The sequence below is a fragment of the Oratosquilla oratoria genome, chromosome 19 (assembly GCF_046742065.1).
Source record: "Oratosquilla oratoria isolate Oo_2021 chromosome 19, ASM4674206v1, whole genome shotgun sequence".
Taxonomy (NCBI): Eukaryota; Metazoa; Arthropoda; class Malacostraca; order Stomatopoda; family Squillidae; genus Oratosquilla; species Oratosquilla oratoria.
Window position 1 is genome coordinate 59,014,808 of NC_134795.1, and position 124,622 is coordinate 59,139,429.

A 124,622-nucleotide genomic window follows, 5' to 3' on the forward strand; every position below is an offset into this window, starting at 1 on the left:
ATACAATGAAGCTAGTGTAAGAGGAAATAAGAAATTGGTCGGGACGACCAACGGTAGCTGCCGAGCCCTGTAAGAGGCCGGTAGTGAATGCAAATCAGATTTGTCAACGAGTTCAGACTCGACGCCTACGGTTTGATAACATTGAAGGCGACGTTATGTCTATGTAAACACGCCGACGGTGGTGACTGTTTTATAATCGCTGATGTAATCAAAACTCTGTAAGCGCAAAGTTATTTTTCGTTTGACAATGCTGAGGTAAACGATATTGCTAGTGACATTGTAACGGCTTTCCGGATTAGAGAAAAGGTGGAGGAAGGAGGAAAAACTATTGGTGCATGAATTCAAAGTCACGCCCATAAGGAGTGACATTTATTTGAGAAGTCAGAGGAGATTGGATTAGAATAATCAGTGACGTCAGACGAAGGTAGCTAAGCGTAGGATACGGGGATCTCGGGAGACGGTGTGAGTAGACGAGAGAGAGAGATCCTGAGTGTACCAAGACTGTGAAATTACAGTGAAAGAAGAAAAGTACCAATTTCTTTACCCCAGGACTGATTTGAAGTACATGACAAGAACTAGGCATGGGGCCTAATGAACTTGGAAACTAGTGAGACTAAAGGAAACTAGGCATGGGGCCTACTGCTTAAAAAGGACTGGAAAACTTATAAGAAAAGACGTGAGGGGAAATTAAGTGACTACTAACAGAATAGAGGAAGAGGTCTGACAGTGGTGGTGACAGTGACTACAAGGGAGGTGAAACTAGAATCGCACTGAGAGGACTACCCATTGCAAGTCCTTGGTGTTGTCTGTATTCTTTGCCGTTGAACATGAAAGGACCAAACTTCACACATAGAGACACTAATTTTAAGTAATCACTTTTCCCCACTGGTAAATCATCCTCGTCCAAACTGTCTACCACCTTCTTTGCCACTGCCAACGCCCCTTCTACCTCGACATTCATAAAGAGCGCAGTTACATCATAACTAGCCATCTCTTTTTCTGAAAGATCCACATCCTTTAACCTCGTGATCAGAACTCCAGAGTTTTTTAAATGGGCGTTACTTATGGAGCCTAGCCTCTGTGATAGTGGTTTGGCTAAGCATTTGGCCAGTCTGTGCGGGGCGCTCCCGATACCAGAGGTGATGGGTCTCATCGGGACGTTTGGTTTATGGGTTTTCGGAAGTCTCCGCATTCTGGATGGTTTAGGGGCTTCCTCTAACAGACCCAATAGCTTTTTCCCCCGGCTGGTTCTTGTGAGTATCTTCCTTGCTTCTTTCTTAAATTTCTCCCCTTCTAAAGCTGCGTGCCCAATATGTTTCTCTTCATATGTATTGGTGTCGCTGAGCAAGTCTAACATTTTTGTGTCATAATCTACCCTGTTCATGACGACAACTCCTCCACCTTTATCCGCACTAGTGATTACTATATCATCGTCTCTTCCTAGTTTCTCTAAGGCTAATCTGAACCGTCTGGGTATGGAACATTGATTGATCGTGGCTAGAGCATGAAAGCATGTGACTAGACCTTGTTTGAAACCTTTTTCCACGTCACTGTCATTCCATTTGTAGTTCCTGTTTAAATAATCAGTATAACCTCTCTTATTCACACCGTACTCCTTTCTCGATCTTGATCTTTTCTGTATCTTTATGTAGTCGAATTAAAGTGGTACCTTTCGTATGAATCTTTTCTAAAACTCTTACAATCTGTTCCTTTGTACCCTGATTGCGTAGCGAGTGTAGTATTGCTATTTGTTCTACTGAGTCAAATGCCTTCTCGTAGTCTACAAAAGCTAATAGCCGAGGTATATAGTGTTCTGTCGTTTTCTCGATTAGTTGGTTTATCGCCTGCAAGTGGTCTAGAGTCGAATATCCGCACCTAAAGCCTGCCTGGTCTCTCGGTTGGTTTCCATCTAAAACTTGACTTAGTCTATTTTAAGGATCTTGGAGAATACTTTATATATATTTGATAGCAAGCTAATCGATCGATAGTCACTAAGGTCCTTCTGGTCTCCTTTCTTATGAAGCAATATCACTATAGCATTGCACCACGCATCAGGAACGCTTTCTTGACGTAAGCACTGGGTGTACAACTCAGCTAATTTAATATGAACTAATTTACCTGCGTCTTTCAATAGATCTATCGATATACCATCTTCCCCAGGTGCTTTTCCTCGTTTCATATTTTTAGAGCAAATTCTATTTCTTCCTTTGTAATCTCTGGTACACTACTAACGTCTACACATGAATTTACTGACTCAACTACGGTCTTCGACGAGTAAAGCTCTTGGTAAAATTCTTCTACTCTTTTTACCATTCTGTCCCTGCATTTAATGATTTCTCCATTTCTATCTTTCAAACATATCATTTGCTGTCTTCCTAAAGCATGTTTGCGCTCGGTCACTTTAATACTTCTACCTTTCCGAATTGTTTCCTCTATCTCGTCCATGTTTCTCTTTCTTTTCTCTAATCTCTGGCTTTTGTTGATAAGCCTGTTTAGTTCTACTCTTTTCATTTCGCCTCTTCTGCTTTTAATCTGCATGGTCCTTCTTTTGATTAGATCATTTGTAGCTTTGGAGTATTTCTTTTCTCTGTTGTTTTTTGTGCTTCCTACTTTCTCTGCCGATTCCCTAATGATATTCACTAAATTCAAATTCATATCTTCCACGGTGTCCTCGTTAGTTCTTAGAGCTTCGATTCTATTTTTAATTTCTAACTGACTTTTTTTTTATTACCCTTAACTTTTGCAAGGCTTATTTTCTTTCTTAAAATTGGTTTATTTCTCTCGGCTCTGAAATTGAATTTAGCTGTGCAACCTACCATTCTATGATCACTACCTATGTTGACTTTTTTTTATCACCCTAACATTGCTAACGCTTTTGCTCTAGTCTCATAATATGAAGTCTATTTCGTTCTTTGTTGTTCCATTTAGACTTCTCCACGTCCATTTATGACCTACACGCTTTTGGAAGAAAGTGTTCATTATCCTCATGTTGTAGTTCTCTGCAAAATTTACTAACATCTCGCCTCTGTAATTTCTTTCGCCTACTCCAAACTTTCCAATGCACGTCTCATCTCCCATCTTCTTCCTCACTTTAGCATTAAAGTCGCCTATTACCAACGTGTACTTACTTTTTTCTTGATCCATTACCTGACTTAAATCATCATAGAACGACTCAATTTCATCGTCTGAACTCTGTGAAGTTGGTGCATAAACCTGAACTATTTTTAGAGTGAACCTTTTACACAGTCTAATTACAATCCAAGCTACCCTGTCTGACAAACTACAGAATTTGACTACATTACCAGCATCCTCTCGGTTGATCAAGAATCCTACTCCACTAGATCTTTCTTTGTCCTTACCTCTATAGTAGAACAGGTGGTGACCATCTTGTAATTATATCAGCTTTTCTTCCGCTCTTCGGACTTCACTCAGTCCTACGATGTCCCACTTGATGTTGTCTAGTTCTTCCATTAAACTCTCCAGCCTGTGATCTTCTGAGAGACTTCTTACGTTGTAAGTATAGATCTTCATTTTCTTCATGTTTTTTAATGTCCAAGACTTGGATCTGCTTGGACAGTGCTTACTCACATTCGGTGGCACACTGCCCGTAAGCACACGAGGCAATGCGGTTGAACCTTTAGGAGACAATGATCCAACAGGAACGCCCGGCTTTGTTTTTGTTGTGCTGTTCATATTGGCTATGAAGGGGGGTTGGCAGTAATCTCACCTCCGTGCCAACTGGTTTCTGGTGAGATATTTCTCTGGTGTCACCTTATTCATTATATTCGGTGAAGCCCTATATCTATAGGGTGCCCAATGGTCCACGCCGTCATTATGACGGTACCCCATATATCTATGAGGAATTTCCCTGTTCGCCATCAGGGACGTGCCAGTTTGCAGTGGGTCCTGCGACTGTGCGTGTGAGCTGCTCTTTGTCTGATCTTTCTTACAAAACCTGTTCGATATGGGTGACCCTGCAGAGATTTTCTCTCTATTGACATAGCTTTTGTAGTCATTAAGATTCTCAAGCCTATCCACCACGTCAAGGTGTCAACTCTCGGATAGGATATATATATATATATATATATATATATATATATATATATATATATATATATATATATATATATATATATATATATATATACATATATATATATATGTATATATATATATATATATATGTGTGTGTGTGTGTGTGTGTGTGTGTGTGTGTGTGTGTGTGTGTGTGTGTGTGTGTGTGTGTGTGTGTGTGTGTGTGTGTGTGTGTGTGTGTGTGTGTGTGTGTGTGTGTGTGTGTGGAAAAAGAGAGTCACGGGTCTCGTTCCGAGTTTATTCCTGACCGGTTTCGCTTGTAGCTTCTGAAGAAGCTACAAGCGAAACCGGTCAGGAATAAACTCGGAACGAGACCCGTGACTCTCTTTTTCCACCTTTTTCAACTTGTCACAATGTCTCAACATATATATATATATATATATATATATATATATATATATATATATATATCGAAAATTAGATACAAAAACACGAGAAACAACTTGTAAAATAAAAAAGAGAGAGAGAAAAAGACCAGGAATATGCATAAACTCAATAAACAAACAAGCCGCACCGATGGAAAAGCTAAACGCCTGAACCACACCGCATCGCATCGCTTCGGATCGCATTGCTTCACCTCAGATCGCATCGCATCGCTTCGGATCGCATCGCATCGCCTCGGATCGCATCGCATCATCTGCCCATTAGGTGCCACAACTGAACCGTGCCTGTGTTCATCTCTCACTGTGGAGAAATATGGCCTTGTAATGACAATTCTTGTTGTCCTTGATTTTTTTTCCTATCATGTTAGGACAAAATAGGTTGGCACATATGGGAATACCGGTTAGGAATATATATATATATATATTATATATATATATATATATATATATATATATATATATATATATATATATATGTATATGGCGAGAAGAAAGGGACGGGGAGAGGGACTAGGCATCCTTCTCCCTGTAGCCCCAAGGGGCAAATTCCTAAAAATCAAAGGAAAGGCATAAGGGGTGCTGGAGGGCCTCGGGCCAGCACCCTAAGGTTTGGGTCTTTTAATGTGCGTGGATGTGGTACAGATGAGAGTAAAAGGGAAGAGATAGGTAGTATGTTTGTGAGAAGAAAGTTGGATGTGTTGGCTTTGAGTGAAACTAAGTTGAAAGGGAAGGGTGAGTGTAAGTTTGGGAGTGTAAGTGGGAGGTTATCAGGAGTGAAGAGAGGGCGAGGGAGGGAAGGGGTGGCTATTCTAGTAAGTGAGGAGATAGGTAAAGGGGTAGTGGAGTGGAAGGAGGTTTCCTCAAGGACAATGTGGATGAAGGTGAAACTGGGAAAGGAGATGTGGGTCTTTGTAAGTGCATATGGGCCGGGCAGTGAGAAGAACATGGAAGAAAGGGAGGCCTTTTGGATAGATTTAAATGAGTGCATAGAGGGTTTAGGAAGAAATGTCAATGTAATAGTACTGGGAGACCTTAATGCTAGGGTGGGAAATGGTCCAATCGATGGAGTGGTTGGGAAGTGTGGAGTTCCAGGAAAGAATCGTAGTGGAGAGTTGATGGTGGAAATGTGTCTAGAAAGAGAGTTGATGATAGCAAATACAGTGTTTCGGAAGAAAGTCAAGCATAAGTACACATGGGAGAGGGTGGTGGAGGGAAGGGTGGTAGATAGAGCGCTAATGGATTATGTAGTGGTAAATAGGATTATGATAGGAAGAGTTAAGGATGTACATGTGCTAAGGGGAGAGGGTGGGGGAATATCAGATCATTTTTTGGTGGAAGGTAAGCTGAGAGTGGAGGATAGATGGAGAAGGAGGAAAGGGACAAAAGGTAGGGAGGTTCTTAGAGTGAACTCCTTGAATGAAAAGGAAAATGAGAAGGAGTACGGAAAGAAGCTGAAGGAGGAGTGGGAGGGAGTAAAGGATAGAGCAGAGATGGGTGTGGAGGAGGAATGGGGATGGTTCAAGGAGGGAGTCTTAAAGTGTGCAAGGATGGTGTGTGGAACAAGAAGGACAGGGGGAAATAGAAGAAAGGGTAGTGAATGGTGGGATGAGGAAACAAAGAAGGCTGTAGAAGAGAAGAAGCGAGCATTCACAGATTGGTTACAAAAGAGGACAGGGGAGTCATATGAGACGTACAAAGAAAAGAAAAGAGAAGTCATATGAGAGGTACAAAGAAAAGAAAAGAGAAGTAAGCAAAAGGTAAAGGAGGCAAAGAGGAGAGCAGATGTGAAATGGGGTAGGAGTATGACAGAAAATTTTGAAAGTAATAAAAAGATGTTTTGGAAAGAAATTAAGAGAGGAAGAGGAGGCGAATCAAGTAGGGAAGAAAAGGTAAAAGGTACAGATGGAGAGATGATAATGGAAGAGATGGCAGTGAGGGGAAGATGGGCAGAATATTTTAGGGAGTTGCTGAATGTGAAGGAGGATAGGGAAGGAAAGATAGCTGCAGTGTGAAATGCGAAGAAAATGAGAGTGATGAGTGAGGAGAATGGAGGAGAAATAAGGAAGGATGAGGTGAAGGCAGCTGTAAAGATGATGAAAGCAGGTAAGGCACCTGGTCTGGATGGATGTCATGCAGAATGTCTGAAAAAGGGAGGTGCAGTGATGGTGGACTGGTTGGTGAGGTTATTTAATGTTTGCTGGAGAGAGGGTAGAGTACCGGAGGACTGGAGTAGTGCCTGTATAGTTCCTCTTTACAAGGGAAAAGGGGACAAGTGTGAATGTAGTAATTTCAGAGGGATTAGCCTGTTGAGTGTAGTAGGGAAGGCTTATGGGAGGATCTTAATTGAGAGATTTAGGAGAGGAACAGAGGGAGTAATTGGTGAGGAACAGTGTGGATTTAGGACGGGTAGAGGTTGTGTAGATCAGATCTTTGTGGTGAGACAGATATGTGAGAAAGCTATAGGAAAGGGGAAGGATGTTTTTTGGGCTTTCATGGATCTGGAAAAGGCTTATGATAGGGTAGACAGAAAGGCACTGTGGGAGGTTATGCAGATTTATGGGATAGGAGGAAAGCTTTTGGGAGCTGTCAAGAGTTTTTATGAGAGTAGTAGAGCATGTGTTAGGATTAGAAATGGAGAGAGTGAGTGGTTTGAAGTAAAGGTGGGACTTCGTCAAGGATGCGTTATGTCGCCCTGGCTGTTCAACTTATACATGGATGGGGTGGTGCGAGAGGCGAATGCTAGGGTAGTGAGTCAGGGATTGGAGATGGTTAAAGAAAATGGAGAAAAGTGGGAGGTGAGCCAGCTGTTGTTTGCGGACGACACTGCGCTTGTGGCAGGGTCAGAGGAGGGATTGAGGAAGCTGGTGGCAGAGTTTGGGAGAGTATGTGATAGAAGAAAGCTAAAGATAAATGTGGGTAAAAGTAAGGTGATGAGATGTACAAGGGGTGAAAGTGGCAGTAGACTGGAAGTGAACATTAAGGGAGAGCGACTGGAGGAAGTGGATAGTTTTAGATACTTGGGTGCAAGTGTAGCAGGAATAGGTGGAGTGAAGGTGGAGGTAGAATGTAGATTGAGAGAAGCGAGTAAATGCCTTGGTGGTTTAAAGAGTGTAATGAGGAATAGACATTTGGGAATGGATGCGAAGAGGAGACTGTATGAAGGAGTGATTGTGCCAACAGCACTGTATGGGGCAGAAACGTGGAACATAAGAGAAGAAGAGAGAAGGAGTTTGAATGTGTTTGAGATGAGGGTGTCTGAGAAGTATGGTGGGGGTTACTAGGCTAGATAGAGTGAGAAATGAGGAGGTGAGGAGGAGAACAGGGGTGAAAAAGGATTTGGGAGATAGGGTTGATGAAAGAATATTAGGATGGTTTGGACACATGGAAAGAATGAGTGAAGAAAGACTAGTAAAAGAGGTATGGAAGGCAGATGTGGAGGGAGTGAACATGAGGGGACGTCCTAGGATGAGGTGGATGGATGGGGTGAAGGGGGCTTTGGGGAAGAGGGGAATGTCTGTTGAGGAAGGAAGGGAGAGGACGGAAGACAGAGGTGAGTGGAGAATGGTTGTATATGGATGATGTTGTGACTGCATGAGGAGGAATGGGCGGGGAAGTGGGGGGTGGGGTAGTATGTGTGAGTAAATTTTGACGCAGCCCGAAGGGATTTCTCCCCGTCCTCGCCTTATATGCAAAGGGGGACGGAGAGGGGGGGTCGCCGATTAAATGAAGCGGCCTCGCTGTTGATGTACTGTGTCTTGCGACACTGCTTCTGACCCAGGGCGGTGGGCAGGGTGCAGGGATGACCCGTCATCCAGGAGGTGCTCAGATGAGAGGAAGGGTGGGAGGGGTGTGGAGTGTATTTAGGGATGAAATGGGTGGGAGTGTTTTTATGCCTTCCCCTTTTTGGCTACCTCCCTTGGAAGGGGGAAAAAGCCTTGGTATATGTATGTATGTATATATATATATGTATATATATATATATATATATATATATATATATATATATATATTTGTATATGAGAGAGTGATAGGTGGGGAAGGGTAAACGAAGATGGGCTAAGAATACATTTATTGTTCTTACATATATATATATATATATATATATATATATATATACATATATATATATATATATATATATATATGTATATATATATATACATATATATATGTATATATATATATATATGTGAGTTTATATATACACACACACATATATATATATATATATATACTGTATATATATATATATATATATATATATATATGTGTGTGTGTGTGTGTGTGTGTGTGTGTGTGTGTGTGTGTGTGTGTGTGTGTGTGTGTGTGTGTGTGTGTGTGTGTGTGTGTGTGTGTGTGTGTGTGTGTATACATATACATCAACAGGAGATTTTTCGATCCATTGTAAGCTAGAAAAAGTCTATATATAGAATTTCAGATTAGCGTTTAGATGTTTTACTGATGTTTATAAACTTCACCCATATGCATCGTGCTATATTACGTAAAGTTCGTCCATTTATTGATTATTGTTTGTACACATACATATATGCATACATGCATATATACATACTTAAACAAATGTATACATATATACAAATATACATACTTACATAAATACATACACAACTATGTACATACATACAAACATGCATACCTACATACATATATACAAACATATATGCAAGCATACATACATACATATATAGACGCATATATACATACATACTAATCCCGCCACATTACTTGGGTTATGAGATATATAACGAACCAAAACGCCTCCACAGCAAGACTCGACAGTTGTTTCAATATATAACGACCCCTCCTCGACATACACACCTCACTCATTCGAGAAATTACGAATCAGACAAGAACATCACTTCAGGCCGTGTCATTCTGTTGTATATTTATCACCTCTCCATGCACTCCTGTTTTTTTTTTTTTTACACTCTCGTCTTTGATCGACAGGCATTCCTCTCGCATCCAGTTCCCCCTACATCTCGTCTATCCACTTCGCTCTCGGTCTTCCTATCAAGTTTACTACTTCCACTTCTGCTTTGGTAACAGCGAACTCTCTACGAGATAGAGAGTATTGTCTTGACCCTTCGGTCACGATTGTAAAATATTTTAATCTGAAAACTCTGTGATGACCTCAGACATCTTTAAGGAGACATCTGGTATCACTATGAAGAAAGTGAGGAGATAGAAGGTGCTGAATAGCTGCGGCTGTAGTCTTAACCATTGTCCAGTGCGATTGTTCTGTTGGGTTAGGTAACAGTCACTGATAGGATCTTGAGAGTAGTGAGGGATTCGAACCCACATCAAAGTGACTGGGAGGAAAAGCACGATGTGATTACACACTCAGTGGATCAGGTTGTCACGTTAGTTATGCTGACTGTACCTCCTTGAATGCTCTGAACCCAACGCAGCAGGAGTATCAAACACCCCATGAGGATGCAAGACCCAACGCCATGTCTCCTTCGGGTGGACATTGCTCCTGGATGAATTCCTGGGACCCAAAGATTGATGAGTTCGAGTCACTTCGTCACCTAAAACAAACAAACAAACAAATAAATAGATAAATAAATAGATAAATAAATAAATAAATGAATAAATAAAACAATGATAAAAGAACGACTTACACTAAAATCTATAGACAAACGTAAGTGTGTTGTGTGATTCAACGTAGGCTGTACTGTGCGTATATTAAGGATTTATGGGTTATATGGTTGTGATTATATACATGAATTAGTATATGTATTATTTCATCAGGAAATTCATAAATCCAAAATATAAAATCTTGGCAGGGTACCCTACAAAATAGGCCTGAAAATAAAATCTCCCGCCATCAGACATCACCCCGTAATCTTTGAAGATTGGCTTAACTTTGCTCACACCTGACATTACGTAGAAAATTCCTCACCTCATATTCAACATGACAAATGGCAGTAGCTCAATGTAGCCTTCTCCACTCACTTATTTTCCCACCTCACCTTACCACTGAATAAGCCCAACACCATTTTCACAAAATATTTGTTTTCATCCGCAACATTTTTTTTTCGCCTTAGAGCAACGCCACCTATATCGTATATCGGTAGCACTAATACGAGCCGATACTGCTTTACTTTATTACTTGAACGAAGTTCGTTGCTTTAAGCTAGTTTAATTTGGAGATTTACTAACAAAGTATACACATTATTTCTATTTTTATCATCTTGCAGGCCTTAAAGCAATGTAGTTAGCATTCTCAGTACAAAAACTTACCTTAACATACGCCACATACAGACGTCTGATATATCCTCAGTATTGGTTATGTCCAGTCTTCTTGACAACGAAGTAGCTTCTGTGACACTATGAGGTTTCAGAAGAATTACTTCTTTAATACCAACAGGATATGTACGAAAATCGAGACGACGTCATCCCAAATTAATGTGAGTGCATACATGTTAATGTTTGCAAACATAACGAAGCTTAGCGAGGCTAGAGGTTGATCCGTTGTCTGCAGGAAACGATGCGTTTGAAATAATGATGCACACGACTAGAAGCTCTGGTGGCATTTTGTGTTATTCATGGTGACGGAATAATTAATTGGAATTCAAAGTTATCATGCTGGGTGAATCAAGATTATGTATAAATAACCAGTAAATTTTAATTTCGTGTACTTTCAGATGCGGCAGGTGGGGTTTTCATCAACACTGGTGGACCATCGGTTTGAATCCGGCGACAACGATTTCCTAGGGCACAGGCCAAACATGACCACAAGGACTTTATCAGCAGCTAACGTATGTCCTCACACCGTAACCTCTTCGCTTCCAACCTTGTTGAATCCTAAATTCATATTTCTCTTTCACACACACACACACACACACACACACACACACACACACACACACACACACACACACACACACACACACACACACACACACACACACACACATTATATATATATATATATATATATATATATATATATATACATATATAAGATTTTGTCGAAAATAACTAGCGCTTGTATAGTTGTCGAAAACATTGGTAAACAAGACATCTAATGAGGGTAGTAGACTTTTATCTGAACCTGTTATGTAGTGAAATTTCCCAAGTGACTCTAAATTGTATATTCTAATATCTCTAAAATGCCTATGAAGTTTAGTTCATACGTAGCTGGGATTTATCACAGATGCACGCCAGTATAAACGACCGTCCCTAATCAGTTCATGAAATAATCACCCTTTTCGGAGGTGTTCGCTAGTAAAAGTTACAGCAGTCATCTTCCAATAACATTTTCGAAAAAAAAAAAAAAATTCTTCCGGATAGCTTCCAGGTCTTTCGAGTTCAGTTGTTTTCATAAACCATGAAACGAAATACTTGTCGTGATCACAGGAAGAGGGGAAGAGGCTAGGGAGGGCGGAGGATCAGGAGAGAGGTGGAATTATTATGCTGGAGAAGAGAGGAGAATCCATACTGGAACAAGGAGAGTCATAGGTTCTAGTTTATGAAAGAGTAATTAGGCGCCGCTACCTGCATCGTCAAACACTAGGAGGCACGTAACGAATTTACTGACATTTCGCCGTGTCTGTAAACGCATTGCATCTCAAGCATTTTAAATGAATTTGGTTCATTAACAGGTGATGTCAGGATGTTTTCATCCTGGCGCTAAATCTGTTCCGTATATGCTGTTTTTGTTTTCAACGCAATTGTTCTATCTGTTGCCATAGTTTGTCGTAACCAAGGCTTAAAGTTATCTGATATTGTAAGTACATTTTTGTTCTTGTATTTTTTTTATGCTTGAATTTTATGTACAGTTAGCATTACTACGATGGCTGGCGTATTTCTTAAATCTTGAATCGAACGCACTTCTCCATGTCGAACAATTACGAAACTGTAACAGACTTATTCATATCGGAAATCTACGACCCAAAAATAATCACCCATAGATGGTTTAATAAATATTTGTTTTTGGTCGATTTGTAGGTTATAAAAGATTAAATATTTCTGCGCTGTTCATAGGCCTATGTATTCAGAATCTGAAGATGATATCCGCTACTACCCATGAAACCTTTTTTTTTTTTTTTTTTTTTTTTTTTTGCCTAAATGAAATCGCCTGTTGTTAACTAGAGCAAAATGCCGAGACCGTCACAAATGGACAGTAGAAAAAAATACACACACACGCGCACACACACACACACACACACACACACACACACACACACACACACACACACACACACACACACACACACACACACACACACAAACAAACAGCTTCTTTTCCACCAGAGTTGGAGTGCCACTTAGAAATGCAGCGAGGCTGAAATTTTCAGCCCTGGGTTAATTAAAAGATGATTATGTTCTTGTATCCTTATCGGTGTGACCTTGAGGGCAAGTCCAAGAGTGAGGTGGATGGACGGGGTAATGGGGACGCTAGATACAAAAGGAATGTCTATCGCGCAAAGAGGAGAGTGCCAAAGAAAGGAGTGGATAGATAACGAAATATAAAGTGGTGAGGCAATGCACCAAGGCAACCCACTGCAACAAGCACGTCAAGGCAAGTCTGCGTCGTCGGAAGCCACAGACGCTTGGCACTGACCAGTGTGAACCCAAGAACATAAGAATGGAGGAGACTGAAAGAGCCCATTTAGCCCACACCAGGCAGCAGCTCCATGTCCCCTACCACCCTCCATCCCCATCTGCAAAGTTATCCCATTTTCTCCCAAAGCAACCAATTGTTTCAGCGCTCACTTCATTCTTACAAAGCTCACTCCACTCGCCGGCCACTTTGCGGGTACAAACCAGTCCTCGCCCATTTCCTTCTTCAATCTAAATGGACACAGTGCCACCGGCCAGGCCCGGCTACCAATCGCCCAATATCGGGTGTGGGCGATTGGTCAAGATGGGCGTTGCCTCCTCGAGGCCACCCTCGACACAGTGGGTTATTATTATGACGTCAGAGGTCACGGAGGCCTCACGAGACCAGGAGGAGGAGCAGGAGAGGCACCTCCTCCTGGAGGAGATTCAACGTCTCCGGGAGGAGAACGAAGCACTGGCCCAGGAGCTACAAGACCTTTCCCAAGTCTGCAGGTGCGCCTGTGCAGGCATGGGATTGGTGGGCGTCGACCAGCAAAAAGACCTCATTGATTTTTCCGACCAGGTTCTTCCCTCACAAAGCCCAGGAACGAAGATGGTGCCTTTCGAGGGCTTCAAATTCCAACGGTGTCCACAAGCCAACAGAGCTTCTCTCAGGGGTCCAAAACGGCCTCTGGCACTTATTAAAAGCCCATTCAAAAGGGCTCAACGTCCCTGGAACTTGAGAAAAGCCCTAAAGACAATGAAAAGGGCCTTTCACAACTTCCAGGAAAGTGAAAAGCAAAGGGATCGACGCCTCGTTAAGACACAAGAACTGCCCGTCGTACCCAGGAACAGATCTCGAAACATCGAAAGCCCAAAACAGTCCAAGAAGGTCGAAGGAGGAGGCGAGAAGAACAAAGAAGACGTCTTCTCACCTCCTCGACTTCAAGCTTCTGAGACCTTTCCAACGGGAATTCCTCAGCCCAAGAAGCCTTCTCCCCGGGCCAAGGAATGGCTTTGTGACAACAGGACATGCCGCACCAGGAACGGGCCCTACAGACATCTTTGTCGTCTTTGTCAATGCCCGAAGACAAAGACAGTCGTTCCAGACATCGTTCGTCTGGACGACTTATTAAGGTCGGAAGTCTGGAAATTGGTTATCTTTAGTCCCGAGAATTTATTGTTGGCAGTCGTGGTACAGCCATACCTCTTCCTCTTCCAGATTACCAGAAGAAAGGACGGAAGATGGGAGCTCAGGATCTTGCCACATCGGACTGCCAACAAACCTCCAAAAGCCCATGAAAACAAATGAAAAAATCATAAAGCCCAGGAAATAAAAAAAAATTAAATAAATCGAAAGCTCATAAAACACAAGAAATTTGGAAAACGAGTCCATCTGACGTCATATTAAGATGTTATGAAAGCCCTTTTAACCCCCACCCCCCCATGGGCGAAGAATAGCCCACTTGTAATAAATTTCCTCTCTGTAAACGTGACCTCGTGGACTGAAGCCTCTGTTGAATGGACACCAACCAGGAAAAGGGCTCATTGGGACAAACCCGCTGGAAAGCGTGTGCCCCTGGAACTGGAAAAAAACGCTGACAACTGAAAGCGTGCACTTCGGGACTGGAAAGGGAAGCCAACACTGGAAAGTTTGCTTCACCTGGAACTCAGGAGCGTGTTCTGACCTAAGAAAATGAGCCACTGAATCAAGAGCCCCAAAATACAATTGAAAGCCCATTTATGCTCTAGATAGAGCTTTGTCCGCATGGAGGCTCCCCTCAGCTGAATAGAATATTCTGGAGAAGGCCAAACTGAAGCTTAAAAGTCTACTTTGACAATGCTATCGTTAAAAGAGATCATTTCTGGCCCTCTGGCTGCCATGGGTCTCCCTGAATTGAATAAAATCTCCTGGCGATAGCCCAGGAGGCTTGCAACTTCCCCTCATCGATGGAAATGTTAAAAGGTTTGGAATGGAAGTGGAAGGAGGGAGGGAGGGAGTGAAAGGGAGGGGATATGGAAATGAAGGAGGGAGTGTGTGTGTGTGTGTGTGTGTGTGTGTGTGTGTGTGTGTGTGTGTGTGTGTGTGTGTGTGTGTGTGTGTGTGTGTGTGTGTGTGTGTGTGTGTGTGTGTGTGTGTGTGTGTGTGTGTGTGTGTGTGTGTGTGTGTGTGTGTGTGTGTGTGTGTGTGTGTGTGTGTGTGTGTGTGTGTGTGTGTGTGTGTGTGTGTGTGTGTGTGTGTGTGTGTGTGTGTGTGTGAGAGAGAGAGAAAGATTCACCATGGTCTTGGACCGCGTGTTGGACTCGTGATCGACAGCTATTACCCTCCCGAAAGAGAGCTCAGAGCTCATACATGACCGATCTATGGTTAATGCTGTGACCTTAGACGCACACCCAACTCCCCGCCCACGAGAGTTGGAGTAACGATTCGGAGCGCAGCGATACAGAAATTATTTCAGCCCTGGGCGAGATTCGAACCCGAACCGCCGTAATGGCAGGCGGAAAATCTACCAATTGCGCCACCAAGTCGTGTGTGTGTGTGTGTGTGTGTGTGTGTGTGTGTGTGTGTGTGTGTGTGTGTGTGTGTGTGTGTGTGTGTGTGTGTGTGTGTGTGTGTGTGTGTGTGTGTGTGTGTGCGCGCGCGTGTATGTGTGATCTAATGCGCATCTGCGCGTGTAAGTTTTCTGTTGACTTTGGCAGTCTTTAAGTCGAGATCACCTTCACATCAATATAATCATCACCAATAACATCATCGTTTTCATTAACTTCACATCATTGTAATCCCCATCTATACCATTATCATCACCACCATCATAATTATCACCTTTTCCATTAACACTGTCCCCACCATCATCACTATTATCTTCAACATTACCGTTATCATCATCACCTTCATCTTCACCACCATCATCCTTATCACCATCATCGTCATCAACGTCATCACCCTCACAATCATCATCACCCTCACCATCATCACTATTACTCCAGCATTACCATCACCATCATCATCATCACCTTCATCTTCACCACCATCATCCTTATCACCATCATCGTTATGAACGTCATCACCCTCACCATCATCATCACCATCGTCAATATCATTTCCTTAATCACCACCACCGTCGTCGTCGTCGTCATCATCATTGCCGTCATCGTTTCTTTTTTATCCATCTGTGTAAATATTTCCCTCCGACACCCAATTGCTTCCACCGGCCCTATTAACCGCACAACCTCATTCCGTGCGACCATTTCGTTGCCTGGATGCACACCACCAACATGCACACCTCATTGCTTCGAGCAAAGTGCGGTGCACACATTTGGCCCGGCCTGGTATCTCCTCATTACACGTTTGCACCACTCACAATCTGTAATGGTGCTTCCGTCCACTCTTCCGGGCGCTCCTCGTAATCTCAAAACGCTAACTTAGCATATTTTGGGTCTCAATTTTTCAAACTTCGGTTTGTAATATATTTGCATCTCTTAAGATTTCATTCTTCATTAATCATATCTAAATTCAGTCAGTTACACTTTTACAACACTTAGAAACTCGTATGTCTATTTTTTATATTTTTTTCTCTTCTGCAAATATCAAGCTTTAATGCACTGCACTCTTGCGTTAATCATAATCTCAATCTTGTGTTCATTCCACTTTTGCATCACTCATAATCATTACAATTCTAGAATACAAGATCCCACACGTGCTCCAATATCTTCCAATTTCCACGAAAGATGAGGCAATCTATCAAAATTTCCCTAGATCCAATTATACATACACCACTCAACCCGGCCATGAAGCATATCAACCACTCTCGAGCAACGCTCCCTGTAAGCCAGTGGTTCCCAAACTTCTTCAGCTTGTTAACCCAATTTTACGTCTCACGTTAAGCATGGGCATAGATGGCTAAATTAAAACAGTAGAGATATATTCGTTTGTTTGTTGTATTTGAACATGGTGCATCTCAAGTGACTATTGCCAAAGATTGTCGAGAAAATCAGTGGGATGAATGGAGTTGCATGCTTTAAGAAACTCGTTGAGGAATTCTTGGCTTCTTCATTTTCAAAATTCTTAGCTGTTTTTTTTTTCTAAATCCCTCCATTACCCCCCGGAAAAACTGTAAATTACCCCCCCCCAGGGTAATCTACCCCCAGTTTGGGAACCACTGGTCTAAGCTATGCGCATGTGATTCACCATGGTCTTGGATCACGTGTTGGACTCTTGATCGACAGTTATTAACCCCCCAGATGAGAGCTCAGAGCTCGTATGACCGATCTATGGGTAATACTGTGACCTTACACGCGCACACACACCCAACTCCCAGCCCACGAGAGTTGGAGTAACACCCCGCAGCGCAGCGATACCGAATTTATTTTCAGCCCTTTGCGGATGTATGATTTACAACTAGCGCACATAAAGAAAAAATGTGCGCACGCAAGGTTTTCAAATGATATCAAAATCCAATCAAAAAGTTCCACTCAAACATCAACTTATAAATTCTCTAAAAATAGGGTAACTTGCCAACCGTCAAACATATAATTGGAGGTAATATGTAATACAAACTTACAAATTGTGTGTATTTCCTTGAATGATCAGATAGTGACTTGCATGGGTGCGCAGATACTTTTCAGCGAAGGCAAATTTTGCCCACAAGCACATTTCTGCGCGCACACACAGCAAAATATTAGAGAGAACATTGCTCTTGCGTGACATTTATGTTTCATCCGCATAATATTCCACCTCCAAAGCCCAACTGATAGCTTCTTTATCAATTGTCACTATATTAACTTTTTCTAGTCTTGTGGTAATATCCCGTTTTCCATGAGCACAGATTGGTTATGAATTTTGTCCGCCAATTATTTTCTGCGTTCCTAGTATCTAATATATCACCATGCACTGAAACTTTCTCTACGTCTCCTTTTTACGATAGTTTGTTCATTTCCTTTGCTTTCACGTCTGTTCCGTGCAATCCAATATTACTATATACATTTCTCTAGATTCCTTAGCAAAAACGGATTGGAAACTTCGGTGCATTATATCATTTCTGAAGAAAAGTACGAAGGACCGAAGTGACAGAGTGGGAGATGGTAATTAGCTTTTGCATTTTTTATCTTCAAAACGGTACCAAATTATTACGAGAAACAATGACGAGCCTATGCATTCTATTTCTTTTTTCTTTTACAGCTTGTACTTGAATTGCCGAAGCGCGGGAAAACGTTCTTAAATTCGCGGAATTTCACAGAAACGCGGGACATTCACATGCATCATCAACTCGCATCTAATTCAGAAATTCCTTCTATAAGTCTCACTTTATCAATGTCAAAACTCTTTCTTACATTTGTTTTAAAATTTCCAAAATTTGTTTCTTCCTTTACAGCTTATTGCAAAATCGTTTCTGGAGTTTCTGTATCTTTCCATAGTTTTCCTGTTTATTCCTGTTGAATGTGCCACAGACATAGATGATGTTAATGATTTTTCATGTAAACTTAATAATTTGGTCAGTTCCATTAAGTTCACGGTAGAGATAGAGAGTGAAGGTATTTTGCCTTTCCTTGATTGTAATATCTACCGCCGTGAAAGTGAGTTGAAGTTTAGTGTATATCGCAAACCAACCAATGTTTGTTCATATATACACTATTATTCCTCACACCCTGATGACGTAAAGAGGTCTGTTTTTTCTTCGATGTTCCTCAGGGCCCTACGCATTTGCAGCCCAGAGTACATCGATGATGAAATAAGATGTATTTACGACATTGGTACTAAGCTACAATACCCCACAAATGTTCTTGACACAGCTTACAATCGTGCTAAAGGGACATTTTATAACCTTAGGTCAACTCAAACTTTCAATATGAATAACTTGCTAATTCTACCGTACCAAGAGAACCTGCAAAATATTCCAAATATATTACGTAAATTTAACATTAATGTAGTTTTTAACAATAAGAACACTGTAAGACAATTGCTCATAAATAATTCTGCCAATAGTGATAAAGGGTGTGTGTACAAAATACCTTGTAAATCATGTAATCAGTTTTATGTTGGTCAGACTGCTAAATGCGATGCACGTCTTTTGGCGCCGATTGGCGGCTTGGCGTCAGTTCGGATCCAGTTCTCTTTGTATTCACACGCATTAGTTGTCAGTGGTATCAGTGATTACAGTGTACTTCCCACTATTTGACTTTCATTTCTTGTAGCCACCCGGTACACTCTCTTATGTATATAACAACTCACATATTTTAGATGGTAGGTCCTGTTGCATTCAATCATTCAACTTTGTCGAGTTCTAGACTGTTCCACTTTGTGTTGGTTCTTTTCATTGACAGGTTTCTACCTCTCACTTCCCTCTATTATTCTGTCTAGGAGAACTAAATATAGATTTTTCCTTTCTGTATATTTCTTCCGTTAATTATTATACATCGTGTTCCAAAGGAATCCCCCGAGAGCACGTATGCAAGATGTTACGTGAGTTTTGCAGTGACGTAGTGATTTTTTTTAGTTCAACGATCTCTAATTTTATATTTAAGATCCTTCCCAAAGGGCGTGATCTTACAATCGTGAACCAAATTATTTTTCTCCTCTTCCACCCTTTCACCAATCAGATTTGTTGTTACAAGCAAGTCTATATGGCAATATTGTTTCCTTAAATATTCTCGAATCTCTGCATATCTCACTTAGGTTACAAAGAATACCATGTCAGCAATTCATTCGAGTCCACGACCATTGTTTACAAATAAGAATTTTATTACCTACACAAGACAGAAAGCGAACTTAGGCAACTCACTCGCTCACTCGCTATATTGTTTTTATAAACATCTAACCCATAAAATGTAACACTCGTCTTCTACCCTTCTTTCTACCAGCCTCTTACAGGGTTCGGCAGCTACACCTAGTCGTCCCGACCAACTTTTTTCTACTATCCTCTTACAGGGTTCCGGCATACTACAATTTTATGCCGTTGTCGAATAGTGTTTGATGTCTTCATCCTTCTGATTACAATAAATTATGTTAAGGCAGCAACAACTAAGGAGGACAAAAGAACAATTAAGAAAAGGACATAATTAATAGAAGAGTTGTTTGTGTTAGATCTCAATGGAATGTGTTTTCTTACTTCAAAGGTGGTGATTTGTTTGGTAAGGTAAGGTTTATATCTGTGAGGTATTATACATCGGTTATATGCACATTATTAAGGGTGTTAGCAATAGTGGAGAGTGTCCCTGTATGAGTTTCACACTTTTCAGAAACTGAGGTAGTACCTTCAACTAATATCAATCTAGTAACTAATTCAGGGCAGATAATAGATACTCTGGTTATGTTTGGGAAAAATAGGAAATGTGAGCTTCCAATATTACTATGAATAGCCTAGTTTACTTTTTTATAATGACAATTCTGCATCACAGATATACTCCTAACAAGAGAAAATTCACAAGAATTTTTCAATGCTTCACGGAACACAAAAAGAAAAGCATGATCTTACAATATTAAATGGAACTAAATGGAGATATTTTTATACATTGCCAAGGATCCAGGTCGTACAAGTTTCCAATCCCAGGCATGCACCATACATATCAATATTATAAATCCAGTCTTATCTGTAAAAATCTGTAGTATTGATATTAAGTTCATACATAATATTATCAACATATTCTTTATACTCTTCAGAACTCAAAGTTTCCCCTATAGAATGTTTACCGCGTATTGGGTATCTTGTTTTGTTTCTTCCTCAAAAAAAGTTGTTGTCTTACAGTCCTCATTGTCACAATTATCATCATTATTATGTTCTATCATAGTCCTTTTTAAATCATCTACATGTCTAACCGACACTTCTCTAGTTTCTAAGTGTAAGATCATGTATTTATTTCCACCTGCAAAATAAATTATTCTATATACATCTTGGTGAAAGTTCGTTACTATTATTTTTTGGCAATAACCAAATCTCCTATTCGTAATTCTATTTTGTGTGCTATTTTATATTGCTGCATCTTCATCTCTTGTGTAGAATCTTTCATGTGTTCCCTAACTCTTTGGTGTATGGCTTGAAATGTATGTATCCAATTTAAAATATAATCACCTATATTATACACTGGCTTCGGTTCTGCAATCAATATTTCATATGAGGGAATTTTGTCTTCCTCGTAAATAATATAGTGTAGAGTTTCACCTATAGCTGTATTAATTTGGTTATTGAGTGCATATTTAACACAAATAATCCAATTATTCCAAGTTATACTATGCGGGCTTATCAAACCTCTAAGACAAGTGATAATTTTCTTACTTAACCTTTCTACAACTCCATTGCTCTGTGCATTGTAACCTTCTTGGGTTGGGGGTTACATAGGGAGGACTTAATGCGGGCGAGATAAACTCCAAAATGGGAGTTTTCTTCTTATTTATTAAAAATTAAGGCAATCTGGTTAAGCACTGTACACATTTAGTCACTAGGGCAAGTCACACACGACTGCTCCTTGAGCCGTGCAGTCCGGTTTTGTTTCCGGAAATGCTGAATCTGTTGAATTTTGAGGTGCTCGCAGTCACCTTGTCAAGATTTTTAGTAAGGCTGTTTGGCCCTTTACAAGTTTGTTCTTGGTTCATAATTACTACAAACATAATATACTACATACATAATATATCCAGGGGGAAAGGGTTGAACAGTATTGTGTTCCCGTGTGTTAATCCGGGTTGGCGATTGACTGCATCTATGGCGTGCGTTTGTGTGTCTGTGTGTCAGTCCGCTTCCGTGCGCTGAGCTAAATTGTTGATTCGGCTAGCGCCGCTCTGGGGCTCGGACCGGATGTGTGTGGCGCCACCATATCTGGGTGACTGTGACTCTGCCTGCATGGTGTATGGGAATGTGGTTAATGTGGTGTATACATATCGCCCTCCCCCGGGGGTTAGGTGGCACCCGGCACCTAATGGTAATGGTTAACAAATATAATATTGATATATATATATATATATATATATATAGATATATATATATATAGTTATATAGTCAGAGACACAAAATCTTCGTGTGGTTATAAGTGGAGAAGGGGGGGGGTGATGTTGAATTGATTATGATGGTTCCAAGAGGACATGTTGAACAAGAAATAATGGGTATGTGATGTTGTGTCTCTGAATGGGGAATAAGGTTGTGTTTCACCAGTATTTATATATATTTTCAACTTTTATCTATGAGTTTGCGTGACACTTATATGTTATTTTTGAGAAACTCTTATCTGTGAGTTTGTATGACACTTATATGTTATTTCTGAGAAACTCTTATCTGTGAGTTTGTATGGCACTATCTGTGGTAAGATATTGGTGAGACACAAGATAAAACTTATCCTAGGTTTACAGCAATTTGGGAAAACCTTTTTCAAGCACTTATTTCATGCAAAAGTACTTTGTTAGTATTATTATTATTATTATAAAAATTATCATTAAGGTTGAGAGGGCAGTGGAGGCATAGGGTAAGATTTTATAGTGTAGATCTAAAGAGTCTATATCAAGGGTAGTTGATTTGTTTAGGAGACGTACCATGTCTATCTCACTTGGGAGGATGGTATCGGGGATCTTAGGGAGGGGTGGGAGTATTAGTTGGGTTATGGGACCTAGATTGTGGGTGGTGTTTAGAATGCCTTGGTAGTGGAGTTGGTTAGGTAGGAGCATTGAGTCCATCATATAGATGTGACAGGTGTCTGGTAGGGTGATAGAGCCGTTGATCTTGTGGTGGGAGGGTGGTTTGTGAAGGCATATTACGGATACTATTGTGGGGTGGGGGAGAAATATGAAGTGTTTATTTCCTACGTGGATGTGGTGTATTTGAGTGTTGTCCGAAAAGCGAAAGTCGCATGTCTCGGAAAGGTTGACTTTAGGTGTTGTGAGTTCTGAGAGGCAAGGTTGGGATTTGGTTAGTTGGAAATGGAATGGGTAAGCTGGGCAGATATAGAAGTTTGGACGTGCTGTCTTGCAGGTTGCCATGGTTTCTGGGGAGGTAAGGGTTATCCATTGTCCATCAGTTGATTTTAGGATGGTGGAGGTTGGCATGTTGAGGGTCATGGTGCGGTTTTGGTAAGGGTAGGGAAAGGGGTAAATTTCCCAAAGGGAGAATCTCTTGATCGGGTCCATAGGTATGTGGATAAGGATAGATTCTTGAAAGATAGTTGATGCTAGGATGGGGAGTAGTAGTAGTGGTTGCATCCTGTGGATGGAGTTTTTGTTTTAGTGATTAAGGATATGTATATCTGACTCTCGCTAAGGTTATAGTGGTCGGAAGGAAGTAGAGAAGGTTTGATAGATATGCGGAAAGAAGTTTATTGTAATGTTGGCCATTTTAACCTCCACTGAGGAATGCATGACGTCCTGCATCTTCAGGGGCGAGAGCTAAAGTGTATGTTTTAGTTGCGTCGACGTAGTGTCATGTGATGGGAATTGCGCTTGGTTGGGTTATTTGTTAGTCTGGTGGGTGGGTTCTGGTTGGGAGGTGGAGTTGCGTTTAGGTTAAGTTTGACTTTTCTTAATTTCTCTCCATGTATGGTTACGGTTGTGTGATCGGAAGGGTCCGTTAATAGGAAAACATTGTTGGGGAGTGAGGTTGTGACTGTGAAGGGGCCTAGGAACTTGGGTTTGAGTTTGTTAGTTCTATTAGAGTCTCTGACCATGACTGTGTCTCCATGTGTTATGTTGAGTGGAGATGATCGCTTGTGTTTTTTTTTTTTTTTTTCTTGGGCTGCTTTGAGGTTTTCTCTGACCTGTTTGTATATACTTTGCATGCCTCTTTTTAGGCATTGTGTAAGGTTTTCTAGGTTGTATAAGGGGGGTGGGGGTTGGTTAAAGATTTGGTAGGGTAGCCGCATTCTTTGGCCAAATATGATCTCATGGGGGGACATCTTTGTTGCGGAGTTGACTGTGCTATTGATACTGGCTTGTACCTGGGGTAGCCAATCTTCCCAACTATCCGAAAGATCGTTGGCCAAAGGTCTGAGGATTTCAAGCACTTTTCTGTTAGTGCGTTCTACTAGTCCATTCCCTTGTGGATGGTAGGCAGTGGCGAAGGTTTGATTTATGTTATATAAATGTGGTATTTCGCGCATTACTTCGTTCTTGAATTCAGAACCGTTATCAGACAGTATTTGTCTTGGTATATTATACCTGTAGAATATGTTGTTAACCAATGCTTTGGCCACAGTCTCTGCTGTTTTGTCTTGTAGTGGAACTAGGATTGTGTATTTTGACAGTCGACTGCCGTGAGTACATAATTGGAACCTTGATGGCTCATTGGCATTTTAAGTAGGTCAATGCCAAGTGTTTCCCATGGTTCAGCAGGGAGTGGGATGTCTTTGATATTGAGTTGTTTGGGGTCAGGTCCTCTGAATTGGTTGCAAGTGACACATGAGTCTATATGTGTGGTTATGTCTTTTTTCATATGTGTCCAAAAATATGAATGCCTAGCAGTAGTCAGTGTCTTATCCCTGCCTGAGTGGCCTCCCATTGCGCTGCCGTGCAATATGTGTAGGACCTTGGGAACTTGGGCTTTGGGGATGACAGTAACTTCTCTGTCGTTAGTGGTTCTCCTTATGATTCCGTCGACCAGTTTGAGTTCCTCTATAGGGACAGGTGGTCGGGACTGTAAGGGTGTTCTTGAAAGTAGATGTTGTTTTACTTTAGACCATGTCGGGTCTTTGTCTGTTTCTTCTCTAAGGTCTTGCATAGGAATACAGGTTGTTTTTGTTAAGGTTGATATGTGAATTTGTCTGCTTAGTGAGTCTGCTACTACGTTAGCTTTTCCAGCTAAGTATGTGATTTTAGGGTCAAAGTCTAGTAAGGTGGTTTTCCACCTAGCAATTCTGCCATGTAGGTCTTTAGAGTTAAAGAGGTAGACTAGGGGTTGGTGGTCTGTGAAAATGTTAATCCTATATCCTAGTATGAGGTATTTGAAATGTTTTAAACCCCATATCAATGCAAGCCCTTCTTTGTGGGTTGTTGAATAGTTACTTTCAGGCTTATTTAGTACTCTACTTGCGTATGCAATGGGGTGCTCTTTCCCGTTTTCATCCTTCTGTTGTAGAACTGCGCCTATTCCTTTAGAGGAGGCGTCGGTGTAAAGAAGGAATTCTTTCTTCATGTCAGGAAAGGCTAGGACAGGAGCTGTGGTAAGAGCATGTTTAAGGGTGTCGAAGCTTGTCTGTTCCGCTTCAGACCATTTGAATGTCTCGCCTTTTCTTGTGAATTTGGTGAGAGGGGATGCTATGTGTGCAAAATTTTGTATGAAGTGTTTATAGTATGAGGCTAATCCTACGAAACTTCTTGTTTCATCTGCGTTTCTAGGGGTTGGGAAGGATGCAATGGCATTTATTTTGTCTGTGGTGGTATGGATGCCTTGGGCGTCTACCTTATGGCCTAGGAAGGTGAGTTCCGTCTGTAGGAATTTGCACTTTCCTAGTTGGATTTTCAATCCCGCGCTTTTTAGTCTTTTTAGGATAATCTCTAGCATATGGAGGTGGTCAGTTTATGTGGGGCTATAGATGATGAGGTCGTCTAAGTAGACGAATAATGAGATTCCTATCATATCGCTGAAAATGCGATTCATTAATCTCTGTTGGGTTGAGGGGGCATTCTTAAGGCCAAAGGGCATGCGCTCGAAGTGGAAATGTCCCTTATCTGTGGAGAATGCAGTTACGGGTTTTGATTCATCTGTCAGTTCCACTTGCCAGAAGGCGGACTTAAGGTCAATTGTGGAAAATACAGAATTCCCGTTTCCTATGGATTGTAAGACATCTTGCATGGCAGGTAGTGGGTGTGGGTCAGATTGAGTTAGGTGATTGATTTTCCTAAAATCTACAACAGGGCGTAGAGTTCCGTCTTTCTTAGGGACTAGGAAGAGGGGACTGTTCCAAGGGGAATCTGAGTGAGAAATTACACCTTGGTGTAACATATCATGCACACTGTTGTTTACTTGTGTTTTCCTACTGTGGGGTATGCGGTAAGCGGGGGTGTATGAGAGGGTGGTGTTGGGGGGGATTTGGATTTGGTGTTTAGTTATATCACATTTGCCTAGAGGTTCGCCTTCTAAGGCGATAGCCGATCTATTCCTTTGGAGGAGGTTTAGTAGCTTGTTACGTATCTCTTCGTTGGCTGATGTTGTTATTTGGTTGGGGTGGAAAGGGGTGAGGTTTTGTGTTTGTCCTACAGTGTTGATGTGTTGTGGGAGTGGTTCTTGGATTGGGGAATTATGGAGGTGGACTGAACAAATGTTTGTGTTCTTTCTGATTTTGCGGTGTTGGTCTGAGAGATTCGTTAACATAGCTAGGGTGTGTTTATTTTCTGACACTAAATCCCATGAAGGTTCGAGGGATATATTGTTAACTCTTGACGTGTCTGGGTCAATTATGACATCCTGATGTTCGATTGCTCCGGGTATATATAGTGGGACTGTTATTGAATGTCTAGGGGGGTATGATGACTGTGTTAGACATCAATGCCTTTGAGGTGACATAAGGTGGTGGACGGAATGAGTAGCTCTTAGTTGGAGAGGGGTTATTTAAGCCAGATAGACATGAAAGAGGTTGTGTGTCTGGATCGGGTGTTTCAGGGATTTTGGAGTTGTCATTTTCATCTCGGAAGGAGATTTTGTTGGTATCTAAGTTGATGATGGACTTCCAGTCTCGTAGGGATTTTAAACCTATTATACCTTGGTGGTCGAGACTCCATTCATCAGCTAAGTGGAAGGATGTGAGGCCTACCTGGGATTTGTTAATTTCTATATCTAAGTCTATCCTATCATGAAGTGATATGGTACTTCCTTCTATCAGTAGGCCTTCTGTGTTGGAGTACTGGATTTGGGGTGGGTCATTAAGTGCTTCGTAGAGAGCTCTGGGTATGAGGTTCAGGTTTGTGCCTGTATCAACCATCATCTCAACACTGGTTTGATCTAGTGTTACCTTTAGAGTGATATAGTTGTGAGGTGGGTCGGACGTTCCTATGGTGGTCTGGTGCGTGAGGCTGGTACGCGTTCCCCCAATCGGTGTTGGGTTGTGTGTGTTGAGTTTGACGTTCTGTGGGAGGACGGTGTTTGTTGTGATGCCATAACTGGTCTGTTTGTCCTCTGATGAGGATGTGGTTGTGATCTTTGTTGAGAACATTCCTCGTTGGAGTGAGTTGTGGTTTTGTGTAGGTTGCAGTATTTACTTGGCCGTGTTGGTCTTGATATGTTGAGTGGGGTGGGGGGTGCGTGGGTAATTGGTTTTGTTGTTGGGCTCTACATTGGGAATCTGTGTGGGAGGTAGTTCCATGAACTGAGCAAGGGGTAGTGCGGTGTGTGTCTGTGGTCGTTGGTGTTGCTGTGCTCTACATTGGGCATCTGTATGAGTCGTTGTTCCATGAACTGAGCAAGGGGTAGTGCGGTTTTGTGCTTGTATTTGTTGTTTTTGTGTGCAGTCTCTGGTGTTGTGAGTTGTTGAAAGATGGTAGGAACACCAGGTTGATGGTTGTGCTGTATTGGAGCTAGGGGCCTGGTGTGACTGAAGGCTATTTAGTCTAGCATAATGGTGCTGGTCGGAGAGGGAAATGTTGCAAGCGTTGGTTATCTCTAAGATGTAATTATAAGCTAATGGGTTTCTGGTGTTTAAATCCCTTCTACCTGCTTCTTTTTGACACTTTGGTGGGAGTTGGGAAAGATAAAGGCCTATCTCTAGTAATGTGTATAGGTTTTCTAATGTCATTGCTTTTTTTCCTGAGATGTTTGTGAAGGTCCAAGGGCTTTGGTTTTCTAGATTTTCCCTAATTTCTTTTATTGCATTGGCAACATTGTCTTTGATGTTAGTCTGTTTTTGAGTTCTAGTGTTGTTTAGAAATGTGAGGAGAAAGTTAATGTTGTTTGTTTGTTTGTTCTGAAAGACATTAAACAGATGGGATTTGTATTCCTTGTATGTGATTCCACTAGCAATAAGGTTATCAAGCATTCGAGCCGTGGATCTATGCTCATCTGAGGCTTGTATATTCTGGCGGCATAGATTTATCTTCTCTAAGTTAGAGTAGTTAGGATTTTTAGAGAAAAAAAGGTCACATGCCGTTAGGTAGTCAGTGATGGAGAGTCCGCTAGTTTGAGAGAAGGTGGGGATTTCGGTTAGAGGGGAGATAGTCTGGTAGTTATTGACTATTGTAGGTTGGTGTTGGGATGGGTGGGGATGTTGTGATGGGAGTTGTGGGTGATGATGTTGTGATGGTAGTTGTGGGTGAAGATTTGAGGTGAAGGATATTTGACTTGACGGTTGGTTAGGAGAAGGGCAGGCTAAGTTTTCGTATACATGGGGTGTGGGGTTTGGGGGTTGTTGTTGGGGGTCTACATGAGGGGCAACTTGGAGTTGTGGTGAGGTGTGGGGGGGTTGAGGGGTAAGAGTGGTTGGTTTGCGTCAAGCAGTTCTTCGTGGAATGAGGCATATTCTATGTGTGGGTTGTCAACGTTATTATCGGGAATATTTGTAGAATCTACTTTAGGTGTGGAATGATCGATGTCACTGGGGGATTCCTTTTCTTTCGATTGAAAAAGGAATGAGTCAATTATATTCTTGACTTTGGATTTCGTTCCTGAAGCCATGTTAGTGTCTAACTAGGGATGCATGCATTACCTAAAAGATAGTGTGTTATAGTTAGATAAGAGGAGAGGTATAAGTTATCAATGGGTAATATGCAAGCAAGAATCACTTAACTGATAAAATGTATATCAATGTAAAACAGGGTAATAATAATGTCATAAAATTGTAAATATGCATGAAATTTTAAATTAATGCATGCACAAATATATGTTAAGTTATAAGTTGGCAAGGTACATATAGGGGGTAAGTTTGATATAACAATATATTATTCTTAAATGTATATGTGAATAAGGCACAGGTTATGTTATGATCAACTTCATATAGTTAAGTTACACAACACTGTTACCTTATTGACGCGAAAATGCTACCTCCGACAGCTCCACGTGGGTTGTGTTGACGTCAAGCTGACGGCAATGTCAGCAACTCTCGGTGAGCCTAAGGTGGCGGTGGATGGAGGGTGAGCTGGGTGGTTGTGATTGGCAAGCGAGAGCGCTGACCCGATGCGAAGGGGAGGTATGTTAGGTGGGTCCGGGCCTAACTGCTGTGAAACTCCTGGCCTGGGTGGAAGGGGTGGAGGTGGGTTAGGCGGGTCGTGGCCTAACCGATGCGAGGTTCCTGGTCTAGGTGGTCATGGAGGGGGGGTGGAGGTGGGCTAGGTGGGTCTGGCTCCTCCAGGTGAGGTTGCTTGTGGTTTGGTACGTCTAGACGTATGAAGTCTAGGTGTATGGTGCTCGCATGGAATGGGAGAGAAAGCGAGTATCAGGTGGATTTCAGGGGTAGACGGGAATTATTATTATAATAAAATGGTATGAAGGGTGGATAGGAATTAGGATATTTACCTTTATATGGGTTTTAGGTGGTTGGAGTCGGTTGCGACGATTGCCCGGAATTGTGTACAGAGGTGTCACTGTAGACATCTGTCTACACAGGTTGTGGTAGCTGACTGCCACCAGGTGGTTTAAAATCGAAAGCCTTCGATTTCACCACCGATTCTAAGAATGATCCAATCTTAGAATTGAGACTGTCGTCTCGAAGGGAGTGGTTGGTGGAGGGCGAGTGGGTAGACGTGTCGCTTGCTTGACGGAGTGATATCTGCTTCGTAGACAGTGATCTTGGTCTTCAGAGCTGCGGGCGCGGCTGGTTTGCTTGAAGCTGAATAGAATCAAGCGGCTTGATTCCTTTATTCTGGGAGCTTGATTGATTGAAGATTTTATTCGGTCTTCTGTGGTAGGCGCGAGTGTAACCAGTATTACTTGGTATAAGATAGGCTTGTCTCTTCGGAGTTTGAAAGGAAACTACCGCTCGCCAGTTTGAGTGGTTGCGTAACCTTGGTTGTATGGCTGAGGACGGCGTTTCTATTCAGAGCGTGGGAGCACCGCTGCCGCCATTTATGTAACCTTCTTGGGTTGGGGGTTACATAGGGAGGACTTAATGCGGGCGAGATAAACTCCAAAATGGGAGTTTTCTTCTTATTTATTAAAAATTAAGGCAATCTGGTTAAGCACTGTACACATTTAGTCACTAGGGCAAGTCACACACGACTGCTCCTTGAGCCGTGCAGTCCGGTTTTGTTTCCGGAAATGCTGAATCTGTTGAATTTTGAGGTGCTCGCAGTCACCTTGTCAAGATTTTTAGTAAGGCTGTTTGGCCCTTTACAAGTTTGTTCTTGGTTCATAATTACTACAAACATAATATACTACATACATAATATATCCAGGGGGAAAGGGTTGAACAGTATTGTGTTCCCGTGTGTTAATCCGGGTTGGCGATTGACTGCATCTATGGCGTGCGTTTGTGTGTCTGTATGTCAGTCCGCTTCCGTGCGCTGAGCTAAATTGCTGATTCGGCTAGCGCCGCTCTGGGGCTCGGACCGGATGTGTGTGGCGCCACCATGTCTGGGTGACTGTGACTCTGCCTGCATGGTGTATGGGAATGTGGTTAATGTGGTGTATACAGCATGATTGACTTGAATATTAATTTTATTTGTCTTAAGTAACCTACATAATTCTTCCAAGATTTTGTTATTAAATTCAGTACCATTGTCTGAAACTAAGATCTTAGGAGTAGTGAAATTACAGATGATTTGTTCATATACTACTGAAGCAATAGTGTCAACTCTCTTATTTGATATGGGGTGTAAAATACAAAATCTTAAAAGATAATCAATGGCAACAAATACATATTTACATCCATTTTCAGACATAGGTAACTCTAGTGTATCTAAGTGAGCTCTTTCCCAAGGTTTCTGTGGTATGGGATATGATATCATAGGAGCAGGCTTATATGCATTTCCTTTTACCTCGGCACATTTCAATAAATTTTCAGCCTGGCCAAAAGTATTCAAGTTGTGCTTGCCTGTAAGTTTTATTTTTTCCTAGGTGAGAACTATAACCACTATCATGAAGTAATTTTAATACCTCTGGTACAAAAGTTTGTGGAATTACGAACTGATTCACTAGGCCCCTAGAAATATATTTCCCACTTACAACTGTTTTTTTCTGTACAAAAGTCCATTGCTCAAATGAAATTCCCCTTTGGTAGTTTCGGAGGAATACCTCGTGGGTTCATAAAATTCTGGGCTACTTTTTCCCAAGTATTATCTCCTCTTTGTTTCCTTATTATCAATTCATCATCTAATATTACTAGTTCATTGATACTGCAGATGAAATTGAGCAACCCTGTCGTTGGTTGGCTATTATTCCTAGATAGTGCATCTGCTGCAACATTCTTCTTACCTGGAATATATTCAAACTTAACCTCGCAACACTGAAGTGTAGTAAACCACCTGGCTAATCTACCCTAAGATGCTTATGTTCGAGTAAGTTCTGAATTGCTGTATGATCAGTCCACACTCTGATTGGATATCCCAGTATCACATCTCTAAAATTCTCTAGTAAATATACCACTGCTAATATTTCTTTCTCTGTAATGGGGTAGTTTCTCTCTGCACTATTACAAAGTTTCGATGTGAAAGCTATCGGTTTCAGTTTTCCATCTCTTGCATCAGTATACCTCCCAACCTTATGCCAGACGCATCAGTACAAAGAATGAACTCTTTATCATAATTAGGAGAATTGAGAACTGAAGAACTAGTAAGTTTATCTTTCAATTTGTCAAAAGCTTGTTGTTGTGCAGGTCCCCAAATGAACTTTGAATCTTTCCTTAACAAAAAACTTAATGGATTAGCTATGCCTGCGTAACCCTCAATAAACTTTCTATAATATCCTATCAATCCAAAGAAACTCCTAACTTTTTCTACATTGTTCGATACTGGATAGTTCTTTACTGTTTCTACCTTTAAATTTACTGTACTAAGTACATGTTTATCTGTATTATGTCCCAAATAAATTACACAATCGTGTCCAATGTCAAACCTTTTATCTTAATTGATTCTGGGATGGTTGAAATTTTGGAGTCTACAGTGATTCCTTTCAACTGCACTTCTCTGTTAATTGCTCTGGAGTGCAATAATGTCGACTTTATTACGCCACCTTCCACAATTAGCAATGTTTTATTTTGAGTTGATGAATTATGATTAATTTCTGGGATTTCTTGAACACCTTAGTTGTGTTCACTATGTGTGTCTTTTTCTTCCTCTTGTGCTATCTGTTCTTGAATAGACCGCTTTGTCCCGCTACCGTCCAATCTAGCATTTTTGTCCTCCCCATTTATCTCAATATGATTTCTTATCACAGATACTGGCTCTAATTCTAGTTGATTTGAAAATGGGATTAACTGTGATTTCACTAAGATCACTAACTCATATGATCATGCCCTCTTTTCTCATAGTTGCAAATCCCATCAATAAATCTCCTGGGAAAACAGATTCTTCTACAACTATCACCGGAATGTGCAAGTGCTCATTTTTATACAAAATAAGATCTAACTCAGTTTTACCTAATGTTTTTAGCTGACTTCCTGTTACTCTTTGCAATGAGTGATGGATCTGTTCCAAGATTTTCACTTCCGGTTTAAATTGGTTTGAAACTTTGCTGGTTTTAACATTGATTACAGATCCCGTATCAATAAATATTTGAATAGGTCTATTGAATACCCGCAATGATGGGTTCTACAGAAGTCCTTCCAATTGTTATAAAAAGTTAAAAAAAATTATTTGGTATTGGTGTTTTCTTTCTCATCTCTCCAGTACAATATAATGTCTATTTGTTGCTCTAGGGCAGGGGTTTCCAAACTTTTCATCTCATCGACCCCCTAGTAAAGCTTAAGATTTTCTATAGACCCCCAAACTATTAATTCACGAATTTTGTCAGTTTATTATTACTATTATTATTATTGGTGTTGATATTGTTAAAGGCTAATGATATTATTATTATAGTTGTTATTATCCTTATTATTATTGTTATTGTCACTATTATTATTTTCATTATTATTATTGTTATAGTTCTAGTTATCAATAGTGTTATTATCATCATTTTGATCCGTTATAAAAGGTCTAAATGACAACATTCATCAAGGCGACGGCGTTCCAATAATGATACAGATACTTTCACATATACATAAACATAAGTGTTTTAGAATAAATATTTATGTTATATATTCTTTATTATATTACTATAAGTAATATTCAAGCCAATAATATTACACAAGCTCGTCATCTTGATGTTCATTCACGATGTGGTTGTGTGTATGTGAGATTCTCCCTACATGCACAGAATGGGGAGGATTTTCGACTCAGAGTGAACTGACATGGTTTTTCTTTAAGTTTAGATATTGGTTGGTTGATTATTCTCACTCTTTCAGTACGGAAAAAGAATAGAAACGTACACACACACAAATATACTTATACACTAACACACATGCATACAAAAATACATATACGAACACAAAATAGACACACACACACACACACACACACACACACACACACACACACACACACACACACACACACACACACACACACACACACACACACACACACACACACACACACACACACACTTCAACGAATGGACGGCTTAGAAGACGTTCTGAAGAAAATTGAAGTTTTGTGGATCCCAACGCAAAGAGAAGTGCCTATTGTATTTACAGGGTGGGGGGGAAATTGCTCGTGGAGTAGTAGGAAAGTAGGGAAAGAGGAAAAGGGGAGGGATTACTGAGGGAAATGGAAGGAAATGAGGAAGGAGTAGACTTGGCCCAGGCAGACAGGCGAAAGGTAAACAAAAGGCCCCCCGACGACGATGAAATGTCTAATAAAAATGTAAAGATTAGAAGTATAGATAAGAGCAATACAGTAGAAAGTGATGAGAATATTTTCCAGGGATTTATAGAGGGGGGGGACACAACCCCCCCCCCCCCCCCCCCCGACTGACAAGACTAGAAGAGAAGGTCGATAAGATGATCGAGGACTTGGAGCGTAGGTTCGGTCATGTTAACAATATTATACGGAGAGTTGAAAAATTGGAAGAACTAGAGAAGGCGAACAAAAACTTAACTAAGGAAATTGAAGAATTAAAAAAACAGTCAAAAGAAGTAAAAGATGAGAATAAAGCCTTAAAGGAGAATAATAAGGAGAACAAGGAGGGTTGGAAAAAAATTCAAGAAAATAGCAAAGTTGCATTCACTGACATAATCAGACAGCAAATGAATGAACAAACTGAAAACTCAGTTATTAAAGTGATGAGACAGAAGGAGAATATAGTAAGAGACTTAGCAGACAGGAAGAAATGTATAATTATATTAGGAATGGAAGAGAAACATAACCCAGATAGAACCACAAGAATCAAAGAGGAAAATGAAAAAGTAAGAAATTTACTAGAATTAGTTCAGGAAGATGAACCAGAAATAATGAAACAAATCTAAGAGAAATTCAGGCTAGGGAAATATAGTACAGACAAGACCAGACCAATCAAGATTAAATTCAGGTCACAAACTACGGCTGAGAATATCTTATCCAAAACAGGGAAACTAGCAACAAGTGCACAATATAAAAAGGTATGGATTAAAAGGGAGATGAATAAAGAGGAAAGAGAGGAAGAAAAACAGAAAAGACTTGAAGCAAAGGAAAACAAACGAGATAAGAACGGAGTCAGAAAAAGAGAGATTCTATTGGAGAGTAGTGAATATGAAACTAAAGAAAGTCGACATACAAGAGAAAAACATAAGGGAAACAGAGAACACAATGGAAGTGGCAGAAAACTAAGAGTGTCTTACACAAATATAGATGGACTAATAACAGGATTGAATGAGCTGAATGATTATTTGAAAGAAAAAGAACCGGACATAATGGGAATTGTAGAAACAAAATTAAAAGGTCCACTACCACCCAACAGTGTAGGACATGATGCATATAATTATTGGATTAGAAACAGAGTGAAAAAGGAAGGGGGTGGAGTTATGTTCCTGACTAAGAAGGATATAAATGTGAAGTGTGTCACATATGGAAAGAATACAGTAGAGATGATAATGATGGAAGTAGAAGACAGAGATAAGAAGAACAGAAAGTTTGTGATAAATTATGTGCCCCCAAAAACAGCCTCATGGGAAGAGAGTGAACATAAAAGTATGTTAGAGGACACAAAGATAACATTAAACAAGATAATGGAAGAGGGAGGAAAAATAGTCATGATGGGCGACTTTAATTGCAAAGAAATCTGCTGGGAAGAAATGACAGTAAAGGGTGGAGACGGCTCATGGGGAAACGCTCTACTTGAGATGGTTACTGACCATACAATGACACAATGGATACAGGAGAACACTAGGTATAGAAATGAAGAAGAGCCATCGAAACTAGACCTAGTAATTACATCCGAACCTAGAATAGTGGACAAAATTGAATATAAAACACCAATAAGTAAAAGTGACCACATATTGATTGAACTGGAACTTAATGAAGAAAAATATATGAAAAGAAATTAACAATACAGAAAAGGAAGAATGATGTATGAAAAAACAAACTTTGATAAAATAAGAGAATTCTTTCAAAAGGAAAACTGGGAAGAAATATACAAAGAAGAAACAACAGTAGAAGAGAAATGGAATATTTTGACAAAAATTTACAAAAAAGGAGTGGAAAAGTATGTCCCAAGACAAAAACAAGAAAAAGAATATGTAAAATGCTGGTACAACAAAAGCTGTAGGGAGTTAAAAGACAAAAGAGACAAAGCCTGGATCAGATGGAAAAAAGACAGAAGACCTGAAAAATGGAAAATATATACCTGTTATAGAAATGAATATGTACAAACATGCAGAGAGGAAAAGAGAAAATATGAAAAAGATATCATAGAAAAGTGTAAAGATCAACCAAAACTATTCTACAGATTTGTAAACAATAAACTGAAAAACAAACAAGACTTGGAGAAATTAAGACAGGAGGGAGTTGAATACACTGAGGAAATGGAAATGGCGGAAATTATGATCAAACATTTTAAATCAGTGTTTACAAGGGAGAACATACAACCTGAAGAGAACGAATGGAAAGAGAAAGTCCCCCCTATGGAAGAAATAGAAGTAACAAAGAATGAAATATTAACACACTTGAGTAATCTTGATGTCAGAAAATCGCATGGACCAGATGAAATAGCAAACTGGATACTGAAAGAATGCAGGAATGAACTGGCAGACAAAATACATAGCATACTAAATAGTTCCTTGAAAGAAGGAAAAGTTCCAGAAGATTGAAAAAAGCAAATATAGTACCTGTATATAAAGGAGGAAATAAAGAAGAACCTACCAACTATAGCCCAGTCTCTCTAACAAGTACAATAGCAAAAATTTGTGAAAGAATTATCAAAAGTAGATGGGTAAAATATTTAGAAAAAAAAAACAAAGTGTTAAATCCAAGGCAATTTGGATTCAGACAAGGACGATCATGCGTCACCAATTTAATATGTTTCTATTCAAGGCTAATAGATATAATACAAGAAAGAGATGGATGGGCTGATTGTGCATTTATTAAAGTGAGATAAAAGAAAAACAAGAGGACATGAAAACAAACTCAAAAATGGTAGTTATAGAAGAGATCTGAAAAATGATAGTTTCCCACACAGAGTGGTATATATCTGGAACGAATTGGATGAGGCAACAGAGTGTGCAAAAACTATACAAGAATTTAAGAACAAACTAGATGCTAAAAGATACAAAGACGGGTCACTACGAGCATAGCTCTCTTCCCGTATAATACAACTATGTAAATACAACTAGGTAAATGCACACACAAACACACACACACACACACACACACACACACACACACACACACACACACACACACACACACACACACACACACACACACGCACGCACACACGCGCACACACACACACACACACACACACACACACACACACATACACTCACACACACACACACACACACACACACACACACACACACACACACACACACACACACACACACACACACACACACACTTTCAACGAACGGACGGCTTGAAGAACGTTCTGAAGAAAAGTGAAAATTGTGGATCCCAACGCAAAGAGAAGTGCCTTTTTGTATTTGCAGGGTGGGGGGAAATTGCTCGTGGGGTAGTGGGAAAGTAGGGAAAGAGGAGAGGGGGAGGGATTGCTGGGGAAATGGAAGGTAATGAGGAGGTGGAGGAAATGGCCCTGACGGGCCGCCGTAAGGTAGACAAACGACCCCAAGACGAGTTGGATGATAACATGTCTAATAGGAATGTGAAGATTAGAGGTATAGATAGGAGCAATATAGCAGAAAGTGATGAGAATATTTTCAAGGGATTTAAAGAGAATGGGGGGGACACCCACCCCCCCCCCCCCCCCCCCGACTGACAAGACTAGAGAAGAAGGTTGATAAGGTGATCGAGGACTTGGAGAGTAGGTTAGGTCATATGAACACCATTTTAAAAAGGGTTGAAAGATTGGAAGAACTGGAAAAGGCGAATAAAAACTTAACTGATGAAATAGAAGAACTAAAAAGACAGTTAAGAGAGGTAAAGGGGGAGAATGAGGAATTGAAGAAGAATAGTAAAGAAAACAGAGAAACAATAGCTAAAGAAAGTAAAAATTGGAAGAAAACCCAAGAAGGAAATAAGATTTCATTCACTGACATAGTCAAACAGCAATTGAAAGAACATACTGAAGACTCAGTTATTAAAGTGATGAGACAAAAGGAGAATATAGTAAGGGATTTAGCAGACAAGAAGAAATGTATAATTATATTAGGAATGGAAGAGAAACACAACACAGATAGAACCACAAGAATCAAAGAGGAAAATGAAAAAGTAAGCCAATTACTAGAATCAGTTCAGGAAGATGAACCAGGAATTATGAAACAAATCGAAGAGAAATTTAGACTCGGAAAGTATAGCACAGACAAGACCAGACCAATTAAGATTAAATTCAAGTCACAAACAACGGCAGAGAATATCTTATCCAAAACAGGGAAACTAGCAACAAGTGAACAACACAAAAAGATATGGATAAAAAGAGAAATGAATAAAGAGGAAAGAGAGGAAGAAAAGCAGAAAAGACTGGAAGCTAAGACAAAAAACGAGAACAGAACGGAGTCAGAAAAAGAGAGATTCTATTGGAGAGTAGTGAACATGAAACTAAGGAAGTTCGACATACAAAAGAAAAACATAAGGGAAACAGAGAACACAATGGAAGTGGCAGAAAACTAAGAGTGTCTTACACAAATATAGATGGATTAATAACAGGATTGAATGAGCTGAATGATTATTTGAAAGAAAAAGAACCGGACATAATGGGAATTGTAGAAACAAAATTAAAAGGCCCACTACCACCCAACAGTGTAGGACATGATGCATACAATTATTGGATTAGAAACAGAGAGAAAAAGCAAGGGGGTGGAGTTATGTTCCTGACTAAGAAGGATATAAACGTGAAAGGTGTCATATATGGAAAGAATACAGTAGAGATGATTATGATAGAAGTGGAAGACAGAGATAAGAAGAGCAGAAAATTTGTGATCAATTATGTGCCTCCGAAAACAGCCTCATGGGAGGAGAGTGAATATAAAAGTATGCTAGAGGACACAAAGATAGCATTAACTAAAATAATGGAAGACGGAGGAAGAATAGTTATGATGGGCGACTTTAATTGCAAAGAAATCTGCTGGGAAGAAATGACAGTAAAGAGTGGTGATGACTCATGGGGAAATGCTCTACTTGAGATGATTACTGACCATTCAATGACATAATGGATACAAGAGAACACTAGGTATAGAAATGAAGAAGAACCATCGAGGCTAGACTTAATAATTACATCTGAACATAGAATAGTGGACAAGATTGAATATAAAACACCAATAGGTAAAAGTGACCACATATTGATTGAACTGGAACTTAATGAAGAAAAATATATGAAAAGAAATGAACAATATAGAAGAGGAAGAATGATGTATGAAAAAACAAACTTTGATAAAATAAGAGAATTCTTCCAACAAGAAAACTGGGAAGAAATATACAAAGAAGAAACATCAGTGGAAGAGAAATGGAATATTTTGACAAAAATTTACAAAGAAGGAGTGGAAAAGTATGTCCCAAGACAAAAACAAGAAAAAGAATATGTAAAATGCTGGTACAACAAAAGTTGTAGGGAGTTAAAAGACAAAAGAGACAAAGCCTGGACCAGATGGAAAAAAGACAGAAGACCTGAAAAATGGAAAATATATACTGGTTATAGAAATGAATATGTACAAAAGTGCAGAGAGAAAAAAAGAAAATATGAAAAAGATGTTATAGAAAAGTGTAAAGATCAACCAAAACTATTCTACAGATTTGTAAACAATAAACTGAAAAACAAACAAGACTTGGAGAAATTGAGACAAGGAGGAGTTGAATACACTGAGGAAATGGAAATGGCAGAAATTATGAACAAACATTTTAAATCAGTGTTTACAAGGGAAAATATACAACCTGAAGAGATTGAGTGGAAAGAAAAAGTCCCCCCTATGGAAGAAATAGAAGTAACAAAGAATGAAATATTGACACACTTGGGTAATTTTGATGTCAGAAAATCGCATGGGCCAGATGAAATAGCAAACTGGATTCTGAAAGAATGCAGGAATGAACTGGCAGACAAAATACATAGCATAATAAGCAGTTCCTTAAAAGAAGGAAAAGTTCCAGAAGATTGGAAAAAAGCAAATATAGTACCTATATATAAAGGAGGAAATAAAGAAGAACCTACCAACTATAGACCAGTCTCTCTAACAAGTACAATAGCAAAAATTTGTGAAAGAATTATCAAAAGTAGATGGGTAAAATACTTGGAAAAAAACAACGTACTAAATCCAAGGCAATTTGGATTCAGACAAGGACGATCATGCGTCACCAATTTAATATGTTTCTATTCAAGGCTAATAGATATAATACAAGAAAGAGATGGATGGGCTGATTGTGCATTTCTAGACCTAAAAAAAGCTTTTGACAAAGTACCACATAAGAAGTTGCTTAAGAAATTAGAATATGAAGGAGGAATACAAGGTAAATTGCTAAATTGGATGGAAGACTTTTTGCAAGAAAGAAAAATGAGAGTAGTGATAAGAGATCAGCACTCAAAATGGAATGAAGTAATAAGCGGTGTCCCGCAGGGAACAGTTCTGGCCCCAATAATGTTTGCTATATATATTAATGATATGGATGAAGGAATTGAAAGCTATATGAGCTTCTTTGCAGATGATGCAAAACTACTGAAAAGAGTGAAAACTGAAGAAGATTGTGAATCACTACAGAAGGATCTAAATAAAGTACAAGAATGGAGTAGGAAGTGGGAGATGGAGTTCAATACAAAAAAGTGTAGTATAATGGAATTTGGAAAAAGCAAAAATAGAATAACAGGATCATATAATTTGGGAGAAGAAGGAATAAAAAAAGTAGAAAATGAGAAGGACCTGGGAGTCATTGTTATGAATAATATGTCACCTGAGAAACATATAAATAAGATTTTTGGAGAAACTTATAATTTAATAAGAACAATCAAAGTGGCATTTACATACCTGGATGAAGAAATGGTGAGGAAAATCCTAATCACCCTGATAAGACCAAGATTAGAATATGCAGCAACGATATGGTCACCAAGTACAAAAAAATGTATAAAAAAACTTGAAAGAATACAAAGAGCAATCACAAAACTGGCACCAACACTCTCAAAACTATCATATGAAGAGAGACTACAAAAACTCAAACTACAGACACTAGAGCAAAGAAGAGAGAGAGGAGATTTGATAACTATTTACAGAATCATGAAAGGCATAGAAATTACTGATAGAGAGAATCTGATAAAATGGGATGACAGAAATACAAGAGGACACGGAAAGAAAATAAAAAAAAGACAGCTATAGAAGAGATTTGAAAAAGAACAGCTTTCCTCACAGAGTAATAGACAGTTGGAACAAGTTAGATGAGAAAGTGGTGTGTGCAAAAACAATACATGAATTTAAAAATAGTTTAGATAAAATGAGATATGAAGACGGGACCCCACGAGCATAGCTCCCCTTCCCGTAAAATACAACTAGGTAAATACAACTAGGTAAATACACACACACTTTCAACGAACGGACGGCTTGAAGAACGTTCTGAAGAAAAGTGAAGATTGTGGATCCCAACGCAAAGAGAAGTGCCTTTTTGTATTTGCAGGGTGGGGGGAAATTGCTCGTGGGGTAGTGGGAAAGTATGGAAAGAGGAGAGGGGGAGGGATTGCTGGGGAAATGGAAGGTAATGAGGAGGTGGAGGAAATGGCCCTGACGGGCCGCCGTAAGGTAGACAAACGACCCCAAGACGAGTTGGATGATGACGACATGTCTAATAGGAATGTGAAGATTAGAGGTATAGATAGGAGCAATATAGCAGAAAGTGATGAGAATATTTTAAAGGGATTTAAAGAGGGTGGGGGGGACACAACCCCCCCCCCCCCGACTGACAAGACTAGAAGAGAAGGTCGATAAGGTGATCGAGGACTTGGAGAGTAGGTTAGGTCATATGAACACCATTTTACAAAGGGTTGAAAGATTGGAAGAACTGGAAAAGGCGAATAAAAACTTAACTGATGAAATAGAAGACCTAAAAAGACAGTTAAGAGAGGTAAAGGGGGAGAATGAGGAATTGAAGAAGAATAGTAAAGAAAACAGAGAAACGATAGCTAAAGAAAGTAAAAATTGGAAGAAAACCCAAGAAGGAAATAAGGTTTCATTCACTGACATAGTCAAACAGCAATTGAAAGAACATATTGAAGAATCAGTTATTAAAGTGATGAGACAAAAGGAGAATATAGTAAGGGATTTAGCAGACAAGAAGAAATGTATAATTATATTAGGAATGGAAGAGAAACACAACACAGATAGAAACACAAGAATCAAAGAGGAAAATGAAAAAGTAAGCCAATTACTAGAATCAGTTCAGGAAGATGAACCAGGAATTATGAAACAAATCGAAGAGAAATTTAGACTCGGAAAGTATAGCACAGACAAGACCAGACCAATTAAGATTAAATTCAAGTCACAAACAACGGCAGAGAATATCTTATCCAAAACAGGGAAACTAGCAACAAGTGAACAATACAAAAAGATATGGATAAAAAGAGAAATGAATAAAGAGGAAAGAGAGGAAGAAAAGCAGAAAAGACTGGAAGCTAAGACAAAAAACGAGAACAGAACGGAGTCAGAGAAAGAGAGATTCTATTGGAGAGTAGTGAACATGAAACTAAGGAAGTTCGACATACAAAAGAAAAACATAAGGGAAACAGAGAACACAATGGAAGTGGCAGAAACTAAGAGTGTCTTACACAAATATAGATGGATTAATAACAGGATTGAATGAGCTGAATGATTATTTGAAAGAAAAAGAACCGGACATAATGGGAATTGTAGAAACAAAATTAAAAGGCCCACTACCACCCAACAGTGTAGGACATGATGCATACAATTATTGGATTAGAAACAGAGAGAAAAAGCAAGGGGGTGGAGTTATGTTCCTGACTAAGAAGGATATAAACGTGAAAGGTGTCATATATGGAAAGAATACAGTAGAGATGATTATGATAGAAGTGGAAGACAGAGATAAGAAGAGCAGAAAATTTGTGATCAATTATGTGCCTCCGAAAACAGCCTCATGGGAGGAGAGTGAATATAAAAGTATGCTAGAGGACACAAAGATAGCATTAACTAAAATAATGGAAGACGGAGGAAGAATAGTTATGATGGGCGACTTTAATTGCAAAGAAATCTGCTGGGAAGAAATGACAGTAAAGAGTGGTGATGACTCATGGGGAAATACTCTACTTGAGATGATTACTGACCATTCAATGACACAATGGATACAAGAGAACACTAGGTATAGAAATGAAGAAGAACCATCGAGGCTAGACTTAATAATTACATCTGAACCTAGAATAGTGGACAAGATTGAATATAAAACACCAATAGGTAAAAGTGACCACATATTGATTGAACTGGAACTTAATGAAGAAAAATATATGAAAAGAAATGAACAATATAGAAGAGGAAGAATGATGTATGAAAAAACAAACTTTGATAAAATAAGAGAATTCTTCCAACAAGAAAACTGGGAAGAAATATACAAAGAAGAAACATCAGTGGAAGAGAAATGGAATATTTTGACAAAAATTTACAAAAAAGGAGTGGAAAAGTATGTCCCAAGACAAAAACAAGAAAAAGAATATGTAAAATGCTGGTACAACAAAAGTTGTAGGGAGTTAAAAGACAAAAGAGACAAAGCCTGGACCAGATGTAAAAAAGACAGAAGACCTGAAAAATGGAAAATATATACTGGTTATAGAAATGAATATGTACAAAAGTGCAGAGAGGAAAAAAGAAAATATGAAAAAGATGTTATAGAAAAGTGTAAAGATCAACCAAAACTATTCTACAGATTTGTAAACAATAAACTGAAAAACAAACAAGACTTGGATAAATTAAGACAAGGAGGAGTTGAATACACTGAGGAAATGGAAATGGCAGAAATTATGAACAAACATTTTAAATCAGTGTTTACAAGGGAAAATATACAACCTGAAGAGATTGAGTGGAAAGAAAAAGTCCCCCCTATGGAAGAAATAGAAGTAACAAAGAATGAAATATTGACACACTTGGGTAATTTTGATGTCAGAAAATCGCATGGACCAGATGAAATAGCAAACTGGATTCTGAAAGAATGCAGGAATGAACTGGCAGACAAAATACATAGCATAATAAGCAGTTCCTTAAAAGAAGGAAAAGTTCCAGAAGATTGGAAAAAAGCAAATATAGTACCTATATATAAAGGAGGAAATAAAGAAGAACCTACCAACTATAGACCAGTCTCTCTAACAAGTACAATAGCAAAAATTTGTGAAAGAATTATCAAAAGTAGATGGGTAAAATACTTGGAAAAAAACAACGTACTAAATCCAAGGCAATTTGGATTCAGACAAGGACGATCATGCGTCACCAATTTAATATGTTTCTATTCAAGGCTAATAGATATAATACAAGAAAGAGATGGATGGGCTGATTGTGCATTTCTAGACCTAAAAAAAGCTTTTGACAAAGTACCACATAAGAAGTTGCTTAAGAAATTAGAATATGAAGGAGGAATACAAGGTAAATTGCTAAATTGGATGGAAGACTTTTTGCAAGAAAGAAAAATGAGAGTAGTGATAAGAGATCAGCACTCAAAATGGAATGAAGTAATAAGCGGTGTCCCGCAGGGAACAGTTCTGGCCCCAATAATGTTTGCTATATATATTAATGATATGGATGAAGGAATTGAAAGCTATATGAGCTTCTTTGCAGATGATGCAAAACTACTGAAAAGAGTGAAAACTGAAGAAGATTGTGAATCACTACAGAGAGATCTAAATAAAGTACAAGAATGGAGTAGGAAGTGGGAGATGGAATTCAATACAAAAAAGTGTAGTATAATGGAATTTGGAAAAAGCAAAAACAGAATAACAGGATCATATAATTTGGGAGAAGAAGGAATAAAAAAAGTAGAAAATGAGAAGGACCTGGGAGTCATTGTTATGAATAATATGTCACCTGAGAAACATATAAATAAGATTTTTGGAGAAACTTATAATTTAATAAGAACAATCAAAGTGGCATTTACATACCTGAATGAAGAAATGGTGAGGAAAATCCTAATCACCCTGATAAGACCAAGATTGGAATATGCAGCAACGATATGGTCACCAAGTACAAAAAAATGTATAAAAAAACTTGAAAGAATACAAAGAGCAATCACAAAACTGGCACCAACACTCTCAAAACTATCATATGAAGAGAGACTACAAAAACTTAAACTACAGACACTAGAGCAAAGAAGAGAGAGAGGAGATTTGATAGCTATTTACAGAATCATGAAAGGCATAGAAATTACTGATAGAGAGAATCTGATAAAATGGGATGACAGAAATACAAGAGGACACGGAAAGAAAATAAAAAAAGACAGCTATAGAAGAGATTTGAAAAAGAACAGCTTTCCTCACAGAGTAATAGACAGTTGGAACAAGTTAGATGAGAAAGTGGTGTGTGCAAAATCAATACATGAATTTAAAAATAGTTTAGATAAAATGAGATATGAAGACGGGACCCCACGAGCATAGCTCCCCTTCCCGTAAAATACAACTAGGTAAATACAACTAGGTAAATACACACACACACACACAATGAATGCGGAGAGATACAAAAGCGGGTTACTACGAGTATAGCTCTCGTCCCGTAAAATACAAGTAGGTAAATACCTGGTAAATACAACCAGGAAAATACACGGCTCGACGGCGCAGCGCTAGCGTTCGCAACTGGAAACCCAGCAGTCCGAGTTCGCTGCGCTGCGGTCCGTTACTCCAACACTCGTGGACGGGGAGTTGTGTGTGTGTGTGTGTTTGTGTGTATTTACCTAGTTGTATTTACCTAGTTGTATTTTACGGGAAGGGGAGCTATGCTCGTGAGGTCCCGTCTTCATATCTCATTTTATCTAAACTATTTTTAAATTCATGTATTGTTTTTGCACACACCACTTTCTCATCTAACTTGTTCCAACTGTCTATTGCTCTGTGAGGAAAGCTGTTCTTTTTCAAATCTCTTCTATAGTTGTCTTTTTTTATTTTCTTTCCGTGTCCTCTTGTATTTCTGTCATCCCATTTTATCAGATTCTCTCTATCAGTAATTTCTATGCCTTTCATGATTCTGTAAATAGCTATCAAATCTCCTCTCTCTCTTCTTTGCTCTAGTGTCTGTAGTTTAAGTTTTTGTAGTCTCTCTTCATATGATAGTTTTGAGAGTGTTGGTGCCAGTTTAGTAATTGCTCTTTGTATTCTTTCAAGTTTTTTTATACATTTTTTTGTACTTGGTGACCATATCGTTGCTGCATATTCCAATCTTGGTCTTATCAGGGTGACTAGGATTTTCCTCACCATTTCTTCATCCAGGTATGTAAATGCCACTTTGATTGTTCTTATTAAATTATAAGTTTCTCCAAAAATCTTATTTATATGTTTCTCAGGTGACATATTATTCATAACAATGACTCCCAGGTCCCTCTCATTTTCTACTCTTTTTATTCCTTCTTCTCCCAAATTATATGATCCTGTTATTCTGTTTTTGCTTTTTCCAAATTCCATTATACTACACTTTTTTGTATTGAACTCCATCTCCCACTTCCTACTCCATTCTTGTACTTTATTTAGATCTCTCTGTAGTGATTCACAATCTTCTTCAGTTTTCACTCTTTTCAGTAATTTTGCATCATCTGCAAAGAAGCTCATATAGCTTTCAATTCCTTCATCCATATCATTAATATATATAGCAAACATTATTGGGGCCAGAACTGTTCCCTGCGGGACACCGCTTATTACTTCATTCCATTTTGAGTGCTGATCTCTTATCACTACTCGCATTTTTCTTTCTTGCAAAAAGTCTTCCATCCAATTTAGCAATTTACCTTGTATTCCTCCTTCATATTCTAATTTCTTAAGCAACTTCTTATGTGGTACTTTGTCAAAAGCTTTTTTTAGGTCTAGAAATGCACAATCAGCCCATCCATCTCTTTCTTGTATTATATCTATTAGCCTTGAATAGAAACATATTAAATTGGTGACGCATGATCGTCCTTGTCTGAATCCAAATTGCCTTGGATTTAGTACGTTGTTTTTTTTCCAAGTATTTTACCCATCTACTTTTGATAATTCTTTCACATATTTTTGCTATTGTACTTGTTAGAGAGACTGGTCTATAGTTGGTAGGTTCTTCTTTATTTCCTCCTTTATATATAGGTACTATATTTGCTTTTTTCCAATCTTCTGGAACTTTTCCTTCTTTTAAGGAACTGCTTATTATGCTATGTATTTTGTCCGCCAGTTCATTCCTACATTCTTTCAGAATCCAGTTTGCTATTTCATCTGGCCCATGCGATTTTCTGACATCAAAATTACCCAAGTGTGTCAATATTTCATTCTTCGTTACTTCTATTTCTTCCATAGGGGGGACTTTTTCCTTCCACTCAATCTCTTCAGGTTGTATATTTTCCCTTGTAAACACTGATTTAAAATGTTTGTTCATAATTTCTGCCATTTCCATTTCCTCAGTGTATTCAACTCCCCCTTGTCTTAATTTCTCCAAGTCTTGTTTGTTTTTCAGTTTATTGTTTACAAATCTGTAGAATAGTTTTGGTTGATCTTTACACTTTTCTATAACATCTTTTTCATATTTTCTTTTTTCCTCTCTGCACTTTTGTACATATTCATTTCTATAACCAGTATATATTTTCCATTTTTCAGGTCTTCTGTCTTTTTTCCATCCGGTCCAGGCTTTGTCTCTTTTGTCTTTTAACTCCCTACAACTTTTGTTGTACCAGCATTTTACATATTCTTTTTCTTGTTTTTGTCTTGGGACATACTTTTCCACTCCTTCTTTGTAAATTTTTGTCAAAATATTCCATTTCTCTTCCACTGATGTTACTTCTTTGTATATTTCTTCCCAGTTTTCTTGTTGGAAGAATTCTCTTATTTTATCAAAGTTTGTTTTTTCATACATCATTCTTCCTTTTCTATATTGTTCATTTCTTTTCATATATTTTTCTTCATTAAGTTCCAGTTCAATCAATATGTGGTCACTTTTACCTATTGGTGTTTTATATTCAATCTTGTCCACTATTCTAGGTTCAGATGTAATTATTAAGTCTAGCCTCGATGGTTCTTCTTCATTTCTATACCTAGTGTTCTCTTGTATCCATTGTGTCATTGAATGGTCAGTAATCATCTCAAGTAGAGCATTTCCCCATGAGTCATCACCACTCTTTACTGTCATTTCTTCCCAGCAGATTTCTTTGCAATTAAAGTCGCCCATCATAACTATTCTTCCTCCGTCTTCCATTATTTTAGTTAATGCTATCTTTGTGTCCTCTAACATACTTTTATGTTCATTCTCCTCCCATGAGGCTGTTTTCGGAGGCACATAGTTGATCACAAATTTTCTGCTCTTCTTATCTCGGTCTTCCACTTCTATCATAATCATCTCTACTGTATTCTTTCCATATATGACACCTTTCACGTTTATATCCTTCTTTGTCAGGAACATAACTCCACCCCCTTGTTTTTTCTCTCTGTTTCTAATCCAATAATTGTATGTATCATGTCCTACACTGTTGGGTGGTAGTGGGCCTTTTAATTTTGTTTCTACAATTCCCATTATGTCCGGTTCTTTTTCTTTCAAATAATCATTCAGTTCATTCAATCCTGTTATCAATCCATCTATATTTGTGTAAGACACTCTTAGTTTTCTGCCACTTCCATTGTGTTCTCTGTTTCCCTTATGTTTTTCTTTAGTATGTCGAACTGCTTTATTTTCATGTTCACTACTCTCCAATAGAATCTCTCTTTCTCTGACTCCGTTCTTTCCTCGTTTTTTGCCTTAGCTTCAATTCTTTTCTGCTTTTCTGCCTCTCTTTCCTCCTTATTCATTTCTCTTTTTATCCATACCTTTTTATATTGATCATTTGTTGCTAGTTTCCCTGTCTTGGATAGAATTTTCTCTGCCGTTGTTTGTGACCTGAATTTAATCTTAATTGGTCTGGTCTTATCTGTACTATATTTTCCGAGTCTGAATTTTTCCTCAATTTCCTTTATAATTTCTGGTTCATCTTCCTGGACTAATTTTAATAAACTGCTTACCCTTTCATTTTCCTCCTTGATTCTTGCGGTTCTATCTGGGTTATGTTTCTCTTCCATTCCTAATATAATTATACATTTCTTTTTGTCAGCTAATTCTCTTACTATATTCTCCTTCTGTCTCATCACTTTAATAACTGAGTCTTCATTATGTTCTTTCAATTGCTGTTTGACTATGTCAGTGAATGAAACCTTATTCCCTTCTTGAGTTATTCTCCAATTTTTAGCTTCTGTAGCTATTTTCTCACTGTTTTCATTACTATTCTTCTTCAATTTCTCATTCTCCTCCTTTACATTTCCTAACTGTCTTTTTAGGTCCTCTACTTCTTCAGTTAAGTTTCTGTTAGCCTTCTCTAGTTGTTCCAATCTTTCAATTCTTTGGAGAATGGAGCCTACATTACCTAACTTACGTTCCAAGTCCTCGATCACCTTATCAACTCTCTCCTCTAGTCTTATCAGTCTGGGGGGGGTTGTGTCCCCCCCACCCTCTTTAAATCCCTGGAACATATTCTCGTCACTTTCTACTGTATTTCTCCTCTCTATACTTCTAATCTTTACATTTTTATTTGCCATTTCGTCATCCGGTGGTCGTTTCATGTTGACCTTACGCCCGTCTGCCTGGGCCAAGTCCTCCACATCCTCATTTCCTTCCATTTCCCCAGCAATCCCTCCCCTTCTCCTCTTTTCCTACTTACCTACTGCCTCACGAGCAATTTCCCCCCCCCCTGCAAATACAAAAAGGCACTTCTCTTTGCGTTGATATCCACAATCTGCACTTTTCTTCAGAGCGTTCGTCAAGCCGTCCGTTCGTTGAAAGTGTGTGTGTGTGTGTGTGTGTGTGTTTGTGTGTGTGTGTGTGTGTGTGTGTGTGTATTCACTTGGTCTTTGGATCACGTGTTGGACTCGTGATCGACAGCTATTTCCCTCCTGGAAGAGAGCTCAGAGCTCGTAGGTCCGATCTATGGGTAATGCTATGACCTTGCACACACACACACACACCCAACTCCCCGCCCACGAGAGTTGGAGTAACACCCCTCAGCGCTGTGATACTGATATTATTTCAGCCCCGGGCGAGACTCGAACCCGGACCTCCGTAGTGGCAGGCCCGGGTTCGACTCTCGCCCGGGGTGTTTGTGTGTGTGTGTCAGGTCACAGACCCATAGATCGGTCATATATGAGCTCTGAGTTCTCATCTGGGAGGTTATTAACTGTAAATCACGATCCCAACACGTGATCCAATACCATGGTGAATTACAATCCCTTTGCTAAGTGGGGTAGTGACGATTTGCAGTGTTAGTCTTTCAAACCGTGAGTATGACTAACTCAAACTTCCCGCGTGGTAAGTTCGACGCTATCACAACGCTAGCAGTAAGCACATGTATATGTAGCTACTTCATATGTTACATGACTGAAAGGTAGCCAGTTAATGTGCATCACTCTTACATTTCTTATACGATGAAACTTACAAGTATTTAAAATATTGTAATGTTTGTAAAATATATTCGAGTATCTTTATATAAACATTAGCGGTTTATAAAAATTACATTGAAAACGCTAGTTATGGTAGTGTTGTCGTATTACCCAAATACAGTGGAAGTGTCGGAATTGGTTTGTAGACTAATTTTACCCTGATCTTTACAAGATGAGACACTAAGTATTTATACTGTATCACCGAATTGATAAGTATGAATGGTTATTTTCGTGTATGGTTAGATATATAATGTAGGGTTAGTATGTTCATACAATTGTATATGAAACGACTTGGCCGGGTAGTTGAGATTATCATGATTATTTGGACAGGTTGATGTAGTTTGGAATCGGCCAGTTTCATGAAAGTAACCCCTTCCATCATGTAATTGTTACTGTTATGGACAGTAGTGTACCGTCGCTTCTATTCTTTTGAAAAATGTCACGTGCCGCTGTTGTACATAATCCTATATTTCATGTGTTGGTCTAGGTAGTCGATAGTATAAGTATTTGAACCCTGTTTCTGTAGGAAGTTGTGAATATATTGGTGTTTTGTCACCCAGGAGTTGGTGTAGAGTCATTGTTATTTGAAGGGGTAGATGACAGAGTAGGTGGTTGCTGCAGGGTAGTGTATAAATTGGGTGTTGTAGTAATGTGTGATACTGTGATGGAAGCTTTTCATTGCCATTGGTATAATAATGTTACTGGTAGGAAGATCGTTTTCTATAATGAGGTGGCCATGTGTGTGGCAGGAATGACCTGTCCTAATGCTGACATGTGGATAGCCATGGATGTATGGGCTTGATTGTTTTTAGGTTGTTGAGTATTGGTTCCATCATCTTTGCCACATGCTGATTGGAAGATTGGGTAAAATTCCAGAGTTACGCAAGCAGGTATTTTATTAGTTATGCAGACCTACATGATATAGCATTAGAAAATTAAATATTAATTTTGTAAATTATGATACATGAATGTAATATGGAATTTTCTTGGTGGAAATAACGAAATACCTTGCTACAAACAAATATAACTAAACGAAGCCACTAGGATACATTCAAGATGCCATGTCGTCTGTCCAGTCTAGTCACTGTCATTTAGACAATGGCTTTCACATTGTGGACTGGGTGTTGGTGTTCTCCAACTCCAGGTGACGTTAATAAGCACTGTTACAAAGTCAAAGACAATAGGGCTTCCTTGGACTTTATGAGAGAACACAGGGTTCTGCCGTCATCTGTTAATTGCCTGAGGTACAATAATAATCAGGGTGTCAGCATCTGTGACAACAATGTTAACCCAGATGATCTTTAGAATTTGAGGTACTGAATTACTAAATGTAGGATAGGTTAGGTTAGAATAGACAAATTTATCATCCTTTCTTTTCCTCAACCTTGGCATCTATCAAAACAAACATGGTGTATCATTCAACTGCCACTGCTTTGTTAGTAAATTGGTTTTAGCAATTTTTTTTTTTTTGTTATTTCTGCCAAGAAAATTGCATATTACATTGATGTATTATAATTTACAAAATTAATTAATTTTCTATTACTATATTGCATATGTGTGCATTTCTAAAAAAAATACCCTCAAGCACAAATAACTAACATGAAACTTATGTTTTCCAGTAGTACCTAACCTAACTTAACCTAAAGTAACCATTCCACAAGAAAAAAAATCCTTCAAATGCAATAAAGTAGTGAAAAATGTGTTTGAATGATGTGGGAATAGAACTGGAGATTGGGCAATAGTCTGTTAGTGGTAGTGGAATAGAGGCATAGATGTCACTTTTTGAGCCGCCTCGTCATCTTGTTCATTGCTGAGGATGCTTACAAGAGATGGCTCCCAGCAGAAGGGTATAGATGTACAATGGGTGAAAATTTGGATGACCCACAGATAGAATTTGTGTAGCAGTGGGTGGGAGGACCCATGGGTCAAAATTTCATGTAGAGCATTTTCTGAATTCCACACAATTATGCAGAATGCAAGGGGGTACTATGGATAATACATTGGGCAACAAGTAGGGATGTGCCTCTGGTTTTATTTGGGGATTGCTGCAGAACTTAATTTATGGTCTGAATGGGCACCATCAGTGTATTTGTTGACACCTGTTGAGAGGATAGATAAGTAGAAGAGAGATTCTTGTCAGAAGATTTATTTATTTATTTATTTATTTATTTTAAGTGGCTAAGGTAAGGAAGAATTGTATTAGTGGAAATAGCCAAAGTAGCTTATTGACCATTGTTGTGGGAAGGACTTTTTTTTTTCTCTCTTGTAAGTGCACACCTGCACAATATGACATTAGAAAATTGAATGATAACCTTGTAAATTATAATACATCAACATAATATATGTTTGTCTAGGCAGAAATCAATAATTGAAAAAGTTGCTAAGAGCGATACACAAACAAACGAAGACACCATCTTTGTTTTGATAGATTTGGAGGTCGAAGACAATGATGACAACAACGACGGATTACCTCTAGAATTGGACGTACTGCATTACTAAATGCAAGTTAGGTTAGGTTAGTTAATTTAGGTTAGAATAGATGAATTTATCATGCTTCAATTTCATTGACCTCTGGATCTATCAAAACAAATGTCATCTCGAACAGCCACCACAGACAGCTCCATTTGTTAGTGTATTATTTTTAGCTTTTTTTTACTGTTATTGATTTCTGCTAAGAAAAACATATTACATTGATATGTTATAATTTACAAAATTAATATTTAATTTCCTAGTGCTATATTGCATAGGTGTGTAATTCTAAAATTTTGATGATGTTAAATGTTGAGTTAGGGGTGCTCTTGATGTGGTAGAATTTTTTTTAATGATGTCAGGGTACCGTAGATGTCAAGGAATGGGGTCCACTTTCAGGAAATACTTTCTGTGTACAAGCATTGTTGAAGGATTGTGAAAGGTACTTGTGCCATAGCATACTTGTGCTATGGCATATAGGTTCTGGTACTTGAAGGGCTGTGGGTGTAGCTAAGTTTGCTCTGTGTGAAGGCTTGGTATAGGGTCCATAATAATTGTCTATCTTTTCCCCATTTTGTATTGGATAGCAATTTCACGAGATTGCAAGCTAAGAGATGTTTTTAGTTGTTTATGGTGGGGAGTGTAGATGAGCCAGTGGCCAAGGATCAGGCCCAGAAATTGAGTCTGTTCTACCACTGGGAGTGTGGTGTTTCCTAATTTTATTGGTGGAAAATCTTTGTAGGAACATCATCAATAGAAGTGCATGCATGTTGTCTGATTTTAAGGTGGAGACATAGTCAATGGGCTTGTGGCTATTGGAGCACCAATGTTATGGCTTTTTGGAAAAGGCATTTGGTGTGAGTAAAGTGGGTTCCAATACAGAACAGGGCTTGGTAATTGACATATAAGTTGGCAGTTAATTTGAGGGAAATTTGTTTTGTTTCATCAGTAGCTATGGTGAACAGAAGAAGGCTGAGGACACTTCCTTGGGTGACTCTTTGTTGGATGTATGGTAAGGCTAGGGTTGTTCCTCTGTGTACTTGGAATGATCTATGGGCTAAGAATTCCTATCATATACTTTCTCAAAATAAAAGATTATAACATAGACATGTGTGTTAGCAAGTGCAGTGCAGATTATTATTTCTGTTTGCACTAGGATGTCTGTATTACTGTGACCAGTTTAGAATTCTGTTTGAAGGGGTGATATGAGAGAATGAGTTTTCCTATTGGTTTTGCTGCATAAGGATAGGCTTCAGATGTTCAAATTATTAAGAGGCTGAGTACCACTGAAGAAGGGGATCTATGAAAAGCTGGGTTGTATGAAGAAGTAAAGGAATTGAATTTTGGTGATGTGGTCCATGCAAGTCCATAGCCAGGACTTGAAATATGTGTTTGTGTGTGTCTGGAGGGTCTACTTCTTATGCTTTTTCTCCCGCACATAATTCTACTGGAAAGTTTTGCATGAACAGGTCATGAACTATTGTACAAAATATAATAGTATAAAGTATATAATTCATTAATGAGATTTATGTATTAATTTTTTTTATGAATTTTTGTAATAATCTTGCTTAATCTAATTGGTCCAATTAATTCAGCATTCTGTGTAGCTTAATTCTGGATATTAAAGGTTTAAAGCATTCAGTCAGTATTTCTTAATATTTAAGATATTGTCAGTCATTATTCCCAAGTTTCTCACTGACATTAAGGACCAATGATGGGTATGTAGGTAGTGTTCCTCCAAGATGGATGGTATAACTCACTTCCCAGTATAATATTGTGAGATTGCACCTATTAGTGCTTATAGAGAATCATCACCATGCTGTCCCTTTTCTAAACCTGTCAACCCTCTTAACTTTGCTTAGAGGACTGGAACTTGACCTCCAGACTGACACAAGATCCCTTTCTGTCAGCTTCAACTGTATTTCGTCACCCTCTTCACTTATAGAGAGCTGACAGTTGGTGGCTGCTCCTCTCCTACCATTTTCAGCTGTTACTACAACATAGACAGCAGTCCAATGATTCTTCCCAGAGAGATCTATTGGAGGGCCTGACTGTTTCCAGCCACTATGAGGCTGTGAGTTTCTAGCCAAAAAAAAAAAAAAAAAATTGGGGCAACAGTTATTACCACAGATGGTACTAGATTCACGTCTGTTGTTTATACTTTTTTTTTTTCATTGTTCATATAATTGTACTTTCCATGTGTATCACTGAAGTCCGTACGTACACATACCAAAAGGCCTTTTCCATCGTTGTTAGGGAGATGAACAAGTTAAAGCATGGACCTTCCTGTCCCCCATTGTTGCAGAAACTCATTCCCTGCCTTTCCTATCTTGGCTTCTTGTGGATGAATCGACATCCAGCCACACTACTTTATGCGGATCAGCCTTTCAAGCAACATCATGCACCACCAAGAGTAGACTATTCAACAATCAACACATCACTAACCTATCTTATCCTCACCATATGCCCTGCAGCTGTTCTCTGATGAAGTGTTTTCAATATTCTTCTTTTCACCACAGTAATCAGTGACATAAGCGAACACTGCCTTACCCTTATCCCAGCCCCCAAAAAACTCTTAAGAAAAAAATTAAATCAATAGGCTGAAAACCGCAGATTCCAATTTTCTCCCTCAGAATTGGTCACCATGCTTCTCTATAGATGTTACTGCTGCAAAAATATCTCTTGAAGATTCCCTGGGTATCATCAATAGAAGGTTAATCAATCTGTTACCTATGGTCTCTCTTGCTGGACACCCACAACCTTCAAGAAACTGGCAACAGCCCCTGGGCAGAACCATAAGTCACTGAAGGAAGAGGTATTGTGTTGTTCTCTCAGTGTTATTAGTGTGGGACTTTAGTGTCCTGAGTGAAGACGTGCCAGTGTGGTTCTTGTCAGAGAAGAGAAGAAAAAAGAAATTATATGATGGGAGTATTCTGAGCAATGGAAAGAGTGGACATAATAAACGCATATCATTTAGTGTTGGATCATAATACGTGGGGGCATAGTATGAAACAATGTGTTTTGAAGACATGAAAAAGAAAAGAAATTGTATTAAAACATCGTTGAATGAATAGAGGAAAAAATAGTAGTCAAATAGCTTGGGCAGGTTTAAAGTCAGATTTAACCAAAGGGAGAACAAGGGCAGGGACACCATGAGCATAAGTTGTACACTAGAACTAGGCACAGGTAAATACATCTAAGTGAATACAACCCACCTCAGGGCTGTTACAAACTGTTTTGAATAATTTGTAGAAAAATATATGTATGGTTACATATTATATTTTAGCTTTTAAGTATGTTCAAATGCTATGTATATGCAATATATTTTTTGTATTTATAGAAAACTGCAATTTGTTTAGATTTTTGTAAAAAAAAAAATCATTGACATGGCTCAGAGGATCATTGCATCATTTAATCTGGATAGTGCTGGACAAGGTTTAGTACATACATCATTCACATAATGTACTTGATTACATTATATGTGTAGGGTGTGTTAGTGTTTCACAGTTATTTAATTAGATGACTGCTGGGTCATGGATATTGAACACTTTTAACTGAAGAACCCTTGTAATCTTTGCAAATGTATGGAAGGAGAAAGCTATGGAAATATTAAGTACAAACTACTGGATTTCCTTTCTACATTTACAATATTACATGCATTTTCAGGCACTCAAGATATTGAATTATTCCTATCAGTTATGATCTTGTAGCAACAACACAAAGTGCAGGTACTCGGGGAGTTAAAATGACCTGTTTGAGGTCATAAGGAACTTTGAACCCAGGAAATTTAGCTGTAAAGACATTACAGAATGAATCTTTGATGAAGAGGAATTACACTTTGAAGCATAGCATGCATATAGAAGAAGAAAAATGAATGCAAGTAATGAGCTTGTTCTTTTCAAAACAAGGTCCGCAGGCTTCTAGGCTGGCTGTTCCATGATATTTTATCATTGTTGTTCATAGCAGCCTAGGGGTCTTGTTTTACTTTAGCTTTCAAATGTTCTTTGGGTTGGCCCATTTATGTTCTGAATGTGAAAGTTGCCAATGCTTTGTGAGTAATGCATGGCTTTGTGTCATTGTATTGTGCAATAATACAGTTGTTTATCCAAGATAATGGATAATACAACAGATTTTTTTCCTTGATGAAGTTTACACTGAAATGTTTACATCATTGTTTAGCATTGCTGTTATGGATTTACGTCAGCATGTCTTTTTGGAAGAATGGCTGTGCCTAATATTTTAAGGAATTTTTTAAACTTATAATTTTAATCAAGAAAATACATACATATACCAAGGGCTTTTTTTTCCCCCTTGCAAGGGAGGTAGCCAAAGTCGAAAGGCATAATTCTACTCCCACCCATTTGATCATCACCCACACCACCCCCATTCATTGCTCCTCCTTCCCTCCCGCTTTTCTTGGCTCCTAGATGATGGGTCATCCCTGCATTTTGCCCCATTGCCCTGGATCAGAAGCAATGCAGCAAGACACAGCACGTCCACAGCAAGGCCACTTCATTTAATTTGGGACCCCCCCCCTTCCATCCCCTCATGCAGAAGAGAAGACAGGGGGAAATCCCTTCGAGCTGTGTCAAAATACCATTCACACATAACTACCGGTACTCCCTAACCACCCCATCCTCCACCTACTCCCTTCCATGCATCTCAGCATCATCCATATACAACCATTCTCCACTCACCCCTATCTTCTGTCTTCTGCCTTCCTTCCTCAGCTGACATCCCCCTCCTTCTCAATGCCACTTTTATCCTATTCATCCATCTCATCCTCGGTTGCCCCCTCCTGTTCACTCCCTCCACCTTTTCCTTCCACATTTCCTTTACTAATCTTTCTTCACTCATTCTTTCCATGTGTCCAAACCATCCCAAAACTCTTTCATCAACCCTTTCTCCCAATTCCTTTTCCATCCCCGCTCCCCTCCTCACCTCATTTCTCACTCTGTCTAGCCAAGTGACCCTGTAAGAAAGTAACCATGTTTATTAACTTTAAAAGGTGATTAGAACAGTAATTAGGCATAGAAGGACAATAAGGGCAGTCTTTTCCTTTTACTTAGACAAGTGGAGTATCTCAGGGCTTAATATAGGAGAGCTATACAAATAGATTTCAAGGGATTTAGATACAACCCACAAAAAGTGCATCTTTAAGAAGTCAGTCATTCCCCTACATTTTACTAAGTTTAGATATTTGTATATGTTAAGATTGACATTTTTCTCCATTGAATGTCATGTTCATAAACAATAAATCAATTGATGTGTTGCCCATGGTCTCTCTTGTAGTCTTCAGGAAATTAGCAACAGCCTCTGGTCAGGACCATAAATCACTTACAAAAGAGATATTGTGTTGTCTGGTATTGTTTGTGTGGGGCATCGTATTACGAGGTGTTCTGTGACTTCTGTTTGGTGGATGCATCTGGGGCAGTTTGAATCTGTGACTTGGCCTATTCTGTGTTGTTATTGTCTTAATGGGAATTAATCTAATTATAGAACATTGGAAGTATAGTGAGTATGATGAGCATATGATTAATTAATGGGTAGGTAGCTATCTCTTCGCCTTTCTACCTTACCTAAATTCCTAGTGGAAGACCCCATACAGTGTTGTAGGCATGATCATCCCTTCATATAATCTTGCAAACAGAAGATTATATGAAGGGGTGATTGTGCCTATGGCACTGTATAGGGCACAGGCTTGGAATTTAAGATAGGCAGGTAAGATAAGTTTCAATGTGTTTGAGATGAGGTGTAGAGAAGTATGGTAGGGGTTACAAGGTTGGATAGAGTGAGATAGGATGAGGTGAAGAGGAGAATCAGGTTTGGAAAGGGAGTTGATGGATAGGGTTGATGAAATATTATTAGGATGGTTTGGACACATGGACAGAATGAATAAAGAAAGATTAGTGAAAGAGGTGTGGAGAGCAGTGGTGGATGGAGTCTTCAGCAGACAACTGAGGATGAGGTGAATGGATGGGGTGAAAAGGACTTTGAGCAAGAGGAGAATGTCTGTTGAGCAAGGAAGGGAGCAGGCAGGGGGGGTAAAGATGAATGGAGGATGGTTGTGTATGGATGATATTTTGACATAGACTGAAGGGATCTCACCCCCCATTTTCTCTATTTTCCATATGAGGGGATGGGGAGGGTGGGGTGTCAATATAAGTGAAGTAGCTCTGCTGTGGATGTGCTGTGTCTTGCTGCATTACTTCTGATTCAGGTAGCAAGGGTGGTGGATCATTGGAGTGGGTAGGACTGGGTGTGTGCCTTTGATTTGAGTACCACTTGTATAAAGGGAAAGAAGCCCTTGGTATATAGTAAGATAGATAGCTATCAGTTTGGCAAGACTGATGAACCAGATTTTCTTTAATTTCAGATGATAGCAATTATTCTTGTATGTTTTAACTTACTGCTAGGTTATTTTATTCAGTTAAAAGTTCCTGGACCTGAACCAGAGACCAGTTATTAGCCCCTCAAGGCCACACCTTCGAGTGATGGGTGTGATATGACACATTTGCAACCAGGAGTCATTAGGCCCTACTTCATCAGAATCTCCTTCCCAGGTTGATCATTGGTGCTACCACTTGCTTGGTGCATTGTATAGATACACCATCAAAGAAGATCAGAGACAGATATCCACAACAATGACAAGAAATAGCTAACAAACTTCTTAGCTCTTCTTAGCTGGCAGACAGTGCAGAGTAACCCAAATCAGTTAAATTTCTGGGACCAAAAGACTGTACCGTGGGGTTCCCCAAGATGCAGTACTCTCATCTATGCTAGCCTCTTCACAAGTGATCTTCCAACATTAGCTCCAGAACATAACACCAGAGTACTCGCCCATACAGATCACCTGACAATAGTAATCCCGCAGAGCAACCACAAAATAGTGGCTAAGAACACCCAAGCTTATTAGATGAATTAGAGTAATAGCTTAGAAATAATAGAATGGAGCCCTTACCCCAGAAATCTTCAATAACATTGCTCACTCCAGGTAACCATGGATCAGAAACATCCAGTTGTAAAATTACATGGAAAAGAACCCCAAAACTCTAGGCTTCACTTTTAATAAATAGCCTCCAGCTTACAAATCTAAGATCTGACTGCAAATTACCAAGAAAATAAGTATTAAACCATTCTCATGTATGGGTTTGAAGAGTAGAAGGAAACTGTAATCAGTACCTACAAACAGATTTTAAGAACCACACTTGACTATGCTTTCATTGTAGGGCTCTAGCTTTCCAGTTACTGAAACTTAAGGCAACAGTCTTTATTGTTGTTGTTACTGTCATTGATATTCTTATTAACAATTAGCTAGACATGAAGATTCAATCAATACGAGTGATTTTATTTTCCCTCAGTGTTTCCTAATGCATTTTTAATTGTATGTTGCCATTGTATGTGATCTTAGATAGTTATAGTATCCCTACATAGAAAACAGGGTTCAGGAGCTGTGCAGATTATTGCATGAATCAGTTTTTCAGTGTTAAAGCTATTGCTGTAATGATAATAAAAAAAATCCATTACAGAAGGCTTTTTCCCAATTCATATCACAATACCCTTTAAGTAATTATACAGTACTTACATATGTACAGTACTACCTCTCATTAATGGACTAAAAGGGGGGGTAACGGAGTCCATTGATGTGAATAATCCATTGATTTGGAGTGGTTTTTGGGTGGCATAGTGATTGCACAGCACTAAACAACAGCACCAAAAAAAAAAACAATAACGAAAACACAGCGTAAATGCCGCAAACACAGCTAATTAACGTCCATTAATGAGAGGTAGTACTGTATATGATACAAACCAACCCTGATTTCTTTATAGATAAGAAAGATTTACGTAATGTTTTTGGTTGCTGTGTGCGTATGTATCAACAGTGATGCATCATAGTTCCTCAGATGTGGCTTTTAGTGTTACTCGTATCGTTTGGGTCATTCTTGTTTGGAATGACATAATCAGGAAGAGGAATATATGATAAATGTTATATTTTGTATACATTCAGTTAAAGATAGTTCCTGAGAGTATTTTTTCTAAAGATTTGGCATTTTATATATATATTTTTTATCCACAGAAAGGAAGACTGTCAAAATTGCCTGCAGACGTGAATACAAGACCAGAGAAACTTGAAAACGCAAAGATGATATGGCAAAATCAAGAGAAGAACACAAGGGTGAGTATAGACTGAAGAAAGTTGATGATGATTACTCCAGTGTCAGTAGATTGACACTAGAGTTATGGAAGAAATGTTTCCCTCTTGGGTTCTTGGGAGAGGTCCTACACCGTGGATATGCTAGTGTCTGTATGCTGTCTGAGTTACAGTTATGGATATTTTGAGGTGAGGAAGAGCAGTGGAATGTCTAATCATCATCTGGTGGAAGGAAAGTTGAGAGTTGATGTAAGATAGAAAAAAGAGAAACAGAAAGATGAGGCTCAGGGTAGTCTGAACAATGTAGCAAAAGAGACGGTGTAAAAGAGGAACAGCAAAAGAATGGACGTTCTTTCTATCTACTATCCGTTTAGAGATACCATGTCACTGTCTCAACGTCTCCAATTGTTTTTCACAACCAGGTCCATATGCACCCACAAAAACCCATCTCTTTCATCACAATTTCTTTATGACTCACAATATCAATGTTCTTCTGTCTGCTCCATCACACATTTACTTATCTCATAACTTACCAGGGCAGTGGACAAGGTGCAGGGATGACCCATCATCCAGGAGGTGCTAAGATAAGAGGGAGGGTGGAGGGGGTGGAGTGTATTTAGGGATGAAATCTGTGGGAATGGTTTTATGCCTTTTTCTTTTTGGCTACCTTCCTTGTAAGGGGGAAAAAGCCTTGGTATATGTATGAATAACTTACCAGTAGTTCCACTTCCTCTCCCTTATTCTGTTGCTGCACCTATCACTCTCCACCATTCTCCCATCACTCTCCACCATGCTTCCAACTCACCATTCCCTTTCACTTTAATTTTCTCAAAGCTAACACATCCATCTTCCTTTTCACTCTCTTACCAATCTCTTACATATTCTCATCCATACTAATCCACACACATTTAATGACCCAATTATGAGGGTTCTAGCTGGGATCCACTAACACCCTTTTATGCCTAGACTTTTCCTAGAAGAAAAATGCAGTGAGGAATCTCTAGTCCCTTCATTCCATTCCTTTTAGTTTCATATGATACATATGGGAAATTAGGGGCAACATCAACCACCCACCAAAACTACCAAGGGGACAGTGTAAAGGAGGGACAGCAGTAGTTCAGATGTTATCAATCCTCTATGAGTAAAGATTTTACTCTACATTGGATGAAAAATGTGCAGCTCTTGTCTGTAGGGATGACACAGAAAATCGCTAAAATACTGACTGCATGTCACAATTCAGTCACTACCCATACAGTTCTCTCATTATTAATATTATTAGAACCCTTAACCCCCCTTCCATACCATGATGCCTATTTAGGTGTCATGAGGTTTGAGTATTTACCTAGTTGTATTTTACGAGGCGAGACCTATGCTCGTAGTGACCTGTTTTCGTATCTCTCCACATCCAGTTTATTCTTAAAATTGTGGGTATATGAGGGTGCAGGCATCGGTGTCTTGATTATATTTATTTTGTAGTTGTAGCCGAGTGTCCCCTGTATTCTGTGAATGGCTTGATCATATTTTCTGTGGCTATTAATATTCAGAGTGAAAGAGAATGAGTAATACAGCTGAAACTTAATTTTTTATAATGTGAGTATTGTGATGCATCATCAGATCATTGGACATCAAGTAGTTAATACTACCTGTGGTAATTTGACATGTATTGAAGAGGTTAATGAAGTCCAAATTCAAAATCAGTGTGTATACTTAAACTAATAATATCACCAACTCCATCCATGTTGTTACATACATACATTTGCCAATGGTTATTTCCCCCTTACAAAGGAGGTAGCCAAAAAACAAAGGCACAAAATCCATTCCCAACCTATCCATCCCCACTTAATTCACTCTCATTCACCCCTCTCCCTCCCTCTTATCTTGGCTCCTGGATGACGGGTCATCCCTACATCTTGCCCACTGCCCTAGGTCAGAAACAGTGTATCAAGACATAGCACATCCACAGCAAGACTGCTTCATTTAATTGGTGACCCCCATCTTTGTCCCCTCCATCCCTGTCCTTGTTATTACGAATACAAATTATTTCAGATGCCCTCCTGGTACTACGAAAAGCGGGAACTGCGTAGCACGCCAAGTATTCAGGAAGGCTTGACCTACGAACAAGAAACCCTCTACAGACGCGAAGGAGCAAGGTTCATTCTTCAAGTAGGCAACAAAATGGGGTTGAGATATGAAACTATGGCCACTGGTGTTGTCTACTTTCATAGGTTCTACATGTTTCACACCTTTCAGGAGTTCCCCAGACATGTGAGTAATTGTGTAAATTTGACCTGTTTACAGACAATCTCAGACACAGACAAAAACAGACAATCATGAATCAAAGAAATGTCTGACTGTAAAACTGGATGGTCAACTTTTTCTATTGGACAAGAGTTCTAAAATCTTAGGCCTTACTTGTGATAATCACATATCCTTGAGTTGACACATTAGTAGCAAGCACAGGTTTTGGTCAGCAAAAAAGAAACGCTAATCACAGAATACTTAAAGTTCATGAAAAACACATTTGACAGTTTCTCAATCAATTATTTGACAGTTCCCAACAATCAAGTAAACAGACACCCAATAAACTACATAAAACAAAACATTAAGAATAATAATTGGATGTATAGAAACTACCTTAATAGAAGAACATGCACACTCAAGAAATCAAAATCCTTCCCATAATGCAACACTTTGCATCAGCCCTCAATCCCACCCATTCATCCCATCATATGTTAAAAGCACAACCAACTAAAAAAAGCATATTATTCAAATATCTACAACCTACACCTCACAATACATCCATATAAAAGCATACACAGTCAGATCACAAAACATTTACAAAGCAAGCACACTGAGACGGAGTCCAACTCCTTTAGACATCAGCCCAACAGAGAAATTACTTTTACAGGAAATGAGAACCACCCAGCTTTGGAACAGTAACAGAAGACACAAACATTATCCTATACTGCCCTACTTAAAATGTACTTAAAGAACACACTATCTCTTAGTTAAGTGACTTATGGGCTAACAGTGGTCATAACCAGTTACCTGGCAGCCTACTGTCCATTTATGTTCTTGCTTCCAGACTGGTGCTCTAGCTCATATGGCAACCATGCACATAAGCAATCTGTCGATATGGCAAGGGCTTTCCCCCTTATGAGGGAGGTAGCCAAGTCAAAAGCCACACACTCATTCTAGGGTCTATGGTATCCATTTACAGTACTACCTCTCATTAACGGACTAAAAGGGGGGTAACGGTGTCTGTTGATGTGAGTAATCCGTTGATTTGGAGTGTTTTTTGGGTGGCATAGTGATTGCACAGCACCAAAAACACTGAAAACACAGCAAACACAGCTAATTAACATCCGTTAATGAGAGGTAGTACTGTACCACCTTGCCATTGGCAATTTTTATTTACGTGTGGCTATCTGAAATTGGTGTCAAATTGCCACGCTGGTGAAGACACTTCTAATGTTTCCAGTGGTGACTGGTAAATTTTGTTTGATTCACTGCCAATTGTCATGGGCCATAGTTGATTCAAACAACACCTGAGGAGATACCTGTGCATGTGCAATTGGTAACATAGCTATAAAGGCAGATGCAGATACTGTCATTTGGGTAAGGAAAGACAGATCCAGATGAATAACACAGCTGTAACAAAGTCATGGATAGAATGGTAACTCCATCACAAGTCCAAATACATGTGTCAGTGTTTATTGATTGTTGGTTAGATGCATTTTTTGAAGTATTTCCTATGTTTTGGCTGATCTTGTCAAGTTTTACCAAAAGAGAAAATAAAAGTTTATTTCTGTAATCCAAAATTCTTTATTTCATCAATACATGACAACTCTTTAGCACATAGCAGGCAAGCAGTCTTTTAGTGTCTCACAACTTGTATGGAATATGCTAAACAAAGCACGGTAGCATATTCATTGGGAGTTTGTACATCTGCAAATGATGTCTGCATGCCACGTACCAAAGTTCTAGTTTCTAAGTCCTCTGTCATAAGGATTGTGAAATCTGTGGCTAAGAAGTTAAGAAATATATAAGCCATAGTGGCTACACAAGGTCCTCTGTGGTTAAGATACTTTTTCATCTATTTAGCCACAATGGCTAAAATTATTTTAGGGCCAGTTTTAACCCTGCATTCCATTCTCATCCACCACCCTTGCCTCAACATTGCAACACAGTTAAAATTAAGCAATATTCCTAATTAAGCTGCATACTTCCTGCATTACATCTAACCGAGGCATTGACAGGGACAATGATGGGACTTCATCCATAAGGAGCCATGATAAAAGGGTAAACAAATGGGTATGGGATGGGTGGAGAGTGTGTGCATAGCTTTGGAGGCTACAACCCTATTGGCATATGGTAGGGGTTGACCTTTGGAAAAGACTGTGCCAGTTTCTTTAATTTGTAGAACCTTGCATGCTAACAGTGCTTTTGCAAGTTGATGTAAATTCATTTGCACTGTTTTGCTGCTGTGGGGATGCCAGTAGATATTAAATCCTGCGAGATCTGGTTTTAGTTTGATCTCCTGTTGTCACAGTTTGTTTATTTGAAGTAGTGATGTTGTTATTTGATACTGTAACAAGGTTTCAAAAGCCACCAGTGTGCCAAAGTCATCCCTGTCACATGCCAGAGGTTGCTGACCGTATATGGATAGGTACATAGATATAATTTGCATGCTCAGTCTTACAATAACAAAAGAGTAGCTGCCATCTTATTGCATTACAGGTAACTGCATGCTGTTGCCTTTTCCTTGCTGGTAAAGTAGAGGAAACACCCAAGAAATGCCGAGACATTATCAAGACAGCAAAGTCGCTGATTGATGAACAGACGTGGGCGGAATTTGGCATTGACCCCAAGGAGGAAGTAATGACTTTGGAGAGGATTCTTCTGCAAACCATCAAGTTTGACTTCATTGTAGAACACCCTTACACGTACCTGCTCAAATATGCCAAATGTCTCAAAGGTAAGGTTGTAATGAATTTAGTCCTTTCTGATCAATGACCAAATGTTCTTTATTGTTAAGTGCACATAACTGTTTTAGGCTTGCCCTTTATATTCAGGTGTTTTCAGTGTGTACAGTTTATTGTAACATTAACCCAGGATATTTTAGTACAACGTGGGCAGCAATTCAACATTTTTTTCAGGTGAGATCTTTAGGGGATACTAAGGACCATTTTCAGCCACTGTAGGACTGTGAGATTCCTGCATGATGTGACGGAGAGAGGGATTGCCTATTAAGTGAAGCAGTCTTGCTGTGGATGTGCTGTGTCTTGCTGCATTGCTTCTGACCTAGGACAGTGGGAGGGATGCACGGATGATCTGTCATCCATGAGGAGTTAAGATGAGAGGAAGGGAAGGGTGGTGGATGGGAATGGAAATTGTTGGGTGTGGGTATATCCCCTTTTGACTTGGCTATTTTCCTGGTAATGGGGAAAAAAGCCCTTCATATATAGATACAGTCTTACTTTGTCTAACTGTCCTATCAGGTTCTGTAGCAGAACTACTTTGAGGTTCCATTCTGTCATTTAACACAGTCTTGGGTTTCCTAATCTTTGATAGGGAAACCATGAAGAGTTCTTGATGTCCATGTTCTTAGAGGAGAGAGTTGGGGAATATCAGATAATTTTTTGGTGAAGGGAAGTTGAGAGTGAAGGATAGGTGGAGAAAGAGGGAAAGGGCAAATGTAGAGAGGTGCTTAGAGTAAACTGTCTAAATGAGAGAGAAAAGGGGCAGAGGTACAGTAGTACCTCTCGTTAACGGACGTTAATTAGGTGTGTTTGTGGTGTTTTCGCTGTGTTTTGATTGTTTTTGGTGCTGTTGTTTAGTGCGTGCAAACACTATGCCACCCAAAAACCACTCCAAATCAACAGGTTATTCACATCAACAGACACCATTACCCCCCTTTTAGTCCGTTAATGAGAGGTAGGACTTTGTAACATGGAATTTAATGAACCATGCCCTTGGTTAAACTTCGCCGATAGCAGGATTCGAACTGCCATCCCCTCGACCTTCGCCGCAAGTAACGATTCCCTAACCCGCTCAGCCCACAAGCTTCCCTGGGAGGGTATGTGAGAGGTAGATGTGGGTAGAAGTGAGGTGATGAGATGTAGAAGGGGAGAGGATGGCAGGAAATTGGAAGTGTTAAGGGAGAGAGGTTGGAGGAAGTGGATAGATTTAGGTATTTGGGCATGAAAGGGAGGAGTGGTGTAAGTGAATTGTAGACAGAGAAGCAAGTAAATGCCTTGGGGGGATTAAAAATTGTCATAAGAAAAGACATCTGGGAATGGATGCAAAGAGACTATATGAAGGGATGATTGTGCCAATTTGAGAGAGGCAGAGGGGAGAAGCTTAAATGTGTTTGAGATGAAATGTCTGAGAAGTATGATAGAGGTTATAAGGTTGGATAGAGTGAGAAACAAGGAGGTGAGAAGGAGAGTGGGGGTAGAAAAAGAGATGGCAGATAGGGGTGATGAAAGAGTATGGGAATGGTATGGACCCATGGAAAGAATGAGTGAAGAAAGATTATTAACCCCTTCAATACGGGCTAAAATCTCGCGGGCAGCATTAGCTGCCAGAAGTGCGATGTTGCGTCATAATACTCGCATTATAAAAAATAAAGTTACCGCTGTATTGCTCATTCTCTTTCACCCGTGAATTTTGATAACCATAGAAAATATGATGAAGCCAGTTTACAGAGTATGGGGGTCACGCAGGTACAACTACAATATATATAATCAAGACGCCGACATCGGCATCCTCGCGTACCCACTTGCTCCTCATGACGCCTATGTAGGCGCCATCGTATTGAAGGGGTTAAGGGGTGTGGAAGTCAAAGATATAGGGAGTGAACTTGAGGGGACAACTGAGAATGAGATGGATTGGGTGAAAGGGGTGTTGAGGAAGAAGGGAATGCCTGTTGAGTAAGGAAAGGAGAAGGTAGGAGATAAAGGTGAGTGGAGAGTGGTGGTAATAGCAATAATGGTTATAAACTGGACAAATTTAGATTTAAAAAGGAAATAGGAAAGAATTGGTTTACTAATAGGGTGGTCGACGAATGGAATAAACTTAGTAACCATGTAGTAAGCACTGAAACTCAGTTGTTTTAAGAAACGATTAGACAACTTTATCGATGGGGATGACAGGTGGTAATGGATATGGAGTTGCCTAATGTAGGCCTTATGGTCTCTTGTAGTCTCCTTCATTCTTATGTTCTTATGATAATGTTATGCAGTGAAGGGAGGGGATGGAGGGGTAGTTAGTGGTTATGTATGAATGATATTTTGATGCATCCTGAAGGGATTTCTCCATATGTTCTCTTTTTCTGTATGAGGGGATGGAAGTGGGGGAGGTCTCTGACTAAATGAAATGGCCTTGCTGTGGGTTGGTTGTGTCTTGCTGCATTGCTTCTGACCCAGGTCAGTGGGTGAGATGCAGGGATAGCCTGTCATCCATGAGGAGCTAAGATGAGAGGGAGGAAAGGGTGGTGGATGGGAAACGAATGAGTGGGAGTGGTTACATGGCTTTTGACGTGGTCGTCTCCTTTATAATCAGAAAAAGCCCTTGATATATAGCAGTGGTTCTTAACCTGTGGGGAATGGCGGAGTTGCCAAGTGGGGAATGACCGGTCGGACAGAAGAACCACTGTCTTTTTTTTTTTTTTTTTTTTAATCGATGTGTTTTTGTTTCTTTTTGTTTGTTTCTGGTGTCTTCTTGTTGTCACATTTCGTGAATTTGTAAATATACAAATTTGATTTTAACCCATGCAGTGTTTAGTAACTAAACACTGCATGGATTAAAATCGAATCTGTGGTGGAAAATGGAGAGTTGGCTCACTAAAAAGTGGGGAATTGGAGAAAAAAGGTTAAGAACCCCTGATATATAGAGATGTTTTTCCTTGCTTTGATGTCATTCACAAGTATCTTCAACAAATCCTTCATCTATGCTATCTTAGTCTTCAGTCACAGGTCCAAATTTTTTCTTCAGTCACAGGTCCAAATTTTTTCAACTTTGCTTGTAATGTTTTTTATATAAATTTCAGAGTAACTGAAACTTGGGGCAACAGTTGATATATATTTGGAGGGAATTCATACCATATTATAATGCATTTGTTTTAGTTCAGTATATGTAATTAATACTCCATTCATTTAGATTAAAGTAAATTGGAAACTTGTTTGAAGAAAGGCAGGGTACATCTACTCTCATTTTGTTGGATAATTGGCATATTTCCTTAAAATGTGTCATTATAACCACTGTATGTATTCCATAAATATATCCTTTGATAGTAGTTAGCTTAGCACTAAATACTGCTTATGTTTCAGGTGACAAAAAAAAATTGCAGAATATGGTTCAGATGGCATGGACATTTGTCAATGACAGGTGAGCAATAACATTCCTAAAATGTTGAACCACGCTAACAATATGAATGATAGTAACATCAGTTGAAATGAAAATTATCGTGTCAAAACTGTACAGGGTATTGACTGATTTTTATGAAATCGGTTGTTTAATCTCTCATCTGTCTTTCATGAATGAAGACAGTATTGTGATGAATGCATCTGTCAGTCTGTCTGTATGTACCTAGAATTTAATTAGTAGTATACAGGACTGGAGCCTTGTTCGTAGGGTCTTGTCTCTATATTTCTTCATTAATCAAAACCTGCCTTGAACTTGCGAATCTGCCCATTTTCAAAACGTGTTAACAGTCTCACCTCCAGGAATTTCAGTCCTATGGAGGTTTAGATTGGGCCCAAGATCTTTTTGAACTTAATCCGTATTTCATACACTTTACACACATGGAGACCTGACAGCTAGCAACTGCACTCCTTTCCCCACAACTTTCAGCCAGTGATATAGAAACAGTCCGACACTGATACAACACAAAACAGTCCAAAGTTTCTTCCCAGAGAGATCTGTAGAAGTTTCCAAGGACTGTTGCCAGCTTCTATTGGGCTGTGGGTTTTCCACTTAGTGAAACTTGAAGCAATTATTGATTGATTTCACTCTAGACATGATGATTTGGTTTAATGTTGCAAACTTCCCCTATCAGGAAGCTAGGACTGTGCTCTCTACTGAGGGCATTGTAGCATGGAATTTAAAGTATAAGCACATAGCATATGTTCTGCTTTGCATAAATGTATGGTAAATCACATCTAGAATTTTTTTTTCCAGTTTGCCCTATTAATTGAAGATACCAAACTTTTTTTAATTTCTACTTTACCCCAACATCCATCATTTGCAAAAAACAAAAAAAAACTTGTCGCCATCACCATCTTCTGTTGATGATGCAGTGCAGATTTGTTGACCATAGCAGACACAATCCAAATGGAATATTTCTCGGAGGGTGACGACGAAAATTCTTCTACTTGGAGTGAAAATAAAATTCATTGGAGTGAAAATAAAATTCAGAATTGGTTGATCTCACAGGGCATGAACTTGAGGATCAGGAGATCCTGCCTAGTTCACGAGGGTATTTGTTTGAGCTCCCATACAGGGACATTAGCAATGAGAATTACTCCAGTTCAGACTCTGAACATGGTGAAGACGATGACCCAGACAAAGGGGAAAATGATGCCTTGTTGGTCAAATGGAAACACATGATGCACACAACTTCATGGTTCCTGCCTTTTATTGTCTTTGATGCCCAAGGCTCTCTATCCAGTCTGGCAGAACCTCATGATTCAGTAAAACTTGGATAGTGGTGACCCTGGCAACTGTGTTTACATTCTTCTCGTAGTGATACATTCATCATGTAGGCTGAGCCTACATGTACATCATGTAGTAGGCCTAGGCCTAACAATATACAGCACTACCTCTCATTAACAGACTAAAAGGGGGGTAACGGTGTCCATTGATGTGAATAATCTGTTGATTTGGAGTGGTTTTTGGGTGGCATAGTGATTGCACAGCACCAAAAGCACAGCGAAAACACCGCAAACGCAGCTAATTAACGTTTTTTAATGAGAGGTAGTACTGTATATGTGCATAGCAATAAACATGATGAATCTATGGCATTAGGATCAGTTCAAGTACATGCACTTGAACTTAGACTTAAGTACATATTTTTAGAGTTACAGCATTACATCATCAGCATGGCAACCACTATTCCAGGCTTTTGTAGCAGGTGACTTGTTTAGTTGAAATAAAAGTTCTGATAAAAAGGTAAGAAAACTCGAGGACGATGAAAAATAATTTTTATATAATCTAAAAGTCACTTAAGAAAGTTTGGGTTTGAAAATTGATGTGCTTATCCTTTAATAAACCATGCGTTTGGTTTAACTGGCAGCAGGGCTCGAACTTCCTTCATCTCAACCTTTGCTGCAAGTAACGAAGCTCTAATCCACATAGTCTTTTGACCGAATGACCTGTAGGCTAATCAAGTTGGTGTGGCCAGATATCTCAGGGCTGTGATTTCCCACAAGGAAACCTGAAGCAACAGATTGAATTACTGTGGAGGAAAAAATGAAGTGTCATTTTTGTGACATAAGCAAGAATTAGTGTAATGGGAGCGAAAGGATTCAGGATTTTTTTCAGTCATACCCAGCTACCTCACTGTGTGGGTAACAATATACAAATTAAATGTTGAAAACTTTAATTATCAATGTGTTATATAATAATGTCAGACACTATACGAGTAGCTGGTGCAACAAGATGGGGCAATTGATCATTCAGTGAACCAGGCTTAGTGAAATTACTTGACATTAACCACAGCAACATTGTTGTTGGCATTTTATTGAAAAGACTGGGACCAAGGACAGGTACCAGCAAATGGGGGATCCTGTAAGATGAGACGTCAAAACTGTTTGGCAGTTGTCCTCGCATCATTACGAGGGCCTAGTGCAGTTGGCCTTGCACAAAGTCCCCTGGGACGTCCAACTTGCACACCTGGTCGGAGCAGTCCCTGGCTGCAGAGGGGTATGGCTCCAGTATGACATCTTCCAGCCTTGTTGCAAAGTCCCCCAGAATAGCAGTCGGCCTAATGCAGTCCCTTGGGACAACCAGCCCTGCACACCTAGGCTGCAATCAGTGCCTCTTCCAGTAGCCAATTAGAGCAGGGCCGTGACCTGGTCTTGGTTTATAAAAGGAGGACAGAAATCATCAGAATGACAGACCACCTCGAAGGATCACTTGATGAGTATTGCTGTGACCTCCATTCCCGTCACTCATTGTCACTTCTTGCTACCTTCCTTGTTGCCCCCCCCCCCTTGAGCAGATCACAGCAGGGAACTTCAGTTCCTCAGCTGCTAATGTGAGCCCACCACAGAAATGACCAGTCTTCCAACACCCAACACTCAACTCTCAGCTGCAGTCCTGTGGGCCATGCTTTATATCCATTTATTCAATAAAACCTATTCTTCTCCTCCAGTTAGGCCTACATCTCTCCACATCCTGACATTTGGCTGTCCAATGGTTGGGGTCCAGATTCCCCACTCTGCTGGTTGCCTGCCACTGCTTGCCTGCCACACACTCTTCTAGCACAGGTATCACCCAGGCACAACATGATGTTCAACCCTGGTCTACCCCGAACCTTCCAGCCTGGTCAGTACAACGTCTGACTGCTGAGTACTGTGCTCCATAATTTTGTGGCCTACCATGACCACCGCTGGATCGTTTAACTACCCTCCTTGACCCACTCACACACTCAATGACAATAGAAAATCAAGAGATCATGAAAAGAAACTGAAAAGGGATAACTATGGAAGAGATCTGAAAAACAATAGCTTCCCACACAGAGTGCTGGATATCTGGATAAAGAAACAGTGTGTGCAAATACTATTCAAGATTTAAAAAAAAAAAACAATGCTGAAAGATACAAAGATGGGTCACCACGAGCATAGCTCCCTTCCCGTGTAATACAACTAGGTAAATACAAGGTTCCACACCTTGACTTGGGTGAAGCTAATGACTAGCAACCTCGATTGTCAACTCTCAAGTGGACCATGGCCAGGAGACGGTCTTTCTAATGGAGATGAAGTCCTCACTGCAATACGAGGCATTTGCATGGAAGCCCAGCTGCTGGGATATGTGGAAGACAGTAAAGATTACCTTTACTACGTTTGAACAGAACTTCTTTGTTGTTGAGAACTTGAGTCAAGCTACCTGAATCAACACACTCCAACTTCCGTTCCAGCACTGTTGAGAACTTGAGTCGAGGTGCCTGAATCAATACACCCCTGCTTCCATTCCAACACCAAGGTTCCTACCTCCTTCACCATGGGCCTTCACTCCAGAGTATTAGAAGTTATACAGTTTCTTGGGAAGGTTGATTGCATACATCCAAAGTGTGATGTATGGACCAACAGACACACTAACTTGCCTTCTCTCTCTTCTCTCTCTCATCCCAACAGAGGCCTGGGACTTTGAGCCCTGCCCTCTGACCTTCAACAGGATTACCATGAGGTCCAAAAGCTGTTGAAGAATGCATACAAGCTGACTCTGGCAAAACTCTGTAGCAATTTCTTCAACACCACACCGGAAGCCCATGATGACATGTGACGATTTACATTTAGAGCTCGCCAGTACTTGAACTCCTGGATCAAAGCCTTCCATGTGCCAGAGACCTTCAACTACTTCTGTGATTTCCTTGTTGTAGATCTCATCCACAGCTGGTTGCCCTCGGTTGGTAGCCCACTGTAAGGACCTAAACTGTACATCTTTAGAGGAAATAATCACGATTGGGAATCGGTACCTGACTGCACACCTTACTACAGCTGTGCCAAAACTGTGCATCCCACAAGTGTACTACTTCACCCTCTCTTCCACAGGTCACCAAACATGCACATCTCCTGGTACAGAGTCGTTGACCACATCCCCAAGCCTTGCTGCTCCCAGTTGACCAGTGAAGGCCAGCTGAAACCTGCAAAGGCTGTGATTTCCATGGGCCAAGCAGCCACCATACGACCTAGGAATGCCGAGCCCTGCACCAGAATCAAAGGCTAAGAACACCCTCAGTGCCCCATGCCACCCACATCTTCATGACAACAGACAAGAAGCCTCCTCACAACTGTCCTGCTGTTGAAATGTTCTGCCGAGGCAACCAGTGATTACTTCCTCTGGAATTCTTGAAGGACATGATGTGACCCTAGAGGCCCTTGTCGACACTATGCCGCAAACTGGCACTGAAGTCAGAGTCCACGATGCTCTGGATGGCCTGGTGCTCCACTCGCTAAGCAGAATGTGTTTAAAGTGTTCCTATTTTCAGGGAGATGTTGCAGCCATGCTGCCAAAGCCACCGTACAATATGATCCCAGGACGAGTTCCTTTGAGCAGCTTCCTGAGAGGAACAACCTCCTTGATGTCAACCAAGGTGTGCAGGACACCTCTGACCCAATGAGAGTAGCTGAGCACCTTGAGGCTTGCTACCTAGTGACAAATGAACCACTGTCTGTCACTGCCTGTGCAGTCTACTGGCCAGCTCCAACCCTGCATTCTAGTTCCGGCCCTGTTATGTCCAGGATGAAGACAACTACCTTGATGATTTCTTGTCAAGGCTCCACATGTCTTCACCTTCCCCCCAGTTGGTGTTACAGCATCACCACAGCCTAATACAGCCAACCCTACACAGTGTTCCCTGAGATCTCCAACTTGCGCACCTGGTCAGAGGAGTCCTTGGCTGCGGTGAGGTATGGCTCCAGCACGACAGCTCCCAGCGTCATTGTGAAGCCCACCTGGACAGTAATTGGCCTAATGTGGTCCCCTGGAATGACCAACCCTGCACACTTAGGCTGTGATCTGTTGGGTCAGCACTTTTTCCTGTGGCCAACTAAAGCACAGTCATGACCAGATCCTGGTGAATAAAAGATGGATGGAAATCACCAAAATGATAGACTTGGAGGATAGGATCACCTGATGAGTATCACTGCTACCTCTGTCACCATCTCACACCATCGCTTCTAACACCGTCCCCTCCTTGAGCAGATCACTGCTGGAAACTTCACTTCCTCAGCTGCTGACGTGAGCAAGCCCGCCACAGAAACGACCAGTCTTCTGGAGTACAACTCTTAACCTCTTCAATACGAGTCAAATTCTCATGCGCAGTATTAGCTGTCTGACGTACAATGATGCATCACAATACTGGCATTATAAAACATGAACTTAAAGCTATATTAATTGTTCTCTTTCACTCAGAATGTTAATATTCACAGAAAATATGATCAGGCCAGCTCACAGAATATGGGGGTCACTTAGCTACAACTACAAAATAATTATAATCAAGATGCCAACACCGGCATCTTCATATACCCACTTGCTCCACATGATGCCTCTGTAAGCATCATCGTATCGAAGGGATTAATTCTCAGCTGTGGTTCTGTGGGGCATGCTTTATACCCTACCACTGAAAGGTGCAACCCCCCATTGGCTTTTTTTTTTTGGCTGGCACTTGGTCTCTGGACTGAGCCCAAGATCTTTATCAACTTCGACTGTACTTTCTCTGCCTTTCCACATAAAAGAATCGATGACCACAATTATTTTTTCAACTTTCCACGTGGGAACTGACAACCAGCAACTGTTCCCCTCTCATTAATACAAGTCACTGGCATAGAAATAGTCCCACGTACAAACAGCACAGACTAGTGTTTTCTCCTAGAGATCAGTGGGAGGGTCTGAGAACTGTTGCCAGCTGCGGGCTGTTGGTGTCATCTCAGTGAAATTCAAGGCAGTAATTGTTATTATTTTAAGAGTTTGCTTTTTCACTGTAGTGATGTTCAAATTCCAGGGTTTATCATAAAATGTTTTTATAGTGAGATTCCTTTCTTTTAGGTTTTTACTCACATTGAAGTTGAACTTTTTGTTTTAATGCATTTATATGTTTGTTTACTTTTTGCAGTTTATGTACAACCCTGTCTTTACAATGGGAGCCAGAAATAATCGCTATTGCCCTAATGTACTTAGCTGGCAAGCTGAGTAAATTTGACGTAGTTGATTGGGTAGGGAGGACTCCAAAACACCAGCGTTGGTGGGACATGTATGTTGAAGGAATCTCTATGGAGCTTTTGGAAGGTTAGTGGCTGCCATGTTAAATGGATTGTGATGGTTCTTCTCTCATAGTAATTTACTCTCTTAGAAATACTTGCATGCTAACCATTAGTGTAAAGCTTGTTCATTACAGTTGACTCCAAATTGTGATGGATTTGATTTTGTATTGATTCACATGTATGTGCATTTATCCCACCTTTCTTACCAGTTGTTGTTGTTGTCGTTCCCTAGACTGTCCGAGTAGTCCTGTCTCCCCAAGGAATGCCACAGCCGAAACTGGGTTTTCCCACAAATCCTTTATAGAGTGTATGTTGTGTTGTTTGCGTGCATGATTGTGTATAATGCAGTCTTCCATTTTGTGCTGTATGGTATGGGGTGAAGTGTTACATCCTGGGCAGCTGTTCACAATGCGGTCATCCAGCCTCTTCTGGTAGCTTAGAAGTGCTGGGTGGTGGCCGCACCGCAGTCTGGCCAAGTGGACTCTGTCCTTTCGTGGGAGAGAGGATTCAGAAAGGTGGATATCAGGGGGTCTGGCATGCAGCAGTTTGTTGTCTTTCAGTGTGTTAATGGAGCGGTGAGTGATATGATTGTGAATATGTTTCCGGAGGCTGGTATTTGGTGGTTGTGGAGGAAGAGAAGAGCGTATCTGTGTGTGATACAGGTCTTTGGGTGTTGTTTTAATGTTTCTTGGTGTGTGTGAGTGTTCTGCTATGTAGTGTAGCGGGTGTGATGTGTTTGTGGTGGCTGCAGCAAGTGTTTGTGTGCCTCTCATGTCGAGGTGGTCCTTGACTTTGAGGACTTTTGTTTCATGGTGTAAATGGTCTGTAGGTGTTGTATTTGTGCAGCCTGTAATTGTTTTTAGGGCTTCGTTTTGTATGATTTGAAGGGTGTTGTGGTGTGTCTCACTGAGATTAGGAGCCCATGCAGGACTTGCATAATTCATCACTGAGCGTATGCATTGTTTGTATATTGTTGTATTGGTTTCTTTGTTTTGTCCAAATGTTGTTCCAGTGATTGACTTAAGTGCGTTAAGTCTAGGTGTGCATTTGTTTTTTATGTTTGTGATGTGTTGTTTGAAAGACATGGATGTATCGTATGTTACACCAAGAATTTTCGGTGTGTTTGTGTGTGGTATTAGAGTGTTGTTGATGTAGAGATGAGGTATGTATTTGTGTTCTTTTGTCCAGTTGGTGAGAAGTGTTGCTGTAGATTTGGTTGGAGCTATTTTGAGTCTGTTTGTGATGAACCATGTGTTGAGTGTATCAAGGTATGGCTGGATTATTTCTGCATGTGATTGTTATGTCGTCTATGTAGGAAGAGATTTGTATTTCTGAGGTGTCTGGTTTGGGTAAGTCATGCATGTATAGATTAAAGAGCATGGGGGATAGAACAGAGCCCTGTGGTACTCCATTCTTAATGTTTCTGATGTGCGATGATTGGCCATTATATGAGACGTAAGCATTCCTACCTGCCAGATAATTGGCCAGCCATCTCTTGGTGTTATTGTGCATGTCTGTTTTATATATTTTATTTGTTAGGTTGTGGCGGGGGATAGCATCAAAAGCTTTACTAATGTCTAATGTTATAAGAAGTGTTCTGTGGTGGGGCCTATCTGAATTGATGCCATCTAAAATTCTTTGTGTGAGGTTTATCAGAAGAGTGTTTGTGGAGTGTAGTGGCCTAAAACAGTGTTGTGAGTCAGCAAGGGGAATATGTGGTGTGACAAGTTTAAGTATTAGGCGTTCAATGACTTTAGAGGGGGTGCAGAGAAGTGTGATTGGGCAGTGCGATGTTGGGATTGTTGGGTCTTTGTTCGGTTTTGGAATGGTGATTATTTTACCATGCTTCCAGATGTCGGGTATAGTGTTGTGTGAATAGCCGTAGTTTGCAATGTTTGTGAGTGAGTGTAGACCTTGTGGTCCAATGTGTTTTAGGTGGATGTTACTTATGTTATCAGGGCCACAGGCAGATGAGTGCTTGAGATTATGTATTATGTGGTTTGTCTGACTGTCTATGAAGGGTGTATAGTCTGAGTCTGTGGGGAAAGTCTTTCTTACGTCGAATAGTGCGTCGGTCGTCAGGGTGAGAAGTGAGATGGCTTGTCTGTGCAAAATGATTTATGAGTGTGTTTGCTTGTTGTATGTTTTGAGTGTCCAGGAGATTAAAAAGAAGAAAAAATAAAGCCTGGCAACAGCCACTAGATTAACCCATAAGCTGGTCATGGAAGAAATATTGTATTGTTATTGGGGCAGTGTAAGATAAGATGTTAAGCATCTTCTGTGTTATGGTTGCATCTTGGGCAGTTTGTTTCAGTGGCCAGACTTTGTTGATATTATTTTAGTGCTAGATGATGACCTGAATGCAGTGATTCTAGTGTGATTCTCGATTTTCTTTGGAGGGGTTTTTCTGGTGGGCTAATGTCTGGAGGAGGGAATTGGGGGGGTGGAGATCACTGTTGTTGTGACCTAAATGTGAACGTGTTTATGCATAGATGTGTTATGCACTGTATATGAAAGGTTGTTGTAAATGCTTAACTAGTCTATATACCAAGAGCTTTTTCCCCTCTATAAGAGAGGTAGCCAAATCAAAGGCATGTACCTACTCCCATCCACTCCACTCCCATCCACTACACTTCCCTCCATCTCATCTTATGTCCTCGTGGATAACAGTTCATCCCTGTATGTTGCCCTGCCCTGGGTCAGAAGCAATGTAGCAAGACACAGTACATCTACAGCAAGGCTGCTTCACTTAATTGGTGACCTGTCTCCTTGTGCATAGAGAGAGAAGATGGAGAGAAATACCTTTAGGCTACATCAAAATATTACAAACACAAAAACACCCCCTACCCCTTATCCCCCACCCTTCCCTTCCTTGCATAACAGTATCATATTTTCCACTCATCCATATCTCTTGCCTTCTCACTTCTTTGCTCAACAGACATTCCTCTCTTGCTCATTGCCCCTTCACCCCATCCATCTCATCCTTGATCATCCCCATAACCTCTTCAATATGAGTCATATTCTCATGTTGAGCATCAGATACCTAATGCTTGGTGTGTCACACTACTTGCATTATTAAATATAAAGTCACTGCTGTATTACTTGATGTCTTTCACCCTGAGTAATGATAAACACAGAAAACATGATCAGACCAGTTCACAGAATTCAGGGGTCACTCAGCTACCACTACAAATTAAATATAATAAAGATATAGATGCCAGGATCCTTGTATGCCCACCCGCTTCCTCTACCTCTGCCTTCCACACCTATTTTACTAATCTTTCATCACTTATTCTACAAAAGAGTTTAACTAGTATTCTGCTTTTTCATTTATTTGGTTGCATTTGCATGATATAATGAGTGAGTAGAGGTAAGGGCTTTTGTATAGAATTATATACCTCATTGTCATGTGATGAGGGGTAGGGTTTTGGTTTTTATTGTGTGGTAAAGAACTGCTCAGTAGCATGCAGCTGATACTTTAGGGTGTATATGGGGCACCCCTACGGACCAGAGCCACACATCATTTTGTGATAGAGGATATCTGTATTCATAGAGAAAGGATGATATTTTAATATATAGCGACTGTCCCTCTGTTATGCTGTCCCCCCACTCTTATTATTTTTTTTTTTTTCTGAACTCTGTGGTGGGGGAGAAGAATACTTCCAAGTATTCCCACTTGAGTCGCAAAATGCGACAAAAGCGGGATGGGTATAGGACTAGGCATCCTACTCTGTAGCCCCAAGGGGGGACATTACAAAGGCATAAGAGGGTCTGGGAGGAATTTTCCAACCAGAACCCTAAGGATTGGGTCTTTAATGTGCATGGATGTGGTACAGATGAGAGTAAAAGGGAAGAGATATATGTTTGTGAGAAGAAAGATGGATGTGTTGGCATTGAGTGAAACCAATTTGAAAGGGAGGGGCGAGTTTGAGTTTGGAAGTGTAGTTGGGAGGGTGTCAGGAGTGAAGAGAGGATGAGGGAGAGATGGGGTGGTTATACTAGTAAGTGAAGGTGATAGGTAAATGCGTGGTGGAGTGGAAGGTTTCTTCAAGGTTAATGTAGATGAAGGTGAAACTGGGAAGGGAGATGTGGGTTTTTGTAAGTGCATATGGGCATGGTAGTGAGAGGAATATAGAGAAAAGGGAGGCTTTTTGGATATGTATATGAGTGCTTAGAGGGTTTAGGGAGAACTGTCAGTGTAGTGGTATTGGGAGATCTTAATGCTAGGATAGGAAATGAACCAATAGATGGAGTGGTTGGGAAGTGTAGAGCTCCAGGAAAAACAACGTAGTGGAGAGTTGATGGTGGAGATGTGTCTAGAATGAGAGTTGATGATAGCAAATACAGAAGAAAGTAAAGCATAAGTACACATAGAAGAGGGTGGTGGGTAGAAGGCTGATAGATATGGATTTAATGGACTATATAGTGGTAACCAGGAGAATAGTAAGAAAATTTTTGGATGTACATGTTCTAAGGGGAGAGAGTGGGGGAATATCAGATCATTTTTTGGTAGAAGGTAAGTTGAGAGTGGAGGATAGATGGAGAAAGAGGAAAAGGACAGAAGGTAGGAGGTGCTTAGAGAAAATTGTTTAAATGAAAAAAGGAGTACAAGAAGAAGCTGAGAGAGGAGTGGGAGGGAGTGAAGGATAGAGTAGAACTAGGAATGGAGGAGGAATGGGGATGGTTCAAGGAGGGAGTCACAAGGTGTGGAAAGATGGTGTGTGAAAGGAGGAGGACAGGAGGAAATAGTAGGAAGGGTAGTGAGGGGTGGAATGAGGAAGTGAAGAAGGTAGTAGAAAAGAAGAAGTGAGTATTCACAATTTGGTTACAAAATAGGTTGAGAGAAATTATATGTGAGGTACAAAGAAAAGTAAAGCATATGATAAAGGAGGCAAAGAGGAGTGCAGATATGAAAAGGGGTAAGAATATGATAGAAAAATTTGAAAGCAATAAAAAAATGTTTTGGGAGGAAATTAAGAGGAAGAGGAGGCAAATCAAGTAGAGAAGAAAAGGTAAAAGGTACAGATGGAGAGATGATAATAGGAAAGACCGCAGTAAGAGGAAGATGGGCAGAGTATTTTAAGGAGTTGCTAAATGTGAGAGAGGATAGGGAGGGAAAGGTAGTTGCATTGGGAATCACTAAGAAAAAGAGTGATGAGTGAGGAAAATGGAGGAGAAATAAGAAAATATGGAGTGAACGCAGTTATTAAAATGATGAGAGCAGGTAAGGTACCTGGGTTAGATGGGTGTCATGCAGAGTGTCTCATAAATAGAGGCACAATGATGGTGTACTGGCTAGTGAGGTTGTTTGTCTAAAAGAGGGTAGAGTGCTGGATGACCGGAGAAGTGCCTGTATAGTTCCACTTTACAAAAGAAAAGGGAACAATTGTGAGTAGTAGTTTCAGAGGGATCAGTTTGTTGAGTGAAGTTTGGAAGGCTTATGGGATGGTTTTGATTGAGGATTAGGAGAGGAACAGAGGGATTAATTGGTGAGAAACTGCGGGTTTAGGACAGGTAGGGGTTGTGTGGATCAGATTTTTGTGGTAAGGCAGACATGTGAGAAAACTAGGAAAAGGTGTGGATATTTTTTGGCCTTTATGGATTTAGAAAAGGCTTATGACAGGGTAGACATGAAGGCACTGTTGGAGGTATTGTAGGTATATGGGATAGGAGGAAAGTTGTTAAGAGCAGTCAAGAGTTTTTATGAGAATAGTAGAGGTTGTGTTAGAATTAGAAATGGAGAGTGGTTTGAGGTGGGGGTGTGACTTTGCCAGGGATGTCATGTCACCATGGCTGTTCAGTTTATACATGGATGAGGTGGTGCATGAGGTAAATGGGAGGGTACTAGGCCAGGGATTGGAGATGGTTAAAGAAAATGGAGAAAAATGGGAGATAAACCAGTTGTTGTTTGCTGATAAAACAGTGCTTGTGGCAGGATCAGTGGAGGGATTAAGCAAGTTGGTGAGAGAGTTTGAGAAAGTGTGTGAAAGAAGGAAGTTGAAGATAAATGTGGGTAAAAATAAGGTGATGAGATGTACAAGGGGAGAGGATGGCAGCAAATTGAAAGTGAGTATTAAGGGAGAGAGACTGGAGGAAGTGGATAGCTTTAGATACTTGGGTGCAAGTGTGGTGGGAAAGGGTGGAGTGGAGATGGAGTTAGAATGTAGATTGAGAGAAGCAAGTAAGTGCCATTGGGGATTAAAAAGTGTAGTGAGAAATAGACATTTGGAAATGGATGATAAGAGGAGAGTGTATGAAGGAGTGGTTGTGTTGACAGCACTGTATGGGGGCAGAAACATGGAACATGAGAGAGGAAGAGTTTTAATGTGTTTGAGATGAGGTGTCTGAGAAGTATGATAGGGGTTGCTAGGTTGGATAGAGTGAGAAACAAGGAGGTAAGGAGGAGAGTGGGGTGGAAAGGGAGCTGGGAGATAGGGTGGATGAAAGAGTATTGGGATGGTTTGGACACATGGAAAGAATAAGTAAAGAAAGATTTGTAAAAGAGGTGTGGAAGGCAGAGGTAGAAGGAGTGAATATGAGGGGGTGACCAAGGATGAGATGGATGGATGGGGTAAGAGGGGAATTGGGAAAGAAGTCTGTTGAGGAAGTAAAGGAGAAAACAGAAGATAAGGATGAGTGGAGAATGGTTGTGTATGGATGATATTGTGATGCATGAAAGGGAGCGGGTGGGGGATGGGGAGTATGTGTGACAAATAAATTGACACATCCTGAAGAGATTTCTCCCCATCTTCTCCTTTTCTGCATAAGGGGACGGAGTGAGGGCTTGCTGATTTAATGAAGTGGCCTTGCTGTGGATGTGCTGTGTCTTGTGACACTGCTTCTGACCCAGGGCAGTGGGCGAGATGCAGGGATGACCCGTCATCCTGGGGGTGTTAAGATAAGAGGGTGGAGGGTAGTGGAGTATGTTAGCAATAGAATGGGCAGGAGTGATTTTATGCCTTTGTTTTTTAGGTACCTTGTTTGTAAGGGGGGGGGGGAAAACCTTTGGTACATGTATGAATTATATAGGAAGGGGAGCTGTGCTCATAGTGACCCATCTTTGTATCTCGCAACATCCAGTTTGTTCTTAAATTTTTGTATGGTGTTTGCACACAATATTGTTTTGTCCAATTTGTTCCAGACCACCACTGTGTGTGGATTTTTTTTTTTTTTTTTTTCCCTATCTCTTCTATAACTGTCCATTTTGAGTTCTTTTCACGTCCCCTTGTTTTTCTTCTATCCCACTTTAATAAGTCTTCTCTGTCGAGGACTTCCATGCCTTTCATGATTCTGTAAATGGCCAATAGATTGCCTCCTCTTCTTTGTTCCAGGGTTGGTAGTTCCAATTTAGACAATCTTTGCTTGTATGTCAATTTTGAAAGTGTTGGGGCCATCTTTGTCATTGCTTTTTGGATTCTTTCTATTTTCTTGTATTCTTTTCTGTACTGGGTGTCCATAGTGTCGCTGTGTACTCCAAACTTGGTCTTATCAGTGTGACTAGTATTTTCTTTACCATTACCTCATCCAAGTAATTAAAAGCCACCTTTATTGATCTTTGTAAATTGTAGGTTTCTCCGAGTGTTTTGTTTATCTGCTTGTCTGGGGACATGTCTTTGGTGATGATTACTCCTAGATCCTTTTCAGAACCAAGTTTCTTTACTTTCTTTGCACCAATCTTATATTGTCCTGATATTCTTTTACTTTTTCCTAAGTCCATTATACTACATTTCTTAATGTTGAGGTCCACTTCCTACTCCATTCCCAGACCTTGTCCAGATCTCTCTGTAGCAATTCACAATCTTTTTCTGTACTTTCTTTAGTAGTTTTGCATTGTCTGCAAAGAAGTTCATGTAGCATTCTACACCTTTATCCATGTCACTTACATATATAGCAAACATCAGAGCCAGTACTGAACCCTGTGGGATTCCACTTACCATTTCTTCCCAAGTAGTTTTTATCTGTGAGCACCACTCATTTTTCTCCCATTCAAGAATTTTTCTATCCATTTCAATAATTTTCCATGTATACCTCCTATTGTTTTAAGTTTTCTTAACCCCTTCCATACGGTGCCGCACACGTAGGCGTCATGGGGAGCGAGTGTATTCGCGAGGCTGCCATATCGGCGTCTTGATTATATTTATTGTAGTCGCCCCTCCATAATGACATTCTTTCTAATTCTTTTGTAATCGCATTTTCTATGGTTATCAAAATTCACGGGTGAAGAGAGAACGATCGATATAAGCGGTGACTATATTTTATGATGCGAGTATTATTACAACACGTCGTACGGCTGGCATTGGCTGCTGCCACCGAGATCTAAGTCCATGACGCCTACGTGTGCGGTACCGTATGGAAGGGGTTAATGATTTTTGTGTGGTACTTTATCAAACTCCTTTTGCAAGTTCAGTAAAGCATAGTCTGCCCATCCGTCCCTTTCTTGCATTATATCTATTAACCTTGAATAGAACCAGATCAAATTTGTGGCACATGATCGTCCCTGGCGAAAATGGAATTGTCTCGGATTTAGTATATTGTTCTCCTCCAGATGTTTAGTCCATCTACTTTTGATAACTTTCTTACAAATTTTAGCTATTGTACTTGTAAGGGAGACCAGTCTATAGTTTGTTGGGCCTTCCTTGTTTCCCCCTTTATATATTGGTATGATGAGTAAAAGCAGCAATGACTGCAACAGCACTGTAGGAGAGAGGCCAAATGCAGAGTATGGGATCCAATGTATTTAACGTTTCGCCCAGCAGGGCTTCTTCAGAAATAACATAGTGGGCAAACATCTGACTCCTTATATAACCTTTAGCAATTTTAATAACAAAGTAACATACAATTTATGCAAATTGTGTTTGAAGCAACCTTGCTGTGGATGTGCTGTGTCTTGCGACACTGCCTCTGACCCAGGGCAGTGGACAAGATGCAGGGATGACCTGTCATCCAGGAGGTGCCAAGATAAGAGGGAGGGTGGAGGGGAGTGGAGTGTATTCAGGATGGAATGGGTAGTAATGGTTATTATGCCTTTTTCTTTTTGGCTACCTTCCTTGTAAGGGGGAAGAAGCCTTTGGTATATGTATGTATGTGTTTACACCAGTTTCATGTTTATTTCCCCTTACAAGCTCGGGTTATATAAGGATTCAGATGTTTGTCCACTATGTTATTTCTGAAGAAGCCCTGCTGGGCAAAATGTTAAATACATTGGATCCCATACTCCGCGTTTGGCTTCCTACGGTATTGGCACGATACTGGCATTTTTCCAATCTTCCAGTACCTTTTCTTCTTTGAGTGAGCAGTGTATCATATATTTTGTCTGTTCATCTGTACATTCTTTTAGTATCCATTTTGTAATTCCGTCCAGGCTGTGTGATTTTCTGACATCGCTGTTCATTATTTGGTCCCTTATTTCTTTCTGTGTCACAATTATTTCTCTCATGGGGGGATCTTTCTTCCCTTCATCCCAGTTGTGTATGTTTTCTTTTGTGAACACAGATTTGAGATGTTTGTTCATAATTTCAGCCATTTCAATATCCTCTGTATATTCTCCGTTCCCTTGTTATAGTTTTACTATTTCCTGTTTATTTTTTAGTTTACCATTTATATATCTATAGAATGATTTAGGTTGATCCCATTTGTCAATTTTGTCTTTTTCATAGTTTCTTTTTTCTTCCCTGCATATTTTTACATATTCATTTCTTAGTTTGATATATATTTGCCTTTTTCTTTTTTTTTTCCATATCTTCCAAGCTTTGTCCCTTTTATCTTTTGCCTCGCTACATTTTTTGTTATACCAGCACTTAATGTACACCTTTTCCTGTTTTTGTTTTGGTACATATTTATCCACTCCATTATAGATTTCTTTTAATATCATCCATTTCTCTTCCACCTGTGTTTCTTCATTAAAGAATTTTTCCCAACTCACTTTTTGAAAGAATTTTCTAAGTTTCCCAAAATTCATTTTGTTATATATCAGTCTTTTTTGTATTTCTCATTTCTTCACAAATAAATTTCCTCTTTTAGTTTTGAGCTCAAGTAGTATGTGGTCACTCTTCCCAATTGGTGTCTTGTATTCCATTTTATCCAGTTTCAGGCTCTGATGTAAATATTAAATTTAGTCTCGACAGTTCTTTGTTATTTCTATATCTGGTATTCTCTTTTACCCATTGAGTCATTGAGTATTCAGTGGTCATGTGTGTGTGTGTGTGTATATATATATTTTGTATTTTCATGCATGATAATTTATTTGTTCTTATCACATATTGAATATACAAAAGCTGTGGAAATCTTGTATACTTGTCATCACTTCAGAGGAATTATACTCATTCATTTCTTATTGCAAGTGCAGTAAGGTTGTGTGCAATACATTTAGAAAGCTTAATTTCCTATACTATGGCTGTTGCATACAGGATATTGGAGTCAGGGTGAGATTTCATCCAATATTTTTTACTCATGATGGACATAATGGTTTTGCAGATGTATGCCACCAAGTTCTTGATTTGTACTCGCCCAACAAGTCTGAGGCAGCTGGGTGGTCAGGAAGTGGAGCTGAACCGTTAACAAACCCTGCAAGAAATTTGGACACCCCCACCACAGCAGCAACCGGAAGTGGTATCATCAGTAGCGTAGTCAGTGGAGGTGGCAGCAGTAGCGGTAGTGGTGGTAGTGGTGGTAATATTGGCAGTGGTGTTGGTGGTAGTGGTGGTGGTGGAAGCAGTGGAGGGAGTGGTGGTAGTGGTAGTGCTAGTGGAGGAGGTGGTAGCAGTAGTGGTAGTGGTGGTGGGAGCAGTGGAGGAGGAGGTAGCACTGGTCCTCCTCCAAGCAAAAAGGCCAAGCTTGAAGAAAGTAAACCCATCAAATCGTCTCCTGCCAAAAGTGAAACCACCTCACAGCAGCAGCCCTACCAGTACTCATACTCTGTGTATCCAGTGGTGAACCCACAGCAGAGCCCAAGTGCTCCACCTCCTCGCTATCCATATTCCTACTCAGGTTCTCAGGCCCAACCGCCTGGCTTTCCACCTCCAGCTGCGTCAGCGCAGGCTCCACCTCCGATCCAGGGGGCTAATCCCTCCTCTTACCAATCTGCTATACCCACCCACTACTCTCAGTCTGCTACTCCCAACCCTCAACAACCCACAACCCAAGCCCCACCCCATTACTCAACCCAACCACCCCCTCCCTCTTCTCATTACACCACTGCTTCCCATCACCATCCACCTCCCTACCCACCTCCTTCCTCGAGTACATCACATCACTACCCACCTCCTTCAGGACACTATGGTCCTCCACCCCCACATGGAAATGCTCCTCCACCTCCACCGTCATCGTTTTACCCACCCCACACGCCTTCCAGTGCACCTCCATCATATCCGCCTCCCAGTGGACCCCCATCCTATCCTCCACCCAACCCTTACCCACATTCCAACTCTCGTCAGTATTATCCACCTTCCTCGTAGTTATTTTCTATTTTTTTTTTTTTTTTTTATAAATCTTAGATTTCTTCTTTATTCAGATCAGTAGGGTAGTCTACTTGAAAATGTGGTACTACATGATCAAAACTTATACAAAAAAAGTTTTTTGAATAAAGTTTGTAAAAGAAAAAGAAAATAATAATAATTAATGGTAACATTAATAATGGGAAGGTTATGCATGGATGTTTGGCCCACTCCCTGAAAATGTTATACAAAGAATGGTAGGTAGTGTTTCTACCAAAAGTCATGATTCATAGTTCTCACCAGATACATGTACATTATTTGATTTGACTTCACTGGTTGCATCACCCATGACCTCTTGCACTTCTTTAGACTCCTGAGGGTTCCCCAACTTGCTGTGAATCTTGTTTTGAGATCTTTAGCCTGCTCTCTCCCATCTCCTGCCTAAAAAGAGGGAGGCAAGATCTTGAAGAGGGATTTGAAAACATTGTGAAGGAAAACCAGCTGCTGCCACACCACCACCTTGTGGTGCCCCTGGGTGAGATTCCCATCTGGGATTTGATGGCAAAAGTGAGGCAATGACTGGGACTAACTCACAATACCTTCATTCCTCCAACTGATAACTAATGCCTTCTGGCAATGGTGCGTGACAATGGGGACAGAAGGTGATTATCAATGGAAACCCTTAATCACAACATACACAGCAGGTGGTGTAGGACCACTGATGAGAATAGAGAGCATCATAGCCCAGCAGTAGCGTACATGACTTAGCAGGCCTATTCAGGATCCACTATATTCACTCTACACAGGAAGAGAGCTAGAAAATGTGCCCTAAACATAACCTCTCTAAACCCAGCTTGACTGGGGAGCTGCCCACAGTGAAGTCACCCATATGCAGAATGAACAACAACAACAACCAAACAACAGCTTTTCCAAAACCAAAGTCCATTTGTTGCACTCCCACCCTACCCCATAATACTCGTTTGTGAACAGAGCGAAGAGATCCCTTTCTCCTAAACTTGGAAACAGTCTACAGTGGTCTTGGAGTAATTGCTGACCTTCCTCACAAAAAGTTGTAACCACTGTTGACAATTTTATCAACAAAGCTGAGCACCACAATCAATTACTGCAACCTCAACCCTAGTTAGCAATATTGCCCTCCAGAGCCTACCCAGACCTACCAACCACCAACTTGATCCATACTGAGACAAAGTGAACCTTGACTTGGACTACTTAAGGTTCTTGGTCCTAAAATCCATTAACGATGTGTTGCTTGTTGCTGACAAATGCCCTGTGGAAGTATATGATGAATTTGAAGATAAATGTGGATAACCCTTGCTGATGTGTCTCCAAAGAGAAATCTTGATAATAGAATTAGAATAAAGAATTTGTATGACAAAGTCAAAGCCTTCACAACCCCAACAGACATCCCAGTTCAAACAGCACAGTATTCAGTACCAATATAGGAGTAGGAAGTAATGAACCTCCCACCACTACGAGACCACAGAGAAGAAATTACGGAAAGAATAGTAAGACTATCAATCTATATACTAAGGGCCTCTTCCCCCTAAAAGTATTAAAGAAATGTATTGAGTTGAGAAAGCCACCCTAATCACCCAACTTCCTATTTATCTAACCACAGATTACCAGAGGTATGAAGTAGAGAGGTACTCTCCATGCTCATACTACTGCTTTGGACATAATAAATGACTATGTCACCACCTAGAAGGCATACAATCATGTTGCTCAGGCCTCGTATGTGATACTCGATGCTCAATCACAGTCATATATTTGAACTACAACCAAGATCATCCTGCAAACAATTTCCACCCACAAGTCCTGCCACCCACTGGCCCACAAAATCCATCATGGGTCACCCAAATCTCCACCCTTTGCAAATCTATCCTTTTGCTGGATGTCGCCTTCTGTTGTACCCCTATTAACAAATTAGCTAACAAGGAGACTTGAAAGGCAGCATTCATCTTTCTTGATACCTCCTCTCAGTCACCAGTAGTTTATTACCCAGTCTTGGAGAGCGCATAGATAACATGTGGCAAAGGCACTGGGAACATCATATATCTGGTTGTCTTCAAATCAACATAACTGATGTTTTGAAACATCACTAGGTATGCCCATGAACAGAACATTCCCACCTCGCTTCATGACAGGAAATGATCTTCCCACCTGCTAGTGCAAAATTCCTCTCACAGTAGCAAACATTATTAGAATAAGTGATTTACACAACACTTGGCAGCAAGTGAAGTTAACAAGAGAGTGAAAGTCAATTTCCTTAGATATTCAGTATCTGTCACCAATCTTGTAGGTTCTTGTGTACTGATAAAAGGATAGCAGGATCTTGAGGCAAGACTGAGACTGGGAACCTGGAAGAGGACCAGCTGCTGCTCCACCAATTCTACAAGGTGTTCCATGGGATCTGCTCCCACCTTTGAGTTGCCAAGAACGAGGCAGTGACTGAGGATGACGATATGTTCAATAAGTGTCACTCCTACTAACAATAACTTCATTTTCCAACTAACAACCATAAGCCCTCTGATCTAACCAGATCACAACTTTCTATAAATACAGGAATACCTGCTATTCAGAGTTTCAAAAAATGAGGATTTGCTCCTTCGAAAATGAAAAAAAATTAAGTTGTAATCTGACTACTACTTTAATTCTTTTAATTTTAAATTGCTTCTATATCTGAAAATTTGCTATTTGAAAAGTCACCAGGTATGTAACTGATAGTGGCGTATTCCTGTAATGACTTGTTATCAAATGATAAATACTAAGAAGAATACAAAAAATATAAAATGATGTATGATGGTGTAGTAAATCCGCAGGGGTAGAAACTCCAGTAAACTAGTCTTCAACTACCAACATTGCAAAGTTACACTGAAATGATGAACACTACAGGAAGAGACTTCTTTAATAGTAAGTTCAGTTTGAACTTATCTGGAAGAACCAGTGTGCACAAAGAACACACATCTTTGTCATTTGATGATGCATCTTGGTTTATAAAAAAATCTAGGTAAGAAAATGATAAGCTTCATTGCAGATTTTTTTTATTTACGTATATTTTTTGTTTGATTTTTTTCTGTAGCCAACAAAAGGGAGCTAATTGACGAAGTTTGTGCAAATTATTTGCTGATAATTTTGGAATAGAATTTTAAGACAAATGATACCTATTTTTTGTGTTCCATTTTGCACTTATAGTTTAAGTTGCCATACATACATGTACCAAAGGCTTTTTCCCCCCCTTATAAGGGAGGTAGCCAAAAAACAAAGGCATAAAAACCACTCCCACCCATTCCATCCCTATCACACTCCACTCCGCTACATCCTCTTCACTCCCTCTTATCTTGGCACCTCCTGGATGATGGGACATCCCTGTATCTTGTCCACAGCCCTGGTTCAGAGGCAGTGTCACAAGACACAGCACATCCACAGCAAGGCCATTTCATTAAATCGGCAACCCCCCTCTCCGTCCCCTCATGTAGAAAAGGAGAGGACAGGGAGAAATCCGTTTTAGCTGCATCAAACTTTTCTCACACATACTCCCTCACCCCCCACCCATTCCACCTCATGGATCACAACATCATCCATATACAACCATTACCCATTCACCCCTGTCTTCTGTCCTATCCCATCCTTCCTCAACAGACATTCCCCTCTTCCCCAAAGCCCCTTTTACCCCATCCATCCATCTCATCCTAGGTCGCCGTCTCATGTTCACTCCTTCCATACCTCTTTACTAGTCTTTTGTCACTCGTTCTTTCCATGTGTCTAAACCATCCTAATACTCTTTCATCCACCCTATCTCCCAACTCCCTTTTCACCCCCGTTCTCCTCCTCACCACCTCATTTCTCACTCTATCCAGCCAAGTAACCCCTATCACACTTCTGAGACATCTCATCTCAAACACATTCAAACTCCTCTCTTCCTCTCTTATGTTCCAGGTTTCTGCCCCATACAGTGCTGTTGGCACAATCACTCCTTCATACAATCTCCTCTTAGCATCCATTCCCAAATGTCTATTTCTCATTACACTTTTTAATCCACCAAGGTATTTACTCGCATCTATCTCCACCTCCACTCCTCCCTTTCCTGCAACATTCGCCCCCAAGTATCTAAAACTATCCACTTCCTCCAGTCTCTATCCCTTAATACTCACTTCCAGTCTGCTGCCACTTTCACCCCTTGTACATCTCATCACCTTACCTTTACCCACATTTATCTTCAACTTCCTTCTTTTGCACACCTTTCCAAACTGTCACTAACTTCCTCAATCCCTCCTCTGATCCTGCTACAAACGCTGTGTCGTTCGCAAATAACAGCTGGCTTATCTCCCACTTTTCTCCATTTTCTTTAACCATCTCCAATCCCTGACCCACCTGCCTTGCATTTACCTCTCACACCACCCCATCCATGTATAGATTGAACAGCCAGGGTGACATAACACATCCCTGACGAAGTCCCACCTTTATCTCAAACCACTCACTCTTTCCATTTCTAATCCTAACATGGTCTACTACTCTTGCAAAAACTCTTGACAGCTCCTAAAAGCTTTCCTCCTATCCTGTATATCTGCAATACCTCCCACAGTGCCTTCCTGTCTACCCTGTCGTAAGCCTTTTGCTGATCCATAAAAGCCCAAAAAACATCCTTCCCCTTTCCTATAGCTTTCTCACATATCTTACCACAAAAATCTGATCTACACAACCTCTACCTGTCCTAAACCCACACTGTTCCTCATGAATTACTCCCTCTGTTCCTCTCCTAATCCTCTCAATCAAGACCCTTCCGTAAGCCTTCCCAACTACACTTAACAAGCTAATCCCTCTGAAACTACTACACTAACACTTGTCCCCCTTTCCCTTGTAAAGCAGAACTATACAGGCACTCCTCCAGTCCTCCGGCACTCTACCCTCTCTTAAACAAACATTAAATAACCTGGCCAGCCAGTCCACCATCACTGTACCTTCTTTTTTCAGACATTTTGCATGACATCCATCCAGCCCAGGTGCCTTACCTGCTCTCATCATCTTAACAACTGCCTTCACTTCATCTTTTCTTATTTCTCCATTTTCTTCACTCATAACAATAATTTTCTTTGCTTTTCCCACTGCAACTACCTTTCCCTCCCCAGCCTCCTTCACATTTAGCAACTCCCTAAAATACTCTGCCCATCTTCCTCTTACTGCCTTCTCATCTCTCCATCTGCACCTTTTACCTTTTCTTCTCTACTTGATTCACCTCCTCTTCCTCTCTTAATTTCTTTCCAAAACATATTTTTATTAATCTTTCAAAATTTTCTGTCATATTCTTACCTCATTTCATGCCTGCTCTTCTCTTTGCCTCCTTTATCTTATGCTTTGCTTCTCTTCTCTTTTCTTTGTACCTCTTCTATGATTCCCTCATCCTATTTTGTAACCAATCTGTGAAAGCTCTCTTCTTCTCTTCTACAACCTTCTTCATTTCTTCATCCCACCACTCACTATCCTTCCTTCTATTTTTCCTCCAGACGACATCAGCGTCAATGACCTTTGCTGTCGCAATGCTAGACAACCCTTGAATCATTCCATTCCATTCTATTTTTCCTCTCATCTTCCTTGTTCCACACACCATCTTTGCCTACCTTGTGACTCCCTTGTTGAACCATCCCCATTCCTCCTCCACTCCTAGTTCTACTCTATTCTTCACTCCCTCCCACTCCTCTCTTAGCTTCTTGTATTCCTCCTTTTCTTTCTCATTTAAGCAGTAAACTCTAAGCACCTCCCTACCTTCTGTCCTTTTCCACTTTCTCCATTTATCCTCCACTCTCAACTTACCTTCCACCAGAAAATTATCTGATATCCCCCCACTCTCTCCCCTTAGAACATGTACATCCTTAACTCTCCCTATTACACTCCTATCTACCACTACAAAGTCCAATAACATTCTATCTACCACCCTTCCATCCACCACCCTCTCCCATGTGGACTTATGCTTGTCTTTGCTATCATCAACTCTTTCTAGACACATCTCCACCATCAACTCTCCACTACGATTCTTTCCTGGAACTCCACATTTCCCAACCACTCTCTTTATTGGTTCATTTCCTACCCTAGCATTAACATCTCCCAATACTACTACATTGATGTTTCTCCCTAATCCCTCTATGCACTCACTTAAATCTATCCAAAAAGCCTCCCTTTCTTCTACACTTCTCACTACCAGGCCCATATGCACTTACAAAAACCCACATCTCCCTTTCCATTTTAACTTTCATCCACATTAACCTTGAAGAAACCTCCTTCCACTCCACTACACATTTACCTATCTCTTCACTTACTAGTATAGCCACCCCTTCACTCCTGAGAACCTCCTAACTACACTCCCAAACTCGCACTCGCCCCTCCCTCTCAAGTTAGTTTCACTCAAAGCCAACACATCCATCTTTCTTCTCACAAACATACTGCCTATCTTGTCCCTTTTACTCTCATCTGTACATCCACGCACATTAAAAGACCCAAACCTTAGGGTACTGGTTGGAAAACTTCTAGACCCTTTTATGCCTTTACTTTTTTTAGGAATGTCCCCTGTGGGGCTACAGGATGCCTAGTCCTAATCCCCATCCTGTTTTTCTCACCTCTTATGATTCAAGTGGGAAGACTTGGTGGCAAGGTAGGTGAAAAAAGGGAAATAAATGTTCAGAGAAATGGTACAGGACAGTAACAAGGGGTTGGGGGACAGCATAGCAGAGGGACAGAAGCAGTATAATAAAAGTGTCATAATTTCTCTGTGAACAAAAAATGCAAATTGAATGGAAAGGATATTTTATATATTTTTATGACAGGAAATTGAATGAAACAAAAGAATGTAGTCATTCCTCAACATTTTTATTTCTAAGCTTCCACAGCTGAGACACCATTTGTAAGAATTAAGAAGCCTCCAATGGTTATGTAATGAGTCATCATTTACATATGTTTTGATCCATTATATGTTCATCTCATTGTAATTCTTCTATTATATGTTACATAATTCAGTTTTTATTTTACCTATTTATCGTTGCTTCTGTTGAAAGAAATTGGGACCAATTTGAATTTGGTCCTTAAAAAATTGTTTGTTTTCAAATTCTCTTTTGAATGATAAATTTTTCATCTACATAATCTTCATTCTCATCAACTTTTGTAAGAAACCTACCTACAACAACTTTATTTTTAAGTAAATATTTTGCTAAAATGATGATTTCATTTACCTTTGCAAATTGATATTCCTAGTGAAAATATGCGTAGTGAAAGGACAGTATTATACAGAAATACAGCACTTGCTTTATTTTAAATTTAATACCTTTGTGGACAACAGTGAAGTACCAACCTGGAAGAAAGCTAACTGCTGCCTCACCATCTCATCGTGTCATATGGGGTCAACTTTTATCAAGGAAATTTATGCTAATTGTGAATTAATTTATTTCATCTAGCTACGAACATAAGACTACATCCATAGACCTGATGTGGATGTAAAGTGTCTTCCTCCATTGCTTCTGACCTAGGCAATGGGCAGGAGACAGTGATGACCCTACATGCATGAAGAGCTAAGATGAGAGGGAAATGTGGGTGCCAGCAATGTTGTGACAGAAGGGGTAGGAGATTGTGATCTCTGTAAACCTTGTATCTATATGCAGTGAGACCTCTCATTAACGGACATTAATTAGCTGTGTTTTTGCTGTGTTTTCGGTGTATTTGGTGCTGTTGTTTAGTGCGTGCAATCACTATGCCACCCAAAAACCACTCCAAAACACTTAAAGCACAGTGAAAACACCGCAAACACAGCTAATTAACGTCCATTAATGAGAGGTCTCACTGTAGTGGTCACCTTGTATAGACCCCTGAAAATCCAGTAGAGCTTAGCACAACTGAGCAAACCTGAAAGCCAATACATTGTATGCCCTCTTGTATGCCCTCATATCCACCCCTGTAAATCCTTTTTCCTGAGAAGACAAAATCTACTCTACCAGGCTGTGATGCGGCCACCATCCACCTCATCTAAGTTACCAGAGAACCCTGGATGACCGCATCACAAATAATTCCAGGATATAGCACTTCACCCTGTACTATAAAACACATAGTGCCAACAACACAATATATACTCAATAAGGGATTTGTGGGAAAATCCTGCTCCAGCCATGACATCCCTCAAGGAGATGAGAATGATTGGCCACAGTCTAGGGAATGACAACAACATTAACCCTTCTTTATACAGGTATCCCTTAGAGGATACAATATTGTGCACATTCCAATGGATATTTCATGAAGACACCAAGTGTAAACTTGGATATTTGATTTCCAGCCAATAGCAGCACTCCACAGCCCATCAGAACATCCTAGGACAAGGTGGGTGTTGTGCAGAGAACTTGGAAGTGACTAAAATTGTCAGAACCATCATCGCTTCAAGAAGTCAACAAAGTTCCTTGTACATTTCGTAACATGAAACTTATATTGTGGAAGGCAGGTTTTTTTACTGAAAACAGCGAAGTGATTGTACTTTATGGTGTTGTAATGTGAAGAGTGTGAACCTATTAGAAGTTAGTGAAAAAGTCAGCAATACATAACCATCACCCTGTGTGGGATAGGTGCCAGTGCTCTCAGCAACCTTACTAATCCTGGTTGGGTCACATTGTCGATTTTTGCTGTATTAAAAAATAACACCATTATGAAATTAGTGAATGGTTAAATAAGTAATATAGCATCATTATTAGTGATTACAATGCATTTGGCTCAAGTTTTTAAGTGATTTAACATAAAATTTAATATATTTTTATGGAACATGAGAGAGGAAGAGAGAAGAAACTTGAATGTGTTTGAGATGAAGTGTCTGAGAAGTATGATGGGGGTTACTAGGCTAGATAGATTGAGAAATGAGGAAGTGAGGAGGAGAACGGGTGGAGAGGGAGCTGGGAGATAGGGTGGATGAAAGAGTATTAGGATGGTTTGGACACATGGAAAGAATGAGTGAAGAAAGACTAGTAAAGGAGGTATGGAAGGCAGATGTGGAGGGAGTGAACATGAGGGGACATCCTAGGATGAGATGGATGGATGGGGTGAAGGGGGCTTTGGGGAAGAGGGGAATGTCGGTTGAGGAAGGACGGGAGAAGACAGAAGACGGGTGAATGGAGAATGGTTGTATATGGAAAATGTTGTGATGCATGAGGTGGATTGGACGGGGGAATGGGGGTGAGGTAGTGTGTGTGAGCAAAAATTTTTGACGCAGCCCGAAGGGATTTCTCCCCATCCTCTCCTTTATATGGGGGGTCGCCGATTTAATGAAGTGGCCTTGCTGTGGATGTGCTGTGTCCTGCGACACTGCTTCTGACCCAGGGCAGTGGACAGGGTGCAGGGATGACCCGTCATCTAGGAGGTGCTAAGATGGGAGGGAGGGTGGAGGGGTGTGGAGTGTTTTCGGGGATGAAATGGGTGGGAATGTTTTTGTGCCTCGTCCTTTTTGGCTACCCCCCTGGTAAGGGGGAAAAAAGCCTTGGTATATGTATGTATGTATGTATGGAAATGATGCAATTTATTTGTAATTATTAGGAGAAGAACAGAGGGAGTAATTGGTGAGGAAGAGTGGTTTTAGGACAGGTAGTGGTTGTGTGTATTAGAATTTTGTGGTAAGGCATATGTGAGAAAGCTTTAGGAAAAGGTAAGGATGTTTTTTGGGCCTTTATGGATTTGGAAAATGCTTATGACAGGGTAGACATGAAGGCACTGTGGGAGACATTGCAGATATATGAGATAAGAGGAAAGCTGTTAAGAGCAGTCAAGATATTTTATAAGAGTAGTAGAGCCTGGTAGTGATAAAGAGTATAGAGGAAAGGGAGGATTTTTGAATAAATATATTGAGTGCATAGAGGGTTTAGGAAGAAATGTCAATGTAGTGGTAATGGAAGACCTTAATGCTAGGATAGGAAAGGAACCAGTAGATGGAGTGGTTGGGAAATGTGGAGTTCCAGGAAAAATTATAGTGGAAAGTTGAAGGTGATGTGTCTAAAAAGAGCTGATGATAGCAAATACCATGTTTAGAATGTCAAGCATAAGTATACTTGGGAGAGGGTGGCAGATGGGTGAAAGGGCGTTAATGGACTATATAGTGGTAACCAGGAGAATAGTAGGAAGAGTTAAGGATGTACATGTTCTAAGGGGGAGTGGGGGAATATCAGATAATTTTTTGGTGGAAGGTAGTAAGTTGAGAGTGGAGGATAGATGGAGAAAGAGGAAAAAGACAGATGATAGGGAGGTGCTTAAAGAGGAAGAGGAGACGAAACAAGTAGAGAAGAAAGGGTAAAAGGCACAGATGGAGAGATGATAGTGGAAGAAAAGGCAATAAGAGGAAGATGGGCAGAGGATTTTAGGGAGTAGTTAATTGTGAGGTGGATGGGGAGGGAAAGGTAGTTGCAGTGGGTAGCGCTAAAAATGAGTGATGAGTGAGGAAAACGGAGGAGAAATAGGAAAAGATGAGGTGAAGGCAGTTGTTAAGATGATGAGAGTGGGTAAGGCACCTGGGTTAGATGGGTGTCATACAGAATGTCTAAAAAAGGGAGGTACAGTGATGGTAGACTGGGTGGTGAGATTATTTAATGATTGTTTAAGAGATGGTATAGAGTGCCACAGGACTAGAGGAGTGCCTGTAAAGTTCCACTTTACAAGGGAAAAGGGGACAAGTGTGAGTGTAGTAGTTTCAGAGGGATTGGATTGTTAAGTCTAGTTGGGAAGGCTTATGGGAGTGTTTTGACTGAGATTAGGAGATGAACACGGAGTAATTGTTGAGGAATGGTGTGAATTTAGGACAGATAGAGGTTCCATGGATTAGATTTTTGTGGTAAGACACATATGTGAGAAAGCTTTAGTAAAAGGTAAGGATGTTTTTTGGGCCTTTATGGATTTGGAAAAGGCTTATGACAGGGTAGACAGGAAGGCACTGTGGGAGGTATTGCAGATATGTGGGATAGGAGGAAAGCTGTTGAGATCAGTCAAGAGATTTTATGAGCATAGTAGAGCTTGTGTTAGAAACAGAAATGGAGAGTGGTATGAGGTAAAGGTGGGACTTTGCTAGGGATGTGTTATGTCACCTTGGCTGTTCAATTTATACATGGATGGGGTGAAATGTATGGGTAATGGGTTGGGGATTGGACATGGTTAAAGGAAATGGAGATAAGCCAGTTGTTTGCTGACGACACTGCTTGTGGCAGGATCAGAAGAGAGATTCAGGAAGTTATTTACAGTTTGGGAAGGTGTGCAAAAGAAGGAAGTTGAAGATAAATGTGTAAAAGTAAGGTGATGCAATGTACAAGAGGAGAAAGTGGCAGCAAACTGGAAGTGAGTATTAAAGGAGAGACTGGAGGAAGTGGATAGTTTTACATACTTGGGTGCAAATGTGGTGAGAAAGGGAGGAGTGGAGGTGGAGTTAGAATGTAGAATGAGAGAAGCAAGTAAATGCCTTGGGTGATTAAAAATTTTAGTCTGAGAAATGGACATTTGGGAATGGATGCTAAGAGGAAATTGTATGAAGGAGTGATTGCGTTGACAGCCCTGTATGGTGCAGAGACATGAAACATAAGAGAGGAGGGGTTTGAATGTGTTTGAGATAAGATGCCTGAGAAGTATGATAGGGGTTACTAAGCTGGATAGTGAGAAAAGAGGAGAATGGAGGTGGAAAGGGAGTTGGTAGATAGAGTTGATGAAAGAGTATTGGGATGGTTTGGACACATGGAAAGAATGAGTGAAGAAAGATTAGTAAAAGGTGTGGAAGGCAGAGGTAGGAGTGCACATGAGGGGGCAACCAAAGATGAGATGGATGGATGGATGGATGGGGTAAAAAGGTCATTGGGAAAGTGGGGAATATCTGTTGAGGAAGGACAGAAGACGTAAGGTAGGGATGAGCAGCGAATGGTTGTATATGGATTATGCTGTGATGTATGAAAGGGATTGGGTGATGGATGGAGGGGGAATGAGTTTGTGTGAAAAAATAATTTGACAGAGGTGTAAGGGATTTCTCCCCATTCTCTCTTTTTCTGCATGAGGGGATGGAGTGTGGGGGTTACTGATATAATGAAGTGGCGTTGCTGTTGATGTGCTGTCTTGTGACACTGCTTCTGACCCAGAGCAGTGGGTGAGATGCAGGGATGACCCATCATCTAGGAGCCAAGATAAGAGGGAGGGAGGGGGGTGAATGGGATTGGATTATGTGGGGATGGAATGGGTGGGAATGGATTTTATGCCTTTGGTTTTTGGCTACCTCCCTTGTCAGGAAAAAAAAAAGCCTTTGGTATATGTTTATGTATATAGCAGAGCTTGTGTTAGAATCAGAAATTGAGAGTGAGTGATGTGAGGTGAAGGTGAGACTTCACCAGGGATGTGTTATGTTGCCTTGGCTTTCCAATTTATACATGGATGGTGTGAGAGGTAAACACAAGGGTAATGGGTCGCAGAATGGAGATAGTTAAAGAAAGTGGAGAAAAGTGGGAGATAAGCCAATTGCTGTTTGCTGATAACACTGCGCTTGTGGCAAGATCAGAGGAGGGATTAATGATGTTAGTGAGTTTGGGAAGGTATGTGACAGAAGGGTGCTGAAGATAAATGTGGGCAAAAGTAAGGTGATGGGATGTACAAAGGGAGTATGTGGCAGCAAACTGGAGGTGAGTATAAAGGGGGAGAGACTGGAGGAAGTGGATAGTTTTAGATGATTGGATGCAAATGTGGAGGGAAAGGGAGGAGTGGAGGTAAGAGGTAGAGTGTAGATTGAGAGATGCAAGTAAATACCTTGGGGGATTAAAAAGTGTAATGAGAAATAGACATTTGGGAATGGATACTAAGGAGATTATACAAAGGAGTGATTATGCCAACAGCACTGTATGAGGCAGAAACATGGAACATACAAGAGGAGTTTGAATTTGAGATGTGGTGCCCGAGAAGTATGACAAGAGTCACTAGGCTGGACAGAGTGAGAAATGAAGAGGTGAGGAGGAGAATGGGGTTGGAAATGGAGTTGGGAGATAAGGTGATGAAAGAGTATTGGAATGTTTTGGAAACATGGAAAGAATGAGTAAAGAAAGATTGGTAAAAGGTGTGGAAGGAAGGGGTAAAAGGAGTGAACGTGAGGGGGCGACCAAGGATGAGATGGATGGATGGGGTAAAAGTGGTATTGGGAAAGAGGGGAATGTCTGTTGAGGAAGGACAGAAGACAGAAGATAGGGGTGAATGAAGAATGGTTGTGTATGGATGATGTCATGCAGGAAAGAGAATGGGGGGGGGGAGGAAATATGTGTGAAAAACAATTTAATGCAGCCTTTAGGGATTTCTCCTCATCTTCTCTTTTTCTGCACAAGGGGATGGAGGGGGGGGGTCACTGAATTAATGAAGTGGTCTTGCTGTGAATGTGCTGGGTCTTGCAATACTGCTTCTGACCCGGGGCAGTGGGCAAGATACAATGATGACCCAACATCCAGAAGATAAGAGGGAGGGAGGGGGGTGAATGGGAATCTGAATAGAATGGTGGGAGTGGATCTTATGTCTGGTTTTTGGCTACCTCCTTTGGAAGGAAGGAAAAAAAAACTTTGTACATGTACTAATTTAATGATAATTTATCACTGTTTGGGGTCACATTACAGTAGGTATATCAGGTATATCAGTTTTAGTAAATTAGATGGTAATTGTATTTTTTTATTTAATTCATCTATTTTTTTTTTACTGCCAAAGTGCCAGAAAGCATAGGCCTCAAGTGGGTCATTGCTGAGACTGCCATCAAGTGCCACTAATTCACTCCAAACTTATTCAGAGTCAGGAACAGTGCACCTAGAGGTAGTGTCACAACAACCTAGGTGCTAACTGGCTACAGCTGCTCTTCTTCAGTCAGCTTGTGAATGTTAATTGCCCTTGATAGAGAAGAATGTCATGGATGAATCCATTGACACTTCCACATCAGAACAACTTGTAACCCCACTTTTATGGATTGTTCTTGATGTATTGCCAAAGACTGCCTGCTGGGTTATTGCTGGGGCTACTGGGTTATTATTGCAAAAGAGGCCTTACTTTGAAGAAACAGTCTGTAGATGAGTGGACATTACCGTTGTTATTGAAATGCAACAAAGACTCAATGAGATGAAACCTCCTTGATGACATGAAGTTTGCCACTTGTGAGAATCTACTGCCTGCTGCCCAGTAATCCTCTATGCTTGAGAGGAAAGTGTTGCCCATATAAATAATGATCCCAATGAAAATGAGCTCATGGCAATGAATGGAGAAGGTAGAGCCGATATATATGTATATAAATATATATATATATCACACACACACACTGGGTAGTGACCTGTGATGCATAATTACATAATTGGGCTAGGTCAAGCAGGGTTGCACTGTCAAAAGTGTTAGGTCTTGCCATGTGGGCGACAATGTCTGCTCTATGCAACGCGATTGTCGCAGCTGTACAATGTGCATAGATGTGTGATTGGGTTTATATAAGCATGTGTGTGTGTGTGTACACATGTCCATGCATGTACTACATGCATTACGTGTCTGCGCAAACACATGCACATGCACTCGCAAATGCGCACATCCGTACACCTGTGTGAACTTATATAGACCAAATTTTAACTGAATGTGAACCAAATGCTAGGCATGATAAAAATTAGCTCCTTTCACACAGTCACAGTCTCTCACACACAATTTCCTCCAATCTCCAACCATACAATTTATTTTATGTGATATATATTTCTCAAAAATGTCTGAAGTGTCTACTTTGATGAAAGTAATCCAGTTCTTGTACAAGGTTTTCATACTTCACCATGACTGCAGCACATAATCAGATGTTATAATTTATACAAATACCTTTAGTCAGTAAAACTTTATATCAAACAAGTCTTCACAAATGTAATCTAGGCTCTTATATTTTGTTCCATATAATAAAATTGTTTATCATTTCTGCAATTACATTTTTAGTCTGAAAGAAATGTCAACTGCAGTTATGATGTCGAGGAGCCTATGGAAGGGGGTGTCTGCGGCTCAAGCAATCATCTTTGCTTGGATTGTTTGGGGAGAGAACAGCTACTGCTGGAAATCACGTAAGTGAAGGATTCGAACACAATTAAGAAACCACACTTCTGATTACTTTGTAGTTATAATTGTATTTTTGGCACCATCTGTGGGTATACACCCAATGTGCATTCAGATGTACAATGTGCATACAAATACTGAACATTTAGCATGGGCAGTTTTCAGACAAACTTGCAACTTTTTTCCACTGGTATGGGAATGTAATGAGGCTCTTGATAGATAAAACAGGCACACTGGTGGAGAAGGGCAAGTGAACAAGGTCTTTTAGTAATAATTTATTCACTAAAATATTACACAAATTGCCGTACAAATGATTGTCACACACAGGTGATTTGCCCTCTTGAGCCATGGTATTCCTCTCTAATTAGAGAGAAAGATCAAATGAGTAAAAAGAGACAGGCTTGGGGGGGGGGGGGGTAGGACATAACAGGGATCAGCGCCAGAACATATCAACCGGTGATATTCAGTTTGAGTGTTGTTGGAAAGGTGTGGCTGGATATAATGGAGGATTGGGAGAGGCAGTTTTTTATGGCAAGGCTTTTTTTTTTCCCAAGAGGTAAGGATAAGTTTTTGATCTTTTATGTCAAGATAGACATGAAGGCATTGTGGGAGGTGTTGTAGAGGTGCAGGATAGGAGGGAAGCTGTTAAGAGCAGTCAAAAGCTTTTTTATGAATAGTAGAGCTTGTGTCATGAGTTGGGATTGGCAAATTAACCTCTCATATGAAAATGACCCAACAAAAATAACCCAGCACAGTAAATATAAAATAGCAGCAAAGTCTACATAAACTAGAACAATGACTTGACACCAAACAAAATACACCCTACTGTAAAATTAAATTCTTGGTTTCATATCCATATGACTTCCTGACCACAAAATGAAACCTGTGAAAATCAACAAGAAAACTAAAACTCATTGCAAGCTTTGAATTTGGACAACAAACTAATGCCATGGTTGTTCAATATGTACAATGATGAGGCGGTACAGGAGGTAAACAAGAGGGTGATGGGCAGAAGATGGTTGCCGAGAGTGGCAGGTAGTGGGGCATGAGCCAACTGTCGTTTGCTGATGACAATGTGCTTGTGGCTGGGTCAGGAGGAGGGTCTAAGGCAGTTGGATGCACAAGTTTTAAGTATGGTCACATGTACCAGGGAATGGAGGAGTGGGGACGGAGGTAAACTGTAAAGTGAGGGAAGTAATTTTGGGGGATGAACACAAAGAAGACTAAGAAGGGGCGATTGTGCTTACAACACTATGTAGAGCAGACTTGGAATGTAAGGAGAAATTAAAGGCGAGAAGATCAGGGTATAAGAAGGGAGCTGGGAAACTGGAAAAATGGGATGTTTTGGACATATAAGGTAGAGATGGATGGAGCAAACTTGAGTGGAAGAATGACAAATACAGCAGTGGGGGGTAATCAGCTTAGCCTGCTGGGCCCTGTTGTAAATGTGGTACATCTTGCTGCACTGCTTTTGACCTTGGCAGTGGGCAGGGATGGCCTTTTATCCACGAGTCAAAAAGGAAAACAAATAGGGGTTGGATAGGTAGAGGTTGAGTGCATGTCTTCGCTGGCTACTTTCCTAAAAGGGGGAATAAGCATTTTGGTATATATATAGTAAAAAGGGAAAGTGGGCTTGAATATAAAAAACTACTACTTAACAACTAACTAATCACTAAAAACTTAAAAGAAAAAAGATAAAAATACCACAGTTGAATGTTTATCACACCCTCCTTTCAAAGTTAGGAGTATTAATTAAACTTAGCCTCATATGCTAGCTTGTGTCATTACGAGGAAAGAACTTTCATGACATGAAAGTCTATCCAACCACAAGAATATGCTAGCTCAGAGGGCTAATTAGTCCCAATTATCCAACAAATTATATCACTCTACTAAAATACTTGTGTTTGGTCTTCCACCATAATCTTGGATAAACAAGTCATTTGGGTTCGTGTACCTCCCTTTCGGCGTGTTCATGTTCATCGGTGGCTTTCGACCTCCCTGAAGGTTGTCCTGGTTCTTGGCAAGGATGACCCTATCAGCAGGATCCTCAACCATGAGTTTTATAAGTTCAGGGTCAACAAGTCTGGTCATTAGCTCATAAAAGCGTGCATGACTGAGGTGTTGCTTGAGGCGATATAGAAGATACACATCCCCAACCTTACAGCAGCTCACCACAGACACTATCGTGTTGCTAACAGTGTCCTTAGCAGTGACTGGCTTGGCCACCTTCAGCATCATAAGGCGGAAGTACGGGAGGCACATGAACCCAAGGAAGATTATGTATGCACAGGTCATGGTTGTCAGGAGAATGAGCCACAGCCAAATGCCCAAGAACACCTTCTCATACAGCTCCATCACTGTCAAGTGACAACCAAATTCCTCAGTTCTCTTTGACAGCAGCATGGTGGTCTTGCCTAGTTCGCACTTGGCAAAGGGGGGGAAGGTCCTGGACATATAATCCTCAAAGCTCTCAGGGTCTCTCGTGTACGGGTAGGCCATGTATCCATAGTGCACAAAACGCCCTTGGAAGACAAAGTCAAGGAACTGGAAGCTCAATATATCCACGATGAGTGCAACCACATTACAGGTCAGGAACTTGTAGTACAGGCCATTATGAGTCCTTAGATTAAATGCAATATACTTGGCTGCTCGGTCCACCAGTTCCTTTTCAATCTGGTCATAACGGTGGGAGTTAACAGCCAAGTCCTCTATCAACTTCTTCACCTTTGGGTTCTCTGACCTCTTCGAAATTTTGCGTGGAATGTAGTAGAAGCCAGCAAGAACAAGGAGCGTCCAATGTATCCATCTATAAAATAGGAGATACCGTCTATCCTGTCCTTGCTCCACATATGGATAAGACAGGCAGATATTGATGTAGTCGAGACGGACCTGGGTCTCAGCATTGAAGTGGGAGACGCACGTTATCACATCACGGTGATACCAAGAGTACCACACGCATGAGAAGCCAGCTAGCAGAAGCCAGAAAGTCCATTGGTAATGCATCTTGATAATAAGGCCATCACAGGGAGATGTGCACACAGCGCGCTTCTTCTTGAAGATGTTCACTACATTGCCCACCAACTGGCGGATAATGTCGGTGCCACCGTGGCCTACGATAGCCATCTTTCAGTTCCTGAAAAATGAATGTTCATCATTAGGCTCCTACTCAACCACAGCAGCAGCAAATTTTTAGTAATATAAAGTCTCCACCAGTGCCTGTTGTTGGGGGGGGAGGGCCTATAAAAGATTTTACATCTAGATTTAGTCTCCAACCCTACCGTGGCCTGCAATACAGAAAAATTGGAATGAAGAGCCAATGAAAATAATGAGCCATGCCGTAGCTACTGTTCATGCATGTGTCAGGAAGGAAGTAAGACTAGAAGTGCCCAAAATACTCAGTGTAAGGAAAAATAAAATAGCAAAGAATTCTATCAATTAATTATTTATTAAAAATACAAAGGTATCATGACTCAAAAAAATTCATACTAGCCATGAGAATATCGTATATAACCCAACAAGCTATTTGTTTTTATCACATTTCCTCAAGGCTGCCAAGTGGAACACCACAAATGAAACTCCAGGCAAGCATAAACTAATTAAAAAATGCAATTAAAATGCTAAAACAAACATGAATGATGTTTAATCCATGAAATGCAATCAAAATGCCATTAGAGTAACTGTTTTGAAATGGTAGTCATTTTTTGTCAATTAAATGTCAGTCAATTGAAACATTTTAAGTACAATGAATATTTTAGGCCAAAAACTTAAACTAGAAATAACACAGTCGACCTTATCCAGATAATTAAAAAAGGAATGGGGGCATCTATATAACATCACAGGTTCTCTTTCAGCATACAACTAACATTCACTCTTCCATACCATAAACTATGTTAGGTCAGTTGGATGGATATGCCCATCTTAGTCTCTGAGCATTGCGACATGAACAGTGTCCACAGGAATGTCAGTGCTAAAAGTTCATCTAAACAGTTATGATACTGCCAGACAATGAAAGAGCTTGCATGACATCCAGAAAGAAAGGAGAAAAAAAAAAAAAAAAAAAAAAGTTAAAATAACAAATAAAATAATAAAAGTAGCAGCCCATCCCGACTTGGTCCCTAAAAGCCCTACATGTGCTACATCATTCTACGAGTATGGATGTATTGGGAAGGTAGCCACCCTCTCCTGGGGTGCCGAAGAGTGGATCCAACTTGCCTGGGGACTTGGGGTTGCCTTTAAGCCTTGATCTGCTGTTTTGGCCGCCGGGCTTGCCATGGTGGTCAATTGAGACTTGATCTAGGAGCATCCGTCCAGTGTTTGGGTCCGACAGCCTTGTCAGGAGCTCGTAGAAGCGAGCATGACTGAAATGCTGCTTGAGGCGGTACAGAAGGTAGATGTCACCAATTTTGCAGTTGGACACGACATTGCACACAGTGTTCCTCACAGAATCCTTTGCACTCACTGGCTTGGCAATGCGGAGCATAGCCAGACGTGCCCATGGGAAGCACATAAGGGCCAGGAATATGATGTAGGCCACAGTCATTGCTGTCAGGACTATAAGCCACACCCAGAGGCCCAAAAACACTTTCTCATAAAGTTCCATAACAGTTAGATGACAACCAAGCTGTTCAGTTCTCTGACTGGTCAATTTATTGGCATGGCTGAGCTCACAACGGGCAAAGGGTGGGAACATCTGGGATATGTAGTCAGTAAAAGTTAGGGGATCTCTAGTGAAAGGAAAAGCCTGGAAGCCATATCTGAGGAAACGTCCTTGAAGGACGAAGTCCAGAAACTGGAAGCAGAATATGTCTACCATGAGGGCAATAAGGTTGCACGTCAAGTATTTGTAATAGAGCCCATTGTGTGTCTTCATGTTGTAGAGGATGTATTTGGCAGTTCTATCCACCAAGTCACGTTCCACTTGGTCATAGCGATGAGAGTTAACTGCCAAGTCCTCTATCAGTTTCTTTACTTTTGCATTTTCCGAGCTCTTAGAAAACTTTCGTGGAATGTAAAACATTGCTGCCATTAGCAGCAGGGTCCAGTGGATCCATCTATAAAAAAGTAAATATCGCCGCTTGTTGGATTCGGAATCGACATATGGATAAGACAGGCAGATGTTGATGTAATCCAGTCTGACTTGGGTTTCTGCGTTGAAGTGTGAGGCACAGGTGATGACATCACGGTGATACCAGGAATACCAGACAGATGAGAAGCCGCCTAACAACACCCAAAAAGTCCACTGGTAGTGCATCCTGAGGACCATCCCATCACAAGGGGCCGTGCAGGGCGAGGCCCTCTTATTGAAGATATTGACGACATTTCCGACAATTTGTCGGATAATGTCAAAGGATCTTCCACTCTGTCCTGGCATAACCATCCCTCTGGAAAGGAAAGACTAAATTACTTTGCCGCTATCATTACCCCCTGTAGTTCTGTTTCATGTCACACTATTTCACTTTTGTCTTGTTCATTCACCAGAGTCCATCACAGGGAGGGTTAGTGTAACTACAAGGAAGCAGATAAGGTTAGCACTAAAGCACGGCATGCAACAATCTCATTCATACGAGGAAATGTCAAGGAACACTAGGAGTAAGCAGGGAACTTTCACACATACACAGGCAATTAAGAGGGACAGTAGCCAGGACCAAATATATTTTTTAACACATGCAGAATATAAAACAAATCATTTACCTATTCACTAAAGAAAACCTGGTAACTAGTGAACCCCGTTAGAAGGCTGTTTTAAGCCAACTGTAAAATGAAAAATGCATAAATTAACAAGAGAAACATCAGATCATTGTGCCACCACAAAAGTGAAAGATTCTAATTTGGGAATATTAAAAAAGTAAGAGCTAGATTATTTACATTCACATAACAGCATTAGACTTGTTGTGTCTATGCAACTCAATTGGCAATGATGTGGAATGTAACAACTTGGGATTTTCATCACAAGAATTTAAACAACACTAAAAGAAGTCTAAATGCTCATGTGAGTGGGTGAAGACAGGCACAGACAAGCAGATGCTATGGTAGAGAATCCACCATGGCAGCAAGAGAATCTGCAAGCCTGACTCCAAATTAAGGGTTCTTGGACGCTAACTATGGTGGTGGTGGTGGTGGTGGGTGACGACGAGAGAAGCCCAACATACCAGAGGACAGCCACAGACCTACGAAGGGCTGTAAAAAAATCAGTGCAGCGACTATTCTTTATCTATTTTTTTTTTTTTTTTTTGCACGGCACAGATCTTGGATCACTAAGTTTAGTCAGGCAATTAATGAGTGACTTCCATCCCTGACACAGGTCAAAGTACATTAGAACTTTGGCATGGCTGGCAATGGCATACAAGAACATTCACAACATACAAATAAAAACGAGGTCAGTGGATAGTGCTTACCAAACAGTCAAGTCTGATGTCAATCAGTTTGTCACTTGAACTTAAAATTTCTTAATCCCCATAAAAACGTGCCTAATCATTTCTCAATTTGATTTCTGTATTAATAACTAATAGAAGAGGAAATCATGGGGGAGGGGAGTGGAATTGGTGGGAGTAGGTACCTTTATGAGGGGAAACCAATCTTGATGTATCATTAAAAAAAAAACAGGACAAAGTTCAGTGATGCAAAGCACAAAAATTTCCAAACTGTCAATTTAACAATAACTCAATCACACCCAATCAATACGTTGCCCCAGGCCTCCTGCAGGAGACCCATGGCTCCAGAGTAACCAGGAAAAAAACAACTGGGTTTGCCTGTAAATTAATCACAGGAGTCAATGTTGTTTAAGTAGGACTGTAAGACATGGTGGTCAGTGTTTCCTGTGTGACTGTATCTGGGGCATGTTTGCATTTGTTGCTATTGTTTTAGTGCTGGACAGTGATCCTGGTGCTGTCATGTTAAAGTGGTTCTTGTTTCTCTTAAGAAGCATTTTTCTATTGAAGCGACATCTGGAGGGGTTTGAGAGTATATGGAGTTGTGTTCTGTCTAACTACTTGTTTTGAAAAGTGAATGAACATTTTTCTATGGATGTTGCATGGTGTGTGTGTGTGTGTGTGTGTGTGTGTGTGTGTGTGTGTGTGTGTGTATTTACCTAGCTGTATTATACAGGAAAGAAGCTATGCTCGTGGTGACCCATCTTTGTATCTCTCAGCATCAGTTTTTTCTTAAAATCTTGTATAGTGTTTGCACACTGTTTCGTTGTCTAATTTATTCCATGTATCTATCACTCTGTGTGGGAAACTATTCCTTTTTAAATTTCTTCTGTAACTATCATTATTTAGTTTCTTTCCGTGTCCTCTAGTTTTACCGTTGTCCCATATTAACAAGTCATCCGTATCTAAAATTTCCATTCTTTTCATTATTCTGTAGATAGTCAGCAGGTCACCTTTCTCTTCTCCGTTCCAAAGTTGGTAGTTCTAATTTGGACAGTCATTGCTCATATGTTAGTTCGGAAAGAGTGGGTGCTAGTTTGGTTGTTGCTCTTTGTAACTTTTCTAGTTTTTTAATGTTCTTTTCTGTACTGGGTGCCCAGAGTGCCGCTGCGTACTCAAGTTTGGTCTTATTATTGTAGTTAGGATTTTCTTTATCATTTCTTCATCCAAAAAGGCAAATGCCACTTTGATTGATCTCAATAAATTGTAGGTTTCTCTGAATATTTTGTTAATATGCTTATCTGGTGTCATGTCCTTGCCAATCCTAACTCCAAGATCTTTCTGCGAGTTTACTTTTTTCACCTTTTCTTCACCAATTTTGTAATCTTGAGATATTCTATTTTTATGCTTTCCAAACTCCATTATCCTACATTTCTTTATATTGAATTTTACTTCCCACTCTTGGGTCCAATTCCAGATCTTGTTGCAATGAGTTGCAGTCTTCCTTCTTTAGTATCTTTGCATCATCTGCAAAGAAATTCATATAGCACTACACCTTCATCCATGTCATTAATGTATATGGCAAACATGATCAGGGCCAATACTGATCCCTGTGGGACACCGCTTTTCACTTCTTCCCAGTTTGTGTATGTATATGCATGTATATGTATGTATATATTGTACATTTTGGAATGGTATGCTGAAAGTTTTTAGTTTATAATGTATGAATGCATACATACATACATGTGCACATATTTTGGAATTTGCTCTAGTGTTGTGGTCACTATACAAAGTGAAAGATACAAACAAGACAAAAAATCCACAGCAACATTTAGAATTAATCCAGACATCACTGATAATTCATATGAAGAGAGAATATTCTAGGTCTGCCAACATTATAAAGAGGAGCGGATGCAATAAGTTTGAGGCACAACCTCAATAAAGGTGAAAGCTTTCAACAGAATTATGGATGAAGAAGCCAATGTTTAACAATACCACAAACAGGGAAAAAACTTCTCTCCAGAGGCATTTTTTTCTATAGAAAGAATCTTAAGGAATTTGGTAGCATATGGAGTTCTGTAGTCTGTGTTTTGTGAAGTGAATGCAAATATTTTTGTATGGACTGTTGCTTGGTATACATGTAAAATTGTATATGTTGGAATAGTATGTATTTTTGTTTATGCATACATACACATTCACACACTTTGGAATATGCTGTAGGTGTGATCTCCACAAAGATATAAACAAGGTAAGGAAAATCCAGAGAGCAGCATCTAAAACTATTCCAGATATTACTGACAAATTGTTTGAAGAGAATATAGGTCTCCCAACATTTGAGAAGAGGTGAATAGTTAAGCCTTGAAAATGAGGAGGTTTCTAGAATTATTGGTTCATAGGATAATTTGGACAAAGAAATTCTGATGTTTAACAAGGGGTGATGGGTCAATGTACCCATCCTACTTATTTTCTATTCAAGATACTGAAGATACTGAAGAGTTTGGTTTATACTCTACTTAACATCTGGTAGGAAATTTATGGACAACGGCTGAAAACAACTTGTTTCACCCTATCAACAACGAGTGGAAAAAAAAACTATCATGTGACTGACAGTTCATTTCTTCACAAAGGATATTTACCAAGACAAAATGCCTGCTGCATGTGTGTAACCAGTGTTCATATGTAGAAATATGAACACAGCTTAACAAAATGAAACCATTTCACTAACATGGTATAATGGTATATTGCAACAAGACTTCATAACTAGGAACATAACAACCAGACTTTTGCAAACCCCAACTTTCAAGGTCCTTTGTCCAACCAAAATACAATAACTGAAGAGTATTAAGATATCAACATACAAGTACAGGGATTTCTCAATTTAAGCAAGGTATACATTCCTGAAGGAATTGCATATGTAAAAATTGCATAGTGAACATTATTACTGAACTAAACTGTACAATACATACCAAGTCTGGAGTATTGCATTCAGCCGACATTAAGTTGAAAAATAAATTGTGGGATACCAAACAAACATATTAAGCTGCACGATTATGTAGCTTAATATCATCTCAGTCACTGGGTTACCCTGCCTCTGCCTGTGCCTCACTCACTGGACAGTCCTGCCTCTGATTCCGCCTGTTTTGCACTCATGCAAGAATGCTGTTATAGATTGTCGCTTCTCTTTTTTATGTTACTCCTTTATCCACTCGCATCCATCCCTTATCCCCATGCATGAGGGTGTGTGTATGTGTGTGGGATGGGGGGTGAGGGGCTGTGTTAAAAACAAATTGATGTAGCTCAAAGGGATATCTCCCTGTCTTATTCATCTCTAATTAAGTGGACGGAGGGGGGGTCACCAATTTAATGAAGCAGTGTTGCTGTGGATGTGATGTGTCTTGTAACACTGCTTCTGACCCAGGGCAGTGGGCAAAATGCAGGGATGACCTGTCATCCAGGAGGAGACATGATAAGGAGAGAAGGAGGTGGATAGGAGTGGAGTATGTGGGGATGGAATGGGTGGGAGTGGTTTTTACGCATTTGACTTTTGGCTACCTCCCTTGAAAGGGGGAAAATACCTTTGGTATATGTATTTATCACTTCTCTCCAAGACTTCTAATTTTTTCTCTATGTTCAAGGCATTACTAGATCTCTCAGGTGTACTGCCACTTGCTACAGAAGTCTATGGGTGCCTGGAAGCCATGGTAACAACTGCAGTAAGGCACAGAGAGGAGAGCAGACGTTAACCCTAGCACTGCACAAAGGACAGCATCTTGGCGGTACACATGGGGAGCACCTGGTGGCCCCATCACCGAATTAAACCAGACGTGCAACTTTATTTTATCGACAGTGTTATTTTAACTATGTTATTCCAAAACTGCACATTCTAAACAGGCATAAATTGAGAAATCCATGTATACATTTACCATTGCAAATGCATACACTAGGTATGCTTTACAATATCAAGTGCTGGGGCAAAATAAATAATGACATACATGCTTATTTGATTCGAGTCCCATTTATGGACAAAATGGAAAACTAGCTTTTTAGCGTTTTATCATGGTCAGGTGCTATTCATGGTGCATCACGGAACTTTGCAATATGAAGAAGACTGATAAAAATGTGAAGTGTCCTGTTCTTACCTGCTGTTCACTGCAGATTTAGATGGGGCGTTTGCCGAATTGTATGATGCGAGGAGCTGCCTTAATGACTGCTCCACGTCACTCATGTGCGACTACGATGTAGATGACACTAGGAGTACGTTGCCCGACAGCAGACACTACTCCAACAGCCAACCAACCCCGCAGGGCTCTCCACTCCGTCCAGGACTGACGTCAGCAACACGACATTGCGCCTGAAAGAATAAAGTCTTTTAAGAGGCAAGTGAGGAGCAAACACTAGTCATGTGTGAAAGAACAAGCATGTGTGTGGTCATGTGCATTTAACAGTCATATAAAGAAAAGAAGCAAAGCTCATAGACCCCTGTTTCACACTTTTCGTGGACTTGTGCATGCGCGAGTGATTCATTTCAATCTTGAATCACATGTTGGATTTGCAATCAGCAGCTATTACTATCCACAGAAGAGCTCAAGAACTTACAAATGGCCCAAACCTTACATGTGCTCACACCCTCAGCTCCTTACTCACCAGTTGCATGTGTGTGCACACATGCATCTCTTTTCCTACAATTCATCAGCAAGTTTTGGAACTATCAGTTGCCGATCTGAATTTCATGTGGCAACAATACAATTGCAGCATGCTTCAGCCCATGGGAAATCAGGTTTTCAACAATCTTCATGTCACATAAAGCGGAATGCTCGTGAACTTCAGTACAGTACATTACAAATTTCTCCAATGATCCTTTGAACAAGCTTCGTGACAAATTTAATCACTACTACAAGTCTACCTTTGCTTTTGCAATAAAATTGTCATAAATTAAGGCTTACTCGTACATCCAATAGTTTCTTCAGATTGAAATTAATTTCCAGTTCCTGGCTTAAATTGAATCCAATCCAGATCAGTTGCATTCCTTACTTTCCTCATTATCTATGCTTCTGTGACCAAGGTAACAATGGCTAAGTTGATGTTAACCTATACAAGGATAGTACCGAAGCAAATACAGACCCCTGCAGGACTCCAATGGTAACTTTTCTGAACTCAGATCTGTCACAACTGTGCTCATTCATTTTTTCTGGAAAGTCTCTTCCATTCTAGTAAACAGACTTGGATGCTAAAAAATTACAAAAAATTTGAGGTGCCTCATCAAAAGCTCTGTTCATCCATTTTTTTCAAGCCTCGTTTCCTTTTTTGCATACACATCAGTTAAACTAAACTATTTTGAGATGTTCTTTCAGTTTAAATGTACTTTTTAAAGTTATGCATATGCTTAAATATGGACCATTTCCGACGTATATCCTTAGAGCTGGGAAGTATTGTATTTCCCATAATTTACTGGTCCATAAGTTATATCCCCTTTACCTGTGTGTACATGTTATTTACCTAGTTAATATACATAAGAACTATGCACAAAGGGTGCCTGAATTGCCAGTGGTCAACTGATCTTATACTGTCCCATATCTAATTACACTTTTTCAAATTATACTAGTTTATGTTTTAATGTCCTTAAACTGTGTTAATTCCATCATACGACCTATTGTTTTCCTTGTTCTAAATGGTTCTCTTCAACTAGCATGTCACCTTCCATGGCACTAAACATTACCCTGAATGTTCGGTATTCATAAATTATAAGCAAGATATGGAATCTTCTCTATTTTGTGGAATGTCAACACCATTGAAGCATATTCCAGTCTAGGGCAGTTTCCACAGTGCATTTCTGGAATATTTTTTTCACAAGTGTCTTCTCCTTTGGTAAGCAAATTACTTTGCCTTATACAGTAGCATTTTGCAGATTAAATGGTGAAGTTCTCAATCATGCCATTACTGGTATACAGACCCATGTGGGACTCCACTAAGTTTCTTCCATCCAGACACCTTCACCAATGTCAACCCATCTTGAGATACTCTCAATACTCCCTAATTTTCTCTCACCCTCTTTAGTTACTTAACTCTCCCTCCTCAACCTATTTAACTACCCACCCATTTCTTCCTCCCCCGACTTAACCATCTACCTCGACCTCCCTACCTGCTTACTCTACTTGTCTTTCTCAAGAGTATGCACTCTAGACCTACACAGTCCCCTTGTGTGTGAGAAGTAGTAAGAACTTTTACTATAATTTTCTAAAGCTTAGTTATGCACGTGTTGTACTCCTTATGTTATGCTGAACTTTGTAATTATATATATATATATATATATATATATATATATATATATATATATATATATATATATATTATATATATATATACGCATACATTTTTTCATTCATCTGGACCAAACAAGAGCATCTCACATTGATATATATATATATATATATATATATATATATATATATATATATATATATATATATATATATATATATATATATATCTCAATGGGAGACGCTCTTGTTTTGTCCAGATGAATGAAATCCTCTGCAGCTTGTCAGAATAATGCCGTACATAAGATTTCTGCAAATATTTTGGTAACCCGCTGTACCAGTGATTGTCGCATACGGAGTTATCCTTACTAAAACGTGTGCGACATCCCGTTTCATGTCGCAACTTATTCCAGGATATTTTACATATATATATATATATGTCTGCTGGCGTGCAAGGGTTGCTGACTCCTGACCTACGAGTATATCATCATCTTCCCTAAATCCGAGGCAGCCTTCATGAAGCACCCACATCACGTTAACATTCACTCAAAAGAATTTTGTGAAACTTCCCCGTGTACTGGGTCAACTTTCAGGAGAGTCCAGACTGCAGGGTATTGCTGACAAATTACAGAGAATCACCTAAGTAATTTTGGTTCAGAAACTAACTTATGGACAAAACTGCAGCACTATTGGAGCGGTCATCGCCGTAACGATCCATTACATCATTTTCAATTATGTGCCTCATCTACGACATACGAAGCAATTCTAGGGTTTATTTTTTTTTTATCAAGTTCAGTAGTTCCGGCTAAATTACCAGAAATCCTATGGGAGTTCACAATGCAATGTTGACTGAAGACAACATGAGTTCCAATAAACCACATGTGTTCTTACAAATCATGTAAGGCAAAGATAAAACGAGTACAGGTGCAGGATCTGGAAATAAAAGAAATATGGCATAGTTCAATGTGCGAAGTAGCCATCGGAAACGTTCGTGCTTTCGATTTGAAGCGGGCATGTTAAACTGTACGAGTGTTCCTTCCCCGTATACTAGGATTTAGCAAATGCACACCCGAGTACTTTAAAATGTCACCTATACAATATTCATGTTATTCCCTAAAAAATAATTTAATTACTATTCACTACTGCGACTTGCCTTAATGCACCTTTTGCGCGAATTGCTGCATCAATATGGAGGTCCTTTGTATAACTCATCTTAACATAATTTTTAATTGGACATATATACTTGGGTTATACATTAAAGCTAGACAAAATTGTTAATTTCAGCCACACGTTTCATGCTAAACGACTTATCTACATGTTCCACAAAGCGTGCACAATAAAATGGAAAGCATTGCAACTACTCCACCGGATGGTAAAAAATTTGCACAACTCCCTGCGATTGCTTTACTCTGCTAGGTTAGTTTGTCCTACCTTGCCCCACCGCCCTGATAGTAAACCTTACCCCCTTTTCTTTAGCCTTGCCTACCACGCATATCCCTCCCTTAGTCCCTTACCGGGTGGCATGTACCTTGGCTACGGCCACTAACGAAGGGCGACACTAAACTTGTACAATATTACACACCAGATATATGCTAATACACATTCACCTGTCTGATTTTACAAAAAAAAAGTGACTAATGGTATAACCACATGTACAGTATTTATGATTTGGTGTAGACATAATTACACCAATTTCACAGGTTCAACGAGATGCGTTCCGCCATTTCTACAGGGATGCAGTAACCATCTCGCACACATGAGCATTTACGTTCCACAAGTACCACAATCTTATTAGGCATCATCATTGTAAGGTATTTTTCATACTGGATCTTGTAAGAATAGTACTACAATATATATGTGGAAATTAAGCCGGTGGGAAGAATTGGTTTGGACATTCGCAATCAAATCGCTAGCAAAATCTCAGCCGGTACAAACATCACGGCTGACCACTGGCATGGCAACCCACGCTTTCGGTGTGTGATGTTGAAAGCAGTTAATGATGCCCTACAACTTAAAAAAAAAAAAAAATCGATTCACCAGCCCTGTTATCACGATTACGGATGCTAAATACTATACAGCATGTGCAAGACAGTACTATGGTGTGTAAATGTGAGCAATTCAAATGAATGCAAATACAATGTGTATACAAATGTATACTTATAGGAAAATACATAGATTACGGTATCAAAATGTTGAAGTACAGCTATTACGTTTTGAAGATTGAAGCAACTGGCAAAAGAATACCATCAGTTGCATGGAATGGAAACCAGACTGGTGGGGGGAATAAAAACTAGCTTAAATTATAAAGAGCATGGAAATACAAGGGAATTTATTGTACAGACGAGTCATACTATATTGAGTTTGTCGTGGACATTGCCGATACTGCTGTTTAAATGTAGACCAACGTGGTTAGTACATAGATATCACAACCACTAAAAGGATACCTATGCCCTGAGTTATACAAGAAAAAACAAAAACTTGTAAATACCAAATAAGAACCAGCTCCATCATGCCAAAACTGATCTTCAAACCCAACAAATACAATAAGTTCTTTTACCCGCTAACGAATTTATTTTTAACTACGATGAGCAAACTATAAACACGTATGAGTCTGATATGGGCACGAGTTTGCATTCACGATTTGCCTCTGACCAGAGAAAGAGCCTACCCGACTGAAACTTCCCGACGTGCAACTTACGTTTGAAATCTTACATCAAAGCTTACCACAGACCAGACCTATCCCTACCAAAGCCCAGTGGCGTGTATTCACCTTGGCCTTTGGTTCACGTGCTGGTCTCGTGATCGAAAGCTATCCCTCCAGGAAGAGCTCGTAAGACCGATCTATGGGTAATGCTGTGACCACGTGCACACCCCCAACTACCCGCGCAGCGATACTGAAATTAATTCTGCCCTGGGCAGGATTCGAACCTCGACCGCCGTAGTGGCAATCAGGGATTCTACCAACCGCGCCGCCGTGCGAGTGGGAGGTCAATCTATTGGATTTTTTCGCACAATACCGTAAGACCTGGCAACTATCCAGGCGAAACAATAAATCATTACCCTGTATAAATTTAGGATTAAAAACGGGGTATACAGTGAACATGTATTAATATTCATATGGTGAATACACGGGTTACGTGAAATGAGCTGTACTGTGAAAAATATAATTTCAATCATAAACAAGAAAAAAATTACGCTTTCTTCAATACCTGTACATGGACCGCACAGGGAACCCATTTTCTTTTACCTGTAATCGAACGGGGTAAGGCGCAATACGTTCAAAGCTATACTATAATTGTCATTTCCTCGAACAGTATTTTATGTAAATTATCGAGTCATAAAAGAAAGCTTAACCGGGCCTTATTACAAAAAATACATTCAATATCACTGTTATCAAATTGCAACGCTGACGGTCCGATTTCAATAGAAGAAAGCGGATAATTTGTATTTAAAAAATCGACATGCTACTCAACCTATCAATGGAGACGAGATTTTAGCATTTCTAGTTTAAACCTGAAGGATTATTTGAAAACAAGATCTTACTACATCGCGCGTCTTTACAAAACCTACTCATGCATAAATATTGCGAATTAATTAACAATTGAATTCTGCTCACAAAACCCTCACAATTAAAATCTGAACAAGTGTTTAGATCCATGAAGTACATCTGTACAGAATACACAATTTTCTACGGGTACATACCCTGTAGCCGCATTTTCTATGGCTACATAACCTGTAGCCACCATCAACTGCAGTTACTGGTGGGAAATGTAAAAGGACATGGCCATCATTGCCTCTTAAAAATTATATATTTGGTTTAAAAAAAGCCTGTGAATGTTCACCACAATATAACAATCTACCACAATTTATGAATTTAATTTCTATCCAGGGCCTTAGCATGGCGAAATTGGTTTCGCTATTGGAAAACTTACAATTGCATTGCCAAGAAAAAAAATCCATTTGTAATTCTAAACAAGGTTTTGTTCCCGGATGCACATCTACATTTGTTTAGCACCACCCCCGCCAACACGATAGCAGCAATCTAAATTACCACGATTTCTTTAAATTGCCTCGATTTGGCGTAAACAATGTATTTTTCTGTTCTACCCTAAGTGTTTAACAGGGGAGAAGAATGGAGGAGCAAATTTAATTTGTCGCCGTACCCGGGCTGCTATAACGAGTTTACTGAATCAAACAAATTATGTACTCATACCCCTATATAATACAAGAGCAATATTTAAAAAAAATCACACGTCGAAACACATACGGCAAGAAATAAACAACGGCAGTGGGAGGTCTTGCTACTAGCTAATCAAACTCCACGGTCATTATAAAATGAAACGTACACATACAAGTCAATACAAATTGTCGTCTGCCATACCATGTTTAGTAGTCGGGCATCATGTGAGCACACACTAAGCTTTGTGGTCCACTTCAACATATATGCACATACACACAGACCAAAACAAGACTGACGCTGAACGCACTTACCGCCAATAGAGAAGCGTTCACGCACGCACACACACACACTCATACACCCGCGCGCAAGCGCACACTGGTGTCAAACTTACGGCCCTACCACCAGATGGGATGGCAAGCTGCCCCCCCTTGTGTTCATCCCTTGCAATTCTCCAACCTCACTACCATTCTCTGTAATCTCAATGCTCATTAATAATGGAAAGTTAAATTTGAATATATGAATTACGCTCAAACTCGAGTCACTTTTCCATAATAACTGTATGATGTCTGGCCAATTTGTGTTGACTCGTCCACCCAAGCGTGCCCACACTAACCTAAACAGCGGGCAACAAGCAGCACAGTTGCAAGACCAAGCCTTAGCACGGCGCCCGTAGTCCCTCACATCCATAACTTGGTCTAAATAATTTACCTTTAACTTTGCACGTTTAAGCACTGCCACACACAGCCATAAACTGGAGTGGAAACACTACATTGGCTACAGAACGGTCTCTCACAGCGCTCTCTCCTTTGTCTTCCTCGTCCGTTCCGTTTTCTTCATAACCTAGTGCTCTACCCACAAGGGGTTTTCACTTCACTGAACGCGTCACTGTTCACTATTTTCTTTAAGCACTTATTTACTTTAACACTTGCATGGATATTGTCCACTGAGAGAGTAACACTTTACCCACCAGCACGATATCCAGGGCGAGACTGGAATGGCCCTGCCGACAGCTGGAAGGGTCGAGCTTGTAACAGGAATTCTACCTTCCAAATCCACTCCTTCTCACGTGTAACTCCCAGCCGACTGCTCCGAGAATCGTCGTCTAGCTGTCCTCGATGGCTAAATTGGTTTGACTTTGCGCTAAACATTTGTTTTTCATTCAGCTGGACACATTACCTTCTCTGAAACTATTTTATGCTAGTAATCACTTTGATTTTATAGGTTTTGTCTTAGTTATAATATTACTTCATGGGGAATAAAGTTGATAGAATTCAAACAACTGGTAACCCCATAAGAGAACCAAGGGATGTGATTGGCTGCGCGGCAAGCCAATCACATCGCTTAGATCCCTACAAACGCAGTCTCGAACGTCACATTTTCACTATTTTTAAAAACAAAGTTAACACAAAACCACGGCTTAAGCCTTCATACTTGAAATAATGACTTCTAAACGATTAGTTTATTTTTTCGTCTGGGTATTCTAATATAACCACAGAGAAAGGCAGAAGATGTGTTGTGGTATCGCTATGTAAGCTCACTTCCCGCGATTTCACCGAGGCTTCATTGGTGCCTCTTCCCTTTGTTCTATAGGAGGCTACATAACGCAGGCAAACAGGCAACCCTGAGGAAAGGCAAGAAAGACGGGCGGCGGCGCCCACGTCGTAAGAACGGTAACGTTGTCTCAAACGTAGGATAGTCACAGAACCTTGGCTTAGCCCTGGGATGCATCCCAATACGGTGTATCATTTGCCCTGCATAACCTAGGTCCTATGGTGTCGAGATACATGAAAATATAATTTAAAAAAAAAATGAACAATTGAAGGCCACAGTATCCCTTTTAGATGGTTCTCTTGTTCGAGGTCAAGATTTTCGATATATTGAAATAACTGGTAATATTACTAAATAACCGAGTCATTGTGTCTTTATTATGCATACTTGTTGGACAAGTATATGTTCTAGCCAGGTGATACATCTGGATTTTAAGTTGGATATCACTAAAGAATCCCTGTCTTCCTTGGTCAATCCGATTTATTCATGACCAGTATGAAAATATGCACTATTTTTTTTTACTACAACCAGGCTATTTTATTCAGTTCTATGAGACCCTGTCGGTATGGAGGGAATTAAACACATCATGATTGTGTACGACACCTCAAAGGTTATTTCAAAAAGTCATTTGTGCGCAACTCCTTCACTAGTGAAAGGGTCAAGTTTGCCAATATTAGTGTGCGTGTCTTTGCAACACCGCTCCTCACACAATGATGCCGGCTTATGAGCATACATTTATTTCCCCGCAGTCTTGTCTGTCTCATTTCGAACAAGCGCTCAGCAACAACTTCCTTATACAGTATAACTGTTTGCGTACATATATTTTGTTTTAACATTCCTGTGTTACGGTTAACTTCAAGATACTATTCATTAGCTACAAGCGATATATCATTTATCATATTCCGTTATACCCGCATCTGCCCTTCTCACTATCGCTACACTTGCCCCCAGAGATTTGGGATCTACGGAACATCTGCATCCATGTCCCTAATACCCATTGTAGTCGGTTCCTTCGCCTGCTACCTTCATGTAAACTTTAGCAGCTGCTTAGACTCAACGTCGCTTCTGACTTCATCTCTGGTCCACGTCTCGCTCCAACAACAAACCTACCAGGCTAAGATGGAAGAGGCGTTGACTTCTTTCGAATCTATTCATGACCTATTTCAAAAGCAGTTAAAATTCAAAGACAAGGGGTTATTACTTGAACATTATTTAAGATGATGTTTGTGTTTTAGATGAAATAGTATTTATTGTTCTTTCGAGAGTACACATTGAAGAAAGTAAGGTGAGACCGAGGGAGTAGAAATACAGTCCGGATGAAATCATTACTCTGGGAGGAAGGGTGGGAGTGAGGAGGACGTAGGGCTAGGCAAAGCCACTATTCGGATCCTTGCGTCCTCTCGTGGCTTCAGCTTAGGTTAATCCTATGTGTGTGCCTGGAGCCGCTAAAGTAATCAAGAGATATTACCATATCACGCCGTCCTTTCTAAAGGAATTACCATAAATTCAGTCATGTAGAAATTCTATTTTTCTCTCATTTTCTTTCAGGATTAGGACATTTCTCGTATATGGTGAGTGCTTCTGCATTAACACCTCGAGTGTCCATTTGTGCTTGGGATGCTGATTTTTTTATGTATGATTAGCAATCACAAGAGCTGTAAACGTGATTGTGGAACAGCGTTGTGCTTAATCAGGCTTAGATAACAGCATGGAAGCTTGATTAAGAGACTAGCATGGTTTGGTCTTCCCTCCCTTGACCTGGTCTTGCGTGAAGTTCGTAAATAGATTAAACCGAACATTAGAAATATTCAGTAATCTCAACCGGGTAGTAGGTACTGAGGACAGGTAAGTTTCAGCATCGTTTATTTCATTATTCATATTGACTATTGATTTATTTAAACTGTAGTAAAAACTCGTTACAAAAATTTGGGCACATAAGTTGAGGCAATGTCTGCGTGCGCGCGAGCGACATGGAGACGACAACCGGTTGATCTTTGGGAGACAGAAAACCTGTTCGCAGTCTAGTTGCCACCCTCACCCCCCTCTGTTAACACCGTATCCCAGAACGCATTCGCCTATCAGAAGGAGATGAGGAGAACTCACTCTTGTTTCACAGCCCCGTATGAGTACGAGTTCGTATGCAGGGTGAGAGAAAAGCGAGGCAGTGGTAGACGGGTAACACGTAAATATAGGCCCAGCTGCACCTACGCATAAGGGTGAAGCTTACGAATAGGGGGTTACGAGTGTCGGGACAGCGGTTGATGGTTGGGGGTGCTTGAGAGGCGATGGGAAGGAGAGGAAATGGAGAGGGGTGGTGGTAGTGCTTGGGAAGATGGGGTGAGTTGGTTATTTGAGAGACAGGGAGGGATGTACTATAGGGCAAATTAGTCTCACGGTTATATGTGTATAGAGGTGACAAGGCCTGTAATTATTCCAGGTGTTTATTGAACTAGAGACAAAAGGGTAATGCTTCCGATCTCCTGCTGAGACGTAGGAATAGTGTGAATAGACTAGAATAGTTTGGTGAACGAATAGGATGAAAGTGCGAGTAGACTAGTGGTGATGACGTCATGTCGACGTTGGGATGTAGGGTACTTCTCAGTGGAAAAGTGAAAAGGTGGACAATTACTATATATATATATATATATATCATATATATATATATATATATATATGTATATATATATGTATATATATATATATATATATATATATATGTGTGTGTGTGTGTGTGTATGTATGTATGTATATGCATGTAGTGTTAAATGCGACGGCAATCTCTGCGTTGATGATCTTTTTCTGAAGACTTTCAATTCTTCGAAAGAGGAGTTTTTCATCCTTACTAGGAATACAGGAATTCTCCGAAAGTGTAGGGCATGGAGACGAATAAAGTCAATTCTATTATTTACTGGCAGGACGTTTCGTAACTCTTGTTACATTTTCAACTGAATACAATTGTTTGGTACATGGTTATAAATGCAAAAAAACTAACATTGGGAAAAGTCTATACAATATTGCTGGACATTTAGATACATGGCACTCCGTGGGGAGCCTTATCGGGGGAGTGGGGATGGAAAACTCCTCTTTCGAAGAATTGAAAGTCTTCAGAAAAAGATCATCAACGCTGAGATTTCCGTCGCATTTAACACTACATGCATTAGAGAAAGATTGCTGCCGAAATACACAAATATATATATATATATATATATATATATATATATATGTATATATATATATATGGATATACATATATATATATATATATATATGGATATATATATATATATATATATAAATATATACTGTATATATATATGCACACACACACATTTTAACAACCACAATGCACTTTAATTCTAACCCATCAACATCGGGGGACTCGATGGAGGCCGACATGCAGAAATTGAAATGCAGCACAGCCAAGGAGTCGAACCCGGCTAGCGCATGACAATTGACAAGTGCTGTAGTGACTTACCAATTACGCTATTTAGATATATATAAGCTATCCAACGCCATTTAGAAAGTAACTGTTTGATAAATGATAGCCAGCATGGATTCAAACGGAAATATTCTTGCGTGACTAACTTACTCAAATTCTACTACACAGTCATCTTGAAATATGACAAAAATATAAATTTAATATATCTAGACTTTGGAAAAGCTTTTGATACTGTCCCCTACGAAAGACTTCTTACTAAATTAACTTCACACGAAATAAGTGGTAGCCTATTAAGTTGGACTAGTAATTGGTTAAACAATCGAAAACAGAGAGTTGCTTTAAATGGCAAAACTTCGAGATGGAAAATGTTACGAGTGGAGTTCCTCAGAGTTCCATTCCTGGGCCACTTCTATTCATAGTATATATAAATGATAAAAACCATGGACTGAAATCTATTGTCTCCAATTTTGCTGATTATACCAAAATGTGCGGAATGG

General features: G+C 40.1%; 4 protein-coding genes across 15 annotated transcripts in view; 1 reads left to right on the forward strand and 3 right to left on the reverse strand.

Annotated features, from left to right (window-relative positions):
• The window catches only part of LOC143035676 (uncharacterized), a 46,473-nt gene extending 41,829 nt beyond the window's left edge, over positions 1 to 4,644 (reverse strand). Inside the window, exons 1-2 of the mRNA XM_076202541.1 lie at positions 4,640 to 4,644; positions 1,391 to 1,469 (exon numbers count right to left, since the gene is read on the reverse strand). Of these exons, the coding sequence (XP_076058656.1) occupies positions 1,391 to 1,469; positions 4,640 to 4,644 (84 nt within the window). The remainder of the gene's footprint in view (positions 1 to 1,390; positions 1,470 to 4,639) is intronic.
• A 45,658-nt stretch (positions 4,645 to 50,302) lies between these two features.
• On the forward strand, positions 50,303 to 102,753 carry CycK (cyclin K). Of its 6 annotated transcripts, none has more exons than XM_076203170.1 (9): positions 50,308 to 50,422; positions 55,312 to 55,493; positions 56,345 to 56,558; positions 60,756 to 60,854; positions 62,877 to 63,095; positions 65,571 to 65,808; positions 69,164 to 69,221; positions 75,670 to 75,842; positions 86,291 to 102,753. In XM_076203170.1, the coding sequence occupies exons 3-9, from the start codon at positions 56,553 to 56,555 to the stop codon at positions 87,268 to 87,270; spliced, it is 1,773 nt and encodes a 590-aa protein (XP_076059285.1). In that variant the 5' UTR covers positions 50,308 to 50,422; positions 55,312 to 55,493; positions 56,345 to 56,552; the 3' UTR covers positions 87,271 to 102,753. The 6 variants fall into 6 exon arrangements, with proteins under 6 accessions (XP_076059288.1, XP_076059284.1, XP_076059285.1 ...); XM_076203172.1 differs by having other exon boundaries at positions 50,320 to 50,347; XM_076203169.1 differs by lacking the exon at positions 55,312 to 55,493 and having other exon boundaries at positions 50,306 to 50,347.
• On the reverse strand, positions 102,596 to 106,706 carry LOC143035943 (innexin inx2-like). The gene is made up of 2 exons (XM_076203182.1): positions 106,546 to 106,706; positions 102,596 to 105,466 (listed from the first exon to the last, which is right to left on the reverse strand). The coding sequence occupies exon 2, from the start codon at positions 105,454 to 105,456 to the stop codon at positions 104,215 to 104,217; it is 1,242 nt and encodes a 413-aa protein (XP_076059297.1). The 5' UTR covers positions 105,457 to 105,466; positions 106,546 to 106,706; the 3' UTR covers positions 102,596 to 104,214.
• LOC143035942 (innexin inx2-like) lies at positions 105,760 to 120,260 on the reverse strand. Of its 7 annotated transcripts, none has more exons than XM_076203176.1 (3): positions 120,106 to 120,260; positions 112,841 to 113,052; positions 105,760 to 107,714 (listed from the first exon to the last, which is right to left on the reverse strand). In XM_076203176.1, exons 2-3 carry the CDS (start codon positions 112,924 to 112,926, stop codon positions 106,472 to 106,474), a joined length of 1,329 nt encoding a protein of 442 aa, XP_076059291.1. In that variant the 5' UTR covers positions 112,927 to 113,052; positions 120,106 to 120,260; the 3' UTR covers positions 105,760 to 106,471. The 7 variants fall into 7 exon arrangements, with proteins under 7 accessions (XP_076059291.1, XP_076059290.1, XP_076059292.1 ...); XM_076203175.1 differs by having other exon boundaries at positions 119,847 to 120,233; XM_076203177.1 differs by having other exon boundaries at positions 119,752 to 120,233.
• Between the last annotated feature and the right edge of the window lie 4,362 nt (positions 120,261 to 124,622).

What these genes read in the sequence shown, in the direction of transcription:
- LOC143035943 (XM_076203182.1), bottom strand. Translation starts at nt 105,456, where the DNA reads ATGGCTATCGTAGGCCACGGTGGCACCGACATTATCCGCCAGTTGGTG.
- CycK (XM_076203169.1), top strand. An exon ending in ATATGCCAAATGTCTCAAAG is followed by an intron (nt 65,809 to 69,163) that starts GTAAGGTTGTAA and finishes CTTATGTTTCAG; the next exon opens with GTGACAAAAAAAAATTGCAG. An exon ending in TGGACATTTGTCAATGACAG is followed by an intron (nt 69,222 to 75,669) that starts GTGAGCAATAAC and finishes TACTTTTTGCAG; the next exon opens with TTTATGTACAACCCTGTCTT.
- LOC143035942 (XM_076203176.1), bottom strand. Translation starts at nt 112,926, where the DNA reads ATGAGTGACGTGGAGCAGTCATTAAGGCAGCTCCTCGCATCATACAAT. An exon ending in AAATCTGCAGTGAACAGCAG is followed by an intron (nt 107,715 to 112,840) that starts GTAAGAACAGGA and finishes TTTCCTTTCCAG; the next exon opens with AGGGATGGTTATGCCAGGAC.